Here is a 116118-nt window from a genome sequence, read left to right as displayed (position 1 = left end):
GGTGCAGCATGGCACGGCAGCTCTGCGGCGCGGGTCCCAGCCGGCTCCAGCGAGCGCCGCGCTACCGTGCCGGGAGGTCGGGCGGCCTCCGGCCAGCCCCGTGCAACGCGGCTGTGCTACATCCAGAGAGGCTGCAGTGAAACCAGGGCCGCCATCAGCACAGCACCCGCCTCCCAGCACCCGGGCGCAGCCCCCGGGGGACAGCGGGCGGCCCTTGGGGCGGCGATACCAAATTCCCCGTGGGGATGAGAGGAGGAAAGCCGGAGCTCTGGGGTCCGAGGGCACGTCCCGCTCTCCTCAGCATTTTTGGCGCCCATGGAGGCTGCAGCACCTGCGGCAGTGACATGGAGGCAAAGGGGCAGCGAGTGTGGCGCGAAGGCTCCCCGGCTCCCACCCTGGCCCCACGCAGAGCCCCTCGCCGCGGTTTTAGGCAGAGCCACGGCGAGGCCATTTCAGCAGCTCTTGGTGGCTGCACACCCCCACCTCAGAGGCGCAAAACCGTCCGTGCGGGCGGGTGCACCCGCTCCCGGTTACGCTGCACCCGAAGCTGCTCTCCCGGCCCCGGCACCACCGCGCTGCTGCCGCGGCAGCCACCACAACCAGGGGTTTAGATCAAGTTTAAGAGTGTTTTCCTCCTGACAAAGATAAACCCCTCTCGGCCTTTAATGGTGTTTGGGAGACGGCTGCGCATGGAAGCACCCTTCCACATGCTCGAAAGGTGGGAGCGGGTGCTGGGCAGCCGTCCCGGAGCAGAGCCCGCAGCCGGTGCCGCCAAGCACCAAGGCGTGGGGCTGGCCCCTGGTCCCCACAAGCAGGGATGTTCCGTCATGGGAGCAAAGCTGCTCGGGGCGCCCCGGGGGCTGGACGGGGCCCTGCTCTCCCCCAGGGAGCGGGAGCAGGATGGAGACCCTCGCTCCTGGCGTAACCCCGCTGACGAGGGGCCTAATCCTGCAGCCCAGAGCCGTGGGGCTGGCCCACAGCCCTGCCACCCTCTTGCCCCAAAACACCACAAGTCCCAACCTGGTCCCCGTCTTGGTGGCAGCGCCAGCCCTGTCCTGCCGGGCTCCCACGTGGCACCGGCCCTGCAGACTCCCCCCCATCATCCCCACGGCGGGATGAGCCCCTGGGGCACCCCAATGTCAACCTGCTGGCGCAGGGTGGGCTGGGACGGGACAAAGACGCGTAAAGAAAAGTAACATAAAATATATACAGCAAGGGCTGGCCGGCGGGCAGCCGCGCCGGCGGGCTCTGTGCGCCTGTCCCCGGGGGGCCCAACCCCGTGGAAAGCTGGTCTCGGAGGATCCCCAACCCCGATGGCATCTGGCCCGGGTGGGACCAGCCTACGGCAAGGACCCCGCTCCCGGGGGATGCTATAGGTTGGTGATGTACACCTCCAGGCCGTTGGCTGCCATCCTGGCGGAGGCGCGCCGGGACTCCCCCGCCCAAACGTCACCGACGCTTTCGTACAGGTTCTCGGGGGCGCAGGGCTTCCCCGGCTTGTCCCGTTTCGCCGCTTTCTTCCAGTTAACGTCCACGGCCTCGTAGTCTGGGTCGGGGCCACGGCCCTGAGCAGTGCAGGCTCTGGCGCCGATAGACTCGTAGCAGGGGTCGGGGGGGCCTTGGGGTGCCGGGGACCAGCACCCGGCCGGGGCACCCTCCTCCCGGCGCGGGGGAGGCCACCCAGCACCCACCGCCCTTGGGGACGATGAGGGGACCTGGGTTTTCTTCTTGGTGGCTTTGCACACCGTTGAGTACATCTCTTCCAGCTGCAAAAGGAAGGTTTGGGGGTTCGGGGGCAATCCCTGCGACCGCAGGGTGTCCCCACGCCTATGCCCCCCCGGCTCCCCACAGCCCCCGGCAGGATCCCAGCAGTGGATTAGCCATTGGGGATCCCACTTTTCGCACGACGCGGGGAGCCTTTTGCAGGGCATGGAGACCAGCACCGTGGGTGCCACCCGCCCTCGGGGGCTTCATCCTGCCCCACCTAAAAGCTCCCCTGGAGATGCAGTAGCCTAATTTACACCCTGCTCCGAACACAGAGGGAACAGGGAAGCGAGGTGTTAAACGGCCCCCCACGTGCCCCCTCCAGCGAGCACAGCACCCACCCCATGCACTATCCCTGCCGCCCCCCCAGAGCCGTACCTTCGCCCGGGGGACATCGCCCGCGCCGTCCCAGCACCGCGGGGCTGCGGGAGGCCCCGCCACGGCCCCATCCTGCACCTCCGCGGGCACTGTCTTCTTCACCTTGCGGACACAGGCGTAATCGGCCGCGCCGTGCCTGGTACGTGGGGGGGATGCTTGGGTGCCAGCGGGTGTGTGGGGCACCGGGACATCATCCCCTCCCACCGCCAGGCACTCGTAGACGGTGTCCGGCACCGGCTTCCGCAGCGGGGTGAAGAGCAGGTTGGAGTAGGTCTGGTCAGGGGCCGGGCAGGCAGCGGGGGGCTCGGGGACGGGGATCTGGGGCAGCTCGCGGTGCAGGAGGACGCTGATGCCGGAGCCGTGCGGCGAGTCGGCACCGGCGGCGGGGACTGCGGCGCAGGGGAGATCCAGGCTGGCTGGCCGCTGGGCTGCGGGGAGAGGAGAGGAGATGGCGGGACGCGGGGGATGCAGCAAGCACCAACCCCTGTGCTGGCACCGTGGCACGTGGGTGCATGCCGCGACGCGTTCGCCGGGCGCCGCAGGAACTGCGAGCACCCGCCAAGGGCCAGTGGCCCCCGTCAGCTCCCTGGCGCAATAGCCACTCACTGTCGTCCCTGGCCTTCACCCGGTACAGCTCGTGCAGCTTCGTGTCGGACTTGCTGAGCGACCGCAGCTGCGTCTGCCTGAGCAGGGACTGCAGTGGGGGGAACGCACAGGCTCAGGCTCGTGGCCGGGAGCTGGGGTGCCCAGAGCTCCCCGGGGCCGATCCTGCCCCCCCAGCATGTGCTTACCTCGTCCACCAGCTTCACCCCATCCGGAGGGACCTTCTTCTTCCTGCCCTTGCTGTGGGGAGGAGCGGGATGAGCCCAAGGCGGGTGGCCGAGCCAGGGGTGAGGAGCGGGTGCCCCAGGACCCCGACCTGGCCCCGATGGACATCGCTGTGTGCCCCTCGCCGGAGCAGCAGCACCCCCCAAACCCCCAGCCCTGCTCCTTCGCCAGCCCTGCAGCAGGGCCCGTGCTGGCAGGGGAGGTCTCGATTGCGTCCTGCACCCCACCGAGCCGTGCCGGGCACCGCTGGCATTGCCCTTGGCACTGCCGCGGCATCACCCATCCCGCCCGCAGCTCAGCCCTCTCCAGGCCGCTCCCGCGAGGCCTTTGGGCGCAGGGGGCGTGGGGGGCAGTGAGGGGTGCAGGGTCAGGGCGGGCAGCCAGCCCCGGCGCCAGGCAGGGAAGCAGAGGGGCCGCGGGCAGCACGTACCGTCTGCAGGCAGCGCACAGGGCGCCCAGGTAGACCAGGGCGCCGAGCAGGGCCAGGGCAGCGCCGGCCGCCAGGAGCGGGGGCCGCGCCAGCCCCTCGCCGCCGGCTGCAGCCATGGGGAGCCGCTTCCCACACCGCTGCGGGGCTGAGCTCTGGGGAGAGAAAACACGAGTGAGGGTGCAGCTGGGCGCTGCTGGGCTCATCGTGGTGTGAGATGGAGCTCTGCGGCCCCAGGGCTTGCCGGGGCCCGGCCGCGCGGCCCCCCCGGGCAGGGGATCTCTCTGGACGCTCTGGAGGGGCACATGCACCGGGGGTGCCATTTTCTGGCCAGCCGCTGCCCTCCCCGGGGTCACCGTGAGACTTCCGCTGCTCTGCCCAGCCTGGTGCCGACACCTCGCAGCGGCTCTGCCACCCCTTGGAAAAACTTCAGTGTTTTTTGGGTGTTTTTTTCCCCAAAGGAACCAACCCAACAGGATTCAAGCTCCCAAGTTGCTACCGAGATGCTGAAAAGGGGATGCCCACAGGCCCCACAAACCCTCTGGAGGCATCCCAAAAGAGCCAGTGTGCTTTCTGGGGACACCAGGACACTGCCGCGGGCTGTGGGACAGGGGTGGCACTGGTCCCCAGTGCAGGTCATGAGGTGGCCCAGACAGTATGGGCAAACAGATGACAGCTTCCTGAAATCGGGGTGAGCTTCAGCCTCAGAGCCGCCTCCCCCTCCTCTCGCACGCCGGGCTCGACAGCACGCACTGGGACACCCTCCCTCCGCAGCGGGTCCCACCCTCTCCCCCTCTGAGCCCCACGGGATTCAGCCCCATCCGCCCGTGACATGGGACCTGCAGAGTCACCGGGGAGAAAATCCGGGTGCGAACGACGGTGCTGCCAGCGTCACCGTGTCCCCCCACTCGCAGCGCCGTGCACGGTGAGCTCCCAGGGCGCTGAGCCCAGCCCAGCCCTGCAAACCCCACCGCAGCGTCTCTGCTCTCAGGGAACCGGAGTCGCTCCCTGCGGCACCCCGGCACGATCCGCACGCGGGCCCGGAGCCGCAGGATCACAGCCAGGCACCAGCCCAGCCGGCTCTTCGGCGCGGGCCGCGTGGCACGCGCAGACCCCACGCTGCCTCTGCCGCCACCGCCCCGGCTCTGCAGCCGCTGTGTGCTGTGACACAAGAGCAGAAAAAGCCCAACCTTTTGACCGCTTTCCTCCCCCTAAAGGAAAAGCCGGGCCTTGCCCACACCCAGCCCTCTTCCCCGCACCTTATGCAAGGAAAAAGGTCCTGCCTTTCCGACGCCCTGTTTCGCTGCCCTGTCCCTGTCCCTGCTCGGCCGCCGGCGTGCTGCAAAGCCCAGAGCGAAGGCTGACACCACTTCACCCGCGCCCGCGTCGAGACGGCGGCTGCTGCTCCCAGCTCCGTGCGTGCCCCGCTCCCCGAAAGGGCTGGCCTGCTGCTAGAGGTGTGTGTGCCAGCGCCTGGGAAACGCCTGGTCCGAAGGGAGACCGAGGCAGTTTCCCGGCACCGGAGCAAAGCATGGCTTTAACTGGCCCAGACGGGGCCGGCGACAGAGTCCCCAGGCGGGACGGGGCTGGCACAGCCGCGCACGACGGCTTCCACCGGCACGGCTGGGCACACAGAGCCCGTGGGGTACACCGCGCGCCTCTTACTCACCCTCTTACACATCTTAATCCGGACGAGAGAGATCAGACGAGCTCCGGCGAGAAGCCACCCCAGCGCGCGTGAATCCGGGGCACTACAGCAGCCCCAGCCCGAGGGCGAGCAGTGCGGTTTGCGCCCATGGAGGGGCCGAGCTCGCTCCCCTCTCCCCCGCGCCCCGTGTCAACGGCAGTACCTCTGGCACATCTTTACCCCAATAACCAGCGAGTCTCTGCCCACCCGTAGCACCCTTTTATCTGAGAACTTCCCACGCCTCTGGAAGCTTCCCTGACTGAAGCCTTAACCCCTGGAGAGCAATTACTTCAACGTGGAAACTGAGACAGAGAGGTTTTAGGGACTAACCGGGCTGGACAGACTGGCTTAGATCAGAGCTGGGAAGGGAAGGCTGCTCCCTCTCCAACGACGTTTTAATTAGACAACACTGCTTTTCTGTCTGAGCATACATTAATTATACAGATTACCTGCAACACGGGCAGTCGCTTTAGACAGTCCTCGCCGAACTTGCTTAGCTCATTAGAGCGACCGGATCGCAGGCTGCCCGAGCGGCTGCATTCAGGGCAGAGCTGAGCAGGCTCTGAGGCTTAGCAGACAAAATTGTAACCAGGTAGGACGGCTGGGAGCTGGTGTTATGTCGGAATCGAAGTGCGAGCCTTCAGCCTGCTGAGCAGACGGCGCAGCTTATCCCACAGCGGGTGAGTTTTCCGTCCCTGAATTTTCAAGACTGGAGAACGAAGGGAGAAGCTTCCTAAGTCGAAATTAGTGCAGAGAAATTCTTCTGACCTACTTTCAGTTGTGCAGGAGGTCGGTGGTTGCTCCTGGATTTCTGACCTCTAGAAATGCCCACTGCACGCTCTCTCAGGCTCAGCAGTCACTGGGAGAAGCCACTTCTTGGGATGAGACATTGGTTCTCCCAGAATTACCAATTTGAGAGGAAAACCCAGGGCCCGACTGAAGTCGCTCAGGTGGGACTGAGGTTTGCAAGGCAAAGTCTCAGACAGACCTTCTGAGACGTACGCCTGAATTTCCTGCCGATAAAGTTACCGATCTCCCAGTCCCGGGGCTATTCTCTGCGGCAGGAGACTCAGCAGACGGCATTTCGTAACGCGCTGGCTCCACAAGCCAAGATGGCTTTGAAGTCGGGAGCAGTCGCAGCCGTTGCATCCATGTGACGCACACCCACAGCCCGCCGAGGAGAGAACTACTCCCTTTTGCGCTACCTGAGCACAAGCACGATAAAAGCAGCTGGTTTGTTACTTCATGACGTGGAAGATTTTTGTGATTCCTACAAAAGGCACAAGTTCCTCAGCTGGGCTTCATGAAAACAAGATTAAATTTACTGTAAAATTAAGTGCTGCTGCTGCTGATTTTGCCTGGCCCCTGATTCATCTACCCGGATAAAACCGCACGCAGTGTTCAGCACAGGGTGGCGACAAGAAAGTCTATGAAGCTACTAAAAGCGTATTTGCAAGAAACCAGGACAAACATTACAAGCTGATTTCCATCAGTAACTGCGAACATGGCTGCAGCAAACAGCTCAGGTACCCTGGGGAGTTGTACCGAAAAAAAGTCCCAAGAAGCAGAAGTAGGTCTTCTCATTTACGAAAAGTGAAAGCCTCATAACAGGCAGTGAACAACACTGAATCTGCCCTGGACCATGGGATGCAATTAGTAAATTTTAAGACTATTTCAAACATGGAGCAGGCACGAGATCTCACCCACTTCACTTGCATTTCTGCAGCGGGAGGGAGAGATTTCATGGTCAAACTCCTCTGGAGGTGTTTCATTTACAAAGGACCAACTGTATTTCTAAACGCCAGACCCAAATGTCACAAAACTCAGATGCACGCTTCTAATTACATCCTGATGGCTACTCATATGCTGCAGTGGCTTTTGTGAAAATAATAGTCTTAAAACGTTAAGCAACCCACCTGTTCACACCCCAGGGCTTTGGTCGAGGTTGACATAGTTCAGCATTTTTCTTTCTTCCCACCCTTCCGCGACTGCCGGCAATGTGCTTGCTTGAGCGGAGAAATGCGCTTCTAAGCAGAAGTCGAGAACCTGCTAGCGAGATTTTCTGCAGAGCTGAGCAGCAGCAGGACACCCGTTCCGGTGAGACCTTGGTGAACTGGCTACAGGAAACCAGATTCCAACATACAGGACAGGAGTATTAAGAGATATGTGTTTCCTCCACGATCACTTGCCTATCACAATGGCTTTCTTGCCACAAATTCGGTAGTTTTACATAATTTCAGGTTTACAGAAGATAGATAGTGCTTCAATGACCACGTTCTCTCAAGGCTCCTCACCTGCAGCGAGGAGCTCAGCAGTTCCCCAAGAGCTGTTCCACATGCAAGCAAAAACTCTAGTCCCCCTCCTCACAAGACAATTGGAGATTTTTCTGTTGAAAAAAACCAATGCCCCAGACCGCTGAACTCAACAATTCAATCACCGGGAAAGTAATCGGTTCCCACTCAATCTCTGGATTCAAGCCAAGGGACCCCAACAGCGCTGCCAAGCTCAAGCACCTCTTCTTCCCTTTTAAGCCCAGATGCTTCCAGAGCACAAAGTTTGCAGACCACCGGAAGTTTAACACAGAGGATGCTTCCCCACTGCAGTTACCAGTAGGAATCCTGCCTGTCCAGTCTAGCTAGCTGCAACAGAATCTCCGGCAAGGCTGCAATTTCTATATGGATCAAGGTTTTTTAAAAGTATTTTTCAACCCGTGGTTTAATTGCAGATACCCGAGTTTTCCAGGCAAGAAAGCAAATACCACTTACTTTGCAGAAACTCAAGAGCCCAGGAGTGTGAAGAGCAGGAATCCGATCATGCTCTCTCCCTTGTCAGCCAATCTGGAGAATTTAATTCCTTTCATCCTGCTGAGTTATTCCCAATTAGAGGCTCCCAAACGTTTCAAACATCTTGATCTGAGCTCTCCCACTCCTCTTTAGCTGCTTCTAGAGCAGACAACTCTGAGCAGATACCATGCAGCACACACCACAGCTCGCTTCCTGGCCTTCAGAGGTGGTTGCTTCACCCAACGGTAGGCTGGGTTTCTCCCCGCCTCGGCTGCGCACACAAGAGCACCCTCTGCCGCGCTCCGCTTCCCACCGAGCTGGTTTTAGCACCAGCTCTCTATCCAAAGGTGAGTGTGAGGAAAGAATGGGTCTCCACGTGTCATTACCTTCCAAATGAACAATGCCTCACAAGGACAGAGGGAAAAAATAAAACCTACTTTATTCAGCAGGGACGTGAACTGTCTTGAGTGGGAGGCAGCAGCCATTTGAATACAAGTCTGACAAGTGAGGTTGTAGAAATCCCAAGGAAGGGTCAAAATAGGACTTAGCGGAGAGACAGGGCTAATACACCCAATTCTTAAAGAGATAATGATGATGTTAAATAGTGTCAGAGCACAAAACAAAACTCAAGAAATTTCTCTGCCCAGCTCTGCTCACCAGTCATGGGCCACTTCAGCGAGCACCCATGCTAAGCTGGGCACATTAGTCCTTGTCACCACTCAATGCTTGAGTGCGGGAAACAAATGGTCATTTGTGAGGGAAGGGCACTGAGCTACCATTGTTAAACCCTCCAGTTAAGCCCAGTGCATGGAGAACACTAATTCAGAACAACGAAGATAATAAGGCCAATTTAGTCAGAAACCGATGGATGCTGAAGGGCTCGAGGCAGCCCGCGCCGCCTTTCACGACTATGCGGTGCTGCTCGTCACAGCAGGACCCAAGTGTTTTCCAAGAGGAGGGAGTCACTCTAACAGGTTTCCTGAAGAAGTTCATCTCGTTTACTTTTGCTGTCGCTCTGTGTTTTCTGAGGCGTGGCTGCAGCAATGCTAAATCCCACATGACTTGAACAACTCTGATCCTATCTCTTTCAGCTTTAGATTTTCTGGTCAGTTTGGCAGCCTGACCCTACAAGTAGGCGCAGCCCTGCCCAGGCTGACAGCTTTCTAAGTTTTCTTAGGAACAGATAAAAAAGGTGGTACTAAAAGAGCAAAACTTTTCATTAGAAAAATGACTCTCAGAATAAAAGAAAATCGGTTTCTTAAATTAAGGAAAAAAAACCCGTGTCCTTAAGATACTGGCATAAAATTGCAAGCAATTTTTTTTTTTTAAAGTAATTACAATGCACAAGTCCCACCAGAAACAGAGTCTGATGAAACCACCGTCTCCTCTGGGGCAAGGACGGGTTGCCACCAATCCAGAACATAACCTCGGGGAGAAGACATCCCTCCTGTCCAAAGACTGTCCACACTGCAGGGAAGGGCGCTTCGCTTGCTTGGCCTGCTCACAGAATAGCCCGAAGCTCTCCCACAGAGAGGGCTGCATGCTGGGCACCTGCAGACCTCCTGATCTGTGTGCTCATCTGGGGCCCAGTCTGACCTGGATCTGGGTCCTGAGGTTTTTTAATACAAGGACATGTGTTCAGCGAGCCACGTAGGACAGGAAAAACTTGAGTCACGATGGCAAAATTGGGTTCCCTGGGAAGTTGTTCCTAGCTAGGAAGTTTGGCAATCTGCTACTCTGCTGCTGTCCTATTCCCCCAGCTTTGGCACTCTGCTTGTGGAACCATGCAGCCTCCCACACCAAGTCAATGAGTGAGGCTATAGCGTGTCCCAGGAGTACTCTTACAGTCAAACTAGTGAGATCTGATGCTTGAGGCCACTGGTACGCACCTCCAAGCTACCAGTTTCCTGTCTGTTCACCACACTAGGGCTACAAGAAACTGCTCTCCAAAAAAACGAGTTCTCAGCTTAATACCGTAGCAAAAACCAGAGCAGCTGAAGCAATTTGCCTTTGTTTTTTTCACCCAGCACACACCTTTTCTGTTCCACCAGAATATGCTCAGGACTCTGCCTCCTCTTGTGCTTGTCAGCTGGCTGCAAACACAAGCCACAGTTGATGGCAGGATGTGGGGCTTTCAAAGCCCCTCCTTAGCTGGTTTGTAGCCAGCAGTGTTATCACCCGAGTAGCTATAGACTCTGGATGGAGGTGCTACCGCAGCAACAACTGAGGAAAGACGTGTGCAAGAGAGCAGAGAACGGTATTTCTTGTAGCTAGTCCTTAGCTCAGGCTTACTGAATGCTTTCAGGGCTGGACGGATGCGTACTGTTCCCCCTTCCCAGAACAGCTCAGAAGCATCTAGTTTTAGAAACTGCTCCTTTTCAGCCCAGTTTTCAGGCTGGGCAGCCTGAGGCCCAGAGGAGCAGGATGGCTCACCCAGGCTCTGAGACCACGAGCACCGGGACTGGCTAGAGGACAATCACTGCAGTCAAACGCCTTCCTCAGAGACTAGAACTCAGTCATCTTCTTATGCGTCTCTGCTTTCTTCTGCTCCCGCTGCAGGCTGGCTTCCTGGGCCTGCAGCTGCCCCAGCTGTTTGTGCGCATTAGCCAGCTTCTCCTCCAGCTGAGCTGTAGCAATGCTGTGCCTGAAAGCAAAAAGCATTACAGCAACGTCATCCTGCATGGTAAGATCAAAGGCTTGTCACCACCCCAGGAGGGTCTGCCCTTTCCTGTGGGATTAGCCTAAGTGACCTGCTGAAAGCCAGGAAGAACCTGATGCTCAGCACAACCTGGGCTAGAAAATGTCCTCCTGTGATGCTCAACAGCAATGCTGCAGAGATGGGTATGAGAAGGAAAGGACTCCAGTGCCTTTCCTGAGAAAGCTCCTCTCTTCGCCACAGCCTGAATTCCAATTAAAAGACCCCAGACACATCCGCCAGTGTCCAAGCTGCTCTCAAGCACATGCTAAGGTCTCTCTCATCCACTCTCCTTAGGTCTCATCCAGATATGTTTCACTTGTTCCGCCTAAATCCACCCCTTCCCAGAAGCACCAAGAATTCTCAGTTTGTCCTGCAGTCCCAAAGAGAATGTTTTCCTACCGTCCAATGTTGCGTGTCAGGGCCTGCTGGATTCCTCTGATATCCTTCTGCGTTTGTTCAATCTTCTCCATTGTCTGGAAGAGGCGGACACTCAGGGCCTTCTTGGTGCTCTTGCTAGCGTGGTAGATCTCTTTGCTGTTCCTCTCCGGCAGTGCCATCCCTCCAGCCTTCTCCCCAGTGCTCTTCCCTCGCAGTTTCTCATTCAAAAAGTCAAACACATTGTGCGGAGGCTTACGGCTGCCCGCAGGTGATTGTCCAGAGCTGTTGCCCTTTGCTCGGCATTTCCTCGATTTGCCTGGGTCCAACTTCCCCTGTTTCTTCTTCTGAAGCACTTCAGCACACTGGTCCAGGGACTTCCCTCGAGGAAGTACCACGGCCTGCACTGGCTCCACTCGGCCCTCAGAGTTCTTCCCTAACCCTAAGGAAAGACCAAGCAATTACTGCAAGCGAGGACATCCCCTCTTGAGTCACCTCCCACCACAAGCTCATACTGACAGTCACAAGCTTAGAACAAGCAAACAGACTCTTGAGGTATAAAAAGCCATAAGTACCATCCAAGTCAAGGGGAGCAGGAAAGGCCACAGCACGGTGGCTGAGGATGCTACGACATGAGCCTTCTACAGCAGAAGAAACGTGACAAAAAGCCCGAGGCCATCCGTCAGGCCGGTTTCTCTGAAACCAGCTTCAGCCTCACATTCTCAGCTTCTCAAGCCAGGTTCTTAAAACTGGTTTGGTTCCTTTGGGAGAACTGGAGACAAATGCAAGCAGCAGACTGGCCTCCTAAAGCCCCCAAGGCTCAGTACAATTTGTGTAGCAAGAAGCTAGTTCAGCCGGCTTTGAAGTCTGCGTCTAGAGCCAGGAGATGCTTTAACACAGACATCAGAAGCTTCATAGATCAGTTCCTTTCCACCTAAAGCCTTTGAACACCTCATACAACAGTTCTCACGGCTTTAATCATTAGCTTGATCATGGTTCTAAAGGCCTCCAATTTTTGCTATTACCATACAGGGGCTTGTGCACACATATGCCTGTACTTCGATTAAGTAAATTATCCCTTCTTGCCTTCTAACACTTCCACACAGGTGCAATTCATCACGCAGCTTGAGCCTTATCTAACAGGCTTCATCCAAAAAACTCATTTTTCTTAACCAGCTTTAGGATCCATCAGGAGACAGAGGTGACGAGGCAGGCAGGCCCTCACACCACCAGGACCTCCTTCTCCCCTTACCTTTCCCAAACTCATATCCCATCTGAACAAGCAGTTTGGAGCCAATACCACGAGTATGGGCTTCCCAGCCACCAAAAGAGGAACTGCATGCAGGAGTCCATTCCCCGTTCTCTGGAATTCCTGAATCTATCACTGTGGCACAGAAGAGAAGAATCAGTGAAACACGGAAACAAAGCTGCTATGCAAAACCTTCATCTGGGGCATCCACACAGCATGAACACCCCTCACGAGGCGGTAACTTCCCTCACCCTAGAATCATTCAGCAGCTCTTCCAGCCTTACTCAGTTCCTATTGAGCTGTCACCTTTTATGAAGGCTGCACAGCGAGTTACTTAAATGAGAGATCTCACTTAATTTAATGCACATACCACCTCATAGTTCCAGGAAGAATCACCCACAAGTTCTTAGGCTTCCCTTCCTTCCTTCTAGGATGGTCAAACAGACTGACATATGCCATCAGAGTAAAACTTGGCACTGTGGCAGGTAGTATGTATTCTGTGCCTCCAGCTCATGTCTCTGCTGTGAGGCTCCTCTAGGCCACTATACTAATTTTGTGGCTCTAGGACACAACTTTGTGACTGTGATATAACTGTGGCACTAGCACAGGGACAGCGCTGCCTGTGTAATCTCAAAGAAGTCACTTGGGCTCTCTCTGTCAGCCTTGAATAGTAAAACAGGGCATGGCTGTTCCTGCGACCTCATCGAGGCATGGGAAGGACCAAACACTCAAAATTACTGGGGTCTCGTACTCTTGTGTCACGAAGCTACACGGAGCTCCCAGAGATGAGAAAGTCTCCAGGTTCACTTATTAGCTCAACTCCACTAGCCACATAAGATGTTCCAAGCCTCCAGAGCTTGGAACTCAGCTCTGAATTATCACACGCTCTTCTTTCACATGCTGGAAGTTTCCATGGAAACCTCCAACCTTCATTAACCCAGTAACTGGCATAAAACAAAGATTTTAGTTTGCAATTTAACATAATAGCTAATGACCCTTCTCTATCTTTCAGCAACATATAAAGAGATTAGCTACTCTTTCATCGGAGGAGAAACACTTATAATGAAAGCTCCAGGAGAGTAATTCGGTAGGTCCCAGAGAAAGACAGACCTAGATCACAAGTCGCTTTTGCTCACACTGTCCCCACTCTCTTACCTTTAGCATAACCAGAATCATCAACACTGTCTTCATCAGACTCAGCAGATGAGGCACCATCTTCACTTCGCAGTGGGGGAATGACACTATCTCCTTCCACAACAGCTTCCTTGAGCAGCAGGGAATCAAACTTCACAGTGTAGTAACCACTGTCGATGTCTACAGAAGGAAAAGCAAGGACAAGAGTTCCACTAAGTCTCCAATACGAAACAGGCAGAGAGGGCTTTCTAGAACAGGGTTAGCTTCAGTGGAATGACATGGGAGAGGGAGAAGGCCCAAGGAACATGTGTTTTAAAAAATTCTGGTTCTTCTTTGTGCTTTAGATTTCTGTCTGGGAGGGAGAAGCACCCATTGCAATGAAAAGCTATTTCCACAATGCCTGTGTTGATACTTCAGGGTTTATTTCCAAAAAAGAAGAAAGATGGGCTGTTGAGAAATGGAATTAAAGTTAAGGCTTGCTCCCCTCTAACCTAGTAATAGTTGAAGAAAGATGGAAAGAGAGACTAAACCCTCACCCTTCCCAGGATATGGGGAAGCCTGTATCAGTAGCTGATGGGCAGGGCCAGCTCACCTGGCTTTTGTTTAAGCAAGAGCAGTTTATTGCAATTCTAACCTAATAGGCATGCAAATTCCTGCAATACCCGCCTCTTCCCTTTTGGTGCAGTTAATGTCCGTGTAGCCATTTCCTTTCCACATTCCTGCTCTTCATGTCTTCTTTTTGTCTAACACTCTCCAAGCCTTTTCCCCTCCTCAGCCTGACAAAACTCAGAATGTTTTCTCAGCTATGTCAAGATTTTCAGTTTAGGGCTGCAGCTACACAGTTAACGTCCTCCTATCATTAACCGAGATAGTCAAGTTTTATATTCACTTAAGCATTAGCCTTCGTCTTCCACACAGAATCCTGGCAAAGCACTCTCACACAAGACTCACCGGTTATTTTTGCAGTGTACCATATTCCATCGCTGTGTTTTGCCAGGCAGGCTGAGCCCACCTCCAGCGTGCTCAGATTGGGCTCCTGAAACGGCTGAAGCTCTTCCACAGAGACCACCTGACCATGTGAAAACCTGCCAGAGGAGGCAGAAGAGGAATTATCTCTACCTCATTTTAGCAAGCTTTAAATAAAAATTCCTTCTCTCCTTAAAGGAAGTGCAAATGACTTGTCAGTGGCGATGAATCTTCACCAGTAATTGAAATAACAGAATAAATAACAGAAGTTTTATAGTGCATCATTTCAATTATACAAGTTATTAATTTTTCATCTTCCACATATTATTTAAGCCATGTAACAAAGAACGCATCCCACCCCAGAGAATTAAGCTTTCCTTGCTAGTGACACATCCAGTAAAAAGTTCACAGATCCTCTGAGATAAACTGCATCACAGACACGCAGGTCGCTAGTCCAACCTCCTGCTCAAAGCACAACCAACTTCAAAAACTGACCAGGTTGTTTAAAACCTTATCTAGTTGAGTTCTGAAGATCTCCAAAGAACCTCTCCATGCAACTGGAATGTATGCACTATCAACAAACTTTGGTGTTTTACTTTCAAATACTTAATCGGTTATTAATTCAGCCACTTGAATGATCACGTAAAACATCTGTAAGTTTCACACGGGCTTTTCCATTTAATCTCTGCACTAGCTAAAGAAAACAGCCAAACTGATGCCACTATTTATCATAACAAATTTTAAAAACATAAACAAAAGGGCAAAATTTCATTTGGTACAAAAGCCAAATATGGTACTTTCAGAGGAGGCTTACCCCTCTGAAGGACAAGACCTTTAGCTACAGGAAGGACGTAAGCCCCCTCCCACCCCTTTTTCTTTTTTTACCGACAGTTCTCTTTAAATCTGCATTTGTCATCCAAGAAGAATGGGCACGGCTTCAGAGACTTGTGAGTTGGATAGAGATACAGCACTCTGACTCCTGCACTGCCGTCTTCTAAGTCTTCTGTCCCCACAATCATGGCATTATGGTACTCGAGGGTCCCCCAAGAACTGTAGTAGGGAGCTTTAACCTTCATCCCACTCAATTCCTCCTCCTCCTCTCTGTCAGACTCCTCCTCCTCTTCACTGTACTTTGATTCGTTTTTTTCATCAGTTTCTTCATCTCTCTTTGACGCTATCTCATCGTTATTAGCTGAAGGCTTCTCCTCAGTCCCAAGCTCAGCAATGGCTTCCTTAAAAGCAGCATACTCCTCATCTTGGGCAGAACGGTCTGGGTTGGTATCCTGCTCCAGAGGACCTACTGGGGAGGAGGAGGAGGAGGCATTTGTATCTAGAGTAGCCAGAAGTTTGCTCTTTTTAACAGACACCAGGCTGGATTCAGTCAGTTCTATCAGCTGCTTTAAATCCTCCTGCAACTGAATCAGGTCCGACTGCTGCGATGGGTCCAGGCCTGCCCCTAAAGCCAGCTCCACCTGCTGCAGCTGGGCATTGTAGGTCTGAATTGCTGCTTCCAGACTCTCTTCATCCATGATCAGCAAAATAAAGGTGTGTTTAACTGCGTCCTTTCCGGGAACTCAGAACATATGCAAAGAGTTTACTTAAGACGAGCAACTTTTTGGATAACAAGCCCTCGTTCGCAGAAGCCACCATCTATCCCGCCGTCCCGCTTCTTCCCTCGGAAGTAACCAGGCCGATGCTCCTGCGGCAAACAGGTGGCGAAAGGCGATGAGAAAGTCCGAGGAAAGGCTGGGCCCTGCCCTCCCCCACCACGACGCCCGCTCGAGCCCACCGGACCCACACACGGCACTGCTCCCCCAGCAGCTTAGGCTCTCGCAGCGCGACCCCTTCACCACGGGGCCAGCAACAAACCCCCCAACCCGACCCTGCCTCGACCACCCCACTCGCCCCTCAGCTCCCCCTTCCCCTACTGTGCCACCGCCATGACACCCCGCCAACTTCCGGCCCCCAGCACCTCCACTTCCGGCTTCTGTAGCCAGCGCGTTAGGCCACTTCCGCAGCGAGACGCCCCGCCCTACTGCGCCCGCGCACTCAGGGGTCTCAGGGAGCGCCGTGGCGCTGAACATTCTGGGAGATGTAGTCCACGCGGCCTTCCATGCACCGCCCCCGCAGCGGCGCGAGAACTACGTTTCCCAGAGTGCCGCGGGAGGCATGGCGCCGGCGGCCGGTGCCGACGGGGGGCAGTGAGGCGCCGTGTGACGGGAGGTGTCTCCGGTACCTGGTGAGGGCCCGCGGGCTTCGGGCTCTGTCCTCCATCTTCCGCGCTCGGAGGACGGCAAGGGCCGCGGCGGGGGCCCGCAAGGGCACGGCTGGGCTTGGGGCAGGCCTGCGAGGCGCCGCCGGGCCAGCCCGCGCCCTGGCCCCGGCCCGTGAGAGGGAAGTGTCGGGGAGAGTCCGTTTCCCCCCTCTCCCCTGTCAGGCTGTGGCAGGGGAAGGAGGGGGGACATTTCCCGGATCTAGGGGGAGCGGGCCGGTAGTTGCCGGCCCGAAAGGGGCGCGGGCCCACGGGGGTTGTCCCCAGCCTGCGGCCTTGATGCCTTCCCCCCTTGCACGGCTGGAGGCGAGGGGTCCCCACCCGCTCGGCGGGTAAAGCCCCTGCGCCCTGAGGTGCCCTGTCCTCACGCTGGCTGTGCTCCGGCCTCGGAAATCCCTATCTTCTGGTCTGGAACACTTTTGGATTTCTTTTCCTTTCGGCAATGTTGTTTGACTTCAAAGTGATTGTTTATCTGCACATTTGCTCACAGACAGTGGCCTGTCAAAGTCTTTGCCTTGAGGTTCTCTTTGTATTTAAACAGAAGAGTTGTTGCAATGTTATGTGAGTCAGCTGTAGCACTTGGTACCAATACTTCCTGCATCTTAGCAAATCTCCTCTGCCTTCTTTGTGTGAATCCAACAACAAAAAATGTGTGGGCTTCTGCAGGTGTTGGTGTCACTTTGTCTGATTCTTAGTCTTGTGCTTTTGGGTAGTTAACTTACCTGTTGTGTCTTCATGGCATTATAAGATGACAGAATACTTGTATGGTGGATACCGTAACAGAAGATTGCTGCTGGATAAGGCTTAAATTAAGATAACTAGGAGGGGGGTTGTGCCTTTAAGATATGCTGCACTCAGTTCGACCGTTGAAGATCCCATGATGGGGGATCAGGAAAAAGGAGGGAGGGACTGGCCTGTATATTCTTGCTCAAAATACCTATTCTGTGAATTTGCATGAAGTTGACGTTGTTCTCTGTGTGTCTTACATATACTGCAAAAGAGGATCAGGCTCTTCCTTAGCTCTCCTTTAAGCTCTGAAGCAGACAGGATAATTTTCAAATGAGGGTTGAGTTTGCAGTGGGTGCTGGGCACAATGTGCAGAAACAGAGGTTAAGCTCTTTGGAAGATAATCTCTCACTTGTATGCATTTGAAAATTTGATCTTGAACTATTTGCATGATCCCTCTTGGATCTGTGATTTGTCCTGGGATTACCTAAATATGAGAGTTACTGATAATAGAATAACATCATTTATGTATCTGTTGTTAAATAAAACTTACATTGTGGAATGAGAGACTTTTGGAAATGACCTGTTTGTTAAGGATTTCCTGATACTTGTTGTAGGCGCAGGATGTATACTCTGCTGTCCGGGCTCTATAAATACATGTTCCAGAGGGATGAGTACTGCATCTTGATCCTTGGTTTGGACAATGCTGGTAAAACCGTAAGTGCTGTTTATTAGCAATTGCATGGAGGGCACACACAATTCTAAACATCCTCCAAAGATAAAACTTCCAATAGACAGGTCAATCTTTCTTCAGCTGTATTGTGAGTTATTTTAGTGATGTCACACCAAAGAATCAACTTTTCCCTCTTAAATGCTAAATTTAAAGCTTAAATAATAAGCTTTCAGGGTTGTAGGCTTTGGTAATCCTGTAATCACCTGTGATCCCTTCTTTCCTTGCTAAAATAGGGAACAAGAAGAGTGGTTTGTTCCAAGGCTAGGTAGGGCAGCATCTGGTGGAGCCAGATCCTGCAGAAATGAAAAGGCAGGTTTGGGTTAGGATTACCCCAGTCAGTAAAATACTTGAGAGTAAGTTCTTTTTCTTGTTCTTTTTCAGACCTTCCTTGAGCAAACTAAAACTCGATTTAACAAGAACTACAAAGGGATGAGTTTGTCCAAAATCACAACCACTGTAGGCTTAAACAGTAAGTAAATCTGTTTGGAATTTTTTCAGCTTTCCTGCACAATTAGACAACAGCTGGTTCTTGTTTAATTTAAGAACTGACAAGGGCAAAATAGTTCCTGGAAATAGAGATCATATCTCCCAACTCCCCATGTCACTTTGTAGGAGAATAAACTGGGCTTTCCTAGCTTATAAGGAAATGTGTATCCCATTTCAGTGCTATGCTCAGAGGTTAAGCTAAATTTCACTGGAGCTCATTTGTTGGCCTGATTCTGATATTATTTGCACTGATATGACTCTATCTGATATTAGAGGTCACTCTTTGTGAAGGTATTGTTCTGTTGTTGAAAGTAGCAACTCTATGTGATTTGTTCCTCTTCAAGACTGCTCTACCCCAGATTTCTTAGGGCGGTGTGTAGGTCTTTGTGCTTTAAAGAACACCTTTAGCTTTCATTGGATTGTTTTTTCTTTTTTCCCTCTAGTTGGTACTATTGATGTTGGCAAAACTCGTCTAATGTTCTGGGATCTTGGCGGACAAGAGGAGTTGCAGTCTCTTTGGGACAAGGTTGGAGATGTATTTTTTTCTTTTATAAATGTTTTTCTCTCTTTTAGAATTGAAGCAGTATGATCATTTAGTAATCATGTAGGCTTATTGGTAACCCTAGTATTTACTATCAACGCTTTTCCAGAGATTCAACTACATCTGTGCAAGATTAGCAAAGACAATCCTTAATATTTGCATTATTGTTTACAGACAGCAATTACCAACCCATATCTGAGGGTTGTGCCACTAGACATAAGCTTTTTTGGGGGGACAGCTAAGCTTTTTCACCTGTTGTATTCAGTAGGCCTGCAAATGGAATAGGTAGTGAATTTTGTGTGCCACCATTCTTCTCTCCAGACATATGCTGTGGAAACAGCCGTCTTTAACTGGTTGATCTCTTCCATGTGTATCAAAATTTTACCAAATTAAAAAAAAAAAAATCAGGAAGAGGAACAAATGGTCCTGGCGGATAGATACACTCATATCTCTGTTATCCTTTCAGTATTATGCTGAATCTCATGGAGTGATCTATGTTATTGACTCCACTGATGAAGAGAGGCTCTCAGAATCTGAAAGAGCTTTTGGTGAGTACGTTGTGTTTTACTTGTACTGTGATTTCATGATGTATTGTGGCACAGTTCTCTCATTGCTGTCATGGCTGTTCCAGTGTCCTTGAGGTACGCTGTGTGGCTTGTTGATGACACATCTGTAGTGCTTTTGCACTTTTTTGTTGAAGTCTGTCATGTCTGTAGCACAGGACTCACTTTTGTTGCCTATAATGACCTTGAATCTCTTTTTGTACTTACGCTAATGATTTTGAAATTTTTATTCCTTATTCTCTATTTATCACCTCATTAATTCTCAGTAACGTGCTTGTTGATCAAAATAAAGTTTGGAGTTTGATCTGGAAAAAAATTCTGTGAAGAAAATAGGTCTGAAAAGTTGTATCGAGATAGTCTGTGTCAGGCATTTGTGCAACTTTATCTTCCAGAACTGGCTAAACCTCTGTTTTTGTTTCTGTGCTTTACAGAGAAGATGATTACCAGCGAAGCTCTGGAAGGGGTTCCCATTCTGGTATTAGCTAACAAGCAGGATGTAGAGGTAAGATTATTGCAGATATACTTCTTAAGTGAGCAAATAAGCCTTGGAAAGGTGATCTCTGCATTCATGTTAAAATTGTTTCACATTCCTGGACTGATCCTGTGGTGCTTTCCCACTGCTGGAAATAATTGCTTTGAATTTAGTTTTAATTCTTTCCTTTCTCCTCGAACCCTTTTCCAGTGGTGTAAGTGAGCTTTCTACAGGCATGTCCACCTCAGCTGTTTTGAACTTTTTATGTAAGCAGGACAGACTACGTAGCTATGGTGCGTCTCTCTTGTACTGTGACTTGGTATCTTGATGCTGTTTATTCCTGTTTATTCAGCAACAAATGTTCAGTGCACTTTGTTTTTACTGCTCTACTATTACCTGGGAGTGGCACAACAAATGTATGTGAAGCAATATCATCCTTTTCCCATATTCCAATAAGATCTATTCAATGAAACATTCTGTTTGTCCTAGAACATTCAATGAATGACAGCAGTGAATGGCAAGGAATGCTTTTTCTTGATAGTGTAATTTGAATTCTTTCTAGGATATCCAGAACTGCAAAACCCTTGTTTTGTATTTGACAAGTTAGCGGGCACTGCAGTGTGACTCTTTAGGTGGCGTCCTCATCTCCCTCTGCATGGAGAAACGGTGAAAAGAGTGCTTAAAGTGGTCATGGTATTTTCCATGTTTTCCTTCTTTCCACACATTGTCCCTGGAATTCCAGTACTACAGTTCGAGTGATTAATCTCTAGGTGGAGCCAGAGACTTTCAGTAGAATTTGGAATAGCAGCCCTGGCAGCTGTGATCAGTATCTGTTTCAAAGTATGCAAATACTTCCCAAGCTTCTTCCTCTGGACTGTACACCCATCTCAGTGAGTGTACTTGTGGAGAAATACTTGAGACTTACATAGAAATCACTTCGGCTTTAAAGGAGGATTTGGTTATACTGCACATGTACAACACAAAAGGGTTTTTTTTGATGGTCGTAAGATAATCTAGTCATAGAAATAAAAGAAATGTAGTTCCACTTAAAAGACAGCATGAGATTGAGACAGAACTCCTGATCTGTGGTCCTGACTTTGCTGTCATGTCTGGTATGTGAGGAAACTGACTGTCTGTTCTGTGTGGAAACCAGAATATTAATTCTCATATCTCCATGCAACACCACAGCTTTACAGAAGGGAGCAGTCTGCACTCTTGCCTTTAGCTGTTGAGAAATAAACTATATGCAGTGACCTGGAAAGCTATTCCAATTTTCCTTATGGCTGTATATGCATATTTTGTTATGGGCATATTGGAAACGCCAGTTCTTCTGGCACCCTAGTCAAACTAAAGAAAAATGATTGAACAAGTGGACTTCTTTATATGACTAGAAAGAGGTATTTGGAACAGGCTCTCGAGGTAAAAACTATGACTGACTCCTTGCCCCTTCTGGGGGGTCCAAGACCAGCCCACAGATTTAGTGCCTTTATACAGTCATAGAACTGTGACAAGAGATGAGCAAAACTAGCGACTGGAGGTATACCTGTTTTTAAGAAATACCTAAATTGTATGTTTAGAGATCTACTCCTAGAGCATGATCTTGGATATGCACACAGAGCAGAGAGACATCAATACTATTAACAAAACATTAAAGGGACTATAGCTTCTTTTTCAGTAATTATTCAGGTTCGCTTAAGCAAGGTTTAGAAAACTGGAAGGCCTGTTTCTCTTCCACCCGTCTACCAGAGTTGAAGACCTATGGAAAGAAAATGGAACATTACAGGATTATCAGTGCTAGAGATTCTTCTGCTGGATCCCCAATCATGTAATTGTAGTGGGGAATTCTCACCGGCATCCCTCTGTCATTACTGTGGATCATAAAGGAGGACAAGTGGTATCGTAACCTTACCAGTACTTGCAGATGAAAGACATTTAAAGATGATTACATCTTTAAAGGCCAACAGAAAACTTGTGGTGAAATATATCAGTAGCAGTACGTCTGACAGATTTTTTTTTTTTTTTAAAGTTTACATTCCTCATAATAAGCTAACAAAAGTTCTGACTCAATGCCTGAAAAGCCTGAAATTGCATAAAGTATAAGAACTTTTTGGCCCTGATGCTGAATTCTTTGTAGAAAAGAATCTGCTGTTAATAGACACCACTACCCTAGGGCAAATTGCATCCACGCAGCACTGCCAAGCATGAGTGGTGTTTGGCTGTATCAGGAGACGAAATACAGTCATAGACTGCGAGATACCAATTCTAATATTGTGACAATGCAATACAATTTTTTTTTTTTTTTTTTTTTTTTTGGTACCAGGAGACGCTCTGTGTTTAGCAGGGGCTTCAAAACTGGGTCACTTTGTAATTAATTAAAAGACTTGTGTGTTGTGGGAGGGAGTTTGGTTTGGTTTGGTTTTTAAAAGAACTACTGCTTTGCATGGGAATTAAGTGTCTAATATATAATAATTCATGTGGACTCCCTTTCAAGTCAGAATGCCACTTTTGAAAATATTAGGCAGTTTTGGTTACCTACTCTTTACTGCAGAAAAAGCTGCAAAATAAGAATTTCTATTTGCCATTTTGATGTTTAAAGGTTTATAAAAGCTATATATTTCTGAACTGTACAATGAGCTGTTAAAACTTGAGGATAGAATGGCTCATTTTGGAACACTACTAAAAATACTAGAAAAAAATGAGCTTAAAAAATAGCATATGAAAACAATCGGGTGTTGTATGATGTCTTTGGGAGGAAGTTTTGCCTTCCTAATCTTAAGATAAATTTTGGAAATTTAATTTGAAATCTCCAGAATGTTGGAAAGCCACCTCGTGTCATTGGAAAATGAGAGGAGTCATGGTGAGTAGCAACATGTATTTGAAGACTCATAGTGTTATCTCTTTTCCACACAGTTGTTAAAAAATAGGCCTTCTGCATGATGGCCGTTCTAGTTTCCACAGCTTCCCTGTAAAATTAGTTTTAATTTAAATAAGCTTGATTTAATTTTAAAAAGCTTAACTTTTAATTTAAAATAAGCTTATTAAAAAAAGATAGCACAGAACATAAGTCAGGTTGGTTAGAGTTTTTATTAAATAGCTTTATTTAGACTATCCACCCTTATGTTGTTTCTGGTTTAGTTCCATTCTGCTTATCGATTACTCTTGAGATGGCTGAAAAGCCTATACTTCAGGTTTTATCCTGATGTGAGGCCATGCAACAGCATTGTCTTTCCTGCAGTGGATTTGGCAAACAAATAAAGGCTCTACAAACCAACTTTTTTTGCCTAAAACAGCCGCCACTCATGCTTTTCTGCAGGTGACTCCAGAAATGGAGCCTTGCTGCTTCATATATTTCTGAGTCTTAATTTGGGTAATGCTGTTCGGAACTCTTCGCAAAAGGGATTTGGTTGTGCAGGCAGGTCAGTCCTGGCTAGACTGTGCCTTGAAGAGGTTTCATGAAAAGATGGTTTGGAGTGCATTCTTTTGGGGAAGTTGAGACAGAAATAGCATTTGTCAAGTTGCGTGAATTTCCTCTGAAATGTATGGTAGATAACATCAGTCCAGAAAGGTCATCTGTGATTTTTATTATTGTAATTGGTATGCTGTTTATGTGATCACAAATCCAGCTTCCCTAGTTCACTCTTGGTTTATGTGGTTTCAGCTGAGAAACAAAACACATCTGTAAACAAATATTTTGTAATGTAGATAGGGAGGTGGAAAAGAGGGGAACTTAGAAGCCACAGCTGACATTTTCTCCCCAGCGTGAGAAGCTCAAATGCTCCTAGTTGAAGTGATGGGTAATCTGCCTCCTCCTCTGCTGTAAGACAAGAGTCCAGTTCACGGCTTCCCCTTGAACACTAAAACAAGGCTCCTCTGAATTGATAGTTCGGCGGTGCTGTCCCCTCTGCTGCGTTACTGTACTTCATCCCAAGGGCAAAAAGACATTCCTCAGAACAGGCGTAGTGTTGTGATGCAGTGACATCCTACTGTAACATCATAAATGGCGCAAAGTCTCCTCAGAAGCAAAACTCTTTCTGATGGAGATTACAGTGGAGAGCAATGCCTGGACAGCTTTGTGGAAGTTAGGGCAGGCCGTGATTATTAGCGGGGACTGAGAAAGGGACGTGATTAGAATGGGTTAAGCTGGCGAAAAAATGGCTCCAGCAGTTGTTAAGCTGCACTGGGAAAAGTGGACTTCTCAGAGGCCTCGAAGATGGACAAGGGGAAGGAGATGGGTTCTCTGGGCCACTGGGTATGTGCAGGTCTGCTGGTGGGTTCTGGCAAGTTGGTTGCCTGATTGCTTAGCACGGGCTTGTGCAAGTAGAAATAAAGGGCAGCATGACTATGCTCTTGCACTGTTATTTCCTACCTTGAACACTTTATCTCGGATTAATTTTAAAAAGATTTTAAAATATCATTCAGAAAAGGGGAAATTGTTATACTATGGTATTAAACTGTGATAAGCTTGAAGTATATTTCAAGCAATGTTTGCTCAGTTTCAGCTGCCTTGGGATTTAACCTTCCTGCTGCCAAGCCTCATTTACTGAAACAAAGTAATGACATGAAAAATAGCTCAAATTACTGACATGCAGCTCTTCCCACTTGTTGGGTGATCAACTTGTCTAGAGCTTTGGCTTAAATCAAGAGGCCGTTGGACCTGCCTTTCTTATTTGGCAGTGAATGTAAACTGCAGTAGCATCTTTTACAAACTTCTAGAGAATGATTGATCGGTAGTAATTTCTTGCCTGTCTTCCAGACCTACTGGTATGAATTCCAACTCCCAAATCCAGTCTGACTCCCTCTAAAGTTAGTATTGGATTTTTTTTAAAGTTTATTTAACTATTTATCCTGTGGATGACAGCTCATCGTTATGAATTGCAGGCATGTCCTTTGGCAGAAATCCTGAAGTAAGTTGATAGGGCTTAGTTGCAATGAAGTAAGTAACATTTCTGGATACAGTTTCCAGCTCACTGGTTGAAACTGCAAGTTTGAAATGCAGCTTAGGTCATAAGAACGTACAGTCATCGAAAGTTGCACAACTAATGAATTCTAGGCCCTTCACAGTGGAAAATCACAAGTCTGGATTCAAGGTCAGTGGGTGAATTGGGTGTCATTAAACTCCTCTCAAGCCATTTCTTAAGAACCCTTCTTATTTATAAGCACTGTAACCTGCTTGTTTGTCACGTGGTCATCCCCAGAGTAATTTCCTGTATTTAATCTCTCTAGAACCAGTATTTTGTAAAATGGATAGCTAGTGTCATTAATTTCCATCTTTCTGCTAAGTTAAGGCCCAGACTTGTAGAAGGCTGAATTCCTGTTTGCTGGTCGTCTGTTTCTTCAAAGTATACATCCACTTGGACTAATCCTGAAGACTCACAAGGGACTGATTTAGCATTCGAGTAAACACTTGCCCAAAACATGGATTTGACCCTCACTGAAGGTCCAAAATGCCTTTGCAGAGAGAGGAAGAAAGCTGGGCTTGTGGCCAGCTGAAGTGCTTAAATGGCTTGTCCAAGGCTTCCGAGGAAAAAGGGCGGTGCACCAAGATGAGAAAAGGATGCAAAGGCTGGTGATTTTTTTCTTGTACCTGCTTCCTGTGTTTGGGGAGGAGGATGAAAGTCTAGACTTCAGTGGGGCAGGTTTGCTTTTGTTGTGTTTGTCACTCTTAAGAATAAAGCTTTTGTGGTAACATTGTGATTTGTGTCAGGAAAGTAATCCACTGGTTTATCAGGTGGATTACGCGTCTGTGTATCTTAAAACCACTTCCCAGCAATCTCCTAGCAACCTTACAGAAGTGCAAGCCCTGATGGTGATCAAGAACAAAGTGACAACAGGCATCAGAAAATGTGCTGCATTTGGTGCTGTCAGCGTTTTCTCCTGCATGCAAAATGCAAACAAACACGTCCAGGGCAGCCATGCCTTTCATGTCAAGGAACGTGTCTGGAATTTAGGAAGAACCACGTCCAAGCCATTTTCTGAGAGTGCGCATGTAGGGAGATTTGATTGAGGACATTGGCAAAGTCAGCTGCAGGAACTGATTTGTCTGGGATTCTGGCAGGTACACAGTTTCAAAAGGCTTTGTAAATAGATGCGTTCTTGTGTTCTGGTAGACAGAACCTGTGCATGACGATCGGGACAGGTTGGAAGGAGCATCCTGAAGGTGTGCAGGTTGTGCTTGTTTTCATCACTATTTGCTTAGATGTGTACATCTTGAGGACCAGGAAGGTGTGACAGTGTGTGCATACTGTCTGAAAACAGCATTCTCTTTGGTGAAAAAAGAACACGTTCTTTTTTTTTTTTTTAATGTAAAGAAGTGAATTTACCATGTTAGTGGCTGAGGGGGGTTAACCTAACAGTGTTGTGCCACCCTGACTGAAGCAGAGCTGTGAATTTGGTAGGATTCATTTTGGAAGAAGGTCACCATCTCTCGTAGCATAGAAAGCAAGCTCTTCTTTGGTTTCCCCTGCAGACTTGTCTGTCGATACCCGACATCAAGACAGCATTTAGTGACTGCATTAACAAAATTGGGAAGAGAGACTGCCTGACACAAGCCTGTTCTGCTCTTACTGGGTAAGTATGAGAATGGATGGTGTTTTGGTTAACTGAACAGCTGCAGGGTGTCACACAAGCGGAGCAGTACTAGAGGATTTAATAACCCCTGGAAGGGGGCTGCGCTTCCTTCCCAGCAGTGACAAATACTTGTTTGTAAACCTTGGACTTGCACCAGGTCAGTAACTTCATCTTGTAAATCCCGCCTATGAAACATGGTGAAAATGCACTACTGACTGAGACCAACGGGACTTGGAGGCATATGGAGCTGTTGATTCTTGTCCTTTATCACTCCTTCTCCATGTCCACAATAATCTTTGCAGTCAGAAGCTTGCTTCCGACTTACAAAAGAAAAGCTCCTGGCTTTTATGTAAGAAGTCAGTTGAAAATAGAGCTGCTTATGAGACTGTCAGAGAAATGAGTGGTGTTCCATTGCTGGTGGAGTAATTATGCTCTTGCTTTTATAGTTTTTGGCATGCAGATGAGCTTTGCTATGTAGATAATATAGCAGGCTCCATCTTACACTGGGGATGCCTGTGGTTTAAGCTACAAGGACTAGAAGAGACCAGAATTCGGGAGACACTGATTCTTCTTCAGGCGTACACAGCCGCACGTCACTCAGCTGCATGCCATGACCTTGACCAACCCACTAGATTCTTGATATCTTAGCACGAGTATTGCACATTGAGTCCTGCAGTACTTTGGTTACGCTTTCAGTTCTTTGGGTGAAAAGTGCTATTTGGCATAAGTCAAAAGTACTGTTCCAGATGGCTAGAAATACCTGTCTGAATTACTGCCTGTACTGAATCCAGAGCTTTGAGATTTCTTCTTTTTTTTAATCTGCAAGAAAGTTGTATTACACCAACTACTGCAAAGGATAAGAAAAGCTTCTTAAACCATGAGAAAAATCTCTGTTGTCTGCATTGCTAAGAATCAAATGCCATTAAGCAGATGAATGACCCCAAGAACAGTGGTTAAGCACTGACTGGAAGAGAAGTATTAGATAATAATCTTATGAAATGCGACCTTTTCAATTGTTGTGGGTTTTGTACAAACACTTCTAGTTTTGATCTGTGTGGAATTTCCTTTCAAAATTTCAGTTGGAGTTTGCACTGAAAAATAAATAAGTTGTGGAAGTCCTGGCTGGGAAGCTGTGCAGACCAGTGAGTTGGTCACTTGCTCGGTAGCCCCAGCACAGGTGATTACAGAAGGTTGGAGCCAGGATTAGATGATCTGATACAATGAGCCTGAGGCGTGTAGCAAAATAACCTCAAACCAGCTGACTGTCAAGTGGTTTAATGCTTGTTCATTCCAAGGTTTCCACAGAGTTGATGACTAACTAAATTGGATGTAGACTTGTACAGACACCAGAAAAATAAAGGATGGGAGTTTACTTACCGAATTAAAAGAAATCAGATCTCCATTGTTTGCATGTATGAGGGACTAACAGTAATGCCAATAAATAACTGCAGGGAAGAACCCTTCACTTGCCTTTTTAAGGGCTCGGTTAGGGACTACATGAACCATGTTTTTGTTCTTGGTTGTTGTTTAGGTTTTTTTAAATCTTGTCTACTAATCTTATTTCCTTAGCAAAGGAGTGAACGAGGGAATCGAATGGATGGTGAAGTGCGTGGTGAGGAATATTCACCGGCCCCCGAGAAAGAAGGACATCACGTAAAAAATTCCAAGTCAGCCAAGGAATGGACAGTCTTTTTCCGCACAGTTTTGTGTTCCCTTTAAAGAAGGTGGTCCACTGGATTCCTCTTACACCTGATTCTTTCCTAAGTTTGGAAACAAACATTCTCTTTCTGTCTCTAAAAAAAGTTGAGCAAAGGATTCCAACTGGGTGGGGGGTGGGAATCTCTTACATTAAGTATTAAGCCATTGGCCTGAGACATAGGCAAGTGGCAATCTACACTTTGTTGCAGATGCAAAGGACTTGATTTTCTACTGTATTACTTTGTGATTCTTGGTTTGTTAGTCTAACAGGCTAGAGGCCAGTGACATGAAGGAGCTCCTGAAGGAACTGTGTCGGTGAATGTGAAAGGGGAGGGAGAGCCTGGAGAATGGCTGTCCCTGCTGCGAAGATACCTTGCTGCTCCAGCCCCATGGTTACTATAGGTGGTGTTACTGGCCCTGTTATGCTGCCGTTTGTGTAATGGGGAGAGGCAGCATTGATTATAACTCAATTTTCAGTCGGCACGTTGATTTGTAACTTTTACCTGTGATAAATACAGATGTGGAAGCCAACAACTGCCCAATGGTACACTGTTTAAAATGGGTATTCTTAACAGAACATGAACGCCAGAAGCACTGCCTGGCTTTGGCTGCCAGTCTCTCTATTGTGCATTCTCTTTAATCGTAAGAATAATTGGTATCTTCTGTAACTGGAATGAATTGAGGCCCTCTCTGTGATCTTTCTAGGCTGAAAGCTGAACCTCTAAGCAGGGAGAAATCAGTATGCAATAAAGCTTCCTACTTCTTTGAACTTCTCTTGCTGAAAGAGCTGATGTTCGGAAATAATAGTACTTAGCCCTGTGGCTTTTTGAAATGCAAGAATTAACAGAAGGGCAGCTCACAAAGTCAAATAGTGCTCACTTCTAATGTAGCCTACCCAGCTAGTAATTCTGCTGATGTATCACTAACATTTCTCTGAATATCTCTTTTTACATGTGTTTTACAGTGGTTTGGTAGTGGATGTTGCATGTTTCGGTTACTCCTAGCACTGGTGACCCTGCTGTGCTGTTTGCTCACATAACTAAGGGGACATTATTCAACCTCTATTTGAACAAGTTAGTAGTATTTGTTTAAAGATACGTTACTTGGCATCTGTCAAAGAACTTCCTGCTAGATTTTCTGCATGCAATTCATTGCAGATTTTTTTTACATGAGAGAACATAATTCATTCCTTGACGTTTGGGTCAAGGACTATGTCATTAAGCACATGAAGTCAATGGAAATAATTGCATACTGGAAAGCAGACTCTTGCTTCTCAGTAGTGCTAGGATAGGGGAAAGCTAGGCAAACTGTGAGATAAGGTAACAAAAGATTTCATTAGGCTCCTTTAGATCTAGTGACCCATCTCTGATTTCTTATGCACTCTGTGACTGTAGAGGATCCATTGAAGATCACTCACCTGCTGTAAGAAGTGGCACTTTCTGTAGGTGCTGCATGTGATGTAGGGCTGAGAGTTTCAAATGTACGAAAGTATTGGGTACCCAGTGGCCATTGATTATAAAGGAAATCTCTCTCACTTAGCCACCTCTGAAAGCCTGAGTATTTTCAAGGTATCTCGGTGGTCCTGGCTCTTGTTTCGGTTGGCAGGGTTGGTTCTAATTAAACTGAAGATGTAAAACAGTGACTGGTGGACAAAAGTGCCTTGCTGAGAGACAAAACACTTTAGCCAGGTAACTTGAAATGTCTGTTTAATGGGGCACCAGGGGTTTTCCAAGCTTTCTACATACTCTCCTCAGATCTCTTTCTCTCCCTATTGCCTAGGAGACCAGGGAGGGAAAAACATTTTTGAGCTCGAGGCCATAGCTCTTCTCACAAGTTTCTAGACACAAAGACTGCTTTGTGGCACATATCATAGAATCATTTAGGTTGGAAAAGACCTTTAAGATCATCAAGTCCAACTGTTAACCTAGCACTGCCAAATCCACCACTAACCCATGTCCCTAAGCACTACATCTACATGTCTTTTAAATCCCTCCAGGGCTGGTGACTCAGCCACTTCCCTGGACAGAGTGTTTCAATGCTTGACAATCCTTCAATGAAGAATTGTTTCTCAGTATCCAGTCTAAACCTCCCCTGACACAACTTGAAGCTGTTTCCTCTCATTCTATTGCTTGTTACTTGGGAGAAGAGACTGACACCCACCTCACCACAACCTCCTTTCAGGGAGTTGTAGAGAGCGATATGGTCTCCCCTCAACCTCCTTTTCTCCAACCCCAGTTGCCTCAGCCGCTCCCGGTAAGACTTGGGCTCCAGACCCCTCACCAGCTCTGTTGCCCTTCTCTGGACACGCTCCAGCAACTCAATGTCTTTCTTGTAGTGAGGGGCCCAAAACTGAACACAGGATCTGAGGTGCAGCCTCACCAGTGCTGAGTACAGGGGCGCGTTCACTTCCCTGCTCCTGCTGGCCACACCATTGCTGATACAGGCCAGGATGCTGTTGGCCTTCTTGGCCACCTGGGCACACTGCTGGCTCATGTTCAGCCGGCTGTCAACCAGTACCCCCAGGTCCTTTTCCGCCGGGCAGCTCTCCAGCCACTCCTCCCCAAGCCTTTAGCGTTGCATGGGGTTGTTGTGACCCAAGTGCAGGACCCGGCACTTGGCCTTGTTAAACCTCATACAGTTGACCTCAGCCCATCAATCCAGCCTGTCCAGATCCCTCTGCAGACCCCTCCTACCCTCCAGCAGATCAACACTCCCACCCAACTTGGTGTCATCTGCAAACTGACTGAGGGAGCACTCAGTCTCCTTGTCCAGATCATTGATAAAGATACTAAACAGACCTGGCCCTGATCTGGAGCCCTGGGGAACACCACTTGTGACCGGATCAGCAGGAGGTCTTAAGTTAAAGCAAACATTTTGACTTCAGAATTCCAAGTTCTCAGGAGCGGGAGAATCTTTCACCCAGAAAGATGCATCGGCTGCGATACGTAAGTATGGGCATGCTCTCATGGCCACAAAAAATTGGGGAGGATTTCTCTGAAACTGGCAGTGAAAAGTTTGCTGTCATTCAGGGTTCGCTTCTAGAGCAGCAACAGCAGTGACTTGGTGGGGCACACAGGTGCAGCTGCTTGGCTCCCAAAGTCTGTTTTGGGAAGGAGCTTTGCAGTCAGGTTTTTCAACCGTTGCAGATAAAGTGCACCTACCTGATACTGTTGAAAGATTTCCCGAGTGCTGGGGAAGCCCAGCAGGTAAGCAGTCAAGCCGATAGTTGAGTTGTTTTGGTGTGTCTTCCGTGCCCCAACATGACTGCAATGAAGGAATTCAGCTTGATCAGCTGGTGGGTGCAAGATCCAGATCTCGCTGTGCAAGCACAACCTGGACTGGGATCTCGCTGCTCCTGTACCGTGCGCAGTTACTTGACATGACGCACGAAGACAATGGCGTGCTGCTAAGGCAGCTGGGCCTTTTGGTTGCATCCGCTCTGTACGGTCAGAAGTGGCTACACGAGGACCCTGATGGCTTCCTCCTTCAGCTGGTTTTATGGCAGCTTCAGTCTCTATAAGCAGGTCTGTTCTGCTAATGGTGCCTCAGAACAGACCAACGGAATAGGACCAAAGCGACATGGAAAAGCATTCTGAAAAGGGATGGTAGTCAGTGCATAAGGTCTACTAAAAAAAAAGTCCCAGAGGGCTAGTCTAAGATGATATGCTGGTAGCTGATAACTATTTTGTATTTTGATCAGTAATTTAATCAATAATTTATCATAGTTCAGACTTGTGCTTTATTTAAATCGTTACAGGAAGCACAGACTTTTATTTAAAATACTTTTGCATTGCAAGTGACCCCCCTGCAGGACCTCCAACCAAAGTGGGGACATATCTGAGTAGTTCAAATGTAATCAGTTTTTCAGATTTTTGGTACATGGACTGCTTTGCCTATGCCTGTTTACAGGAATTTATTTCTCTGAAGAGGTGCTGTCTGCCTTTCCAAGGTGAAACAGATTCATCATCTGTACTTAGTAATCACTTTTTCCTTTAGCATGCTTTACACTGACGTAAAGCTAAGTAATAATGATGGTAGTTATTCTACTTGCCTTATTTGAACATTGGCAGAAGATTAACTTTCTCTCACCAGTTCGGCATTTCCCTGCTATGCAAATACAGTGGGAGGCAAGAGCATTCCTTAAAAAAAAAAAAACCCAAAACCACTTCTAATGCTTTTGAGTACTCAATTTCATCTTCATTTGACACTATGGAAAGGCACAGAATAACTGAATTGCAGCACTTTTTGCTGGTACCACCTAATCCCGTCCCATCCTAGCGCAAGGCAGCAGTGATGTGTTAGCCTTGCTGCAGTGCCCTGGTGGTCTGCTTCGCAGTGGTGCCGATGTCAGACCTTCTCCCGCTCGCCATGACACCCCATCCCACAAAACCAGGGGAAATACCAGGACGGATCAGGCACAGCTGCGTGCTAAGTCCGACGTCTTCTTTAAGGCTCTGGCCAGTGCCATCTGCTTCAGAGCAAGGTGAAGAAGCAAGCAGAAGGCACGGATAGGGTATGCACCCCAGCCAGCCTTCCTACTCTCCGCTAAACCTGTAACAGAGGAGTGGACTTAACAGCCTTCCCAGTGCTCGAGGGGTATTTTATTCCTAATCGAGCCATTTTCAGTCTCTTCGTCCTTACGATCCTACATCTGTACTGCTGACCCATTCTGTAACATCAGTTGTACGCCGGCAGGTCCAGCACACCGGTTCATTTAAGGTAAGGACCTGCCTCTTTACACGTTGCAGATAGATTGCAATCGTCTCCCGCGAAAGGGCACTTTACTGCAAGTCTGGAAGTTTGCTTCTCCTCAGTGACGATGTTTTTGCCGGGCATGAGACTGTTGGGTTAGTCATGATTTCCAGAAGTGTGTGCTCATGAATAACTGTGCAGTACCATTGTGGATTTGGAAAAGGGAAGGTTACGACAGTCCTCAGCTAAAAATCTGGATCAAAGTGCTTGAAGGTTTCTGAACTGATTTAGGCATTTCAATTATTTTTTGAAACAGTATCCTGGGGCTTCTCTGCTGGCACGTGGTATTAGTTCAAGGAGAGAACTTGTAGAGGGATCTGCTAAGAAAGGCAAAGAGCGGTACTGTCACTTGTCTTAACCATTATCCCTTTAAAGTAAAAAAAAATATCTGATTAATGTAGATGGTAGCTGACTGGCAGCCGCCGACACCGGTGTCCACACATAAAGGACAGTGGGTTCTGTCTCTGCTGGCAGCTCTGCCCGGGCTCCTCAGCTTTCTCCAAAAGCGGCACTGCAGAACTGAGTTTGCCGTCAGTCTTGGGACCATTCTCAGAGACTGAAAGAAATGACTCCTAACTGTTTGTTTGTCTACAGGTTTCCCAAGAGCGATTTGGACAATCAAGAAAAACAGGCTGAATTGACCCTGCCACAGGGACAGGTTATAGGCTGGATGGCCTCTCAAAAATCCCTTTTGGCACAGTTTTCTATTAAAACTTGGCTCGAATATACCTCCAGGGAAATAAGAGGCAGTGGAGAGCTGGGCAGAGCCTTTGCCCTCTGCCAAGCTCTCACCAGGACAAAGGACTCTAGAGAAACTAGAGCAGGTGCTTTTTCACGCTGGAATTTTATACAAGTTGGAAATCCCACATGAGACATTCCTGGTGTATAACACACATTATTTTGTTTGCTGGGCCTCGGGCATTTCCTGTAGCATTGCCCCTCGGTTTTGTTTCTTGTGCTTCTGAAATCCCTTAAAGAGTTGTTTTTCTGTTCCTCGGGTAAAACCAGCTTCCATGACAACTACTGGGGGCTTTCCATCAGTTTCTCTGCGCACACTTAGGCTTTTTTTGTATCCAAAACCGCTTCACAAGGATGTAGTCCCAGCTATCGGTAGTGCCTGCTCTCATACAACTTCATCTGCGCTACTTAAATCCGATCGCAAGCCTTCGCCCCCGACACTCATTACCTCGGAAGGGAGTGCTGATTAAATTTTCTGATGAGTGAAAGAAACAAATTGGTATTAAAAGCAGTCAGAACCTTGTGTAGGAAAATGGCTGAGGGCTGGCGCAGAAAACGGGGATAGCACAGTATGCAACGTCACTGGGGAAAAAATGACCTGAATTTCTTCCATAGACTAGCTGCTCCTCAAGGGGAAACCAGAAGAAGAGGAACATTTGCAGTGAAGTACTCAGTTGTGGAATTCTGCCTGACATTTATTTTTAAACACATAAAATCACTTTAAGGAGGCAGGAATCTCCTCATTCCTTCTCAGTTGCACCGGCTTTCCGTAAAGCTGAAGGCTGCTGGTTCCAAACGAGTTTCCAAATTTCTATTTTGTTAGCAGCATCCTCTGTTGAATACCACGTCCCCCACATCCTTTTTGAGGATGTCTTTACAGCAGTCTCGCCTTTCCCACAATCGTGTTCTCGCATGCTGTCAAAAGCAGTTGTGAAGACGAGGCAGTAGATATATTTGCTTAGGAACCCACAGGATGAAGCATCCTTTCCTTGAAACAAAATCCTTGCTGGATGAGTATGTACTAATTTTTACTAACGCTACTAACTCGCTCGTGAGTAATAACTTCTTTTTGTGCGTGTCCATCGACGGTCCTGTCTTTCCACCATCCACAAATGCACGCACTTACTTAGCACTTTCTTCCATCTAGTCGTCTCCTAAGAGCTGCTCCCTGCCGCTGTGGCCGCGAGGGGAGCGAGCACACGCCGCGGAGGTCTCCAGTGCTTAAACCTGCCTGCTTGAACCCGTGTCCCTCACAGACCGAATCACCTGGGGCGAGAGGCGCGAGCGAGCAGCTACACGCAGCGCCTGCAGCTCCGCCAGGGAACGGCCCCGCCGCCGGGGAGGCCGCTGCCGGCGTACGATGAGCACAGCGTTATTTAGTAAAAGCTTCGTCATCTGAAGCGTACGTCCTTCGGGTGAATGGGTGCCACGCTAAATGTTCGGAGGAACCGATCCAAACCTCTGATCCGGTGCAGCCTTAAGACGTTGGTATTCAGTATATACCCTAAGCACTGCTCTGAGGATAAACTAAATTCACTGTAAAATTAAGTGTATCCTTAAATGCTTCCCTGAAACAGAAACCTACAGAGTTGTTTCTGTTGCGTTCCAGTTCAATTCATAGCGAGAAGCTTCCCTGCTAGTTCTCAGAAGTCAAATAACCTGATACCATCTCATCTGTAGATTTCCTCTAGCGTTTTTTATTTGAGTCACGCTCCCACAAAAGAGAGGGGCTTCTGTAAGACAGTCAGAAAGAGGAATAAGGAATGTGTTGTTCCCAGAAACCAGTATCACAAACATCAGCTCCTTTACCTCCTACCCCTTCAAACAGCAACAGTCGACGGAATCCACAGGCAATCCCGGTATTTCACGCTGGGACTTTGCTGGGGTCGTGGCCAAAGCCCACTGCTCGCTCGGATGCGCTTTTCTCTTGGGGGAACAAGGTGGCCTGTGAGACACCGAGGGTTATCCTGCCCTGTGGATAGGTTTGGCTCCTCTGACCCCAACAAGGCTTATTTTTACATGAGATATTTGCAGTTACGCCTGATACCCACCTATCCTGAACGCCGCGCTTTTAATGGAAGATCTTTGCCCTGGCGATGGAAGCAGCGGGAGCAAAGGCGGCTGGCCGCCTGCGGGAGGGGGAAGGACAGCTACTCAATCGAAAGCAACCGCTCCCACGCAGCCCCCTCCTCTGCAAGGGTTAAGCTCTCCCAGGTCCGCACCCACACCCTCAGCGCGGTGGAAAAGTTGACAGCTCGTCTCCGTGCCCCCGGGAAGAGGCAGGATCGCGGGGCAGCCCACGGCACGGGCTGCGAAAGACCCGGTGAATGCCCCACGAGTAGGAGGGTTGTATCGACGGGCGGGGGGAGCAATAGGTGCTGGATCACAGGCCGGGTTCTTCATCCCGGTCATGACGCGCGAAACTGAGAGAAAGAACTTGGGTTTGCTCTTGCCAGAGCTGATTCGTTCTTTCAGGTTCAGAGTCATGAAGTGGGGAATGTACATTCCTATTCTTGTCTTCCAGGTTTCCCAACTGAAGAGTCCTTATCTTAACTTCTGGTAAGACTGAGAGAAGTCTAATAAATCGCCTGCCCAGCGCCAGTATCGCAGAAGGGAGTACAGGGCAGAAACAGAAACCAGCGTCCGGGAATCTGTGTGACCTGACTGAGGCTGAACAAGCACATTGGAGCGTGTTCCTGAAGCCGATCTGAACTCTCCAAACCGTTATCTAGTCCCTTACGCTTCGCAGCCGAAAATGCCCTTAAGTCAGCATGCCTGAGACATGGCAGCAGCCCCCCGACCACCCAACGCTGGGCTCACGCCCTCGCCGCGAGAGCTGGGAAGTCGCCTTTCCCCGCACTTCCACAGAAAAACGGTCAAGTCTCCCGGCTCCGCTGCCCTGCGTTACACCCAAGTCTCGGCACCGCGGGAGCTCCGCTACGTTCAGAGCAGCTGGGAGAGCCCCAAACCGAGCGCGGGACGCTGCCGGCACCCGGGGTGGTGGCTGCCCGGTGATAAGGGACGCGACACGCAACAGCCGGGGCCTTGGTTCTCCCCCCGTACGCCTGGCAATATGAGGTCTCCGCTTTCCAATGCTGCTTAATCACCGAGGCACAGCAGGCCGTTCTAGCCCGCTCCCCCGACGTTGTGTAACCTGGAAAATGCCATGGTTTTCAAAGGATAAGCAAACAGTTGTTTTGGGAAGACTCCTATTTTATGTTGACCCAGATAATAATACATAAAGTCCTTGCGGTTCTAAACAGTGAGGGTGTTGTGTAAGGATGTTATAGCCGTAGTCATTCCAAGCTTCCTGACCACGTTTCCCAGAAAACTGATGTAAGCGAAAGGGCATCAGAAGGTTTAATATATCCTATTTTTATTCAGGCTAAGGGGAGGCAGTGCCCAGACCTGAGCATTTATAGGCTAAGTGCCTTGGGAGCAAAAGCAGGGGAGCCAAACAATGGCTAAACAAATAGAAGAAATGTGCTTCAGATGTGGCCCCGTTTGCTGGGTGAATTCCTGTCAGGGACCTTTTAAGTCTCTCGGGGCAAAAGGAAGTTTTTCTGTAAAGGACAACTGTCCCCCCAACACTTGCTTGGAAGCAAATGCTGGAAATAAGTGAAAACTACACTGTTGTGCTCTGTAACTGGCACAAGAAATGGGATCCAAGGTTTTGTTAGTAAATAAAATGTCATGCTAGTATTTCTTTAGCTCCCTTTTTAACTATTGACTCTATTATTAACTATTTAACTCTTGCTACAGCACCATCTGAATAAGTTTGCTGGGTGCTAAATACTCCCAAAATAGCTGAATCTACTTAGGGAGGCTACGGGCGAAAGGTACCGTCACCTGCTCTCGCCGTACGCGGCGACAGGCAGCGATAGTTCGCTTTTTTGGGGAGCATGCTTACTGCAAAGTCCTCTGAAGACCTTCGAAACATGGAACCTAGACAGCTCATCACATTTTACAAGGGGGAAAGGAGGGGCTTTGGGGACCAACGCAGGCAGCTGGGCAGCGAGGGAAGGGGCACGCTGCGTCCCCAGGCCAGGCGCGGCTCTGAAGCAGGGACGGTTGTAGGGTCATCAGGCTGCCCAAGTGTTTGAGCTTCTTTACTGGGTACAATATCGGCAAACCAAACTGTTTCCCTTTCAGTAATGTCTTTCATTAAGGTTTTTACATTTTCATTGAAAGGATTTATGGGTCAGATGCTGGTTTTGGTCGACACAAAGCAAGAATTCTCATTTCATTAAGAGAAATCGGAGGAGGAGGGGTCAGGAGGCAGAGTTTCGCCCAGCTCTGGCCGGTGGTTAGCAGTCGCGCTCAGCCCAAGAGCACTCGCTCCATCTCCTCACCCGGCGTGCCGAACCGCCGCCAGCCCGCCGCGGGGCTGCCCGGTGCTGCCCGCACGGCTGCCCCGCGCCCGAGCGGCCCCGGCTGGGGACGGGCCGCATCGGCTGCGCCTCCTCCCGCTCTCTCAGACATCCCCCTCGCAGGAGGCTCCTTGAACGCAGAAGGGGAGGAAAGTATAAGCTGAGGAGGAGAAGAAAGGAGGGGAATGAGGTGAGGAAAGCACCTCCCCGGTCCCACATGTGTGGCCGAGGCTGGTGGCACCGGAGCCCAGCCGTGGGGCATCGGGCGCTGTGAGACGAGACCCGCCGCGGGCAGAGCGCCGGAGCAGCCAGCACGCCGGAGCGGGTCAGTGCACCTCAGTAACCGTTTTCTGTAAAAACAGGGGTGCAAGCTTCTGCTTCTCCTGCTTGTTTTGAGACTTCGCCCCTTGAAAGCCCTGGGAGGCTCGGAAACACACGTATGCGCAGACGTCCTGCCGCAGAGGAGGCCTGGAAAGTAACAGCAGGGTGAGCGAAAGCCGGCGCTGCACCCCGGCTGGTCTGGGTCCGGCAGCCTCACCGCGCTGCACCACCAGCTGGGGGTTGTGGCGACGGCCCCCGTTTCCCTGCCCGGGTCCGGGGTCCTCTCTCGGGTCGCGTTCGCTGGCGCGCGTTGGCGTGCCCTGCGCGCTTCAGCTATCTCCGCTCCTGCTCTTAGGCACGATTGACTTCCTCAGTCTCGGCTCCGCTTCCCCGGCACGGCCGGCGCTCTCCACCTGCAGCGCTGGCACCGGAGCAGCTCGGTCCCACCCTTGGGTCACTGCAGAAGTAACGCGTGCGGCAGCGAGGGACGAGTGTCAGCAGGGCCTGCAACGCGGGGGATTACGATCAGAAGAAAGAACCTACAATTAGAAGAAAAAAAGATGCATGCTGCCAAAGAAGATAAAACCAGCGCCTCTTTGGAATAGCGGTGAGCGAATTCAGACACATTTGGTGTGCGTTCGTGCTCCCCGAGTCCTCTCCCACAGCGGCTGGAGGGCTCAGCCTGCTGGCAAAATGAAAAGGTGGGAAAATCTGCCGGCAGAAGGATGAATTTACCTGTCTTGTGACTAGTTTGTACCCCCGGGGCCAAGGGTGGCTGGAGTCTGTTTCGACAAGCAGGATTACGAGTCCGCGCTGGTCGCGTTCCCTCCGCACCCCTCTGCACACCTCGAAAAATCCCCCCTCGGTTTCCTCTAGCGATCCTGGCTCGCCGCGCTTGCGATGCCGGGGCATGAGCCAGCTACGTGTGACCTCACTAGAAAAACTCCCATTGACTCCTCAAACTAACATTAATCATTTACCTAACCCCGTTTCAAACCCTCCGGTGCTGGGCCAGCACACGCGGCACCCTCGCCGCCTTGAAGCGTAACGTGTCCGAACCGCTCTCGCGCCGGACGAGTCGGCTCCCGCCGACGGCGGTTTCGGGGGTTCGAGGAGCTGCCGTCGCCCTGAGTCATGGCCACGCCTGGCTCCAGCGAGAGGCGTCGGAGTCGGCCCCGGCGCGGACCCGACACGCCGCCCCGCTGCAGCGGTCTAAACAAACTCATGGGTTTGTGGTTTTTTTCCTCATTTTAAGCAGTTAGCAGCATAGGGCGCTAGGGAAGCCCGGCTCGGAGAACAGCGTGGGCTTGGGCTTTTTCTGTAGTGCTCGTTGCCTTATCTTCTCGTTATCTTATCTTCTGTGTGCTAAAGATCTGAGTTATCCCCGGGAGGGAGCTACATCCACGTCTAAGTGTTACCACGTACCCGTCCCCAGCCACGGCTTGGGAGGAAAAGAGTCATTTAAACTATCAGTAAGGAGCTCTCACCACCGACTGTTCCTCTTCTCTCTCCAGGCTTTGGAAACTTCAGTGAAAACCGAAAGGGGTTTTTATCCTCTTGAGTTATTTCATCTTTTCAACTAATTAAACTTGTGATTAACCCGAGGGTGGCCTGTGACTGGCTGCCGTGGGTGCGAGGCGGTCGGAGCGCAGCGGGGGAGGCCGCTGGGGTCAGCGCCGCGCAGCGCCCACGCAGGCTTTTCCAGCAAAGCCCATTTCCTGGAAACCGAGCAGCACTCACGTGCTGGGGTGTTTGGATGTCGTTGTAAAGGTCAATATTTACCAGAAAGAGCCCCTGCTGTCACATTGTCTGCAAGCCCGCCACAGGAGAAACTTGGCTGTGTGGAAATTCCAACCGACTCGGCATGAGGGGACGCGGGTGGGGAGGAGGCTGCGGAGCGCGGCAGCACGGAGACCTGGGGAGAGGTCCAGCGCTGCCGGTAAACCGCCTGCAAACGGCACCGGTGCCCGAGACGTCGCCCGCCCGGGAAGCGCCCGAGGGGACGCTCCAGCCTGCCCGCGCTGGGCTGTAGCGCGCCGGCAGCCGAACGCGCAGCGAGCCGCTGCCAGGTCAACCCCCCGGCCGGGCAAGGTAGCGGCGGCCGGGCGCTCGCAGGACGCCCCGGAGAGCAAGTCGCGCTGGCAGCGCCGAGCTGGGGGGTGCCGGACGGCGCAGGGCATGGCCCGCCTTCCCCAGACCCGCGGCGCTGAGGGGACAGAGCACTCACAACATCAGATAAAACGCTCAAACCCCCAAAACCCCCAAACTCCCCTCCTCTGTGCTGGCATTCAGCGGGAAAGATGTTTCCCGGGCTCTTCTCCAGGCCGGGGCAAGCCCAGCTGGAGGGTGCGCGCTGGGAGAGCGGGGATCGCTGCCTGGTCTGTGCTTATCAGCCGCTGGGCTCTGGCATCACTCGGCGTGTGGGTGTGGGGAGCTGAGCACAGGGCTGAGCCGGGCTGACGTCTGCCAGCACCTGGTCGGACCCGGACTCGCACGGAGCCCGGAGCCCCCAGCCACGTCGCAGCCACGAGAAGCCGCCGGCGAGCAGCCACAGCTCGGCCGGGAGCCTGTGGACCACAGCTGGCTGCTTGGGGCTCGCTGCGCAGCCGGTGGAGACCTCCAGCCCGCACCCCTGGTTTTGCCTTGCTGGTTGGAAGGGCAACGAGCTCCGAGGACAACCCCAGGTGTCCTGAGAGCCCGAGCGCAGCCACAGTGCCCCATGGGCACCTCCATCTCAGGACTGAGGTCTTCTATCACAAAAACTGGGCAGAAAAGGCACCTCTTTCTCTGGAAAAATCACCTAACTCACCCAGCATCCAAGATCACGATTACCAGCTTCTTGTCATATTCTCATTTTCCCTCCCTCTCTCCCCAGCTCTCACGGTAAATACCTATCTGAAGGCGTCAGGGCGGTGTGGATAAAGAACGGGAGGCAGTTCCTACACTAACAACGCTCCATTCCTCTTCTCCTTTAGATGAAGGACACCGAATCCTTAGTGCTGAGTCAGGACTAACCGCAATGCAGCAGGATGGGAATCCCTCGAGGAGCCGCGGCGACGCCGGCGGCTCCAGCTGCTCCAGCCTTTGGCCCGGCAGCGCTGGTGTCCTGCCTTGCACTCTGCCCCGGAGCAAAGCCCCGCGCCGCAGCAGGACTTGGTTTCTCTCGGTGCTCAGATGGAAACCCTCCTCGTCTCCCGCCCTCGCTGCTCTCAGGCCGTGCCACCGGCGCTTGGCTGCTGCCGAGGGATTTGGAATAAGTCACTTCTGGGGACTGAACTGGGGATAAAGCGGCTCAGTAGGGAAGAGGTTAGAGACGGTGATAACTGAGCATTGGAAAGGGGACTCTTGGCCCTCGTGCAACCTCCTTTGCAGGGTTTCAAGGCCAGGCTTGGCCAGGGTCGGTCCTGGCTCAGCGCAGAGGTGCGAGCAAGCGCTCCCCTCTGCTGCTTTTCAGCCGTTTTTGCTTCTCTCTGTCCCTGGCTGAACTGACCCAGGGCAGTGCAAGGGTCACTGAACCGCTTCGTCCCCAGAGCCTAAAACCAGGGTGAGCCGGCTGCAGGGACCCTGGGACCCCCAGTTACAAGTGTGCAGTGCCAGGCAGCTGTGAGGAGACATCCGGGGACTCGGGAGCTCTGGAGCAGCTAAAAGGCAAGTGCTTCCCCCAGGATCAGCCCCGTTCATCCAGCCGCCATGGATGAACAACCTGTCCTGGCTGCAGGAAGGGCCCAGGACTCGTCTGTGGCAGCAAGGGGAAGTTAAAGCCCCCTCTTGTACTCGGCCATGTCAGCCCTCCTCGCACGGGGGAAGTGTGGGGGCACTTCCACACAGCACATGTTTCCCAGTGCTTTTTAACAGCTTCTAGCTCGGGGAAAATATTCCTCTTTTGAACCACAAACTATTCCTGGCAACCACTCAGCTAAAAAAAGAGCTGTAAAAAAGTCAAACTCATTCAAGGCAGAAGCTGTAGGCTCTGTGTCATCATTGCTACAGGCTGGAAGATGCCTGCGAGGGTTACCCTTGTTGACTTCCCTAAGTGACATCTGCAAGGCTTGAAAAAGCCCCCGCCTGCCGTCAGCACAGGGCTCTTGGCCAAGCGCCTCTTCGCATGCCACCGTGTCCGGTGGGGCCTGGGGACGGACCCGGGGCTCGGGCTGACACGGTTGGGTTGGGTTGACCCAAGCGACGTGAACTTCGCCCTGGCCGCGCCAGCGGCGAACCCCAAGGCAGACAAGGCTCCGTCTGCCCACGCGCAGCCCGGCCGTGGCTCACGGGGGCTGGTTTCGGCGCGTGCCTGGATGGCTGATGTTGTGTGATCGTGGGGTGAAGCACGTGCAAAAAGCAGGGAAGGGGAAGCGGAGTCAGAAGATGGTGGTCTGGGACTCACAACACCATCTCTCTCCTCCATATGAGACTAGGAAAGGACTCTGCTGACAAAGAATTGTAAAATAAAATAACTTCTTTGGTTTCTTTCTTTACAAAACATCTCTCGCACATGGTATAAAAACAGGTAGTTTGGAAGTAAATGTAAAGCTGGCTGTACCAGTGACTTCAGGGGCATCCTACACCCGGTGTGTGTCTCAGCAGTAAGCTCCTTTCTCAAAACAAAGCATGACGAACAAACGCGAGTGAAACCCTTGTGGGAAATACTGTTAAATAACTAACACCCCCCACCCCACCCCAAACCCAAACCCACGCAGCCTGAAACAAAGCCAGAGAGTTGTCTGCAAAGGGGGACCTGGGTTCTTCCCCAGAAAAAATGACCCTGGCTGCATGTTTCTCTCCTGATAAAATATTGACCCTTGCCGAGTGCCGGAAAATCAGCAGCCAGGGAGCTCCCAGGAGCTGCCCCGGCCGCTGGTGCGGGGATGTTGCTGCTCACAGCATCCCCCCCCGCAGGCAGCGACGCAGCCGCACGCAGAGCGGGACCCAGCGCCGCTGCCGCGGCACGCCTCCACTCTGACCCTTCGCTCGTCTCTACGCTGCTTTTCAAGTTAGGTGTGGAAAGATTAATAAATTAATGAAGCCACAGAAGAAAACCAGAACAAAAACCACCCGAAAAGCTCAGTTCATGTTCTCAGTACAGGAGGAAGCGCTCGCGGACCTTCTCCTCGATGGAGTGCAGCTTGGCAGCTCGCAGCGCGTCCAGCAGCTCCTTGGTGACCTCGTAGTGCCCCTCTTTGAGGTGGGTGAGGTAAGCCCTGAACTTCTCCTGGATGGCCGCCCTGGTCCCCAGCGCCTGCTTCCTCGGCGAGCGCTCCAGGATTTGCTGCAGGCGCTTCAGCTTTCTGACGGGGATGTTCTGGTACGCCACAAAGTCTATCATGGCTTGCTCACAGTCGTCGTCTCCCAGAGCTGGGGGGAGAGAACCACCTGGAGGTTAGAGGGACGGTGACTGTGGGACACCAGGAGAGCAGGTCACAGCTCTGCTGATCCCGCTGCCCCACAGCCTCTCCGTGGGACATCTGCCCAGAGAGGTGGTGGATGCCCCATCCCTGGAAACATCCCAGGTCAGGCTGGACGGGGCTCTGAGCAACCTGCTCTGGTTGGCGATGTCCCTGCTCATGGCAGGGGGTTGGACTAGATGGTCTTAAAGGTCCCTTCCCACCCAAACACTTCTGTGATTCTGTGAAATCGTCCTCACCCAGGCTCTGCTCCCTGGCCGCGGCTCGGACTGGGGGTCCCAGCCCAGCGAGCCCTGCCAGGAAACCTGCCACACAACCCCTCTGCCAGATTCAGGAGGGTATTTTAGCTGCTGCGGCCACGTAGATCCATGAACGCGAGCTGGGCACCGTCTGCCCAGCTCTGCCCACGCACGCGGCTGCCCCGGCCGCGCGCGAGCCCCTGCCCGAGGACGCAGCAGCATCTGGCTTGCAGCAGCTCGTCCTTCGCCTAAGTCAAGGGGGAGGAGGGTGTGCGGTCAGAAAAAGCATTTTGCCGGTGGAAAAAATGAGGTTGGAAGGAAGAAGGAGGAGAAAAGCACCAAACGTGGCATTATTAACTGGCCAGAGCCCATCTCTGCCTGCTGGCTGCCCTGGAAGGCTGGGTCCAGCCCTCGCCGCAGGCAGTGGCCCCATACGGGGCAGTTAGAAAACAACGTGTAAAAGTTCCTCTAGTTTTGAAAAACCTAAATATACCTTTTCTAAGCTCCTCCCTGCCAGGGAGTAGGAGAAGAGGGAAATTCCTGACAAAAAAATGAAGTAATCGCAGTAGGTGTTTACACCTGTTATTTTTCCTGGAAGTTTCTATTTTCCCATGCAGACTTTTACATCTCAGGGCAGGATCAGCCCCAAGCACAGCCCAGCGCGGGGCTTTGGACAGACCTGGTCCCAGCTGGTTAAAGCACTGCTGGGGCGCGTCCAGCGTAAGGAATAAAATCAGAAAGAATTTTCAACAGACACGATTGAAAGGCCAAACGATTACTCAGTCAGGGAGAGACTTAGCCCAGTTTCACGCCATTGTAAACTGGGAAGGGTTTCACCGGTTAGAGCGGGGTGGGTCGGGCTCCCTGCCCAGGCTCTGCCTCTCCTGCGAACTGGGGGTTTATACCGAATCGCCCCCACGGCTGCCGCTGCGGCAGGAAGGCAGGTGCCCGTCTGCCTCCCGAGCGAAATCATGACGAACCGCCTCGGCTCCCGTTGCTCACGGGCCTCCTCTGGCTCTATAAGTAGCTGAACGTGCCGTTCAGAACGTTCAGGTCTGGCTGCGCGTGCCGTTGCCCGACGAGCGGCAGCGCACGTGCTGCTGACGCAGCCCTCACCTGACCGTCCCCCCCTCCCCGGGACCGCGTCCCGCTGACGACAGAGCTTTCCATCTCCTCTCTCCGGTGAGATCACGCTCCTGGCAAGGAGCTCGCGGCGTGAGTCAGGCTTCGTGAGGAGAAACGTGCCGCGTTGGCGGTGCCAGGAGAGGACGGGGAGGCGAGAGGTCCTCTCGCACGCTGCTGGGGGAAACGGCCTCCTGGCTGCGTCACCACGGAGGAGAAGCTGGTATTGAAGCTCAAGCTTCATCATGATGGAAGAAATTAATTTTTTATGGTAAGAAGGGTCAATCACTGGGACGACCTCCCCGGGGATGTGGTGGAGTCCCCATCACTGGAGGTCTTCGAGATGTGGCTGGAGAGGGTGCCGGATAACCTCATCCAGGCTCCCTTTCCCATGAAAGGCTGCACCAGGTGAACGTTCCAAGTCCCTTCTAGCCTGGGCTGCTCTGTGGCTCTATGGTTTTGTTGGGTTTTTTTGGAAGTCCAAGGGTGCAGGTTCACTGGCACCCAGATCGGTCACATTGAATTTGTCCCCCGTTCATCTTGGCTGGATGCTCAGGGTAGAGCGGGTGGTTCGAAACAGCTGCCTGCCTCACCTCCACTGACATCCGGCCCTTGAGATGCTTACCAGTCCCTTTCTCATCCCATGACTTGTTGGGGTGCATGTTACAAAGCACCCGGAGCCAGCCCATCGCTCTCCCCCGCTCCTTTGCCCTATATTTGTGCCCGCTGGCAGCTCCTGCCCAACCTTCAGCCTCCGCCGAGGCTCGACGCTACATTTGCATTGTCGTGGTGACACCATGGCTCTACTTTTTCACTAACAGGTCAAAATCCACCCTTACATCGAACCTCCGACGTACCTTGGACTCTGCTCCATTCGACCTGCGTGAGACAAGGTTGTGGCCATAATAAAAGCTTCCCTGGAAAACGGGCTGGAAGCCCGGGAGAAGCGAGCGCAGGAGGCTCAGCCCTTGATGCCGCGTCCGTTCACATGACTGCCAGGACCGCTTATCGCTGTGAGCCATCAGTCACAGCCGAACGGCTGCCAAAGCTGTCCCCGTGTGCCGGCATCCCCAGTTATCCCAGTTCCTGGTGAGATGCGGCAGGATTTCACTGCCAGCTCTTTGCTCTGGCTGAGCAAGGAGCCCGCATGGGCTTTGGCTGAGCAGTGGCTGTTGCTTAAGCCCTGCACCCTGCCCTTGCCCTACGGGACCAACCCTGGAGTGGGAGCAAGGCAGACGGATGATATATTACCCGCAATTATTATTAATTATGGGTCGCACCATACTTCTAGAAGCTATTTCACCTCATTTTGCATCTATGTAGGAAAAAAGTCACCAGAAAGTTCACTCCCGCACTGGCAGCATCGTGGTCCCGGCATCCCGCGCCCTCGGCCCACGCTCACCTGGTCCCTGCGTGCTGTTGCTTCTCCCCAGTCTGCAGGAGGTGCAGAGGGTGTCGTGGTACTGGTTGCCCTGCACGTTGGTCACCTTCCCTTGCTGCTCACAGTTCTGGTGCGGCTGGCACGGCTTGGTGCTGGAGTTGGAGGAAGAGAAGAAGCCGCGGGGGCAGGCGCGGCACTGGGTGTTCTCGAAGGGGGTACCTGCACGCGGGGAGGCAAGGGGACCGTCAGCCTGGGGTCACAAGCCGGCAAGGGAGCAGGGGCAGGAGCTGGGGACAATGCCAACAGACACTGTTCGAGCATGAGGGTGATGTTTTGGAAATGATCGCTGCCTGCAACTCTCCTGGGAAGCATCCACTTGTAGGGCAACCAGCAAGGCTTTCCCCGGCCATTTCCCAAGCCAAGGCTTTTGGCGCATGACGATAAATTGCCACCAGCCTCCAGACACAAGGAGAGGTCTCATCCGCTCCTGAAAAGGGCCACCTCGTGGGTAGCAGACGCCAGCGGGGACGACGAGTGCCAAACCAGCCCTTTGATGCACAGCAGTCAGGAGGCTCCGGGCCAAGTGAAAGTAAAAGTCGCTGAGAAGGTGAAAGCTCTGCTCGCGTCAGCAGCGCCGCAGCTTCCCAGCCAGGCTCCGGGCCAGACCCGCCGCAGTTTCACAGGGACGGTGCCACGTGAGCGAGATTGCACCAGGGTGCCTTGCACGCTCCTTGGGAGAAGAGGGAACGGCCCTGACGGCAGCGAATTTCACACCCCTTCTCATCTCCTCGTCACATACCTGGTTAAGAACAAGGTTTCTACCTGGTTGCAACCCGCTTTAGGCCATCGCTTTGGCTTTACCGGGAGATGTGCTAGCCAGCTCAGCTGATGAGCCCAGCGCCTGGGCCAGTGTTTGCACGTGGGAAACCCGCAGGAAGCCCACGTCCCCAGAGGCACCGCACACGGGACAAAGCACCCCTCCAACCCGAAAGCCAGCGAGCTCTGCCCACGGCCACCGCTCCTCAATCGCACCGTCCCCGACGGGCACGAGCGCTCACAGCCCCAGGGCTCTGCCCACCCACGCTGGATGCTCGGTCCTTGCTGTGTGGTTCAGAGGTCTGGGCTGGGGTGCCATCATTCCCTGCACAAGAAGCCATGTGTAAATAAATAATAACAAAAAAAAAGATTAGCTCGTCCTCAAATGGCCCAGTTTGCTCGCATCAGTCCTACAGCCAAGCCTCCAGCCAAATTTGATGTCTAATGTCAAAGGGCTTCCCTGCGTTATTTGGAGACCTAATTCACCATCGCTGCATTACTGCGGTTTGTAACAGTCATGTCTTAAAGGAAAATGAAACCCTGAACCTCAACCATAAGCTTCAGCTGAAGACAACAAGGATACCTCCTCTGGCCTGGGAGCCTGGAGCTCTTCTGTGCCGCTCGTGGAAGGACTTCAAAAGCCTCCACACTTCAAAGCACGAAGCAAGACAACGCTGGCTTTGCTGCCCACACACCTTTGCTACGCCTGGCTGTGGCTTCCAGAGAGAGCCCAGTCCTCAGGGATTCAGCGGGGAGGGAAACGCGCTCGTAGGCAACTTGTGCTTTTAGAAAGTGTGCGCACACGCACACCAAAGGGCCAGGCAAATTTGTGCTGGGGAAATGACAGAAAAATAACCCCCCCTAAAATCTCTTGTGACTTTTATCTCGCCAGGGGACAGAGTCTCAGACTCATGAATCTCCCCTAGACGTGAATCAAAACAAGGCTGATTTTACTGTTTTGGAACCTGCCCACATATCCATTTTGTGTTTTAAATACAACCTCTCCGAATTACTCAATGAAAATCGCAAAAGATTCCATGTAGCGATTCCAGAGCTACACACATTCACCAGCCCTGCCCTTGCATCATTAGCAGCCCTTTTCAGCCCAGATAATTAGCATTCCCAGCTCCCTGGCTACCTGCCTGCAAGGAGAAGGGAGCAGACAGAGGAGCAGGAGCCGCTGGGACGCTTCCACCCACCGAGAGCCCCGCGGGGCGAGCTGCTGCTCCAGGTACGGGTGGGTCGCGGTCCGGCTCTGCCTGCTGCGGCAGGTGAAGCAGGCAACCAGCATTGCCGCAGCCCGTCCAAGCGTGGTGCTGGGGCATTTCAAAGGCTTTCAAGGCAAAAGCGGGGGGCGGAAAAAACCAAACAAATCACTCCTTGGAAAAGAGGCCAGGAGCAGTTTCACACGCCAGCAAGGAAGGCACCGCGCCGGTGAGCAAAAAGGGAGTAGGTCAGGTTACGGGCAATCATCGGCTGCCGTATTTCTCCTCGATTTTTAGCTCCAGCGGAGATTTTGGGATGTGACGGGAGCCTCACGAGCACACCCACCGCTGCTGCAGCCGCCTGGCTAGGGTACCTACCCAGCTTCTCTACACCGGAGCCTGGCGGACACTCCGAGTGCCTGATGCAGAACTCCATCTCCGAGTAGTAGCCCTCCTGGCACTGACAGACACGGTTGTGGGTGGAATTGCACTGCTGCACCTCCACCTGCTTCTCCTCGCAGATGACGTTACAGTACCGGCACTTCTCCAGGTAGTTCCAGTACTGCGTGTAGTGCAAATCCGGGCAGGGCGCGCACACCGTCTGTCTGTCCCTGGTGCAGTGCTGTGCCACGAAGGTCCCCGGCGGGCACTGCTGGCAGGTGAGCTTCTCGTTCGTCACAGCATCTTTCCATTGGTAAGTGGGTTGGGCGCTGCAGCAGAGCTCAGCCAGGAAGAAGAGGAGAGGGGCAAACATCCACTACAGCAAAGACAGCGCAAAGAGCCCTTAGCTCGTCCTCTCGCGGGGCAGCGGCAGCAAACACGGCTGCTGCCTTACGGAATTCGTTACCGTTGTAGGCGCAAGAACCTATTCTCCCACCTCACGCTCCCCCCAGCCCCAGGGGTAAAGCAACGGTGGTACCGAGGACCAGCCGCTGCCCCCCACGTGCCTCCCCATCGCCCTCCGCTTGCCAGCCCAGGTGACAAAGCATCCTTCCCCAACGATGCTTCTCAAACCCACGTTGTGGCCTTCACAACCCCTCTTCCCTCCGTCAGCGCTAAAAGCAGCTCCAGCACGTTCTCCTCCTCTTCCCACCCCAGGCAGTTCCCGGCATTTGGGGTAAGATTTCTGCAGATCAGGAAGCAGAAGGGAAGTTTTCCAAACCAGCAAACGCGTCGTGTGCTCCATAGGAGCTCTAAACTTTTTCGGATGCTCAGTATAGGACCGGAGAATCCCAGACTTTGGCTGATTCCCCCTTTCCAGAGCACGTGGGCCCAACCTTAGGGGCAGACGGCACATTACCTTGGATGGGTGCGGGGAACCCGGCGCGTGGCAGGGTGGCATCTCACCGAGGGCTGCCGACAGCCACGGGCCAGAAACCTGGGGAGACGGAGAGGCTTCCTCAGAGGCTGCGCCGGCTCCCAGGGCAGCGGCGGGGCTGGAGCTCCTCTCTGCAGCGGCAGTGCTGGTCCAGCCGTGCGGCTTCAAAGCAGAAAGAGGGAGAGTAAGTGAGGGCGGGCGGTTGGGAAAGGCTGAGTTTTCTCGTCTGCTTTCGGGACAGCCCTTCCTGCGAGGGAGATGCCGGCTCTCCCCAGCCCGGGGACAGAGGCAGAGTCTTACAGCTCGGTGAAGAACCGGCTGGCTGGTGGAAGGCTGCTGACCGTGACCGTGCTCCTGACGCACTCAGCGCCCCGACACGCGTCACCGCTCGGAGGAGGAGAAGTCACCCCCAGCCCGGGAGCAGGCGGGACCCACAGCAGCGGCTGCGGCCACCGGGGGGGCAGAAGGGGCTGAAGTGGTGGAGCAGCAGCCGAGGTCTCCCTCCCCATCCCATCCCGGGACCGGCTGCCCTCCCTCCCCATCGCATGCCGTCCCTCCCCATCGCATCCCCTCCCCGCCCCGCACCCCGGCTCTCACCGCGCCGCGCCGCTCCCCTCGGCGGGCAGCACCTTTATAGCCCAGCCCCTGGGAAAGACCCTCTTGCGCAAGCGGCCGGCCCCATCCCGGCCCCCCCCCCGGCCCCCCTTCGCCGCCCCCCCCGCTCACCGCTGCCCTTTCTGCTCGGGCCGAGAAGCAGAGCTCTCCGGGCAAGAGCCGGTGCTTACCTGCGGGAGCGAGGAGGCAGTTGTACAGTGGTGTGAGGAGGACTTTTTATTTTGGCGTTTTTTTGTTTTGTTGTGTGGTTTTTTTTTCGTCTGGGGAAAGGCAGGGAAATTCCCCTGCGAACGCTCTGTTCCCTGGCTGGAAATGCTAAATAACTTCCCAGTAACAGCATTTGCCCCCCGCTGTTGGGGGCACCGTTTGCCCCCCAACGCAGCCCAGATGTGCCATTTCTCGCCCTGGCTGGCAGCGGTGAAACCGGTGCTGTGGGGCTGTTCCGGCGGCGAACAGGAGCAAAGCCCCAGCTCTGCCCCAGGGCTCCGGTGCGAGACCCCGTCCTGCCTCCCTGCCCCTGCTAAAACAGCCCAGAGTTTTAGCAGTTGGGCAACACGTTCTTGAAGCTGGCTCAGAGCTTCATCTCCCTCCTTCCAGGAGCGCTCAGGGTGACACTCTACCTCCACCTGTAACATTAAACCCCTCGGAGTTACCTTTTGTGGGATGACAACATCCAGCCGCTGAGGAGGTCAGCGTTTAAATATCTTACAGGTGACACTTTGCCGCAAGCCTTGGACCCCAAGGCTTTTGACAGAAGCTGAGCTTAGCCTTCGGGTTCGGTGCTCGGCAGAGCCATGCAGAAGCGCATTTACCGGTGCCTGCTCACTCTGCACTGCCCCGGCTTAAGTACATCGGACTCGTGTACTTTGTCCTTCTGCCGGTCTCACCAGATTCCCTCTGAAGACAAGAAAATTCAAGGGCACCTCTGTGAAGAGCTTTACTTGCTAGGAAAGCAGGCACACGCTGCAGAGCTTGCACCCCCCCGTACCGCAAGCACAGGGGGAAGGAGAAGCAGCACAGAATTTACCTGCTCTTTGGTGTAAAAGCAGGAGAGCTCCTTGCTGAGCCCGTGAAGACCACAGCGTACTCCATACCTGAAAACCTGCCTTTTCATTTCCTCCCAGACACTCTCTTTCCTACCAGGAACAGTGCCAGAAGGCAGAGAGGACGCCGAAAGCTGCAACTGATCCCAAAGAGCTAGCTGAAAAAAAATTTTCAACTTTTTTTCCTTGTTTTTAAACTTTTCAAGCAATGGAAGAGAAGAAACACACCTACATACAAACCAACCTAATGCACAGAGCACTCATCTGGGAAATCTGTTGGTTTTTGTACCACACCCCTGTTAACGTCGTGGTTTGCCATCTCCAGCTGTGAAAAGGGCAAGAGAGCTGTGATCTGCACGCTGGGCTGCCGCCGCCACACAAACCCCACCAGTTCCTGCAGCACAAACTCCTCGTGGCCTCTCCAACTGGCACAGCCCGCGGCTGCCGGGACCCCCGGCCACCCCCCTGCCTCAGGCAGGGCTCTGGCTTGGCACGTTGAACAGCAGGCTTGCGACTAGGGAAAAAAACCACTTGGCAGGTTTTATACCAGTAAAGCATCACCACCCGCACCACCTCTCGAGATAAAATAGGGATTACAGCCCTCGGCTGGCACAGCCTTGCTTGCTCAGGACAAAAGCACGTAAGAGACCAGTCTTAAAACAGTTGCCAGTCCATAAACACACTTGCTTAACACGCACAACTTCTCAAGCATCTCTTTGTGGAGACACTGAAAGGTCTAAAATATCCTCCCTCAGGTAATTTTCTCTGGAACTGCTGTTTATAGCCTCGCTGCTCTCAGGTCAGGCTTTGCTGCCTGCTCCGGAGACCTCCGACGAAGAGGACACCAGCTGCTGCCTCCGAAAACAGCAGCACTCGGGACCCTCACCTGCCCCGCGCTGGGGCTCTGAACAGATTCGTTTGAGCTGCAAGAAAGGAATTCCACTCTGGGAATCCACAAGGAATACAATCTCTTTTCATAAGCCAGCCCAACATCCTCTGAACAGGCTTCTCCGGCAGCTGTCGCGATTTGTAGTTTCCTCAAGCATCCCCGTTCCCATGTCCGTCCTCTGCTCTATGGGGTAGCTCAGGCCACTCGGCAGTCACGAGTTATCAAACACCAAATACAGAATCGCAGAAAAAACGAGTTTGGAAAATTTTGTACTTTTTCTTTTGTACTCTTGTAGTTTGGGAGGCCCAACACCACAATGAGCGGCGTTCTTTACATCTTTTAGAGTTGTTACATGTGTGACTGAGCTGCGGGTCGGAGCTGCAACCCTATATAGCAGTATCTTCTATCATAACCGGGCTCCTTATGTCCTCATCTCTCAACGCTCAGTGTTCCCAAATATTCTTTTCACGCTTGTTCCATGTATAGTCACATGTGTTACGTCAATATAAGCCCACGTATACAGCCCAGGCACAAACCCCCTATTTATACCCAGCCACAATCTAAAAGGTGTCCTGAAGAGTAACGTGAGCCGTACCTACAGCGGGTGCATGGGCACCTGCGGTTGGGGAAGGGGAAGCGGGGAGCTCATCCCAAACAGCCTCCCCTCATCCTCCAGCAACGCCCAAGGAGGTGGCAGCATCTCATTCTCAAAGAGACTCTCTGAACAGGCACTCAAGAATAGTCAAAACCAGATCACGCACTCAAAAAGCGAATGCAAAGTCTCTGGAAACATGAAGGAGCCGTGGTGAGGAGGTGAGAGCACGTGGAGGTTTTTCTCCTCAGGGGCCAGCAGCCAAATCATTTTGCATATCATTACAGAGAATTAACATCTCAGCATTTGCCTTCTGCAACACCAGAATGAGCCGCTCACTTCCAGCTGTCAGTCACTGGATCTCTTGGACTTTATTCTTAACGCTGTTGAAGATCAAACCTACAAGACCTAAACACACAATTTACAAAGAAAATCAAACCCAGTTTTCTGCTACCCAGGAGGGGAAGTAAACCCCGATGATCAGAAGGAATCCAAAGCTCCTTCCCGTGAGATCAGTTTCTACACATCGCAGTTAAAGAAAACACCCTGACTCTAGCTGGAATCAAAGGGCTCAGTGGTTTGGTCCGAGCGCACTGTTGGATAAGCGGAGGGCAGGGCATGGGCCACGTTTACCTGCACTCCACAGAGAACAGGCGATGAGCTGATTTTCACAGGCCACTCTAAAACGAGTTTTAACCCTACTGCTGGTTTATCTCAGTCACTTGTCGTTCCCCAGAGTAAACCTGATGATTTGTAACACCTTTTGACATGATTCCTGAGTCAAGGACTACTGGGGCTTTGCATCGTCAGTATGCATCATCTCAGTAATTAAATGCATAATTAATCTGCCAGCACTCTCCTGGGACTGAGGCAGATCCTCTTGAGGCTATGTCTTTTGGGTGAAACTCGCCACTAAGTTGATGCAAGCACGAAGCCCCGCACTCCAGCTTACCCAGCTGGAGACTTAAAGCGAGACCTCTCGGCCGAGGCTCTCGCCGTCCGCGCGGAGCTTGGCGTTTCAGAGCAGCCTTAGCGCAACAGCGGCGCGCTTCCTTTTCCGGTAGGCAGAAAGCTGACCTCAGTATTCCTACCGTGGATTTCACGTGGCTCTTCAGCCTGTTACCAGCCCTCTTGCTGACACATCTAGACTTTTCCAAGAAGCTGCAACAGAAAGCAGGTCACCTCGCCTTTTGCAAACCCGTGAGTCGGTTGAAATGATGAAGAGTCATACCGCGGCGTTTGTAAAAGGATTACTCAAAGCAATCTGAACGGCTTCGTTTCTTCCCTGTCTCCCTCAATATTCCGCTTCAATTGAAAGAAAACCACTGGACCACACTAACACTCGCTCCCGTGCTGCCTGCTAAGGACGCCCGCTTACACCGGTGAATGGATGGAGGGACCCAGGAGACGTAGGAAGCAAACGTGTGCCTGGATGGCACCTCACGGCAGTCCCACACCCTGCTCACGGTAACTGCCGGGGTGGATGCAACACGCCAGGAAACTCATAAGTACGCAGCCCCTCGCCATGCCGCAGCGTAGCATCGTCAGTTCATTTTGTTCTGAATTTAACAGTGACAAGAATTTGTCAGATTCGTATTTAGAGACTGAAATACCACACCAGTGGGGCAGAAAGGGCTTCCCTGGGCAAGCGCTACCTTTCAGGGAGGTAAGAGTTGGGTAGAACAACGACCTGCAATTAACCTTTTTCCGTCTGTCCTTTCACTTGCCCAACGCACCTCCCAGAATGGGGGTGTGGGGTCAACCGCCTGATCACTGGAAAGCAACAACTCTACTGACTTTCTAACCTGCGGAGGTAGCTTAGAAAAGGAATTTAGCACCACGCTGTCATGGCTCCGATTTCACTTCCCCACACAGGGCATCATTTCATCCTTCTGCGAGCTTCAGGGTGTCCAGCAGCACTGCTTTTCGAAACTGCTCTTGCGAAATCAGGTTTCTCACTAATATTCAGAGAAAAATCTGAAAAGCAAAGAAATCCCTCGCTCTCAGTCAGCAGCCTCTTCTCCAAGCAAAGACACGGTTCATCTCTTTCCTGCTAAAACAGTTGCATTGTTATTTTTGGTCTCTTTTCCCGATTCCTTTCAGCTTTATTTGGGAAAATCAATGGGAGAAGTTCTTTCAATGACACAGCACTAAAATTGGAGACGATATTCCAGCTGTAGTCATAGCACTGCAAGGCAGGAGCAATAAAGAGAGATTAATATCTACTTCCTTCATGATTTGTAACTCATGTGTCATTTGCTTCCCAAAATCAGCAAGGAGTCTCCTTGATAGGTTTCCTTCTCCCGGACCACTCGGTAGTTTGGATTTGTTCCTCTAACCACTTACGGCAATGTCCATTTTTTCTGAAACAATTTTTCACTTTCTTCATAAATCGTGTACTATCTCCGTCTCTCCTTCTTATAAATTCAACTAGTTTCAAGATGACAAAAGATCGCTATCTGCAGCGCGTCCTGACAGCTCGTTCCAGGAGACCCTCTTCCTTCAAGGTCTCACTGGAAGCAGGGGCAGGGGTGGGAGGAAGCAGCGCTCTGGACACAGTTAGGAAGACCACACCGAGGTCATGAAAGGCTCGGTGATGCACAAGCCTCTGAGCATTTCTTTGGAAATGACGAGTGGAAACGCGTGCACGCAAGTCCTCCGTGAGGAGCGATTCTCGGGGAACGCGGGGTCACCACAGCGCTCAGGGGGTGGAGAGCTGGGGCCGGGGAGGGCCGAGGGTCTGATCGCAGGTCAGAGAACGTCGCTGCTGGGCGTCTGCCGCAAACGGGGAAGGATGCCGCGGGAGCCCCAGCACCACCACTCTCCTAACCGGTAACGGGGTTGCCGTATAGCAATGCCAAGCGATCTACAAGGGTAGGGACCTTGAGACCTACCTCAAGTTCAGAACTGTGTTCTCCCACAAGAGAAGTTCCTTTGAGTTTGCAGTAAAACCCGGTGAAGGACAATACCACATAAAGGCCTATTTGCTCGTCACTGGTCAGAGTTGCAGCAGCTTGTCTTTTTTTCTTTTATTTTTTTTTTTTTAAATTGATGGGCATAATTTTTCAGCAAACCTCTCCAAGATTGGTTAGGAATGACAGAATCATTAAATTCGGTTTGTTACTACAACTAACACTAAGTGATGAGCAGATGAGCTGCAGACAAGGACAACCTCCTGCGGGCTGGATGCTCTTCTGTCACCTGTACACGGCAGCATCCATCTGTCCTGCCCAAGGGACGCCGACGGCGGGGAGCCAGACTTCCAGACCCGGTGCAGCGTGACCCCCGCCACACCGGAAAGCGGCAACAAAACCAGACCGATTCCAAACCGACCCCATCTGCAAACAGCAGATTCGCTGATGGGGACGTCGAAGTCTTTCACAGCTTGTCAGGGCCCAGAAGAGCACATCTCTTCAGCAGGACGATCTAACTGCCAAAAGGTAAAAGAAGGAATGTGTGAACCTCTTGAAGGCACAGAGATATTTTTAACATAGTTCCTCTGCCCCATCTCACTAACAACGGAGCATTCCCAAGCAGGAACAGTCTCCAGAACCAAACCAATGCCAGTGGCAAGGAAAAAAGCACAGCTAGAAACCTACTCTGGTTGGGTGGGACGGGGGGAAAGTGGGTAGTAATTTTTGTCCCAGCAAGTCACACATACCTTTTAAGTGTTTCATTTAGTCTTGCTGGATCTTACAGCATTTTTGCAGTCCATAGCAGATAATTCCCAACAGGCAAACCTAAACAAAGCCATTATTCCTCTCGCTCTCTGAAGACGTTCAAGGCTCAGGTCCTGTGCTGTGGCTTCCCTCCAGTGGTATAAGCAGTAAGCTGCAGTTCTCCCCAGGGACAGGACTTCACAGAGTAGACAAGGCACTGAACTACCTTACCACTAAGTAACATTTCACTGTTCACTGCCCCCAGATTTCACTCAGCTCTTCCTTCCCCTTCCACCGCTTGCCCAGGCTGAAAAAATGCACCGAGAATTCAAAACAAGCATCCAAAAGAAGTCGTGGGGATCTGGTCGGAAGCAGCGCGAGCCTTGCCCCACACAGAGAATTCAGATTGCCCCAAAGCTGCCGACTGCAAAACATCGGCGTTGGCCTGATCTGCTTTCCCCCAAGAGCATCACCTTTTTTATTTTTCTTTTTCAAGCCCCTGTAATGCAATAGTTATTGCTATACTTGTTAAAAAAGCAAAAGAGAACGAATTATCTTAAAGAACGCTCAGGGCACAACTTACAAAGGTGCAACCTCAACAAAAAACCCTTTGACTGACAAATAAAATTAAGCACATTTCAGGTATGGAGTTGCTTTGGTTTTGGGACACAAAGCTGTCTTCTTCCATGTTTCTGGCAAGATTTCACTCCAGCAAATTGTAGCTTTTCCATCATTAAACACAACGCAGTTACCACGCTACAAAACTCGGAGTCCCTTTGAAGGACAAGAGTTTAACACTACCGTCTTCTTGACACCATCGCTCCAAATCTTTTTCTGTTCATTTTTACAAAACATATACACATAAATACATTTTTCTGTAATTTTTCCTACTTACATTTCAAGTATCTAGGGCTTTTTCAACATTATTCATTCTTGTTTTCAGAACTTAAACCACTATCAGTAGTGCACTGAACAGATATGTGAGTAGGTAGAAGGTAAAATTCATTCACGGATTTAAACATGTCAGAATATATGCTAGCCCAGAATCACCTTAATTCCTGTCTAAATATTCATTATTTCTAATTATTAGTTAATGAAGTATGGAAAGTTCTTGTTTCACTGCCATTTAAGAACACCACTTCTTGTTCTTCCGATAGTCTGACCACAGTGAACCCCGACTTGAATACACACACGTTATTCGACATTTTAATGCACGAGAGGCACAGTATCACACACGTGACCAGGTTGTCTCTATGTAAAGTGGATTCCAATCTGAAAAAAGAAATTTCTCAATGAAGACAAATATCCCAGCAACTGAGATCTGAAGTGACACCAGTTTTGAATTCTATAAATGGGAGAAATAAAAACCTTTGAAATTTCTGTTAAAATGCAGCTCACTTTTCAACTTTGAGCTATCAATTAACATAAAATTTTCCCAAATTCCATTTGTATGAAATCAACCTACAGGCTGAGGAAAAAAACCCAAAAAAACCCACACCCCTAAAATTATTAGATTTTTTTCTCCCAGAAAATTCTGAAAACATATGATATGTGAAGTGTGTCTGTCATCACAGGAACCCCAAAAGTAATTAGCAAGTGAGAATACAATCCTTTGCTCATTTTTGTGAAACAAAAAAATACTGAAGTGTCAGAAATCCCACAGTATAAACCTTTCCACTTACTCTCCTACCAGGGCCATTGCGACTAAATATCCAATGATTTTATATCTGGTAAAAATTAAAAAAAACAACCAACCAAACCCACAATCAAGCAAAACTCAATTAAGACAAAAATGGTTTTATTTATAGTTTTAATTTACAGCATCTACGGAAGATTTAAAATGGATACAATTTTTCAGGTTAACCACTTATATCCACTACTCACAGAAAGTGGAAGTATTAAGGAATTTTTTTTTTAACCCACCTGACTTGATTTATTTTAAAGTTTTAAATCACTTTGCTCATTTTTCTTGGAAAGTAAACATCAGATAACACAGGCACAATGGAAATATCAGTACTGAGCAGAAAACAAAGCCTCCTTAGAAGCATGTTTCAAAAACTCCCAGCACGACTGAAAGATCAGGCTTTGGGGTGCACAGCAGATGCAAGGGAGTCTTTCTGCTCAGTCCAACCACTGGAATTTCTTTTTTAGAAAATCATCCTTACAGCATCTTCTGCTCTTGGAGACAGCAGCTGCTGCCAAACGCTGAAGAGTGAATGTGAATCACGCTGTCCAGGAACACCAGTGCGGTAAGGATGGGTAGCCTGGCCTCCTTGTTCAGCCAGTGCAGTCCCACTGTAGTCCTATTGCCGGGGTTTTTCCAGGATCTGGAATTACCTGAAGGGCCTGTGAATAACAACCACCTCCAGGCTATAAAATTTGGCCATAAAAGTGGCCACAGTAGAACTTACAGGCTAAAATAAATAAGAAATTAACCTTCTTAATTCCAACAGAGGACAATATTCTGCTTTGTCTCCTGCCAGTGGTTGAGAGAGACACCTTTCAGACTTGATCACCTTTGTAGGAAATGACACGTGTTGGTGCCCAGCACGTAACCCAGAGCCAAGGATCAAAGATACTTAAATGAACCTTCCTCTTGCTTCCATTCAGCTTGAGAGCCAGAGTGCAGCAATTTCTTCCTGCTGATACCATGTACTTGCCCTTTCCGTCAGTGAGATTATGACCAAAAGAAAACTTGGATTAATCGCTGCTTTTTCACATCACTGTGGCACTCTGGGCATTTCTTCGCCATCTATATCAATAAATGAGCAAAATACATAGATAATATATTAAATCCCTCTATCAAGTTTATAATTGTCCAATATGGACTATAAGCCATGCTAGTCATTTGACAGTCCCCAAGATAAGGTATCTACTATTTTTTCAATGCAGTGTTACCGTGCAGTCAGTTATTTAACTAACAATAAAAGGAGGAAAAAGAAAGCCTCCCAGTGAAGTAGCAGCAAACTTTACAGCAGTTGTCTCACGTTTTACTTACAGCTGCGACATATCTGGAAGATTAAAAGACAGGAACAAGGAAATACAGAGCCTGCAAGAGCTGTTGTGAAGTATAGATGTACTTGTTATTAGGAAAATCCCGTAAGATGGCTGATGAGTTCCCTGAACTCCTGCTTCCTCTTGCACAAATGAGAAGGAAGTGATCTCCTGGGCATACCAGGACATAGGTGATACATGTGGTCATGACCAAGAGTTTTGTAGGGGAACCAAGTACATTTATTTCTTCATACCACCCCACACCTTTCTTGGTTAACAGCAGAAGACTGTGTACATGAGGCAACCATTCCTCCACCCGGCTTTCAGCTTGCTTCTTCACTAATCTTAAAGTCTGGTCTTTAGCCATTTGACGTGCAAATGAGCCCCAACTGTTCTTTTTATATCTTGCAAATTACTGGTAAACCTAAAATACTCTGCTTATTTCAAACTTGAGATAGTAAATAAAAAAAAAAAAAAAAAAAATCGTTGTGATAAAATTGCCAGCTCAGTAGGCTAAAATGATGGTTACCCACATCAGGGGCACTGCGCAGGCTTCCCTACAGTATGGAAGTTCATCACTGTAACAAAAGTCGTAGACTGCAAAGTAGGTTTGGGCACTAGCATTTTGATTCTAGAAACATTAATTGAAATACCATAAATGCAGGGGGAGGGGAAAACTCACTTTACCTCCCAGTAGACAGTGATTTGCCAAAGAGCTCTGAAAATTTTAAGTGCAATATATAATTGTGAAATCTTATATTATTTGCCCATATTACAGATAGTCCAAATGAGAATAACAGTCTCTCTGGAATAGCTGCAAAAAGAGCGTGAATAAATGATGAATTTAAACATTGAAAAGCAGCAATGGACCTCTGCACAGAAAACTAAACCCCAAAGCAGCGTGTACTGACAGTCTCTGCAAGACTTCCTCATACGCACTTGAAAATCACCCAACATGCACCGGCACTAATCCCTCTAATACCCCTCCAGCCACAGGCAATTCTGTCTGCTCCTCCAGAAGTTTCCAAAACATTGCAAAATTATTCACCGCCTCTCCCCACCACTACGGTATTTCAGTAAAATAACAAACTGGGAAAGACATCACAATTTGCAAAAACCAAGTCATTGCATTTTGAATGACAGGCTGTTAGTCACTTCCTCGTAGGACAATATGCACCGAAATGCTTTTGAGCTGAAGAAACATAGTGAGTAAACTTGTTAACAAAGCCCAGTCAGTGGTGACGAAGCCCGATGCCATCTGATGAGAGCTCAGACACAACAGACAAGGTTGCTCATTTCCTGCTGGTAAAGGCACCTCTGTCACAGCCACAGCCCTAGCCACGAATGGAGTCAACTGCCTGTACAACAAACCAACGCACAGGTAGGAATGCCAACAGAAGCATTAGGAGATGGCTCCTCTGGGATTGGTTTCAAGAGAAACATGGAATAATCTTCCTGTTTGCAATCTTAACCAAGCTGTTGTTCCTCCTCATCTGCATGACTAGTAGAGAAGTTTTGCCTCATCGCTGGGAGAAGTGTCTCTCCATCACTCCTCAAGTAATATCCCAAGCTACAAGATACTTGATTTTTCATTAACCAAACTGCATTTGAATCGTATCATAAGCAAGCTAACATTACTGTGTACCGAGAGCCATCCATCACTAGGAAGGTATGTCTAAGTAAGGTAAGAAAAGGTGACAAGACCATGTAATTTCATGTTCTCCATAACAAAGGCTACAGAATGTCAGCCATGCTGAGCCTTGAGGGGTGCTCGAACAGTAGAGCAAAAGGTCTCAGCTGGTGAGAAGATGCTTCTTACATCTTCACACCCAACAGTTTGTTGTTCAAATCAAGAAAAAAACCCAACATTCTTAGAAATAAGGGCTTTGATATATGTTGTCTATGGAGGAGGCAAATGGATCACACAGTTGGTGTATTTAGGAAGACTCCCAAGGTGCACTTATGAAGGACAGGGTATCCACGATGCATTGTCTTGAGAGCTGGAAGGATATTTTATTTGTCCTTTTTAAACAAGTGGGGCATTAAACTGAACTAGCAAGAAGCAGGTTCAAAATGACAACAAAAAATGAGATGGTTCTTCACATAACATTTGGCTAAGCTGTGGAAGTGCTTTGCCTTAAGACATGGATGACAAGTTCGTTTGTGTTCAAAAGGAATTGGACATGATGGAAATGCATCAGAGGTTTCTTAATATACAGAACCAACCTTAGGCTCAGGGAGTTCTTGTGCTGCAAATAGCTTCCAGACAGAGATTAACTGCAAGAATCACCACTCATGCATGTCATGTTATTTTGTCCTTTCCTAGCCATCCTTTTTTGGCCACTGTCAGAGACAGAATGCTGCGCTGGACGAACGTTTACTCAGACTCAGTATGTCTGCTATTATGTTCTGACTATTTGCTTCAAACTGTATCTGTCTTTCCTGACGTTTAACAATTATAAGACTGTATTCACCTCACAGGGCTGTGGCACACTACCACAAAGCAGAGCTCTGATTCACCTTGCTTAGAAAAACACAGATATTTTTCTTCCCCCTGCCATCACCTGGTACAACGTGAGATGAAGTTTCACTGTAACTAGCAAGATTATTCAGGTAAGTGGCAAATAGGGAAGTCATTAACAACAAACGACCCACGGGGAATGACTCATTTCCCCAAACATGGCCTTGTATTAGATATCTGAACAGAACAGAAAGAATACTTCCAGTTGGGAGGGACCTACAGTGATCATCTATTCCAACTGCCTGACCACTTCAGGGATGAACAAAAGTTAACGCACATTATTAAGGGCACTGGGGCATCAACCACCTCTCTAGGAAGCCTGTTCCAGTGTTTGACCACCCTCTCGGTAAAGAAATGTGTCCTAAATGTGTCTACTCTGAGCCTCCCCTGACAGATTTTTGAACCGCTCCCATGCGTCCTGCCACTGGATCCCAGGCAGAAGAGATCAGCACCTCCCTCTGCACGTCCCCTCCTCGGGAAGCGGTGGAGAGCAATGAGGCCACCCCTCAGCCGCCTTTCTCCAAACCAGACAAACCCAGAGTCCTCAGCCGCTCCCCACAGGGCATTCCTTCCAGCCCTTTCACCAGCTTTATTGCCCTCCTCTGGACACATTCAAGGACCTGAATCTGAAATACAGACTAATCTAGGAGACCACACTACTTTAGTCCCCAGTTTAAGAGATGTACAATCAGAAAAAGGAAAAAATTGAGGCTGAGCAAGTTCTGTGATTTATCTATGAGCTATGAAAATGCACATTAACTTGGGTATTAAGGAGAAAACCAGACCTCAGAATTACCAATTTCAAGACAAAAACCACAGAACAGGGCAGTACAATTGCTCGATAGACAACAGTTCTAATTTTGTGGATTCTTAAGCTGATGAAACAGTAATTACAAGTTACATCTTACTGGCAAAAGGAGACTGTTTTTCCCCAGACATTTATAAGATAAAAATTTATGGGCTGAGGTAATATAATCACCCTGTGGGATAATAAATGTTTGCCTAACCAAAAAAACCTCCCCTGGAAGCTCATTCTGTTCCTTAATCAACTCAAGTCTCAAGCAGCAGAGATTAAACACACATGCTAGTAAAATTCTTGTCATAACTTTCCTCGAGTCTTTTCCTAAGTGGAGTATGTTGACTGTCAGATCTTGATCCCCATTATGCTTTGGCATAAAAGGAACAACTGAATATTCAGTGGTAACGCATATTCAAGACAATGGGTTTGACTGCCCAATCTGCAACAAACACGAGATGTCTTCATTTGGCTTTCTTGTACTTTCTCACATATATTCCTCATAATCAAATACTTTTGGATTTTAACATTTTAAAAGAAATACAGCATAGCAGGCTGAGGACAAAAAAAAAAAAAAAAAATCAAGCTGACGCCACAGCTTGTTGCCTACATAGCTCTAGATGGGAAAACATGTGGAGGCAGCTCAGAATGACCTGCAAAGGTGTATAAACAACAGCATAAAGGAGGAGAGGTCTGTCTCCAGTCACATTGCAGAACAAGGGAAGTAACGAAACAAGCGCTAAATCTTCCATCAGGATGTTCTCTCTGTAAACAGAGGAATTCTGTTTCTGGGGTTGTCTACAAGCTTCTCTTGAAAAGCATAACATCTGCCTGCAGTTTCAGGAAAAACTGAAACCAATAAAGGAGATAACCTTTAAGAACTGCTCCCAGCACGTTTTGCAGCAAGTGAAGTCACATAAAGGACATTTAAAAGGCACATCATCCTCAGATTTGCAGTTAGAGCACTGGAATCTTCCTAGAACAGAGGGGGCGGGGGGGGGGGGGGCAGAGAGAGAGAAAGAAGGAGGAAATTACTAAATCCTAGTAAATCACCTGTGAAACACTCATGCACGCCCGCTTCCAGTGCAGTCCAGAAAACAATGACCATGAGCTTTCTGAACTACCTTAACAGTGCAATACCTGTCCCCGTTACGTTCTTTCTTTCACATGACCTCACTCAGTCTCTCAGTGCTTCAGATCCCCACTTAGAAACTGAGGTTATATCCTCACTTTACAAGGAAGTTGTCAAGAAAAAGCTGTAAGTTCCCAGGAAACTATTACAGCCTTGTGATAAAGACAATGAAATACTTTGAGAGAACGTATGCAAGTAGTAGAAAGTACAAATTCTGCTTAGCGAACCACACTAATCATTATTGCACTTGAGCAAATATAGGCATGAACCAATCATTTAATAGATCATCAGCATAATTATAATTTCTGTAACTTATCTTTATTCTCAAGCATTAAAGAATTGCATCCAAAATCTCACCTATACCTACCACACTCTGGCTCCATCTCTAAGGGAAAGATAGGCACAGCTCCAGAGCCCGTGGGCGCTCTCACGTTACTGGTTTCTTTTGATACTTTGGTCACTGGCAATTCAAGTTTGCTTTCCTGGTTAAAGCAGAAGGAGGAAATCTTTCTCTGAATTTTCTCCGGCGCCTCATTCTTAGAAGTAGCTGAATCTGGTTATAAAAAACCCCAGCATACAAAACAGTATGATGCAGAACACAATACACAGACTCCACAAAAAACAATTAGCAGTAAGTTCTGTAAGCTCTCATTGCATAAGAGTAACAAAAAAATTTGAATATTTTTTTTTATGCCATACTGCTTGGTAACAGAAGTTTCTGGTACTAACACGCATTGTTACCAAAAAGGACCCTTTATATTGAAATAGTTCTGTGGCAAATTCTTCCTAGACAGAGTGGATCTTGATCCACTCCTGCCTCCACCACACTTGGGTGCAAAAATTCTGCCTTCACCCATAATGCACTTCAGTTTAAAGAAGATGGCACTATAACTAATTTTCTTCTTGTTTCCTTGCACTTCTCCATCCCCCATTGCCTTTTATCTTAAACTTTTTTTTTTTAAAGCACAATTTGGACATGGCCAATTGCTTTGATCTTCCTTTACACAGCTAGTGCAGGGAGGCCCTAGCCCACAGCTAAGACTCTTGGACCCTACCCATCATAATAAGGTTCTAAACTTCAGACAAATGTTCATTCCCAACCTTGTATGTGGCTGTTTTCTCCTTTAGCGCACCAGCGCTCCGAACTCAGAGGGCTCCCTTCACCTTGCATGCACTGTTGTGATTGCTTTTCTCCCTCGCCACAGACCATTCCAGTCAAATCTTTACACACTTGTTTGAACTGCTCTTTGTGATGAGGGCGTACGAACATGTAAAACCCTGTCCAAAAGAAAAGAGAGTCAAACGCATAGGAAAATAAATGCTGACCATGGAAGACCCCTTGCTTTGCAGGGGAGAAATTCTTTGGAAGCTGAACAATATCAGCCATATTCCTCAGATTATCTTCAGGTTGGTGGAACACTTGATGTTTTTGTTGATTTTATAATTATGGTGTTTTTCTTGCCAGAATACAGATGAGTATTTAGTATTGAAAATAATCTCAACTTACCTTGAAATTCTTCTGTTCTCTACAGCTAAGCATAAATACCTGATCCAGCCCTTCACCTGACAACTGATCTAGTGAAATCAGGTATATGCAAAATACCTGAAGACTTTCTCAACAAGGAAATTTCTTGTTTGGTTGACAAGGATTCACAACACACACAAATTCTAAAATAACACCAATAACAACTTACAGCCAATTCTACCACAAAGTCCTCTGAGGAAAGATACTGCCTCTCTGTTTGTGAGAAAGAATGCTCAGGAGGAGATTATGACTCACGATGCCACACAGTTCATTTCCCTCCCACTCTCCACTGTGTCAAGACTAATCTGACTAGCTAATGCACCAGAAAAAAAAAAATTCTAAAAATTTGGAGACTATGAGATCTATTCAAGGTCAATGGAATACTTATTATTTCCTAAAGACAACAAACAAAACTATACCAACATTTCCCAGCATATACTGGATGCATCATTTCCAGCAGAGGAGTTCACACCAGAGGCCCCGAAGAAGGTAGAACTGAGATGTTACATAGCACAAAGCCAGATGTCTCCACCAAGGTAATCAAGACAAGTATATAAACTCTCCTCTTCTTTTTTTCCTTTTTTCCGCCCTTTTTTTTTTTTAAACAATAAAGCCCAATTTCAAATTTTGAAAATTTGTAGCTTCCTAAATCCTTTCAGCATTAAACCCATGAAAGGTAAAAAACCAAAACAAACCACTTCTGAAAAAAAAAATATCAGCCTGAAATTTCTAGGAGATTATTATGAACGATAAGGATACTAAATTATGACACAGTTCCATAACTATTCTCAGGTAAAGCTCTGTAGAAGAAGAGTGAATCAAAAGTGTGACTGCTTATCTCAAAACCTGGAAGTGACCTAAGAGTTTAGCACCAGTATAGCCACCGCTGGTCATGAGAACAAAACTGAGTCAGTGTGATAGTCAGTGCTTTCTTTTCTAAAGAGCAATCACTTGTAGTAATTGAGGAGAAAAAAAGAGGTAAATGAAACCATTTGACTGAAGTTAGCTTGACTGCAGGTTAGGACTGGAATTACTGAGGTCTTATCTAATGTTTTTAGTGGACAATTTCTAACTGAACAGAGATAATAATTTATAATCTTTACTTTTTTTGCTCTCTGACTGACACTCATTTAACACATCTTCCCTGCTGCTCCATTTATCTGGTTTGTTAAACCAAAATATGGGAGAGGTAAAGTCTACCAATGCTAAAAGTTTTTCCTGAAAGTAGAGAATTTGCAAACTAATGAATGACCAGGGAAAGGTTATTGCTCACATAAGATCACAGCACCTACATCTTCTTTTCTACGAAGTAAAAGTGATTTAGAAAAAAAACCCCTTACTTTGTAGGAGATGAAAGTCTTCTGGCCTCTCAGTGGTGAGGGCTGCTATCACGGATATCATGGCATCATAGTCATCTGTCTTCTTGTAAGATAACAATGCTTCATAGAAACGGCTGTAAGTGCTTTTGTTCAAAGCCATTTTCACATCGTTGAGATAAGTAGCCCTGAGGACCTGGTGGTGATTTCTGCTAGAGCTTGAAGCTTTCTCAGTGTGTTTCCTTGGAGCTCGACTAGCATTCTGCCCTGAGAGACAAAGAACACATGTGAGTAGGGCTTGGGGGAACAGAGGCAAACAAAATACAAACACTCCTTTGTATTGACTTCTCTTTTCATTCAAAGATTATTTCAAAGTGGTAAAGCCAACACTGCCTGCACAGCCAGTCGCCTCCAGGAAGAATGGCACGGCCGAGAAGAGCCAAGACCTGCTCCTAGAAATGGCAAGTGAGCAAATTAATTCTGGGGATTGCTTTTAGCATCTTCTGGAGGTTTTTTTGAGCTTTTAAATGGAAAAAAACATCAGATCGTCACTAGGGAATGAGAAAAAGGTGACACAGAAGACACTGGGCATGGAGGTCATCAATACATGAGGTTTTATGCTACACTTCAAAGAAGTAGAAGCATTTTAAACAAGTGGCTTAGCCAACAATGCTGGCCTGACACATGGGCAAGTAAACTGTTGAGAGCAGTGTTCCCCTCTGCCAACAGGAAAGCATAGTGTTAAAAGAGAATAACTGACCTGAAATACCACACAAGACAGCAGCAGGGCGGGAGGACGAGAGAAGGTGCTCATTGCAGGGGGGGTGGACTAGACGACCTTAAAAGGTCCCTTTCAACCCAAAGATTATATGATTCTAAGGTAGGAGCAGCTATGAACATCCTGCTAAACTCCAAGTGGACTTCTGTTCAAAATGCCAGCCTTTGGCTTCTGGTACGTTTTAGAGGAAAAAGTTCTGTTTTGCATATCAACGGAATGCAAATAAGGATGAAGTATTTTATAAAACAACTGTTTTAAATTAGCCAACCACATCTTTTGGTATTTAGATCTTTATTCTTCACCAACGAACTTTCAAAGAAGTTAAAGAAATGAACAATGAACTTTTGAAAGATGTGATTAGTTCAGTTTCCTGAAAGAGGAAAAAGATGGGTGTGAATTTTATAGTCAGCATCTTCTACCGTACAGCTTTCTGACACACTCACAGGAGCTTACCCTACTTAGGGCGTGAGCCGCAGAAATACTACATGCATTTTCTCAATTACTTTTAGTCGAAACAAGTTTCTGTGAAAAATCAATCTCAGACCTCAGGACAAAATAATTACCAAAGATTGTGTTTTGTGCAAATGTTCTTAAAATACAAAACAAAAAAGGACAACAAATCAAAAGAAACAACATGGCTTCATACATGAAAAGCTTTTAAAGCCTTCCAGGAAACATCAGTTTTTTATTTATTTTTTTTATGAAAGAGAAAGAATTAGCCTTTGACTATTCTTTACCCTCTGAAGAAAGACTTTTAAGCTGTCCAACTATCCCACTCATTTCCTTGTGAGAAATACAAAAAATTCCCAGCTCTTGTCAGGAGGATGTATAATCAAATCATAACTGAGCCTTTGACTTCAAAGATAAATACTGAGCAGTATGAGATTAGAGGAATGCATACAGAGATTACGTGCAATTGTGACAATATATTTACTAGTCTGTTTCTGCAGAAAAAAAAACACTCTCCACATGAGGAGGGTATCCATATCAATAACAAAATGCAACCGTTTCCTTTTTCATATCTGGATTCATATTGACATACGCTAAAATTACATTCCTTAAATGGCTCTCTTTGATGAACCCTGGGCAAACAGGAAGCCCAGCAGTCTTGTGCTCAACTCACCCTTTCCCCTCCTGACGTATGCCAGGTCAGTCTCTAGTGCAAACTTCTGGCTTTAGTTGGTTTCTTTCATATCCGCCTTGATTTAATTTATTGGCTTTTGTGTTTCATTTTGTACAATCCTTGCTGAAAAAATCTGAATTACCATCACTCCTACCTACAGAGAGTGAGCCACTGTGCTAGGTGAACACAAAAAACATTGGCTTCCACCAGGAGAATTTACAGTCAGTGATGACATAAAACATAAAACCACAGTCCCAAGGTAATGTGTGTTATTTAACCTGAAGGTTACCTGCACTATTCAGTCCTGTTGTCAAGTGGAATCCTCCCTGGTTTAAGTGGAGCCCAGGGTTTAGCTGAGCACATGACTCCTTTGAGAAGGCGGTTTTCTGCTGACTTTGTTTTTCTTCTGTTAAATCAAAACAGTGAACTTAAGCAAGAATGAACATAGAAAGATGCATTTCAAAGTATGCCATTCTATGCTGAAAACATCTGGAGAAGAGCTAATGCTCTGCTTTTTTTAGGACTTTATTGCTCCGGGGTTTCAAAGACTTCACAAGCTCTGTGAGGACATGATTACCCTCTATTCACAATTCTGGTGACTATGTGGGTAGCAAAGAGGACACACAGAAAGTTTTTAAATCCACATACTAGATTTACGATTTAAATAGATCTGTCAAATCTCCTTTTGAAATAAAATGGTGTCATTACTAATATGCACGAGCTAACGCTCAGGCATCTGTGTATGCTCACGGGAAGGCAGGCAAGAGGATCATACAGAGGGGAGACTTAGCTCAATCTAGATTAAACTAAATTGCCTTCCATCCTCGCATTTCTGCATATTAGACTTGTCTTGCTCTATGATTAGGTAACTGCCTGCACAGTGCTGAAACAAGCTCCTCACCTATTTTCTTGGCTAGTGTCTCTCTCTCCTCCCGCAGGAGGCTATGCTCAGGTTTGTAGCCACAGCCCACTCCAGTCAGACTGCAACATGCTTCATCAAACTGTTTTTTATGTTGAGGTCGAACAAACTGGTAAAATTCTTCCATTAGAGAGAAGCAAATGAGATAAAAAGAAAAAAAGGAAAAGAAAAAAAAGAAAAATCAGTTCACAACGGGTAATAAATGCCACAGAAACCTACAATGACAGGACTTGTAGGTTAGGTAACATGAAGATAAAAAACCTGCAGCTAAATAACTTAAAATCTAAATGCCGTTGCCTAACATTTATACAATAAATACACTTACAAATTACACAAAGGTCAGCTATCATGCAAAATTTCAGCAATATTTTTACCAGTAGGTAATAACTGTAATTTTTTTTTCACTGTAAATATGAACTAGCTTACTGCTTACTGAAAAACAGGTACTTGCAGCAAAAAGGTCATGAGCTACCTCATAAACCATGGGGTCAAAGTATCTGCTGTATAGGCTGATACTTTGAAAAACTGATATACTGTTAATTTTACACCTTACCTTTATGGCGAGTAAGACAGACAGGTAAGGCTTGCCAACCAAAAGCCTAAGTGTCAAATGAACTTTAAGCTTCAGATGCCTGCTGCTTTTGAAAATTAGACTTAGGTTTTAATTTAGCAATCAAATATTTTCTTATTTATATAGTAAGATCAGCAAATCAGGAAACAGACTGTGCCTACTATTGTACTAAGCGCTCATACTGAGCTTCCCATTCCTTAACCTTAAACAATTTACAAGATGCATAACTATGCTTTTTAAAATTTTAGTAGATGAAAAAAGTCACAGAAAAATCTGCCCAGTTGCTCACAAGTTGAAGGGGAACTTTAAACTACAAGACATGTTGGTAGGAGTCCAGTTCCTGTCAATGCAGTTGTTAAAAGCCAAGAAAATACCAGCTAAACCAGTAAACTATCCATGCTTGCCCAGATCACTTGCTTTACACTCACCATTATTTAAATACAAAATGTCTCTAGATATTCTGTCTACTTATTTACTGCTTTAACACTGAACCCTTATGAATGCATCTATCCAACTCACACAACCACACTCTTGATCTTGCCTCCTAAATCACAGGGAATAAGCTATACTATTCTTAGGCAAAGTTTAAAATAACACAAGCTTCCATGGAATGTAAATTTTTTTTTAGGCCTGTCAAGATGCAAATTAACATATGATAATTAGATTGAGAAGATTTTCTGTGTGATCTGGGGATATAAAATGACGCATGTTAATGATTATCATCCTCATTGATCTGTACTTCAAATCTAAAACACCTCTGAAATATCCAAGTCTACTTAAAAGACAAAGGTCACGTCATGTAAATATACTAGGGAAGTCATCATACCTCGTAACAAAATATGCTTTTTTTCATCTTCTATAAAAAGAGAGCTCATTTGAGATAACATAGCATGGAAATCATCTGTCTTCTTGTAGTGCTGAAGAGCTTTAGAGAAGAGATCATAGTTCTGTTGGCTTAGGGTCTCCTTCACTGTTGCGATGTACAACGTAGCTCGGGCCTTCTTCGGCTCTGTCAGGTCTGCTTTCTTATCAGCTTGCTGCGAAGACAGGAAATTATTTTCCGTAAATAGTATGACTTGAGGAGTTACTCTCACATGAATTCAGATGGAAGCAATATATTTACAATTCTGCCAGCACACAGAACAATAAATGCTTTCAACTAACAGGTTACTGTCTCTTACAATTATGGCAGTCACCCCTGTATCCATATTATTTCCCCCAAAAAACCCCAAACAAAACAGCTTCAGTGCCACAGAATAAAAACAAATCTAACTGGCCTGCCTCCTGGAAATACCCAATTAATGGAAAGACATAAATCTCTGAAGCAGGAGATACAAAGAATGAAGGTGTTCAAGCATTTTGGTTCCCCTAAGACATTTCTTGAAGACATTATGCACTTAAGCAAGCTGGATTACTCTCTCATGTTGGGAAACTTTATTCCATAATCACAAGCAGCAGGGACTTGAAAAAGATTCAGAACAACACCCCCTTTATGAAAGTGACTGTGCATTACAATGTGCCCACACACTTTGAACATATAAGCTGCTGGGCCCTTGTCACACGTCTTCATGACAAAAACCAGCATCAACGGGGCAATCCCAAGGCACAAGTATATTGTTAATTTCCCCAGCTGATTATTATATCTATTTCTAAAACATTAATCCCTCTAACATCTGTGAGTGTCCATTCCCTCACAGAACAGTGATGCCATGTACCTCCTCTGCTGAGAAAACTGACTGCTTCAGAGGAATATTCCTAGAGAAGGCAGCCAAGTCCCATTGCACAATTCTATTCTTAGGAGAAGGCTTAATAATAGAAATGGCATTTACTCCAAACCTTGAGCGTTAAGCTGACTCATGATGACATCAGCCACAAACTGCAAACAAAATGTTCTGCAATGAACCTGCTCTCTTCCACACACCTTACCAGCCTCAGGATCTGTGACTACTTTCACCAGTTTCGTCTGCTAGGTGACCGGGAGTCTGACAGCCAGCACCCAGTTAGGACACTACCTTGGATAATTATTGGCACACACAATCACCCAGGGGATCCTCAGGAACTTACTGTGACTCTTCAGCAACTAGCTGCGTAGTGAGTTAACAGAGTTTGGAGACAGGGTAAAACAATAATGCACAACTGCAAACATAAACTGACCCACCACAGGTAGGGTTAGGATGTGATCGCTTATCAAAAAAAACCTGGCCAGTTATACCATTTGAAGGTCTACCAGCAGTTTAGATGATTGTTGTAGGTCCCTTCCAACTGAACTATTCCATTCTAATCAAAAAGAATGAAACCATCCATTGCACCTGGTCAATGGGAGGAGATGTTCTCAAGATAGGCAATGCCACAAAACAATTATTTTCACCACTAGTCCTACCTGGATCTGTGCTTGATTGGTTTTGTGATGTCTAGATTTGAGAAAGAGCATACCAGAAATAGACTTCAGATATGCATTGATGAATATGGACAGTTTGGAGAAAAAACATAATTGTTCTAGCATCAGTCATCTGTCTGCCTGGAAATTTCCAATTCAAATTAAAGCAGTCTGCAGATTGAAGGGATGGCACAGACACATGAAAACACATACTGTATTGCTGACTAGCTTTATTTTCTTCCTTCCTCCTTTCTGCTCATCTGTTAACCTCTTCTCATACTGAAGGGAAAGTGTTGACAGACGTTGTGCCTGTGAAGATTAAAAGAAAAGAAGAAAGGTCCAAAAAAATGCTTTTCAAAGTTAGGGTCCATTTAATGTAGCCATTTCCAGTAGTAAAGCTTGTTAACCCAGCTTGTGACACCACTCAAGAAAGTGAAACAAACCAACCTAAGTAATTGCAACAGAACCCGGGACACATACATGTTTCTAGAAGGTAATCACTTACTGGACAATTCAGAAAGAGAGACTAAACCAGAGGAAATTAAAGACAAAGTTGGTCTTGAGAGTGCAGATTCCCAACTAAGCAAAGCTGGACTTACAGCTAACAGTTTCAGGGTAGCCCTGGGAGTGTACACATACCTGTGTGTAACTGATGCCTCACATGCCCCTTCACTTTCCTGCCCGAAAGTACTTCTCTTCTGAAGAAAACATGTATCAGGCTTTTCTTGGGATACTGAGAAGGGAAGCCTAAGCAGTCTTGTAGAAAATATCAGGGCAGACAGGATGAGAGTGTAGCAGAAGCACTTGTGGCTTGATAAGCTCTTTAGCATCTCCCGTTCCCAGTAACAAAGAACTGTGCTTGTACTGCAGTGACTGGGAATATTGGTATACAAAGCTCCAAAAGAGAAGCGAGCAGGCATAAACAAGAGGAGTGGCACTGCTTAATAGCAGAGTCTCCAATATTAGATCAAGCCAGTATCAAGCACTTTAAAAACAATCACTTAAGTAACAGAAGGAACTGTGGGATAAACCCATATTGCCAGCTGGTTTCTACATACCTGTTGAGAAAGCAGGTATGTGAAGCAATTTATTTCTTTGCTCTTGTCCAATAAAAGAATTTCATAGCAAGTATGTGACTATCAGTGCATTTACAGAATAGTGTCATTCGTTTGTGAGAGGAACCAGAGAAACATAACAGTAGCCCTATATTCCACTGTGACTTCTACATATGCCTATTCAGACCACAAAGCTTCAAATTAAATGAACTACAACTAAAACACCACCACTAAAAACAAACAAAACCCTAAGCCAATAACCTCAGATTTGCCAGTTTGTAAAGTCAGTTGCTGATACTCAGAAACGCAACCTTCAGTGCACTCACAATACTGCAAGGATACTGAATTCCAGACAAGCCTGACCATGATTTAAGTGCACATTTAAATACATTTTATTTAAGCATCATGTAATGGAATGAAGAATTGGAATACAAGCAGCAAGTCAAACATTTATGATACATGCAGTAAGTCAGAAAAATAATAAAACACATCTTTCTTAATCCTGGACTATGTAAATGCACCACCTTGAATAGCACAATCCAGAAGAAATGAGAGTTCTGAAAGACAAGTTTCCATAAGGCACATCTCACAAGGAAAACTGATTAAGGGGAACTGTCAAATCATTCTTTAAATGGATTGAGAGACTATTTCTTGTATTTTGATTTTTTGAGATGACAAAGGCTTCTTTTCTTTTTCACTCCAAGCAAATTGTTTCAGAATGACAGCAGCTAAATTTCCATTATTTAGGAAACAAAGCTACAGTATAACCTTGATAAAAGAAAAAATGGTAACACAGTTACTATGATGGATAGTGAAGAAAGATATGAAAGCACACCAACGCCATTATCCATCCAAATCAGCTCAATTCCAGACTCAGATTGAAAGCTGGCTGTCTCAGAGGCACTGCACGTCTTGGGACTACACTCCCCAGATCTCTGGTGCCAGGGGTCATCATTTCAGGTGCAGCACAGGATGACCCCACAGCTCTCCGCAAGCCACAGATGAGTAGCAATGCCAAATACAGAAAGCGGATACAAGCTGACTCACTGCTGAGCCATTAGGACCATCAATTTATCTGACTTCAGGAAATGCTGAGCTATGCCAAAAGCAGTGCAGCTGTGTTAACAAGATACTGTAGCTGAGATACCAAGTCCCTGGAGATGTGCCAGGCTTTCCAAAGAACAAGTTGTGGTGCCTGTGTCATGGTGGCCCATGGGTGATGGAGCCAATTTCTCAGTTGGCTGCACACAAGCTAAATATTCATGTCCTGGTTCGTTTCTCCAAGTTTGTACATTCCTTCTGTTTTGTACATGTCTCCATCCATCTCCCTTAGGCCTCCTTAGATATTACCCAGATACTCCTTACACCTCCACACTTTCCCTTAGGCATGTATCCCTTAAGCAAACTACTTAGGTATGTTGCAATAGGCATTCCTGGAGTCCACACGCTAGTCATCAGCCAGCTAGTCATCAGCCAAACCGAGTGTGAGTCAGCAGTAAAATACTCCTGCAGATGGTAGCCAGGTAAGGCAGCTACCCCACCAACAACTGCAAACAGGAATTTTGGGAAAGCAAGAACACAGCCTAACCACCGATGTATTAAAAATACCAATCCAAGAGGAAAGAAAACGAACAGCACAGAAGCAGCTTTATTGATCTTAGTGCAATAGTGGATTCTTGATTCAGATAAAAATATTCCACAAGTCTGCAATATTAAATCTGCAGCAAATCAAAGATTTTAATCTGAAAGTGCAATTTCTAATTCATAAGCCCCCTCCCTGCCCTTTTCTTAATTCAGTATCTGGTCACATACCAAGTGCTGACACAGATTCCACCCAGGAGGAACTCTGTATCTACCAGCCTCTTTTCTGAGAGCTCTTTGCTCTCCAGAGAGCATGGTTAACTTCCAGGAATCTACGTGGTCAGCAGCTATGGAGCACAGTACAAGTATGTACCTGTCAGTCATCTAATTGAATGTGGGAAGGAAACCCTTTGATTAAAATTAATTATAAGAACTTGCAGTGACCATTGCTGGTTACAGTGAGTTTTTCTTGAAAGGGGATTGAACTGGTACTCTTAAATCAATGCCAAATTCATTTTGCTTTAGAGCCTACAGTTTTTACTTATAGGCAAGTATTTTGCGACACCATTGCCATTACCTTTTCCTCTCCCGACAAGTCACTTTCCTCTTCCGCATCCTCACTGCTCTTCTCATTGTGCTCCAATGCATCCAAAAGCCCAATACATTGTCTTCTAGGTGAGACGAGCTCTTGTTCATATTCCATGCATAGGCTGGATGCTCCATCTCCATTTACTGGCATCACAGCATAATACAGATGACAAATTAACATTCCACATTACCTCTTGCATTTTCTTAGACTTAGTAATATCTCAAAAATCTTACCCAGCAATCCACAAAGATGTGCTTGTTTATTTAGTCTTCCATATCTTGCAAAATTGCATTATACAACTTAGTAAGAAGACTGCTTTCATTAATCACTCCCAAAATTGTTCAAGCATTTGTTACCACAACCTGGTGGACTTCTCTCAAACTTTTCCTTAAGTGATGGCCATATTTAACCTCAAAATGGATCAATGGCAAAAAAGCCTTAATGCAACAGTTGTCTGTGTTTAACTACTTTAGCTTTATGGATTCCCCCAAAACAGAGTTCCTGTTTTTAAGAGATTCTGGCATGAAATATAATTTATTATTTTTAAAGAGAACTAGTTTTTTTAAAGCCTACAATTCTCACAGTATCAATACCTATATGACACAGTCACCCTCAGGTCCCAAGAATACATATTCTCACTAATCAGGATCCAAGTATATTTGGTTTTAAATATAAGAATTTAGAGCTGTAAGTAGTGTTAAATTAGTATCAGTTTGCTACTTCTAGAAGGCATTCTTTTCAAAATATGTTTCCATTGTTTTGTGAAATTACTTCAACAGTCAGTTACTAAGAAAAGTCACTATTTCAAGAGGAATGGAAGTATATTACACTATAAATTAAAAAAAAATCAGTACAAGAAAATCTTTAGCCAAAACTATGATTACAGGTGCAGTTTGATGTTACAGCTAATGCAATGCAACTGAAAATCCGTATCAGAAGAGGGAATGCAGCTTCTTCCCTTTACCTCCAGTCATACACTCCAGCCCATCCTTTGAGACAGATCTACCAGTCACATAGATGAAAGGTAAATTGGTTCAGCAAGCTCATCTGCTTGTTCTGCAGTTCCACAATACATGGATTCAAATCAAGGGAAGAAGCATAAGTGCATGTTTGAAAATTGAGGGAGAAAACAGTAGTGGCCAAAGTAATCCCTCTCAACAACAACCTGCAGTCACACTGGCTTAGACGTAATGTGAAATCACCCTCACACTCAGTCATAACTGTTTGGGAACTACAGTTTTGAACACAACTTCATTATTCTGTTCCAAAACAGCAAGAAATCTACAGCAGAACGTTCTGAAAGAATATCCGACATGAGAAACACTTTATTCTTTGGCATCAGCTAACCACAAATTTTAAATTACCCTTTTGTTCCAAGGTCAATGCCCTCTTTCTGTTTTCTCAGTCAGATTACTGTGTAAGAGTCATTTGTACAACAGGATGGAAGAAGGACAAAAGAAAGTCAGTACTAGTCAGAAAGCCTTCCAGTTCTTATTTTTTAAACTGCCTGTAATCTTCCAGCAAACTCCTCCTGTTCTACAAGACACTTTTTCAGGTCCCATCTGCCTCTTTGCTCTGTAGTTGCAACTGGTTCCCCCATCTTCTAATGACAGCTATGTCCCTTCTGATCAGACTTTTACACTGGTCTTTGAGCTCTCCTTGCTTTTTCTCTCATTCCAGTTTCTAGTCTCTTGCTCCTCCTTTTTTGGTTCACCTTAAAGCAAAAAGAGCATTACCTGTGAGGACCCAAACCTACCTTTTCTTTTCCTCTTCAAACTGGGAACGTGGTCATCCAAGTTTTTGGCTTTTTTCAGGGAGAGAATCTGCTCAGATGAAGTAGATGGTGTTGTATCACTTTCACTTAGGGAACCAGAACGGCACTGTGGCAGGGGTGGGGGCATCTGCAAGCAGTTCACAAAACGTTACAGTAGGCAAAACCTCTTCTTCCACGCCTCTTCCTTTGCAACCAAAAACCTCAGCAATAACCCAAAGACATCTCCTTTTTTCCCCAAATAACCCTTGACAGCAAGATTCTCATGCATTCTGGATTTATGTGCTTTTGATAAAAGGATCAAATAACTACAAAGTGACACAGACAGATGAAGTGGAGTAAGAAGGCTTAGCATTAAGTGACCTGTTTAACAGAAAAAGGGTCACAACCCTACCAAGGAACAATTGCTTCTTAACACTATCCCTGCAACATAGCTCCTTCTGACAAAGCACACTGGGTTGTGGTTCTTATTTACCATGAAACTCCCATTTATGATCAGAAAAGATCACGAAGTCATCCAATATCATCCATCTGTAACTTATTATTTTGAACAACTGGTATTTGGCTAAAGCATCTTCCAGGAAGTCATCCAAGTCTGTACGTGAAATTTTAAGTGTTTATTTTAATCTTAATCTCCATTCTGGGACAAAGAATTCCCCATTCTGGCTTCCAACGCATTTCTTGCTATGATTTTCTCCAGTTAATTAGAAACTCTTTTTACAGTATTATTTTTTAAATCAAGGAACTATTACTGAAAAAAGAGCTTCTTTATGCTAAAAGAGAAGCCATATTGGTAAAGATGACCCAGTGATGAACTGTAATAACAACAGATGGTTTTGTCTCACTCTTTATACAAGTCAGCTTAGATTTAAGCTTAATGGTTTGACTGATTCTTCCACAAGAAGGCGAGGTAGAAAGCTTTTTGACGTTAACATCAGTTCCAGTATTTGCACACCATCCAATGAAAGCTTTGTTTATTTAGGAGGGACTCCTAAAGGAAGTTATTTTTGTGATCTAACCTAATGAGTTGCACAGCATGTCAACACATCCTGTCCCAGCTCACTCTTGGAGAAAGATGAGGCCCGTCTCCTTTCCCATAAAGCTTCAATGTTTAGAAGTGACAAGACAAGTGACTCCGTCACATCTCTCACCTGGTTTAGTATTTCCAGTTTCCAACACTGTCAAGAAAATTTGTTGGGGTTTTTGTTGTTGTTCCTTTTTTGATTTTTTTAAAAGACACTTACAATTTCTTGAGCAACACGGAAGAAGAGGGAGACACTTCTGACTGCGTGCCCAAAGTTGTCATAAACATTCACGTAAGGGCGGACCCAGGAAGGCAGCTTGCCTCTTACATCACCAGCTGTGAACCTGTGCAGGATTGGAAAAGGAGAGAATTATTTGCCAGGTTGGCCTACATGAATTAAACAAATGCTAGAGCAGGCTCTAAAAGGACAAGGGCAGGAGCAGCAAGATAACAAAAGATTGAAACTGTGCAGTAATTATAATGGGGCGATTCTCTCTTCACTCAGGAGAAAAGGGCTTTGTTGATATCATGTACCATGCAATCAGCCAATTCCTACCTTTTGTCCATAAAAATCTTTAACTGTGCAACAGTAGTACTGAACTGTGACACCCTCACTGTTCCCAGTCAAGCCTCATCAGTGAAGGCTACCAGTTAATCTCTTGTTGCTTATTATATACATATATTAAGTAATATTATATCAATTAATAGTAACGTAATATAAAATTAATACATTATATTAGTATAGATTGTATTGCTGCAGCAATACAATCTTCTCCTCTCAAAAATCTGCAATACTGGTGATTGCCTTCTCAAATAAATGATGGAGAAAATGCAAAGCCATAAGTTATTACTACATAATTTCCAGTAGCATTACAAATAGGAATTCAACAAATTGGCTTATTTTGCATTAATATCATTAATCTCTTTCTGCAGCTTCAGGACAGTATATTTTGGCAGCAGAAGATAACGTACTAGTTACATTCTTGAAGTAGTGCAATTTTTATATAACCTATTATATAAAATAATTTAGTCACTCAGGAACTGTAGCCTTCTCCAAACAGTAACATCAGCACATTTGTATACAAAATACCAATACCCGTGTTGGGATATAAAGATGTTGATGTATGTTTATGGCCTAGAGCCAAGGTTTCACCTGTGGTCACATAGGAAGATAGCACCATAGTCTTGGCGATGTCTGATGACCCTGCCGATAGCCTGGTTAACAGCCCGGGAAGCTTGCTGACTGTACCACTCACGCCCAGATAAGTACTGCAACAGGTGGGAGAAAGAACTAACATTATTTACCAGGTAAAATGTATTCTTCATTCTCTACAGTCACTATTTCTTTCTAAAGAAACGAACAAGATGTATTCAACAAGGTCTACTGACAAATCTCTAAAAGCTTTGGAAAACCAAATACAGGTTGACTCGAATATCACACCTGACTTACAGCGCACAAAAGACTCAAGTAGCAATATCCAACTTGAAGGACTATTTAGCATATGATGCACTGACACCCTTGGTAGTACAACAGACCACCATACTACTTAAGACCTAACTGCTATCCTGCAGGACAATAATCTATACTTATAATGCCATTCATTCTCATGCCTGAAGCAATAGAAGAAAAACCCCGAACACTAAGCCAAGCAAAACACACAACCCCTCCCACCAAACAACACCCGCCCCCCCCAAACCACCAAAACAAAAATCCCCAAACCAGCCAGCATAGACTTTTCTTCCTGCCTGCCCTCTCTCTGAATAATTCCCTCAGAAAGATACATGGATAACATGCATACAAAGGTTTAGACTGAAACTTTAATTATATAACTTTTTGAGCCTGTATTGATTGAGACCATGTCACTGGAGACACAGTTTGGAATCCTTAACATTATTTTAAAAAAAGGTTATTGTATTTGTGACAAACTCCCAAGGTTTTTTGACTTCTGGATATTCATGGTCCCATGATGTTGGGAGGACAACAAAAGCCAAAGTCCAGAGACAAGAGGGAGAAACAATGACAGGAACCTGCAAACAGCCAACAGTGAAAAGTTGCCCAGTATTACCTGTGCACCCATACCACTTCTTCTCATTTCATCCAGGAACTGCATCTTTAAAACAACTCTAGGCTCCATACGAGGAGGAAATGGAAGCCCAGTAATGATGACTCCTCGTCCATTTATGTCTGCAAAGTCCAAGCCTTCACTGGCCTGAAGAGACAGTGTTTTCCATTATCAACAGGATTTGAAGTGACATTTCAGAGCAATTCAGCAGTTAATGGCCTTTTTTCCTCCGTTAAATTAAATCCCTAGCCAAGTGTAGTTTATGAATACGTTATGAATAGTTTCAACTAGATTTTTTGCTTTTATTACCAGGACTTTAAACATAGCTTTTTCCTCTAAGAGGCCCTGACAAAGCATACCGCCAACACCATTAATACATACGTCTTATTCCTGGGTAAGCAGAACAGCTGTATTCAGATCTCTTAAATGTCAGTCAATACCTCTGTTTAAACCTTCCATACCCTGAATCATTAACAAGGCATGATAAGAACATACCAAACCTTCTCTGACATTAAAAATGAACAGAATCATTTCAAAGCAATAACAAAGCTACCAGAAATCTGCTCGGAATCCACCAGACTATAGCATCATATCCACCAGCTGTGCTGCTTACATCTGTTCGAGTATTTGTCGCTCATCCCCTTTACATGTTCATGTCCCATGCCGTGCTGGCAAACTACTTTGTGAAAGCAACAAAATCAGAGTTGAACAGACTGAAAAATAATTCCGGGGGGGTGGGGAGGGTGGGGCGGGAAGGAAGTTGGTTTGTTTTTCAGCTGAATCCAGTCTCCGGTCTCATTTACCAGGCCACACAAGCAGCTATGATGGAATATAACATCGGGGATGGATGGGTGATTGGAATGACCAACTCTACTCAGCTTAAGCCAGCACTGCCACTAAAAGAAACAATCACAGCATGCACTATAATCCATCTGGACCTGGCAATTCTACAGTTGTATTTATGGACATTTTATCTTGGGCACAAAGGACATTCCTCAGGCTACCACCACCATGAGAAGACCAACCTTAGACAAAAACAAAAAACCCTAATAAAAACTGAACCTGCCCTTCACCCCCTCAAAACAAGAAAAAAACCCCTCCTGCGAACTTTTAAAGACACCCTAGGCCTAGATACAGCTAGTAAAACAACTAGAGCAATTGGGACAGAATCTCCTTTTTACAAAAAGGACTGGGTTTTTTAGGTTTCTTTCAGGGAACACAAAAAATTTGCTAGGACCTACTGCCAATGTAAAAGCTGAGCAACAACTTGGGAGGGAATCGTGAAGTGATTGCTAAGGGAACTAGTTTTAGAGATTTTCACAATGTGTCTTTCTCTGTTTATCTTCTCAAATATTTCCAATTTTGCAGTCATACTATTAACCCTGTGACTACAATAAAATAAACAGTCTCTCTTTCAATTCTGTGTTACTGCAATGCATGATCTCTGCAGAGACTCCATTCCTCTCAGGGTAACACACTATTCATATTCAACCGAGTGTTCCACCCAAAGAGAGCTATGCCTTTTCTTCACTGATCTAACAGCTGCTTTGACGACTGGGACTGAAGGTTAAAAAGAAGTTGAAACTTGGCAGGCAGTAAGCAGCAGCAAGAAGGCTCTAAGAGTAATTTATGATTTTGCAAATATTTTAATTGGTATCATAAATCCATTTATCAGCACTGGAAAATGTAAATGAAAGGCCGTCAAATGTATCCAGAGGACTTGAAGTTAATGTAAATTTTTTAAAGCTAAGCAATATTTTTGGTTTTTAGCAGTGTTGTTCTAACATGTTTGATTACAATTGTTTCTTTTAGTTCTCCTCCAAACCTGTTGGTCTCATCTAGTGGGTTAAGTTTTTGGGGGGCAGCCAACAGGAAATATAAGCACAATGCTCATCCCCTTTAAAGAATGCAAAGATGTATCCCTTTAATAAAAACGGGAATGAGGCATATGGAAACTTGACATAATTTTGAAAAGGCTTCAGAGCATCCTCCTCCTCCTCCTGTTTTTTTTCCACGTATAATTAGTCAAATAACAGAAATGTACTGAAATCCAGAATGACTTCCGCCCCCCCACCATCAACTATATAATCTGATCTCATAGGAAACAAATTCTCATTTACATTACCTTCCCTCGACATACTGCCAAAAATGTAGCTCCGTTGGACTTAGGACAGACAACTTTATCATAGTAGGCATCCATTACCTAAAAGATAAGCTAGTTTAAACAAGAGCAGGAATGGTATTACCCTTCACATATACATAAGTAGAAAGCTGTACTAGCTAAATTTGACTTATACTTGATCTAAAATGGGACTAATTTGGCTTAGTGCAATTTCCTTTACTTTTGCTAATTGCAAATGTGAGAAGCCATTTGCTTAGAAAAATCCTTACATTACTGTGAAATATAGAATACATCTGGGTAAGCATGAAAGATTACTGTCAGATGCTTCTGATAAGGTGAAACATGGTCTGTCCTGTGTTTCTGCAGATCCTTGAGTACAATAGGCAAACCAGGAAAGGATATTATTTACTCTAAGCAGCAGAGCTGCTATAAAGAAGCAAGACGACACCACACAATTCCTTAACACCCAAAGCATGACAAGCTGGGAGGAAATGTCCTGTAGAACATTAAAAGATGCTGACTACTGAAGTGACAGCTTTCTACCATCTCCATTACTCAGTACATACGTATGTTAGCTGCTGTTACATCACTGGATTTCAAATGAAGACTGTACCCTACACAACCGGCCAAAAGAGTAAAGGAAGGATGCACAGAAGAACTATACTTCAAAGCAGCAGTCAGAGAGTTTTAATTTTATCCTAGGATAAAATTCAGGTGTTTAACACCCAAATACATCTTAGAGAAGGTATTTAAACATAAAAACAGTTTCTGAAAGTGTTATAGGTATGTAATGCAAATAATCAACCTCTGCAAAGCTTCCTTTGCTCCTGGGTTCCACAAACATTGGCTTCACTTCTTCTATTCTTTTAGCAAAATCATGCTCCTGTTAAACAGATAACGAACATATCGGAAATGGCCATGTGAAAGCAAGCACGTACCAGAAGTGCCCACACAAAAGGAAATGCTCAGGAGTGGTCACCACAGACTTCCCCAATACAGTCGGTTCCTCTCTTGCCAAACCAAGGAAGAGATGGAAGCAGAAACATGAAATCCTAACACCACGAACGGTGATCCCCTGCAGCTGGTGCAACCTGGACATTACGCAGATGGGAGATCCATTTCTTTTCCTTCCAACTTGCAAGTTCCCAACATCCACCTCCCAGAGACCCACTCCGCAGTATGACACCTCTGTCCCAGCATTCGCGTTTAAGGAGGAGGTAAAACAGAACTGTTCTACCAAGTCTCACCAGGGACACTCAAGTCATGAGCATAGCAGTTACAAAAGTTAGAGTTGCAACAGTTACAAGTTAAAAGAGAAATGCTTATATTGGGATTTTTTCCCTAAGAGTTGAAACACTTAAGCCAACTATAATTTGGGGATTTAATAAAGAGGAGTCTGGTGAAATTAAATGAACTCTGAGATCAGGTCAGATGAGATAACGCATTAAGATTCTTTTGGGTTTGGTTTCTACAGCACTGCATTTCAGTGTATTGTGATCAAAATGAAGGAAGCCTGACCTGGGTTTTTACTTTCCAGATTTTATAATTTATTTACTAACAAAGCATTTTTAATAAGCATGGTTAGATAGCACAGCTACAAACTGTCTGATGTGTGTAACCAAATCACCTAATAAAGGCAGAGCAATTAACATACTCTCCAATATTCCAGGCTCTTATCCATGACAGGGTATGATGGGAAGAACACCAACAGTCCATGTGGTACAACTCGCACAAGGTTACCTGCGATGAGATAGGCAAGTGTATAGCTGGGGCATTTTCATCCTGGGATGGAGTATACAGACTGTAGAGGAAAAATAAACTAACAGCATGGGCTCCTTCCAAAATATTTTCTGCTTTCTTGACATAAATGTTTGTGTATTAGAAGTTTCTTCATTTTTTAAAACAATTTCAGTAATCTTGTTGTCAAGGTATAAACTTCAGTACAGATGCCCAACTAGCTTTGTAAAATGTAGTGTTAACAGGATAAAAAAATATTATGAGCTACAGCAAACACTATAGACAAAAGAGATACATCATCATCTGCCATATTTTCCCTTGTGACAGTAGGATCTATTTTTAGATCATTTATTTTCTCCACTCTTTGTCCACTGCAGTCTAAACATTCAAAGCAACTGATGAGGTATGACAAGATTGCTTTTGAGAGTTTTCTAGTCAAATAGCACACACTTTACTGAAAAAAAACATTAATCTGGTATTTTGTGAAAGCATTTTCTTAATTTCACCTTTTAGGCCAAGCTGAACATCCCAGACTACTCTCCATTTCCTTCAAACATTTCTAGATTTAACAGATTCATTTCAATCATATCTCAGCCAAGCTACACAAATGCTCTTCTTTTATTCTGTCTTCAGGTGTTAAAATCTTGTAGTTCTATTATGTTTGTAAAACATTACCAAAACAATAAATGCTGACTTAAGGCAGACTTGACACAGCGCCTTTACAAAATATCACAAGAAATTGCCTTGACTTCTTGTGATCCTTAATTGCTCTGCAAACGATGCTTGGCTGCATCATTTCTTTGCATCGATTTTCTAGTTTGCACGACTTCCTGCCCATGTCTAGGAAACACATTTTTGACCCAAACACAAATCCCTGACAACAAAAATGAACTCCTAACTTGGAAATACTGAACCAAGGACTCAGACTCATTTTTGTATGCAGTTACAGTAGCCAGCTGCCTGAGCAAACAGAGGCATACAAAACCAGACAGCTTTTAGATACGCAATGCAATCCTTTACCTTTCTCTGTCTTCTTAGGTCATCTTTAGTATTTCTACTTCTAGGATATGTCTAAAAATCCTGTGCAACAATCCATTTCTGAAATCCGCACACTTCACTTACCAATTGTTTTCCCCAGAGAAGATAAATAATCCTCTGAAAACCTACAAAGAAGAAAAGTCAAGTGACATCACTGTATTTCCTTTTCTATGTTTTTCATACATATTGACTTCCTCCGATACTCATGTAAAATAGCATATCCGTACCTCCAATTGCTCTCCTTCCTGTGGCAAGCACCCTTACCAAGGGCACAAAATTAGCAATACCTGGACTATACATTACTATTACTATTAAATATTCTTATTATTTCAATATTATCAAAATGTAACAAGTGGAAATGGGCAGCCATGTGAGTTTTCTGATTAACATTAACAACTTAGTGGTAAAAGATCTGCCAGAAAAGTCTGCAGATACTGCCAAGCCTGACTAAGGTTACAACTATTTAAAATAATTATTGATTAATTAGGTGTGGTGAGGCTGCAGGTGCAAAAAGGGTGAATTTGGTCACTATGGTTACTATCAACTTGTGGCATAAAATAAGTAAATCACTTTTGCTTTGACTATAAAAGTACTGTCAAAATTGTACTCTACAATGAGCAGTATTTATCTGTTTCTTCCAGCCCTGACTGAAGAGTCACCTGTTCTCTCATGCCTTTGTGTTTCATTCTTTTTAATGCCCTGTAGCTTTGCATACTGTTTTCCCAGGAACCTTACATATGCAAGGAAAAAAACCCAAACATATTTATTTTTATGAGACCTACAAATACCAGTATCACCACACAGATGTTGTCAAAACACAGCAAACACTGTGAATTCCCTGTCTTCAAAAAATAAGGTGTTCTAGGCCGTGGGGGGTGGGGGGGAAATCCCCAACCTTCCCACTTCAGAAGACAGTATCTTCAACAAAACACACTGAAACGGCCCACTAAGCTTCTGAAAATGAAAAATACAGTCCAAAGGTTTTCCAGACTACTGCCTCTATGTAAAAAACAATTACAATTGCTGAGTCCCTTTCCTGTTCTGTGGAACATCTGTCATTTTTCCCTTTCTTTCAGTAAAAGCTCTTTGAGATCTATTTTTTAGTTTTTCTGTCTTGCTGAAAAAGAGTCAGGCCTGCAGCAGGCTAAATTACAGAATTCTCAGCCAGAGGTTCATCTATAAAGTTGAAACTGAAATAGATTCAAGAATGTGCCAACACAAAAAATTGGGTGTACTACAGGAATTAAGTTAAATGGAAGAACACATGCAACATACACAAGGAACTGATCCTCATTTCAAAACACCACAGAAGGATTACATCCCTAAACACAGTACTAGCACCAAGGTGATGCCACTCTAACTTCAGAGAACTGGCAAGTGCAAACCTTCTCCCATGTGCACCAAAGCATGAAACCACCTTTTAAAATTATATGCAGAGATGCCAATGTGACTATCATACTGCACAACAGAAGTCAATATAAAAAGAAATCAAGTTTTGGCCTTCCTTGCTGGCCGTATATTCTGCTGGCAGCGGGAGCGGCAGCAGAAGCACCGTCTACCCTGAAGAACAGAAAGACACAGCCAAAATGATGAAAGACCAGAGAAAAGCAAGAAAAATTATAATTAAAAGCTTGACAAATATTTGGATGTATTTTGTTTAAGGCGGCAATGCAGAGGTAAAAGAGAGGCTGATCATGGTGACAAGCTTTACATCGAAAAGTAGTTTTGCTAAGCCCAGTCATGTTCTTCAAATCAATTAAGCCTTTTTCAGCAAATAAATTTAGAATGGGGCTCCATGTCAGTGAGAGTGGACTGCTCTGTAAGGGACAGGGAGGTGATACCTGAGCATGATCTGAAGGCATGCAGGGCAGGGGTCATGCCCGCCAGGGCCCAGAACCACAGTAACAGAGCAAGGTTAGCAGGAAAGACTCAATCACAAGTAGCCAGGCTCTATCACAAGTCCAGATCATCAGGCAAAGTCATGGTGATGGGAAAGGTCCAAGAACAAGCCAGGAATGCAAGTCAGTAAACCAGGAGCAGGTCCAGTGACAGTGAGGAATGTCACAGTCCAGGGATGGTGAGGCAGGTTCATAGTGAGACAGGCAGGTCCAAGGTCAACCAGGAAAGTCAATCAGTAGGTCAGAGTCAAATCAACAGGGCCTATGGCCAGGTGTGGTTATGATGGAGCTGGTCCACAGCTGGGCAGTGACTGAAGACCTATGCCAGACCTTAAGTGGAGCTGCTGGGCAATGGTTGTGCATGGAGGTCTCAGCTGAGGCTGGTCAGGGCCATTAAGGACTATTAGTGCACTCAGTGCCCTGACATTTGATCCCTTCCAGCCCTCCAGTTCTACATTTTCAACAGTAGTGGTTAAAGGGTTTTGTTATTTAGCACAGTGTTTATCCAAGAAAAGAACTACAGAGGCCACTGATTTCACTAGCACACTCCTGTAAGCGGAACCCAAGATGTCGCAACCCAAGACTTCAAAGCAGAATTCCACATGGAAGTTCATTACCTTCTTTCATAGGTAGAAGTAAGCACAGCTCCATCAGGTCCCTTAGGGATGATCCCAACCCAGAGCTGGTGTTTATCAATAACATGAGGATTCTCCAAGCAAACAGGAAAAGGGCTAAAGAAACACAACAGTAAGATCCTGGTCATACTCATCGTATGCTTCCCTACTGGCTACCAGTCCAGAACACTCAAAAACCCCAAAATAAAACCTCAAATCACAAGACCAGATTGCACATTTTCAGTAACAGTACTGTTCACACATCTAGGTACTTACATCTGCATTTCCATTGTAAATGATGAGAGGGGAGAGAGAGTCCCACTAGTAAGGATAATTGTCCTGACCCCCTGTCGAACAAGCTCATGCATGCTGTATCCAGGGCTGAAACACCAATAGCTTAAGGTCTTTCCTACATCAAATAAAGAGAAAACACCAAGCAGCAAGTCTGTAAGTGGAAAAATTAGAATATGACTAGCATATAGCGCATTGCATCTGAACTTCTGAAAGTAAAAGAGCCAGCAGTTGAAGCTAAAATTCCAGATGTATGGTATGTTCTTCTTTGGTCCTTCCCGGATTTAATTACTATGCCCGTTCAAAGTATAGTTCAAAAGGTCACTGTTCCCTCACACCTTAAGTAGATTATAGTTTTAATCAAAAGATGGTTATAGAAAAGTCAGAGCATCAGATCTTTTTGTCAGCAAGCAACAGGCAGATTGAGCAGATAAAACTACTCAGTCCTTCATTCACTGATTCCGTTCCGCCTGTCAAGGACAACTGGAAGAGGAAGCATGGTAGAAGAACTGCAAAATACTGGGATGAAGGACAAACAACTGAAGTTTCACTAAAAAAAAAAAAATCTCCACCCCTGCTCTCACTTGAAAAGAGAAGATCTTTCTCCATCAGGAATTTCTAATGGCTATAAAACTTCCATTTTCCCCACAGTCAACTGCCAAACCTTTCAACTTCTGCTCAAATCTTTTGTGGGACATGGATATACAATGTGCATGACACTGAAAATCTGGCATAATATAAGTTATCAACAGAAAGGATATAAAGAAAAATGGATAAATCATACTAGTCATTTCTTTCTGTACCATTGCTGGTCTTGCTGAAAACGTAGCATCAGCTTTTCAGAGATAGTCAAAGAAACAAGGGAGTGAAACAATCATCTATGTCAAGAACAAGAGCAGCCAAATCACAGAATCACAGAATCACTAAGATTGGAAAGGACCTTCAAGATCAAGTCCAACCGTTAACCCAATGCCACCATGCCCCCTAAAACCATGTCCTGAAGCACCACTTCCACACATTTTTTGAACACTTCCAGAGATGGTGACTCCACCACCTCCCTGGGCAGGCTGTTCCAATGCTTGACTACTCTCTTAGTGAAGAAATTTTTCCTAACAGCCAATCTAAAATGAAACATTAGCTTTTGTTTCTGCTTCTGATTCTGTTTTGCATTATTAGTTTCAGTAAAAAAAAAAAATCTAGCATCCACATATCATATGCATGTCTTTTAAACGTACATATTTCATTCGAAGACTGTATTTCCAGAAGGAGTTGACAGTTTCAGGAAATCCCCAGTAATAGGTGCCAAGTGAGTCATTTACTAGTTAGAATTACAAGAGAGCATTTATTTTTAAGCTAAAGTTTTATCCTTACATCTCATTTGGGCAAATCCATCCAGACAACATCCAGATTCTAGAAGAATCACATTCCAGAATTAAGCAAATTCTGTATCTCTTCAATTCATACTAAGAACTGATACAAAATACAGTTAGGATCTGTATATGGACAGGCCAATAAGTGTCTACAGACAAGAGCAAAGTTACTTATGACAAGAGCCTAAGAAATTCCAGCATAAAAGCAAACCATGCTCATATAGGATGGCCTAGAAGAGCAGAACAGCAACCACTCACATTTGCCTCGGCAATGCTCAGTGTGAAATACACTTCTCTCTAACCCTGCAGGATGACTGCCAGGCACCAGTTGCCCAGTTCTTGGAGAAGCTGTAATTGTAGTACATTTTTAGCCTGGGGTTCTATGTCCTTAAGCTTAACAATATTAAATCCATTTGAAAGGTCCCATTCACCAGCAGGATGTTGCACAGATCTCTGCAACAGCTTTTTCCACTCCTGGTACAAGGACAGCTAATCCCTGGAGAAACAGTTTTCTAATAGTTTACAGTATGGTGATTTAGAGCAAACCAAGAGTAAGAGCATTTCATCTTAACGTAAAGCTGCAACGGTTCACTATGGCATTCATAAGCAGCATCCGTGCACAGAACAGATAGCTAGGGCAGTAATCTCATCAGCTATCCCAAGCTATGCCACTTCCCCTCACCAATTACAGTTTGCAGAGAATTACGCTTGAGTGAATAATTTTCACAGAATCCTTTGAAAAGAGCTATTCTTAAAAGATTTGCATTATTTCTATACAATCTGCTATACCACCACAGGAAATTGGAGACTTGATCAGTCTTGTCTTGCCTCTGCCAGGTTTGCACATAGTGCAAGTCTCAACAAATTGCTAGTCTGTTGCATAGGTACTTGCAAATACTGTTTTTATTTGAAAAGCAAATATATCAGCATGGGTCTACTAAATGACAGAATTCTTCGTATTGGTTTTGTGTATAAATCCTCCAAATTATGCAATAAAACAAAAGTGGTTTTATTAGCCTTTTTCTGCACACATATTTAACAAAATCTGCTTAGAATTATTCCTCAGTTGAGCAATATCCCAGGAAAACAGTATTTGCAGATTACCAAACAGCATGCTCCAGAAACAGAACGGAACTTACTTTGTGGAAACACTTAAGGGGACACTATGTGCAAAACAACTAAGTTAATGGAAACTCATTCTTTGAAAAGTGTTCCTTTTGTCCTTAAGAGAAGGACTTCTTCAAAACAAATACTTAGATTCTCGAGCATTTAACTGAGTAATTACGTAGAAAGTTATGAGGCAAGGTATTTAGAGACCGTTGGAGAGTATTCCATTAAGAAGGCTTAGGTAAAGGGATCTATATCTGTCTTCTCTAATCAGAAAATGTTTTGTTTTGCACCCAATTGTATTTATTAATATAAATAAAAATATCAGAAAGAATGAATGTTGAAGTTCAACAAAGCCAAGCTCGATGCTGCTTTATAGAAGTCTTAGGATAAGCCTTTGATTCAGAAGCCAAGTTTCTTTTCTTCTAAATATGTTGTTTTGAAGCATAGTTATACTGAGGTAGTTCCAGATACCAAGTTCTGCAGAGCATAGGGAATAAAATAGGTGAGAGGAGAGAAACGAGGAGAGGGAGAAATCTCAGTTGAACAAGAAGGACTGAAAAGCATAGTTGAGGCCAAAACTGTCAAGAAGTGACAACATGCCCTGAAGAACTTAAGATGTTGCTCATTAAAAGGTCATAGCTCAGAGAAAGCAGTAGTGCCCTGAGGCTGTTATCCTGTTACCTGGCACGGCATTTTCTGGCTAAGAATTCACATTCTCAAGTGTTATCTCTGGCACAGCACATGAACCTTGACTACAGAGCTTCAGAATGAGCCAATTATAACTCCTCCAATATATATGAGTAATTTCAGAGATTAATAACTTTCATAGAATTTACTGTGATAATGCCTTTGGCATACATTTTCAGTATCACGTCTATACACCCATCTCCTTCTTGTAAGAGGGAGTTACAGCCTCAGCAACACTAATTTTGTGTTTAACACAAAACAGTTATACAGAGAAATACAGCTGATATGAGGATAATAGAACATTTCATAAACCTCAACGTCAATCCTGAAGGAGGGTATCCCATTCTTGGGCTGTTCTGAAGATTTTTCTCTACACCAATACAAGCAACCAATGGACATTAATTTTCTTTCACTGGAATAATTGCACTAGAAGAACTCCAGCAGCGCACAAAGCAGCGCTGGTACAAGAATGTTTTCTATTGAGATTGCTTAGTCGCCTCCCCTTTAGAAGTAATTATAAAAGTGAAAAGCACCTCCTCGACTCATTGTATCCACAATGGAGCTGTACTTGGAAACACAAAAATGTATCCTCAAACAGTCACAGAATTCTTCAAACTTGAAGCCTCAAAGCCTTAAAAACCTACGCTGTTCTAGAGAAAGAGAGCTCTGGGGCAACACTAACGCTCCCAGTCTCTTCATCGCCAGAAGATGACCAAAAAAACTTTACAATCAAACCACCCACTGGTTTTCTGCTGAGTGGAGGGGGGCGGGGGGGAAATCTCTCTCGATCTCACATCTACTGATGGTTTTAACTTGGACCACGGTGACAAGGCATACTAATCACATACTTAAGACTTTCCAGTTCTATAAGGAACACTACTATGCCATTTGGGTTTAATTTTTTTTTCCCCATATAGACAGGTCTGGAGCATGCCCTCATGGAGTTATTCTGTTCAGCCCTTTATTCCTCAGAGTCATTTTTAACATGTAAGATAACATAGGTGGTGTTTCACTCAAAATCCTACAATGACATTCCAAAATTTGCCAAAGGACTCCCTGTTCACAAATGTGAAATAATGCAGACTGGGATGTCTTCAATTGTCTTCTCTTATTTGAACAGAAAGGAGCAACTGAGTAGTTTTCAACCAAGGTTTTGCACGAGCCTCCCCAAAACTGAGTCCCATACCTTGTTTTTTTGCAGACGACGAATTCCAGAGATCTGTCCTTTGTTTCTTCTTCTGATTACTGTTATCCAGATGAATATGTACCTGAAGGAAAATAAGAGAAACATTTCTAGAGAAGGCTATAGAAATGAACTTGCACTTCGTCCTTCAAAAAAGCTAGCCCATATTAAGGGTAGTTAACGTAATTAATGCCACTTTTATAGTGTTAGTAAGGTCCTATTATTTCCCGTCTGTCTTTACTATTTTATTTCCAGTCTTTCATAACATATCTAACAAGGAGCAAAGCAGTATATCACCATTTAAGCAGCTGTTCCGAGTTAGTTTATGAGTGCAGCTTTTCATGGTCTGCCCTGAACAAAGAACCCAATTATTTGGGTATTTGTCCACCAGGAAAAAAAAAAGCAGACTAGAAAAGAAAAGATGGTGTTAGAAAGACTTGCTTCATTTAGCTACAAAAATAGTATCAAAGTCTTAAACTGAATATGAGTTACCTTTCATCTAAAAAGAGATCTGTTCCTAAAATTCATTATAGCATCACTGCCCATAAGTCCAAAACTCTAAATAAATAAGGACTTTGGGGGGAAGGTTCAGTGGCTCTACTGTGCTTGCTGGGTAATAGGCTAAACTAAAGTCAAGGGAACAGATTATTGGAAGAACACATCAATTCTTGCATAATATACAGTATCAAAGTTCTCAATAATTCACATTTGCTGCAATTTCCTAATTTCATTTTAGAGTTTCTTTAAAAATTACTGCGTAGCTCTCCTTTTCCCTTGGAACCTAAACTAACCACAGTTCCTTTGGTGGTGTTTTTGTTTTTGTTTTTGTTTTTTTCTGGAAGAACTTACATGTCTTCCCTGTAATCAACATCATCATTTGCTATACTAACCACATTCTTCCAAGTCTTGGTACACTAAGCACAGATATTAAATGCCAGTGAGAAAAAATGCAGAACACAAAACATCCCATACCTTGTAATATTTCGATATCGACTGATGTGGCATGAAACCTGTTGTGCCTTCTGGAGGATCAATGTTGAATACTGTCTGGAAAATGGGTGTAAACAAATGGAAAGATTGAACAGCTGTTTCTAGCAAAACCCCCAACATATCTTTGCACTGAGAAGTATCTCCACAAAAGTTACTGCTGCGATAACCTTAAATACATCTCCTCGCTCCTGTTATTAGATAAACACGGAGAAGCTTGAATAAACCTATTTTTTACAGGCAATTCCTGCTCAGCAGATGACTTTCTCATTGCTCCAAAGAATGCAAGCCAGAATCTAAATATATTCAAACTATACAAATGACAGTACTATTATTCACACTGTTCATGACTTCTGGCTGTGGATAAAGATGAACACACTACATATTAATGAGATCACAAAAAGAGTCACAACTGAGTGTAAAATAACTTTTTGAATTCCCTTAAAGTTTCAGCCATGTTAACCTACACTAATAATACTCCTCTTAGAAAAAAAAAATAAATCAAGCATGTAATTATACTTCGTTGTCCATATATTAAAAGTTTCTATCAACACTTCTGCACAGAGTTACGCTTCTTCCTCTTTCCTATATGTGATGTCTTACGACTAAGGGTGATGCTCATTCAAACATACGGCACTCCAGTGCAACTTCAGTGAAAACAGCTGTGGTTCTCAAATATTTGTAACTTCTGTTAATTTTTCTGAATAAAATCTCTTCAGACATCTAAAAGGAATTATCCAAGTTTACAAGAATATCAGCTAGTTGCAACAAGAAAGATGTTCTCCACCAGTCAGAAAAAAAAGTATAATTCCTGGAAATACTAACTTCTGAAAAATAGCCAAAGATAGGGTGTACAAAAAAAAGATTATAGTAAGTGTTCTCCCAAGAGGAAGAAAAAAATTGTTATTAATAAAACCAAGCTGGTTATAAATTAAGTCTTGAAGACAAGGCTCTATAACAAGAAAGCACTGCATTTAACCAACAAAGACTCTTAACTGTGACCTAGTCCTACCTAAAAATATCTCAAACTATCACATTGCAGATCACCTGCTACAACTGCCCACATGCATGTCCTCGGCAGCAGCAACAGAAAAGGGATCTTAGTTTTCAGCAAGACTGCTCTTCCCATTCAAATCACCTTTCAGCTATCCACAGGCTAAAAAAGAGCACACACAGACAATTATCTCCAGTCCCGCAGCACACACTAATCGGGGGGCTCCGGTCACTGGGATCAGGAGACCTGGCTTCTACTTCTGAATCTTCTTATCTCTCATCTTTGAGGTCCCGGGAAACTAATTTAAACTAGGCATACCTCACCTTCCCCACAGAAGAACTGTGACACTCACCTTCCAATACCAATCATTTTGGTAGCAGCGTACACAAATTGCTACTGCTGTATCAGAACATACATAACAGGTTTTGTTGAACCGCTGCTATAAAAATAAAATATTGTGCATGCCACTGCAAATACACCTTCACAAACACACATTCGAGGAGTTCAGTATCGCAAATTTACCACGACTGTTCAAAATACAGCTAGATAACTTGTCTTTATCATGCAGGTCTGCAAAGTTTGAACACATTTCTTCATTTTCAGTTTTAGATAGGGTGTAATTCTGTGGTATTCTTTTGGACATGTATGCTGCTCTCCACCAGCATAACTGGTGCAGCATGACTTCATATACTACTGCTAGACAAAGTAAGCACAGAAAGTCTCCGCAAGTAAGAAGAATGAATCAGCTATAGGAATTACTGTGTTAACTTGGGCTGACTGTTCTCCTACAAGCATCTAATAATGTTTTTTAAGAAAACTTTGAATTATAAAGATTATCCTTTTCTATTAAATTCCAATTCTAGAAGAGGAGAATTCACAATTAAGCTAAAATAGAAAGTAAATTCTTGGGTGAAAAGCAATGATACTGAGCAATTCACACTTCCTCTTTGTAAGGTTTTCTAGCAATGAGCAGGAAGTCAACCTCAATATTGTCAGTAGATTTTGGTATATATGACAGAATAGACCTGAGCCGTTCATTCAAAATAACTAAATAAATTTGCAGACTCAGGATAGGACTTTTAGAGAACATGCTTAAATTCAAATCTAGACAATTTAATCCCTCCTAGTTTACTTAAAAGCAACACTAAAACCTATAAACAGTAATAATCTCAGTTAAAGGGAAACGTAAGTGGGAATGTTATAAATCCTTCAGCAAAAAGGGAAAATTGAAGTACATAGATAGTACTACACCCAGACAGAAAAGAATTTCATTATAAATCTGTTAACAGGTGTTCTGCAAATAAGCAAGAATATTGAGGAAGGAAAAAAAAGAATTCATTTGCTGCTGTCAAATGCAGAGCTGGATACAGAAGTAATTCACTTTTTGGATTAAATAAATAAATTGCTATGGTGTTTGTCATTTTTGCTATTATATAGATTTTACTCTCCTCCTGCCTGTGTTTCCATTGTTTTATTACCTTTTTTGACATTTGTGTGCTTCCTATAAACACAGATTACACTTGTAAGCAGCATATTTTCCAGAAGAAAGACCTATGTCAACAAGGGTTTCTGAAAAAGTCTGGCAGTTAATCTCTTAGGCAGGATACCAGTGAACAGAACCAAACCAGAGAACTACAAAGAGACTGAATATTGCCAGCCACAGCAGTCTTTAACAACATGGAATTTCTTGCATCGGCTCAATCATAATTTTTAATACAAAAAAATATTTTTTTTAAATCATTAAACCAACACAGAAAAGCAATGATTAACAAACATTAAAGTGTCATCATTATTAGTACCTCCAATTAATGGGGGGAAAGAGATCTTTTTGATCCAAAAAACCCCACAAGTATTTTGGAAGTAAAGGTCTTATTTCACTGTCAGGAACAGGTCTAATTCAATCTGTCACAGAGTAACTCAGGCCAAGATGATGCTCTGAAATCACCAAGTTCTGTGAATATAGCGAACTTAATCCCAAGCGTCAGCAGATTTTCCAATCTGTAACACTCTAGCTAAGATGTTATTTTATTTGAACTTCAAGTTCTGCAAACATTACTCTCTTTTCTGAGTATCACTCAAGAACATTAAAGCTGGTCAAATTGAGAGAAGCTAGAAATTGAATTTCAGGCCACTGGCCCACTGTACCTTCTAATTTTATGGGGCCTAGGTTTTTCATAATGACTGTTTAAGTGCACGACAGGGAGAAGACTGACAGCACAATATGCATATCCACAAGTGTCACATTCAGTTCCTGTGGCACTAAAAAGATTTTTATTTTACAGATCCATTAATTTAATAGCAAAGTGAAAAAAAATACAGTTAAATTATCTTTTGTTTGCCCTGCCCCCCCCCCCTTTTTTTTCCTTAGCCTGTCCTGTTATTTCATGAGAAAGTCTCATATTTCCAAACATTGCTGCTAGAAAGTAAATGAAATGGCTCAATAACCCAGCTCCACCTGGTGGAGGCTAAAACCAGGCAAATTTAAATTGAACATCTCCAAAAAGGGACATCAAAACTATAAAAGAACAACCTGGGTAAAAATCAAAGTCGGCCATTCCAGGAGGCAGCAGCTTTCCCCTCAAAAATCTGTAGACTTCCATCAATGCATAATTGTCCATAAAATCAAGAATAAAATAGATCCAATGTCTTTCCACATGTTTTAAACCAACTCTTCTATCCTTCAGACATGCAGGGAAGCAGCATTAATTATTTACCTGGATAATATCTGAGAGCTTATGCAATCCAGATGTATTGACAAATATCCCAGTACCTAGAGAGAATAACACATGATTACTTTTACAACACAAACATACATCAATTTGTATATATTCATATCTTATTTGAACAGCACAACACTCTGAATACAATGACTTGAAAATATTATCGGAATCAAATAAATTATTTCAAGTTTTTCATCAGTATTCAAGATGCAAAGAGAAATGTAAAACTAGCATTCCAAAGGAAGTTTCATGTCTCTGACGCATTGGGAAGTTGTCATCTGAGACAATGACATAAACTTCTTAAGGCTTCTCTACATTATAAATTGGAAAGGAAACAATTAAAACAAAGATAAGCATGCTTAAACTGTTTGATTACTTTTTCTAAAGCTCACACAACTAGCACTAGTCTCATGAAAAGAAGAATAGAAAACTGACTACCTTGTTATGCAGTGAGACAAAACCAACCTTTCCTACAGCTATAAATAGCGCTTTACAATCCCCTCCAAGCCTCTAGTATGCTTAAAACAGTGACTACAGCGGAGCAGCTAAAACAACGTATGAAATACGATAAGAATTTGACCATGGAAGTGATAAACAGATGCACCTGTTAAGCCAGAGTGCGGACACCCTAAAAAGAGAAAGACACTGGGGAAGAAAAAAAAAAAAAGGATAGATGTGTTCTCAAAAGATGCACTTGCAGAACAGACAGTTTATATTCTAGCCTCCACGGAGTGGGCTTGCTCTCTTCAGTGTTTCAACTGAAGTCTGCTAGTAAGAACTAAATCATTTTCTTAGCACACGTAGAAGTTGGAGATTTTTCTTTGCAGAAGGGCAAATTAAGAACAAGATGCTGCTAGACAGTAGGATAGAAGCTTGCTAAATCAAGGAAAAATATGACGTTACATGATTCCCAGCATTCCTGTTTTGTAACTCCATGAGCAGGGAAGGACCCAAGACACTAGAAGTGCCATCAGCAAAATGTCAACAAGCTCTACCCCACAATTCTTCTGGTGTTGGAGAAAAAGTGTTGTGTGTAAAAATCCTCTATGTACATACATACACGTGTTGGTACACACTCAGGTTTTGACAAAAGGATTCTTAAAACTAGTTCTGTTGAGCGAACAGACATAAAACATGTTTCCCAGCAGAGGGCCTCACAGCAAGTCTTAATAAAAAGACACAGGTCCTCAGGGTCAGATTTTAGCTTTTAAAAAGCTTTAAAATTTAAATGTAAACAAAGAAGCCTTTCTCCTCCGCTCCCTGAACAATGCAAACTTGCAATTACATCCATTACAGAGAAAAGTCTGAGTGAAACAACTAACAAATTTACACTTACGGCTTGAAAGAAACTGTAAAATCTGCTCTAGCGACTCCAAGAGTGAGCATTTGGTCTGGAATGTTATTTGGGCCTTTGCAAACAGATCAAAGATGTAGCTGCAATGTACAAAGAAAAAGCACAAATAGGTAAACATTGTAACTAAAAGAATAACAGTAATTGTGTCCATATGATTATAACAACAATTTCACCATCTAGTAGCAAAACATTCTTGTCTCCATGAGAACGAAAAAAATTTACAGGAATAAAAATAAGTATTTGGTAATGTAGACAGCAGAAGATCTTGACGTGACAGAAAGCATACTGACCACATCCTTCACGTTTTCCGTGGTTTCTTTACAACACACAATATGTAGTAATTTAGACACAGATTTCCATGATTTTTTTGCAACGTACAATATGCATTGGTTTAGAAATAGACTTACAGAGCTCTGAGGTACCTCAAACCAAATCACTGCAGCACTAGTGTATCTGTTTAAATCACGAGGTCAAAACTGAAAGAAGCACGGCGAGGAGCTTCTTCCAGTTCAGAACACCTGCTATGCAAACACAGAGCATAGGATTTTCCACTCCTGAAACACTTTAAAAGGGCATTGCACCAGAAGTAATGATTACTACAGGAAGGTCATTTAAGGAAACCCAAAACCTTGAATAAATATTATTCCCAGAAACTAGAATAGTAGTACCAGACATAACAGCTGATCCAGTTTCGGGTCTGGAATTTGCTGTACTTTTAACATGTAAACATATTAAGAAGTTTACCTTCCCTCTTTGGTGACTCCACTATCATTCGGTGGCAGCTCCACCGCATCAATAGCGCTTTCTAGCTGAAGAAGAATTTCTTTAGGAGAACCAAGAGGGAAAAGAGTTAGGGTTCACAGAAACTCAATTCTGGGACACATCTAAGCCTCTTTTTTCAAATGTACTTTATTACAAAGGCAGCAACCTAGCTGTTTTCTTGATCCTGTAAACAAATCAAAATGATCAAAAATAATTTCCTAGATATCATCTCTAAACATTCATATTAAACTTTTAAGAACTTCTATGACCTCAATTCTTAGATGAAGCCTGGGATGCTCTGAGAAAATACAGTTGTCAGCAAAATGTTAAAGTCCCCTCTATAGATGGAGAAAGTTGTCTCATGTTTACAAACCATTTCCAAGAACATCTCAAGCTCTTGCTATTTATTTATATATATGTATGTAGCATCATGTTCTTCCAGCAGAATGATGCAAGTAATTTCCAGCACACTGACAAGATTAGGAAAAAAAGGGAACTTCTAGCAAAGGAGGAAGTGATGCATTCATCGGTCAAATCTCTCATCTTCTTGGGAAAAAAACTGTAACTAAACATTCCACAAAATTCTCTGAAGAGGCTGCACAACTTAATGAATTTACCAATTATGAGCAATGTCTACAGAAATGCTACATGAACCTGATTTATAGTTGTTTAACTTTTGAAACTGTTTCAACAACAATTTTCAACAACACAAAAAATAACCTTACTCTTTATCTTTGCTATATCCTCAAGTTCCATGTTCAGTCCTGTTGAAGAAAGAAAAGATTTCAAAGAGGATGTTTCAAGTCCGTTGCATTCCTAGGTTCTTTCAGGCTTTTCTGAAGTTATGGATATGAAGGCTAGAACTCCATATATGGAAAGACATCTTCTGTATTCCACTCACTGCTCTCTTTCATGACCCCTCAAGTCACATTGGTTTGGCCAAATCTTTTCACGTTTGTCTGGCTGTGATTACTAATTAACAGTAATTAATCTACTAGTGAGAGTAAATTTTACAGAAGCTGTTAGGAAAAGCTATTTTCCAGTTCTTTGTAGTGGCACCCTATAATCCCAGTGAAACAGAGGTTTGTGGTTGTCAACGCACCTGAACTGGCCAACTCCATATTGAATTCAGCATTTATTTCATTCTGTTGAACTACTTTGGCTTGTTCTTCCAGTACAACATTTATGGCATCCATTGCTGAAGCCAAATCATAGGGTGTCAAGTCAAAAGAAGATGACTCCTCACACAACTTCTCCTAAAATATCAAGGAATGGAAGCATTACTTGGACTCCTCAGTGTGCTATTTGCTCAGGCAATTTCATAGATGATAAAGTCCAGATGACCAGGCTTGATTTCATTTCTGGTCTCCAGCTCAGGCCAGAGGACATTTTATAAACACCTGAAGACTTTGACTATTACTAGGCATCCTTTTTTTCTGAAACGTAGAACAGATTTTACCTCTTCCACGTTATCAACATTCTACCATTCCCGTCTAGTAGCAAATCACTGTCATCATTAAGAACCTTTTTGTTTTTAATAGGTGTCACCTCCTCTGTGTTCTTAGTGTTGCTGCTAACAGATTTTTCTTGACATCCTTTTCCTTCTCCTACGCAGTTGCCAAATAGCTTGCTGTCTGATGACAAATTGATCAAGTAGCAAGTTGCTTTTTTTAGAGAATCAGTTTGTCCTTCAAAAGAGCAACTTCCTGGTCCCTCTCACACTCTTATCCCTATATACGCTCATAGGAAGACGTGGTCCTCGCCTCTCGTGATCTTGCAGAGGTGGGGGCACGGAGAAAAAAATGGGGGGAGGAGGGGATGAAAAAAAACACCACAAAACAGTAAAAGGCATATTATTCATATGTAAAATTTGGGCCAAAATGTATGCCAGAACAAATATTACTATAGAGAAGGAAGGAAGAAAACATACTGACTTTCTATTAAAAAAGTAATGGTTTGAACACTCACCAAATTGATAAGTGTGACAAAACTCTCTATGACCTTGAAAAATAAGTCACATATTGTTTTGTCACAATTTGACATTTTCATTCACGAAAAGAATCATATTCCCTGAGGAACAAAAAGAAATAGTAAGGACTAACCTACACAAAAAATTGACTGCAACAGCTATGAAGAAATAAGTTATAAAAAAAAAATGCTGAACTCTCTGATTAAATTGTTTATGCATGCAGCAAGAAGTCAATTCTGTTTCAGAGTAATTACTAAGTTTCCACACATTCATCTGGAACAGACCATGGGAGAACTATTACAAAACGAGTAGTGCTAGAATAGCTGTTTTGCTTAATTTCTGCAGGCAGGCATCAATTAATATTACTAAAACACTAAAGGGGGGAAAAAAAATGCAAATAACTATGACTGGATTTCCACCCATTTTTCAACAGAAAAAAAGATGTTCTGATGAAAGGAGTACGTACTGGACACAACTCTGCAACTATCTCTAGTCAGACACAGCACACCCTCCGGTGGCCTGTTTACCGAAAGAAGAACATACAAAGAAAATAAACCTTGCGGTTGTTTAGCAGAAAACCCACTGGGAGATAGTTCGTGTGGCAGAAAAAAGGGACATATTTCAAATATTCCTTCGCATTTCATTATTTAGGCAAAGGGCTGCAGTTTTGAGCCAACGGAGAGGAAGATCTCATAATGCAGCTTTGCTTTTTTTTTTCTTTTTGCCTCCATGAGTGAAGACTTGGAAATATTACAAGAGTCATGTTTGCCATCTACTGGGACAGCTGATGCAGCTGAGCTTCAAGAATGGCTCTTTCATGATTTCGTACACCCTGGTAGAGAACTCTCCAAACAGGAAAATGAGCACCCTCATACATGTGGAGATCCACCCTTCAGGAAAAAAATATCACTTTGTAGAAAATCACAGTAGTTTCAAAGGACTGTTAATTAAACTACAAAGCTTTAACTGTCACGGGAACAAGAAATGTTCATGATAATGAACACTAACAACATATAGCTGAGTACAGATTTTACAGAATGTTTGTAATAAGGCATGGGTCCATTTTTCTCTTTGGATGAAGTCTGAAAAACGGCAACAGACCCGAAACAACTTACCACATTGTGGGCTTCATCAAGTATTACCACAGTCCCCTTCAGGTCTAAGTTGTGTGCTCTCCGGCTCTAAAGGCAAAAAGAGAACAAGGGAATGGACAAAAAGGCCATCAAGAAATATGGATTCGATTGACTGAGAAATTGATTCATGAGACAGATTTGGCTTTTCATGTCTTTTGAGGTTGGTGGGGTTTTTTTGAAAATACAGCAGTAATTGCTGTGGCTACCCAATATAAGCGCCATAGAATAATTTTCTCTGTAAATGAAGGCGCTAAAATGCAGTATGTAGAAGTTTACAGAGGTTACAACTAACGTTGTAATAAAGAAGAAAACAGATTTACCGTATGAGGATGCAAAAGTTTATCAGAATTAGTTTCAGTCACTATTTTTGCGGACAGAGATCTGGGAGGAGTGGGGTGCGAAGCAGGGGGATTTGCCTTGTTTTTACCAATTTATGTTTGTGTCACCTTTGCAAGAAGTGAACGTGAATGCTCTGAAACACCCCCTACAGTACTAGACCACGTAACTTCATTTCACGATGCTTCTTTGCTTAAGGTGGTCAGAGATTTTTTTTTTCATTTTATTTTATTTTTTAATTTATTAAACATTTGGTCTTTTTGCCTTTTGTAACAGTGGAAAGTAATCTGGCTTTTACTATAATTCATGAATTACACCAAGTTGCATGAAAATGTCAGCAGATTTGTTTACTCAGAGTTTTCAAAGGTTTCATTGTCTGTCCATGAAATATGGATAACTTATTGCAACAGCTTTTTTCAATAAGCCAGCAATTATTTCTAAGAGAGATGACCAACCTCCACTGAAGAAGTTTCCTTGTTCTAGAAATCATGCAGCGAGCTGCATGACCAAAAGACCAAAATGTCTCAGAATGCATGCAAAAATACTGCACAGTATGTGAGTGAAGATTTGTATTCAGGAGATGAATATCACCAAACAAGAAGGGCATCACATTCTGCAAGGCTAATTCTATAAAAATAGCAAGACCTCAAACAAAAAAAGAAAAAAGAAAATATTTCTTAACTGTGGAAAAGAACTTTACAGAGAAAAAACACAAAATGGCATCCTCTATGGTTCTGAATTTTAACCGGGTTTTGATTAATTTTGAAGTATACCACATAATGCATTCACTTGCTATACATCACTTCTTTACAGCTTATCCACTAAAAGCCAATATAAGATAAATAGAAGAACAACTACATTTAAAAGCAAAGATATATGTTACCTTTGAGTCTAGTAAATAGTTGTAAGGCATAAAAATAATATCTGCTTGCTGCTTCAGGCTTCGAGAGAGATAATAAGGACAAGCTCTGTTTAAAAAAAAAAAGGAGTATAAAGTAATACTTGCAGAAACATTAAGAGTGCATTCAACATTCATATACTATGTTTCATACTCTTAAGGGTTTATATTCAACTTCGTAAAGAGTTGAAACTGGCATGTTTAATTTTAGGGCAGATGGTTAGCTCTATTCACAGAAGACAAGTAAAAAGAAGTGTAGAAAATAATACTGAGCTGTGCAGCTCAACAAGACAGAGAAAAAACAAATTCAAGGAGAAAAAGCATCATCACTCCACCCCTTTAGGCTAAGAAGTAAATGCTGCACTAGACTATTTTATCTCAACAAACCAGTTATCCTCTTAGATCTGAAACAAAACTGCAATATCATTTGTCATGTCAGATGATATTGGTAGCCTCTGCTCAAGCGAGAAATAAAATACTGGTGATCCTGACTCTGATCCGATTCAGTCTTTACACAAGTAAGGATTGAAATAAATTGCTGTATGATGAAAACTGCAGAAACAGAAGGCTTTAGTGCACACATGATTTTGCTGGAAGCTGTCTCTGCAACGTATTTAGCCACTCCACTTTGCTCTCATTATTGTTTTGCAGCTTTAGTGTATACCAAGTTCATACCAAGGTATTAATAAAAACGAGCAGAGAAATAGTTTTGACTATTTTCACAAGTAAGGGGGAGGAAGGTCAGAGAGGATCATTCACCTGTGCTTGTTCCCATTTTTAACCAAGTCTTCAATATCCATGATCGATTCAACCAGTTCTTTCTCTGTACTCTTTTCTGTGAAAAATTACATTACAACCAGAAGCTTAGGCAAAGGTGTCACACAAACATTTGTTGTTACCGTGCTCATCACACTCATCCACTTCCCAACATTTAATTCTTGAAAGACATTAACACTGAGCAACACACAGAGGCACGCACAGGCAGACTCTCTACTTGCCTAGCAAATCCTTCCCTCTGCAAAAAACAGGGCTTTACTTTCACAATGAAACTCACCCTCCACATTGTTATAGAAATGACAAGCACGAGCCATCACTTTCATTCGGCACATGTAGATCTGTAAAATACAGTATATTTTAGCCAAGAGTAGCATAGCTTGTCAAGCACTGAAAAGCATATTAAGGGGTGAAGAGCTATTAGCTTTCTGTAACACCAGATAATGAATAAAAGCTAATAAAAGTTCTTCAGTTTTAAAATCATGTGTCCCTTTGTCCACCTTAAAAGTTACGCTCTATTTTATGCAACACAGAACACTTAGATGCTCAGAGGAAATTTGATTATGTTTTGCCACAAATATTTTTCAAAAGAGTAGCCTTTGATATTACATGTAAAAATAACAGGTAAATCAATCATTGAAGCACTATTCTGAAATTATTGTTGCTCTTGAAAAGCACTTGAGTGGCAGATCAGAAAGTAAACTGAAAACTATTAACTCTCTCTCATGTTCTACACAATGACATCCTTCTCTGGGTGGAAAATGCTACCAGAGACTCAGAACTAAATTTTGCACTCACAAAACCAGAAACTGAATGTTCCTCGATGCACATTTAGAGCCACTGTCTTTCCCTACAGCCTCCAGTAGTTAAACAATGTCAGAGTTAAGAATTACACGCCATACACCAAAACAAAAAACCTCCATGTTCTCACCGTGCATGCTTTCAAGGCTCTGTTCTCACCTGCATGTGGTTGCTCTCCTGTCGCTTCACTTCAGGATTGATGCAAAGCTGCTCTCTGGAACCCAAAACACATATCTTTGGCCTGTTCAAACAGAATACACAAAACTGACATTAAAAATAAGGCAAGAAAGAAGAACACAGTTGTACGTGCCTGAACTGGGTATCATATATCAAAAGCAAAAGGTCCAGGAGAAATAGATGAGCCCAAAATAAGTGTCAGTATAGGAAACAGTAAGTTAGCCTGTTTGTAACAGCTATATAAGTTATTTGACTTTGGGGTACTGTATTTCTCCTGGTAGCATTGGGTGGTAATAAGCAGCAGTTTACAGCAGGAGGTAATGAGTAGCAGCTTACATCATCCACTAAAAATCTGGGTTCTGTTATGACAGTTCAGCCAAATAAGCTGAGGGATTGATCTATTACAAGCTATTCCAGAGCTGGCTGTGATTTTGAGAGTAAGATATGACAAGAACTAATGCCCTGCAAACATTCACAATATTTTTTTTTGCTTATTACAAGGCTGTATCTTTATAAGAAACACATAAACAAATTATTACTGCCTGTCCAAAAAGCTCAGTCAACACACTGGCACATCAACAGCTGAAAACTCAACAGACAGTGATACAGCAGAACCACAAAGTTCTTCACAGATTTACAACAGCCTGAGAAATTCAACTCTGTAATGGCTTCCCACTGCCTTAAAAAAATGCCCCAGGAAAAAAAAAAAAAGGAAAAAGTAATGTTACAAGTAAATGTGTGAAGTAAAGAACCAAAACCAGACCAAATTCAAGAAGGTCTACGATCAAAGGAGATAAGAGAAACAGTAAAGTATGAAAAAAACCCCAAACCAACCCAACTCAACAACAAAGAAATCCAGGTTCTACATGTGCACATTGAGAGCTACATTTCACTGGACATTATTTTTTATACATTCATCCACAGAAATTCAAACAATAACTAAACCAGATGTATTTCTCCACTTCTTCTTTGAATAGGAACATTATCCTAAATCATATTTACCTGTAGACTGTGTTCTTTAATTCGTTAATGACCTGTGTAAGTTGTGAGTGAGTTCTGGAGGCATAAATTATTTTGGGAACATCGGTATAATAAGCTGCCAAACAGAGGAGGAAAAAAGGCAGAAAAACATTATTAGCACGGAAAGAAGAACTGGAGATATTATTAGCCTCCTTTCCCAGCTGGTACTATGGTAACAGTTTGCCTTGTAGAGACAGCAAGAAATTTTGTCGTCTCACTAGTCACACACACAGAACAAGCTAAGTAAGTTTATAATGTTCTAAGAAAAATTAAATATGTAAAACACCTTTAAAATTTATAAAATGGTGGCAGTCTGCTTCAGCTGCTAAACAATGTCTCCATGGCTTTTATAATTACATACTTATTACAAAAGATAGATAAGAGCAAATGTTCATTAACATTCCTGTATCGCTCCTACTGAGCGCAAAAATTGCAGTACTTACTCGGGATATCAGCATCTGTGGCAGCATTGCCCCAGGATGACATGGGTCTCTCGGGAAAGAGTTCCACTCCATTCATACGCTGTGCAATTTTGCGGGCTGAGATAGTATCTTTAAAGTGTTCCCGCCAAGCCAGAGTGGAACACAGCAGGCAGAGGGTCTTTCCTGTGCCTGTAGGGCTCTCCAAAATGCCATTTACCTTCTTTATTGAAGAGAAATAAAATAAAAGGTGGAAAAATGAATAATTTGGAGATTCAGCTAGAACAGGTCTTTGCGCAATACTGCATATCCTCAAAGCGCGATCACTGTCTGGTAAACTATATCATACAACGCACACATACCCCACATAAGGCTGTTATAAATGCATGACCTGCTGGACCCTCTAATCAACTTAGCGAGGCTCAATCTGAAACCCAGCCCTTATCCTTTATTTAGCAGAGGAATTCTCCACTCTTAGAGCAACTACAATGCATCACATTTCAGCATGAAATACCTGAAAATATTAGAAGTTATTGCAAAATAACAGAGAGTGACACTCAGATTTCACACTGCCAGTTTCCTTTATAATTAAGACTATATCCCACATCATAGTTTTGGCTGAAAATTTTGCAAGCGCTTCTAAACACCTAGTCCTACTGGACGTCACATTTTTAAAGCACGTAACAATACTACAAGTTGCAGAAAAACTAGCAGCTGAGCTTGCACTGCCGTGACAATTCAAGTTCAAGTGTATGAAAAGAATTTTCAAATTTATATATTTATTTATAAATATATTTATATATATATAAAAAAATAGGCTTACAAGCCTTTTATTTTAAAATGAGGAGGTACCAAGCAGGACCCAAGCCACTGCCCCATGACATGGAGGAACGCAGAGCCATGTGGAAAGCCAAAGCTTCCACGGTAAGCTTGTTTGATGTGTCAGAAGAACAGGGACCACAGAGGTCTGTTAACCAACTCCAGAACAAAGATAACTACTGTAAATAACGTTTTCTTATTTGACATTCGTTCAGTAAGATTATCCTATTGTAGATAAAATGAAAACTTACACTTATAGCATAATTACTAGTTAAAAATTAGTGAAAAATTACACTAATAGTCCAAGGACTAACAATACAAAACCAACCCCAGATAGCTAAGGGCAGACTGCATGAACACAAGGACTGCTTGCTCAGCTTTTCTTCCTTTTCCCAGGCTAGGCAGAAACATCCTGTCTACATTTCTGACTACCACCTACACACTCTGGGTTTTTAAGAGCTATAGGATAAAACAAAAATACAAGTAAAAGAAGGTCAGAGAAGATTCGGAAAACGCAGCACACGGACAACAAGAAGCAAACTTGAACTGTGACAACCTCTTTTTAGAGAAGTCCTTTATTGGTTGTAAGTAAAAGGCAGTAAGTGAACCCAAAGGCCTGCGGGCAAGGGAGGCACTCACCTTCTGCAGGCACTCCAGCACCTTGGCCATGTAGGCTTCCTGGCACTCGTAGGGTTGGAAGGGGAAATCTACCGTGACGCCGTTCAGCGTCACCTTGGGCATGTCTCCCGCCAAACACCTGCAACGAAGCGCAGGCCCGCGGTTTGCCCTGCCGCCACGCCGGGAGGGGGCTGTACCGCCGGGGTCACGCACAGCGCCGAACCGGAATCGGGGCAGGTTCGTTTGCGCCACGAAATGCCGAAAGGCCCGATTTTCGCCTCATGTTTCGGGACGGGACGTCACCAGCGGACCCGCGGGGCAGCCCGGAGCCGGAGAATCACGGGCACTCGGGGCCCGGCCGCGGCGATGCGGAGGGGAGAAGCGGAGCGGAGCCGACCCAGGACCGCCCGCCCGCTCGGTACAGTGCAGCCCGGCCCGCGTTCCCGGGACCCTCCCTACCCCCTCGGCCCAGCGGTTGACCACAGCAACCGCCCCTCACCTCCCGCTCCGCCGTTCGGAATCCCCGCGGCTGTATCACGTGCCGCCCCCGCCGTGCGTAACTTCCGCCGGGCGCTCTCGCGATGGCTGCGGCGTTGCCGAGGGAACGGGGCGGGGCGGCAGGGGCTGTGGCCTGGCGGCGGGCACGGCCGTGGCGGCGGGGCCTGAGCCGGGGGTGGGGGATCCGGCCCGGCTGGGCGGCGGGGAGAGAGTGGGGCGGGGCGCTGGTGCCGTCTCCCTGAGCTGCTGCGGAGGCCCGATGTGCCGCGGGCAGGAGGAGACCAAGTCCCGGCGGGGTTTGGGTCGTGCTGGGCCTGGAGGGAAGCGGGACCCGGGCCTGGGGGAGCCCTTCCCCGTCAGACTCTGGGTGGCTCAGCCGGAGGGTCCGCCGGCCGCTTCCCCGGCGCTGTTGCCCACGTTTGGCCCCGATGAGGCAGGAGACTGGCTGGGCGCTAGAAGGCTGCATTTGTGAAGCCTCTCGGCTCTGTCGGGTTCCCTCGGAGGACGCTCTGACACAGCCTCGGGGGAGCTGTGTGATAAGCAACGCCCTTGACCAGAATTACTGTCCAGCGCATTTCTGCTTTGTGCTGCGCGTCTGCCACCCTTCACTGGTACTGCGTGTAGGAGAAGGAAGAACAGTACAGGATTCTTTGTTGAAACTCTCAGTATTTAAGATACAAGGGTTTCTGTGTTACTATGTTGAGTCTTGTAGCTTCTGCGTTAATAACAGTAATGAATTCTGACGGGTGTCTTTTGTTAGGGATGAACGTGCAGCTCCTTTGTTCCCCGCTTTGCTTCAGCACGATTCTTTTGGCCTTCGGTTCCCTGTCAGTGTAGCCTTGCGCGCGGCCGGGAACGGCTGCATCAGCCTTTCAGTCGCTCAGGCTGAGGGTTGGTTCCACGTGCGTGTGATCGTAGTGAACTCTGAACTGCTCTGGATTGATGGGTTATTCAATTTGTAAGACTTGAGTGTTTTAAGAACTGGATAGACATGGTTTACCCAGGTACCCAAATTTTGCAAAACCATATTTTATGCAGTTTTACGAGGAAGAAGGTAGGAAGAAAATAGTTTATGCGCATCTCTACTTTATTGCTGCATCTCACGCAATAGCACCTAGTAAGGTGCTTGCTTGGGTAGATGTAGAACAGGATGTGCCTTGTTTTATTGTAACTTTAAAATGCCTTTATTCCTTTATTCCTAGCAAGCTGCACAGCTTGTCTGTATGTAGAAATGTCATAATATTTGAAGAAAAAAATATTAAAAGGAACAGACTTTAAACTTGAGTATATTGTGTAATCTCATTTTTTCTCAAACTTCTGGTACATTCTGTCTCTCCCAGGTGTTCAGTTAGGGGAGCTTACGGGCATCGCTGTTTTGCTTGCCAGCCTTTAAACTCCTTGAGCTGAACTTGAACTGGATGTAAACTGTCTTTAATTGCAGCGAATGAGCTAGAGAGCATCGAGTTATTCCTTCAGATCTTCACAGAGCGCCACGCAAAATGTAACAACTGATTTTGTTCGCGTTTCTGGTGGTGTGAACTTTTCAACTTGAGACCAGTGCTGCAAGATTAAACTGCAAAAGAAACGACTTTGTAAAGCTTGTAAAATGGGAGTGTGGGATAAGGTATTTATAATGGAGAATAAAGGTTTAAAACTCATCATAAATATATGGAATACTGTGCCGTCATTATTATTTCGTGTAAATATATCTTTCCTACATTGAGTAATAATATCAATAGTGTATCAAATCAGATTATTTCAACTGTTATTTAAGTAATGTTGACTGAAGCAGTGTTACCTTCCAAGAGAGAAGAGCTGGAAGGTTACCAAACCCAAAAAGGAGTGTGAGTCAGCAGATGCGCTAGTGCCCGGCGGCGAAAATGAGTCAGCACTGGCTGAGGGCTCTTCATCCTTCTGGAGAGTTGTTCCTCTGCACCGTTTACCTTACTTGACCAAGGCTGCAGTGCCAGCGTTGGCAAGTCTGTCTTCATCATCACTACGCCAGCCTCTTCTAAAAACTGAGAACGGAGGAAACAAAATTTTGTAAGTTTAAAGAGAAAGATTTATTTCTCATTAAGGTTGAGAAAGAATTGTGAAGGTTTACTGGAGCCACAGCATCTGTTTCTGTTGGGATAGAGACATGAAAAAGGCAAGCCTCGGTCTTACACCTGGCTTGTCATTCTGGTGTTTAGCCCCCTAGGATAAACCCTGGGTTCTTATAAGGGAAGAGTTTGGAGAGGGAGGACAAGGGAGAAGAGGAGGGGGTTAAAAAAATTTGTCAGAGTGGCATAGAGGATTATATGAAAGGCCAGTCCTTACAGCCATAACGGCATCTACGTGCCAACCCAGACCGCAGGAACCAGCCTATCTCCACAGCCTGCTCATTAGTGGATGGTGAAGATCTTGGGTGAACTATTTTTCATTTGAAGTGTTGCCTTCAAATATGAAAAAAAATACATAACAAAGAAAAACCTTGGAAAAGATGATCCTTAAACTCTGTGGGGAAGTGGGTGCTTGAGTGGCTGAACTGAACCGCAGAGAACCCAGCAAGCAGAACGCTTGTGTGGTGCAGAAATGCAAAGTGAATAATCGTCATTTCTCTTCAGAGGCCGCTTCGGCAGGATCTCTCTTCCCAGGCAAGCAAGAATCTTGAGGAGTGGGACAAAAGGGTTTGAAGAGCCGCAACAACCGGCTGTGAAACTCCTGCAATTTGCATGAAGGTTATTCTTCCCCTTTCAGACAGGAGAGGTTTAAGTTGCTGTTCGTTGTCTTTCTGAGAAGTGATAGTTCCCATAGCAACAGTCTAAAACTTTTGCTTAACCACAAAATTATTTGAGTCCTTTGAATCCTGATAATCCAGAGCCTTTCTGACTCTCTACTGTTGAGGAATGAAACCACTTTCCTCTTTGAAGCTCAAATTTTCATCACGATTATCCTGGTATTAGGAAGGTGACTAAATACCCATTTTACAGATGAAGAAACCAGGCAGATGGGATTAGTGATTTGGTGGAGGCCAGAAGGGAACCACTAGAACTGAGTTCACAGCTTCACATGTTCAATATTTGCTCCTCCTTACCATTCGTAGCTGCTCAGCCATCTAACTCGGCACTGCTAACTCTTTGTATGTGCAGTACCCGTTGTATCTGAGCAGACCCTAGGGTGACCTGAATTCACACCTTTATGTGACTGAATTAGTAAATCTCTTCTTCCTGATCCAGATCCTTTGTACAACTTGGCCTTATTTCTCAAGCGCACATGATAGAAACATCAGAATAACCCTCTTGTTTCCCTTGCCCTCAGGGAAATGGTTTCCTGGGTTAGCGCTGATGCTGCTGTCACTGGTTTCTCTTCGTCTATTCTTTTGTTCTCCTTTCTCTTGTATTATTTTACAACTTCAGGGAGTTGACTGCTGCCCTATGTGGAATTTTTATTACTATTATTTCATGCCAACTAAGGGAGCTTCTCCCAGCTTGAGACTGCAAATGGTTCTGGAAGGTTTCACACTGATGCTGTTGCCGTGTACGGTGAGTTAGAGCCTCTCGTATCACAGCCCGTGCTCCTCCTTTCAGACCAGATGATTTTCATCTTTCAATGTTATTTTATCAGTCGCTAGATGAAATTGTTCCCCAAGCATTTCTTGTTGCAAATCGTGCTTCTGCCAGGCTCGCCGCCACAAAGCGCAACATAGAGTGTACCAGGCCCGTGACCCTTTGGGTAACAACAACTTGCAAATCTTCCTCTGTGAGCTGCCCTAGGTGAGTGTTCCCTGTACTCAAGCATGAGGATTGTAACGGGTGCCTGGGGTGTGTTGAAGGTAGAATCTTTTTATTCAGGTTGGGAATTTTACTTTTTTTTTTTTTTTCGGAGGACACTTCAGTGCTTCAGAACCAACAGAAGAGCTGCCATTAGCAGTTTGCGCAGATATACTGTTGCAGACTTGCATTTTTTCAGCTCGCTGAAAGCATGAGTTATTAGAAGAAGCCCTTCCTATATCGAAAGACGTCTAGGAATATTTAGTTGTTAAAAATGTTGAAAACATTTGCAATGAGGTACTGAAAGAAATGCATGCTACAAAACAACTTCTTTGCTGATTCTCTATGAAAATGGAAATTGGACTAGATGATCTTAAAAGGTCCCTTCTAACCTAAAGAGTCTATGATTTGCTGAAAATCTGTTGTTTCCTGATTGTCTGCCTGGTCCACTGTCATCTGTGATGAAGGCACAGGACACATTAGCCAAATACCAATTTTCAGTAATCCCTATCTTGAAAAAAAATACCCAGCGCCTTCAGATGCTCCCCAGTGAAAATCGGGGAGAACTTGAAAAGAGAGTTACATTTAAAATAAGGAAGAAATATTACCCAGTGTTACAGATAGATGCAGAATTAATTGCATTAATCTTATATATATAATGGGTTATCTCGAAAGTGTGAACAGTAGTGGAGCTAAAGCGTATGATGTGTGGTGTAGCCACGTAAATCCAGTTTGCTCACCATTTCTCATACAGTGTATTCCCCTGGGACACAAGCCATGGCACCTTGAAAGCACTCTGTACCTTTTTCTAAATCCAAAGGAACAAAACGCGTACCGGATTGATGCCCAGAAGCGCCAGAAAGTCGCAAGAGGTAGAAGACCCTCTCAGGACTGGTAGGTGAATCAAAGGCAGAGCTCATCCTGAGTAACAGGGGGAAATTATTCCAGCGTTCAGGTGCCTGGGATAGCTGCCTTCCTCTGTTAATGGGGAGTGTCTTTTTGAAACACATACAATTCAGCCTGCTGCCTTCTGGATGACCTATAAAGTCTTAGAGATTCAACCCAAGGAGGAAGTAGAGGGAGCTGCAGCTACAAAACAAGCCTTGGACGGGACAGGGAGCAGGTAATGGTAATAAAAAAGCCCCTGTTCCCAACAAGCACTGAAAATTTAGTGTTGGTATTATTCTGAATTAGACTTATTTTCTATAATAGTCTGGCACGGGAGGGCCAGAGGCTGGGAGGATGGCGTGGGGTGGCAACCGCAGGCCCCGAGCTGGGGTTCGCGCCGCCGTGGTCGGGCGGGTGCAGCTGGCAGTGGCACTGGGGAGGGTTCTCTGGCCCCAGATGGGTGTGTGGGACTCTAAAAGCACAGATGCGTTGGCCCCTGGCAAAAGCCACAAATGGAAGTGATAGAAATGGTAGAAAACAACAGAAACGGAAAAGAAAAGAGGTCCTGATGCCTGGGGGCAGGGGAGGAGCCCCAGGCATCAGGGTGTCCCATTGAAAGAGAAGTCCCATTGAAATCAGAAGACTCCGTTTGGCTCTTCCTCCTCTACTTTTACAGCAGTTTCCCCCCGAACTGCAGCCCCTTTTGTGCCCCAGCGCTGGTGCAGAAAAACCCACGCCTAAAAATGCTGAGCCTGTCTGGGATACCTGCTCCCTTCGCTGTGTGCCTAAAGCTGCTCCAAGGTTTGGGGTCTGGGTTTTACACCTCAGCCTGGCTAAGCCAGACCCCAGACCTCGCCCTGGGGGTAGGCACGCCTTGGAATGGATGGTTTAAAAAAAAATAAAAATCAATGAGTTTGCTTATTTCTGCTTTCAGCAAGGGAAAAAGCAGTTTAGCTCATCTAGAGCAGACAAGAAAGGGAGGAAGAGGAGGAAAAATCATCTTTTGCCAGAGCCCGGCTGGGTGTGTCTCCTCGCCCCCCCCCGCGGTGGGTCTGTGTTCCTGGCAGGCAGTCTTGCCTGGGAGGGATCTGCCGTCGAAGCCACCCGGGAAAGGAGGCCTGATACGCTAATTAATATGCTGAACTAGTGACCCTTCTTTTTCTTTCCACCCCTTCCCTTTCTCTGGGCTCCCCAGCCTCTCCCTGCCGCGGATGGCTGCAGCCCCCTCCAGCTGAGTCAGTGCTCCCGCCCCGCAGCACTGCAGCACCTCCGCAGCTCCCTGCGCTCCTGCAGCACCCGCTCCGCTCCGCCGCAGCAGCATGGCCAGCACCGTCTCAGGTAGGACAGGCATCTTCTGGGGGGCTTGTCGTCAATGCGCTGCTAGAACCAGCAGATTTTAATTTTTTTTTTTAACCGCTTATTCTGAGGGTTCGGTGTTGTGGGGTTTTTTTCCCCGTGCGTTTCGGGGGTGTTCTCTGATGAGGAGGCAGCTGGTATGGCAGCATTGTTCCCCTTCCTCCCCCGTACACACACCCCTCTGATGCAAGATAGCAGGTGGGCTTTTTATTTTAATATGAATACACATGTGATAAACTTGCCGATGTAAAATATTGCCAGCGTTACATTGTGCCATCAGAAGATGCTGCTGCGTGCCAATTAATTATTCTTTTTGTAACATGGTACAGCTTTTTTTTTTCCCTAAGAAAAATGTGCACGCTGTGTAGCTGGATGCAGAGAAATCAGCAGTTACATTTTGTTTTGTGAAGATCAGGTATTGCCTAAATGGGCAATGGAAAGAAAGACAGGGGCAAGAGACTGACAGTAATGCCCTAGAAAATCCCCCCAAACCCAACCAGAATACCCTAGATGGATTTCTGTGTATTCTCAGGGCTTCCCGTTCCGCGATTTGTTCCACAGCTCACACTTCTTCATTAGAAGGTGCTACAGGGGAGCGGTCCTCTGATGGCGTTGAGTGAAATCAAACGCTGCAAGGGAAGCCCTTCCTCCCTCCTGCAGCAGTAACGGGAATCGCAGCGCGGCTGCCCAGGAGCCCGGCGCCGGGTCGGGTTTGGCTGCAGGATGGCAGCCTGCCCTGAGGATGCTGTGCTTCTTTGGTCCAGCCCTTCCCTAAAGATGTGTCTTGCTCCTTTTAACTGGGGAGGAGGGATTCAAATGGCTGAAACTGGGAGCGTGGGTGAAGGCGAA

The 116118-nt window shown here is 45.7% G+C and overlaps 6 protein-coding genes across 6 annotated transcripts in view; 1 reads left to right on the top strand and 5 right to left on the bottom strand.

Annotated features, from left to right (window-relative positions):
- Window positions 1-346, bottom strand: part of SLC2A4RG (SLC2A4 regulator) — a gene marked incomplete at both ends in the record, with an annotated part of 4070 nt that extends 3724 nt beyond the window's left edge. Inside the window, one exon of the mRNA XM_082007143.1 lies at window positions 332-346. Within this exon, the coding sequence (XP_081863269.1) occupies window positions 332-346 (15 nt within the window). The remainder of the gene's footprint in view (window positions 1-331) is intronic.
- Window positions 347-763: 417 nt separating this feature from the next.
- On the bottom strand, window positions 764-3516 carry LIME1 (Lck interacting transmembrane adaptor 1; the record flags this gene model as incomplete). Its single annotated transcript, XM_082007081.1, has 5 exons — window positions 764-1766; window positions 2143-2570; window positions 2749-2836; window positions 2934-2985; window positions 3401-3516. 5 exons carry the CDS (start codon window positions 3514-3516, stop codon window positions 1371-1373), a joined length of 1080 nt encoding a protein of 359 aa, XP_081863207.1. The 3' UTR covers window positions 764-1370.
- Window positions 3517-10372: 6856 nt separating this feature from the next.
- ZGPAT (zinc finger CCCH-type and G-patch domain containing) lies at window positions 10373-15818 on the bottom strand (the record flags this gene model as incomplete). The annotated part of the gene is made up of 6 exons (XM_082007389.1): window positions 10373-10511; window positions 10965-11382; window positions 12193-12324; window positions 13345-13503; window positions 14275-14408; window positions 15175-15818. The coding sequence occupies 6 exons, from the start codon at window positions 15816-15818 to the stop codon at window positions 10373-10375; spliced, it is 1626 nt and encodes a 541-aa protein (XP_081863515.1).
- Window positions 15819-17911: 2093 nt separating this feature from the next.
- Window positions 17912-28306, top strand: ARFRP1 (ARF related protein 1; the record flags this gene model as incomplete). Its single annotated transcript, XM_082007328.1, has 7 exons — window positions 17912-18004; window positions 18402-18489; window positions 18950-19032; window positions 19514-19595; window positions 20042-20112; window positions 26549-26649; window positions 28219-28306. The coding sequence occupies 7 exons, from the start codon at window positions 17912-17914 to the stop codon at window positions 28304-28306; spliced, it is 606 nt and encodes a 201-aa protein (XP_081863454.1).
- A 15296-nt stretch (window positions 28307-43602) lies between these two features.
- On the bottom strand, window positions 43603-51274 carry TNFRSF6B (TNF receptor superfamily member 6b; the record flags this gene model as incomplete). Its single annotated transcript, XM_082007412.1, has 4 exons — window positions 49994-51274; window positions 49072-49450; window positions 46694-46891; window positions 43603-43880 (listed from the first exon to the last, which is right to left on the bottom strand). Exons 1-4 carry the CDS (start codon window positions 50033-50035, stop codon window positions 43603-43605), a joined length of 897 nt encoding a protein of 298 aa, XP_081863538.1. The 5' UTR covers window positions 50036-51274.
- Window positions 51275-59486: 8212 nt separating this feature from the next.
- Window positions 59487-108898, bottom strand: RTEL1 (regulator of telomere elongation helicase 1; the record flags this gene model as incomplete). Its single annotated transcript, XM_082007377.1, has 35 exons — window positions 59487-59561; window positions 63993-64096; window positions 64620-64805; window positions 65354-65530; window positions 67118-67360; window positions 69284-69400; window positions 69896-70033; window positions 71311-71521; window positions 73075-73170; window positions 76075-76229; window positions 77843-77987; window positions 79102-79225; window positions 80035-80150; window positions 80948-81091; window positions 83070-83147; window positions 83872-83949; window positions 84721-84806; window positions 85926-85966; window positions 88357-88470; window positions 88630-88762; window positions 92998-93079; window positions 93967-94041; window positions 97690-97745; window positions 99032-99129; window positions 99794-99872; window positions 100537-100575; window positions 100914-101067; window positions 102896-102961; window positions 104133-104217; window positions 104907-104982; window positions 105202-105262; window positions 105882-105963; window positions 106902-106995; window positions 107363-107561; window positions 108797-108898. 35 exons carry the CDS (start codon window positions 108896-108898, stop codon window positions 59487-59489), a joined length of 3909 nt encoding a protein of 1302 aa, XP_081863503.1.
- Window positions 108899-116118: the final 7220 nt, after the last annotated feature.

The sequence above is a fragment of the Phaethon aethereus genome (genome assembly GCF_964289735.1).
Source record: "Phaethon aethereus genome assembly, chromosome: 16".
Lineage (NCBI taxonomy): Eukaryota > Metazoa > Chordata > Aves > Phaethontiformes > Phaethontidae > Phaethon > Phaethon aethereus.
This window is presented reverse-complemented; position numbering and strand designations above follow the sequence as displayed.